The 144,179-nt window shown below is 42.8% G+C and overlaps 1 protein-coding gene across 3 annotated transcripts; it reads right to left on the bottom strand.

The window, feature by feature from the left end:
• Positions 1 to 47,940: 47,940 nt before the first annotated feature.
• LOC142655318 (zinc finger protein 219-like) lies at positions 47,941 to 140,138 on the bottom strand. 3 transcript variants are annotated; one of them, XM_075829306.1, is made up of 7 exons: positions 139,743 to 140,138; positions 131,419 to 131,492; positions 96,234 to 96,377; positions 95,441 to 95,494; positions 67,596 to 69,364; positions 49,890 to 50,021; positions 47,941 to 48,793 (listed from the first exon to the last, which is right to left on the bottom strand). In XM_075829306.1, exons 5-7 carry the CDS (start codon positions 69,316 to 69,318, stop codon positions 48,216 to 48,218), a joined length of 2,433 nt encoding a protein of 810 aa, XP_075685421.1. In that variant the 5' UTR covers positions 69,319 to 69,364; positions 95,441 to 95,494; positions 96,234 to 96,377; positions 131,419 to 131,492; positions 139,743 to 140,138; the 3' UTR covers positions 47,941 to 48,215. The 3 variants fall into 3 exon arrangements, with proteins under 3 accessions (XP_075685421.1, XP_075685430.1, XP_075685440.1); XM_075829315.1 differs by having other exon boundaries at positions 96,278 to 96,377; XM_075829325.1 differs by lacking the exons at positions 95,441 to 95,494; positions 96,234 to 96,377; positions 131,419 to 131,492; positions 139,743 to 140,138 and adding an exon at positions 94,289 to 94,855.
• Positions 140,139 to 144,179: the final 4,041 nt, after the last annotated feature.

The following is a 144,179-nucleotide window of genomic DNA, read 5'->3' as shown; positions in this document are numbered from 1 at the left end:
CTCATTGCCAGAAACTATTGGTGGCCTGGGTTGCCCAAAGACGTTAAGGCCTACGTCGCCGCTTGTGAAGTTTGTGCTAGGTCCAAGACTCCCAGGTCCCGACCAGCGGGCTTACTACGTTCTTTGCCCATTCCCCAGAGACCTTGGACCCATATCTCCATGGATTTTATCACCGATTTGCCTCCATCTCAAGGCAAGTCGGTGGTGTGGGTTTTAGTAGACCGCTTCAGTAAGATGTGCCACTTTGTGCCCCTCAAGAAACTACCCAATGCTAAGACGTTAGCTACCTTGTTTGTCAAACACATCCTGCGTCTCCATGGGGTCCCTGTCAATATTGTTTCTGATAGAGGGGTACAATTTGTTTCATTGTTTTGGAGAGCCTTCTGTAAAAATTTGGAGATTGATCTGTCCTTCTCCTCTGCCTTCCATCCTGAAACTAATGGCCAAACTGAGAGGACTAATCAGTCTCTAGAACAATATTTAAGGTGTTTTATCTCTGACTGTCAATATGATTGGGTCTCATTCATTCCCCTCGCCGAATTTTCCCTTAATAACCGGGTCAGTAACTCGTCAGGGGTCTCCCCCTTTTTCTGTAGTTTTGGGTTTAATCCACGGTTCTCTTCCGTTTCACCTGGTAGTTCCAACAATCCCGAGGTAGAGGTCGTTCATCAAGACCTGTGCACAGTCTGGGCTCAGGTTCACAAGAACCTAGAGGCGTCCAAGAGCATACAAAAGACTCAGGCAGATAGAAAACGTTCTGCTAACCCCTTGTTTATGGTCGGGGATCTGGTGTGGCTATCGTCTAAAAATTTGCGCCTTAAGGTCCCGTCCAAGAAGTTTGCTCCCCGGTTTATAGGGCCGTACAAGGTCATTGAAGTCCTCAATCCTGTCTCCTTCCGACTGGAGTTGTCCCCATCTTTTCGAGTACACGACGTGTTCCATGCCTCCCTCCTTAAACGCTGCTCCCCGTCCTTGGCTCCCTCAAGGAAACCTCCGGTCCCTGTTCTCACCCCTGAGGGGGCAGAATTCGAGGTGGCCAAGATTGTGGACAGCAGGATGGTCCAAGGCTCCCTCCAGTACCTGGTCCATTGGAGAGGATACGGGCCTGAGGAGAGGACTTGGGTACCCGCTCGGGATGTTCACGCTGGGATATTGGTCAGGAGGTTTCACCTTCGTTTCCCCAGTAAACCAGGTCCACTTAGAAAGGGTCCGGTGGCCCCTCATAAAAGGGGGGTACTGTAAAGGATCTGCCAGGCACAGCTTCGGGGTTAACGCCCATAGATAATCAGTCTGCACCTGCTTCTATGTCTGTGAGACTGACTCCATCTTCCACCACTCAGGGTGGCAGGCTTAGGAGTGGGAGAACCTATCACAGCCTGGCCAGACGGAGCTAGCTCCCGCCCTCTGTCTAGTTATACCTGCCTTTCCTGTTCCTCCTTTGCTTGTGATTCTTTTCGTTTGGTTTCCTGGCCCTTCTGCAGCGTCTTGTACTATTGTCCCTGCTTCATATTGACCCCGGCTTGCTGACTACTCTCCTGCTCTGCGTTCTGTACCGCGTACACTCCTGGTTTGACTCGGCTTGTTTACTTCTCTTGTTGCTCACGGTGTTGCCGTGGGCAACTGCCCCTTTCTCCCCCTAGCTCTGTGTACCCTTGTCTGTTTGTCTGTCGTGCACTTATTGAGCGTAGGGACTGTCGCCCAGTTGTACCCCGTCACCTAGGGCGGGTCGTTGCAAGTAGGCAGGGACTGAGTGGCGGGTAGATTAGGGCTCACTTGCCTGTCTCCCCACCCCCGTCATTACAACGGTAGTGTATTTTTTGCAGAATTAATTGGAGATCGTGAAAATGAACATCTACATTTTTTTCCCATAAAACATAGTTTTAGCTTAGATTTTTTTCATTTTCACAAGGGCTAATGGAGAAAAAGCACCCCAACATTTGTAAAGCAATTTCTCCTGAGCATGGCAGTACCCCAAATGTGGACATAAATTGCTGTTCGTACCCACAGCAGGGCTTAGAAGGAAAGGTGCGTTATTTGGCTTTTGGAGCTCAAATTTTGCTGGAATGGTTTGCGGCACCATGTCACATTTGCAAAGCCCCTGCGGGACCAAATCAGTGGAAACCCCCCAAAAGTGACCCTATTTGGGAAACTACACTCCTGAAGGAATTTATTGAGGTGTATAGTGAGCATTTTGACCCCACTATTTTTTTCAGAATTTAGTGTAATAATGCCATGAAATTTAAAATTTGATTTCTTCTGATAAAACATGGAAATTTTTAATTTTTAAAGGAATAAAGGAGAAAATGCACCCCAACATTTTAAAGCAATTTCTCCCGATTACGGCAATACCCCATATGTTGTAATAAACTGCTGTTTGGAGACAAAGCAGGGCTCAGGAGGGAAGGAGCGCCATTTGGCTTTTGAAGCTCAAGTATTACTAGAATAGTTTTTGGGTGTCATGTCGCATTTGCAAAGCCCCTCAGGGACCAAAATAGTGGAAACTCCCCAAAAGTGACCCCATTTGGGAAACGAAATCCCTCAATGAATTTATCAAGGGGTATAGTGAGCATTTAGACCCCACAGGTTTTTTGCTGAATTTAGTGGAATTAGGTTGTGAAAATGAATATCAACATTTTTAAAACTAAAATGTTGAATTTTTTCATTTCCACAAGGGATAAAGGAGAAAAAGCACCCAAACAATTGTAAAACAATTTCTCCCGATTACGGCAATACCCCACATGTGGTCATAAACTGTTGTCCGGACACACGGCAGGGCTCAGGAAGGCAGGTGCGCTATTTGGCATGGAGATTTTGCTGATTTGATTTTTGGGGGCCATGTCGCATTTGCAAAACCCTGAGGTACCAGAGTACAGTGAAGGCCACCAAGAAGTGACCCCATTTTAGAAACTATGCCCTTTAAGGCATTTATCATTTGCCTGGACAAATGACAGGGCTCAGAATTGAAGAGCACCATGCGCATTTAAGGCCAATTTTGGTGATTTTCACAGCATTGGCCCATAATTGCAGGGCTCTGAGGTCAAATAGTAAAGCAAACCCCCAAGTATTGACTCGCATTTTGGAAACTACACCCCGTAGAGCATATTAAGGGATGTAGTGAGCATTTTGACCCCGTGTTTTTTTTCATTAGAAATGAATGCGTAGCGGTTGGTGCAAAGTAAAAATTGCAGTTTTCGACTGATATGCCATTTTAGTGCACAATATGTTGTGCCTAGTTTGTGCCACTGAAGACAAATACCTCATAAAATGTTGAGCCGGTTCTCCCGGGTATGGCGATGCCATATATGTGGACGTAAACTGCTGTTTGGGCACACTGTAGGGCTCAGAAAGGAGGGAGTGCCATTTAGCTTTTGGAGTGCAGATTTAGCTTGGTGGTTGTTCTGTTTGGGGTTTTACTTCAGTTTGTATTTCAGTTTATAATGTGGGGGCATATATAAGCTGTGCGGAGTACATCAGGGGCATAATGAGAGGGTATAATAATGGGGTAAATAAATAATAATCCGCAGGTGTGTGGCCAGTGTCGCACTGATAAATGGTGCCCGATCTTATCCGGTTTTGGAACGCTCTGCACATTTTGTGTCGTCATATTCTGAGAGCCAGAACTTTTTTATTTTTTCTCTAACGGAGCTGTGTGAGGGCTTATTTGTTGCGGGACAATCTGTAGTTTTCATTGATACCATTTTATGGTAAATGCGATTTTTTGATGACTTTTTATTAATTTTTTGGCAAGCAAGGTGACCAAAAACAAGCAATTCTGACAATGTTTTTTATTCTTTTTTTTTTTTTACAGTGTTCACCGTGGGCTATAAATGACAATTGACTTTATTTTGTGGGTCGATACGATTACGGCGATACCATATGTATATCGTTTTCTTATGTTTTGAACCGCTTGCATAATAAAATCACTTTTGAAAAAAAATGTAAATATTTTTTGTCTCATGATATTCTGAGAGCCATAACTTTTTTTTTTTTAATCAAAAAAGTTGTGTAAGGGCTTGTTTTTTGCGGGATGGGTTGTAGTTTTTATTGGTACTATTTTGGAGTACATGCGACTTTTTGATCACTTTTTATTTTATGTTTTGTGAGGGGTGGTGACCAAAAAATAGCGATTCTGGCATTTTTATTTTTGAAATTTTTTTTTGTGGTGTTCACCGTGCAGGAAAAATAACAGTCTAGTTTTACAGTATGGGTCGTTACGGATGCAGTGATACCAAATATGTGTACTTTGTTTTTAACTTTTTCATTTGTTTCCTATAATAAAAGTTTGTTTTTTTATTTTGAAACTTTTATTTTTACAATTTACGATTTCCTTTAACGCTAATTACCATCTTTTAACACAATGGGTATTTTTAGATCTAAAATTTTGTGCATATTAATTTCTTAAAGTTTTTTTTCCCAGAAACAGTACCATGCTTGTCTATTCACTTGAATGGGGCTGAGCTGTAATACCACTCACAGCTTATGGACAAAGTGGCACTGTTTCTGGAAAAAGCTATGTTTTATAATCAATTACAAATCCTTTAATATATCTTTATAGCAGTCAAGCTCCATTTTTCTGAAACAGACCTCCAAATCCCCTGTGTAGATTTAGAGTTAAACAATACAATCCTATCTGCCTGCAGCCACCACAAGAGGGAGCTTAGGAGCTAGCTACATAGTAAATTCTATTCAGAATTGTAACATTGAACTGTATATTTATGCAGGTGATTTGGAGCTCTGTATCTGATAAACGGAGCTCTTACCGCTATAAAGAAGTAGCAAAGAATTTCAAACCTATTTAGATTAAAAATGGTAAAAAGGGTGGAAATTCACTATATGCCCCATTGTAAAGATAGGTTTTACAACATTCACTAAACAATGCATTTCAATATCTGTAAATGGTAACCTATAGAAGTGCCATGTAGATAAATATATTTTCTCTGGGTTGAGAAATAGGCCATTAAATATCAGCATTTAGCCTAAAAGTTGTTTAATGATTATGTGGACGTACAACAGTAACTTACTTAGGTTTCAAAGAGTCTAAATGTCTCCTTGTCCTTGTCAACTTTGCACATTATTGTCTTTGGTCCACGGGCCATGACACTGTGACATTGTGTGTGCATATGTCCTGTTTCTCCATCTCTTTCATCACTAAATCAGTGCCAGTTCATTAGTGATTGGGGCAGTGCCAGCTCTTGACTTATGTGCTGTCTGCCTCTGTCTTCCCTCTCAGTTTTACATTAGGGTGTCCAGCCACTCCAGACCTATATTCAGGAAGGAAATGAATGTTATTCTGAGACAGCTGCAGGGATTCTCTGGCAGGAAAGGGAAAAGCTCAGCTGGGGGAATAGTGAACTCTTATCAGACACAGTGCAAAGAACAAGGCTCAGACACACAAGGCGCATGGCTTCTTTGTCACTCCGGGTACAGTGGATAGATCTCTGTTGGTACAGTGCCGCTTTAGACACACGGAGCTTTCTGTTATTGGCCAGCCTTGAGCTCCAAAAGCTGCCGCCACTACACAATGAGGTCGCACAAAATATCAACAATATTCAATGCATTTAAGTGTGCGCAAGGAAAAATAGCAGGGCATGTGACACTCAAGACAGACGCACACATTCATCTATGCAGAATTAGAGCCCGGCCTGTGCAGGGCACTGATCAACCCTCATTAGACTATGACTTCTGTAAGACCATTAAGCCCAGTCTGAAAGCATTCCATGTCACTATTGATGCGGCTATACACAGGTTGTTGTCACACTCGACTGTATGCTGCTATTATTTTGCGAACTCATTCATGCTAAATAACAGTGGATGTCTGGTAATTCACTAAATGGCAACTATTTAGCTAGAGCATAAACCACCATCAATAAAATGGTCTTTAATGGCTTCCCAATAAGCAGGTTCTGTCACTGGTCTTGAAACCACAGGTGAAATGAAGCAAGATACTATACAATTACATGCCTGCGGGCTACATGTTTATTCACGAAATGCCTTCGTCACTCAACAAAATAAAGCTTGTGTCAATGGATCAAATGGTCTGTTTTGCTGCTTTTTTTTTTACAATGTTTTACCCAGTCTGCTACTAGAGTTGGTTTCGCAGCTGAGCTGCCCGCATCACCACGCAGTTGCTATTAGCCACAGGGGCGGGCAAGGTGTAGTATCAGATATAGATTCTTAGGCAAAGCCGATGCCTGGCAGGCCATCAGCCCCAGCCAGAAACGCGTTTCCTGGACAATGTCAACACCAGGAGCTGACGAGTCGCATTCTGATGACGTCACTAGGGCTTTAAAGGGGCACTCTACCTGCAGATTATTGCTTGTTTATCTTGCCATTATTGTAGATTATCTGAGGTTTCCTAATCTCTGCTTGTTCTTCTGTGTTTGACCCTGGTTTGTTTTTTAGATTTTGCTATTTGCCTGCCATTCTCATTCGGATTTGCTTCCACCGTGTTATTGACCTTTGTATACAATTCCTAAATTAGGAGTTTGTCTGCTGATCTGGCAATGTTGCCGCATGCTTCTGATCTGGCTCGCCTGACCACGTTTCGTTCAACCACTGCCCACTATAGGCCGTTTCGGTGGCTGCAATCTGGCAATCTCCCCTGCAGCAGAGTCCATACCCCCTTCAGGGGTCTTGGCTGAAGACTAGGGGGGCTCCTTAGACTCCGCACCCTGAGTCAGCCAGCATCAATCTGGTATCGCCTATTGCTGCCCATCTGCATGCCTTTGACTTGTTTTCCAGCTCCTCTACAGTCACTCCTAGTATCCTGCTCCATGCTACCCTGTCAAGTGCATCTGAGAACATCTGCATCCAGGCCTGCTTTCCTCTACATAAGCAGCCCCTCTCATTTACTCCCTCTATGAACCCGCACTCTTTTAAATTCTGCAAAATGTATGAAACAGTATTTATATATGAGACAGCATATCTATAGCACCACGACACTATAGCTATGGATAGGATTAGATACATTGGCTGAGCAGACAGTATCACACATGATAGGATTAGATATAGGGCCCAGCTCGCTGACATAGCGGCTCCAGCGCTGGATCCAGGAAAGGTAAGTATAAATATTGCTTTGCTTTTGTATGTGTATGTAATTTTTTCGGTGTAGTTGTGTATTTTTACAGGTTCGGTTGTTGGACTACGTCAGATTCGAGGACTACTTTGATTATGGCTTTTTTATTCTCAATAAAATGGTTAACCCCTTCCCGCTCCTTGACGTACTATTACGTCATGGCAGCTGTATCGTTCGCGCTCCATGCCGTAATAGTACGTCACGGGAGTAACGGCCGTTTCGGCCGTCCTCCCGACACATACAGGAGCTGTGACGCTGCTGTCTTGTTCAGCAGCTGTCACAGCTCCTACAGCGGGGACCGATCGCTGTGTCCCCGCTGATTAACCCCTTAAAAGCCGCGTTCTATAGAGATCGCGGCTTTTTAGGGGTTAAGCTGCCATCGCCAGCCTGCTACGCGATAGCGGCCGGCGATGGTGACTATGGCAACCGGACACCAAACAATGGCGTCCGGCTATGCCATAGACGGAAGCCTAGTGGGTCCTGACAACGTCAGGACCCACTATGCTTGCTGTCAGTGAGTAGCTGACAGTTCTAATACACTGCACTACGCATGTAGTGCAGTGTATTAGAATAGCGATCAGGGCCTCCTGCCCTCATGTCCCCTAGTGGGACAAAGTAATAAAGTTAAAAAAAAGTTAAAAAAAGATGTGTAAAAATAAGAAAATAAAAGATTTAAAAGTATTAAAAGTAAAAATCCCCCTTTTTCCCTTATCAGTCCTTTATTATTAATAAAAATATATAAACAAACAAATAAACTATACATAATTGGTATCGCCGCGTCCGTAACGGCCTGAACTACAAAATTATTTCATTATTTATCCCGCACGATGAACGCCGTAAAATAAAATAATAATAAACCGTACCAGAATCACAATTCTTTGGTTACTTCACCTCCCAAAAAATGGAATAAAAAGAGATCAAAAAGTCGCATGTACCTAAAAATGGTACTGATCGAAACTACAGTTCGTTACGCAAAAAATAAGTCCTTGCACGGCGTTATTGATTGAAAAATAAAACAGTTATGGCTCTTAGAATAAGGTAACACAAAAAGTGAATGATTGTTTACAAAACGTATTTTATTGTGCAAACGCCATAAGACATAAAAAAAAACTATAAACATCTGGTATCGCCGTAATCGTATCGCCCCGCAGAATAAAGTGAATATGTCATTTATAGCGCACGGTGAACGCTGTAGAAAAAAAAGAATAAAAAAACAATAGTAGAATTGCTGTTTATTAGTCACCACGCCACCTAAAAATAGAATAAAAACTGATCAAAAAGTCGCATGCACCCCAAGAAAACTACAATGAATTCCTCAAGGGGTCTAGCTTCCAAATTGGGGTCACTTTTGGGGGGTTCCCAATGTTTTGGCACCACCAGACCTCTTCAAACCGGACATGGTGCCTAATAAAAAAGAGGGCTCAAAATCCACTAGGTGCTCCTTTGCTTCGGAGGCCGATGCTTCAGTCCATTACCGCCCGAGGGCCACATGTGGGATATTTCTCTAAACTGCAGAATCTGGGCAATACGTATTAAGTTGCGTTTCTCTGATAAATCCTTTTGTGTTATAAAAAAAATGGTATAAAGAGGATTTTCTGACAAAAAAAAATATGTAAACTTCACCTCTACTTTGCTCTAAATTTCTGTGAAACACCTAAAGGGTTCATAAACTTTCTAAATGCTGTTATGAATACTTTGAGGGGTCTAGTTTCTAAAATGGGGTGTTTGATAGGGGTTTCTAATATATGGGCCCCTCAAAGCAACTTCAGAACTGAACTGGAACCTAAAAAAAAATAAAAAATGAGGCAATACTTCGCTTCTTACATTATACTGATAATGAGCCGTGCCCACCCCGAGATGACCCCAGTTTTGACCGTTTGTATAAACGGAGACCCCTATTAGACCATTCCAGTGCCCGGTTTTCCCAAGCATACACCCCCGAGAAGTGTATTTCTATTGATGAGTCCCTGGTACATTTTAAAGGGAGGGTTCAATTCCGCGAGTACCTGCTGGGTAAGAGGGCAAGGTATGGCGTGAAGATGTCTAAGCTGTGAGAGTGCATCAGGGTATACCTACAGGTTTAGGATATATGAAGGAAAGGCCACCCCCAAACCAGACTGCATCCTGGACTACAATAGGTACATGGGAGGGATGGACTTGTAAGATCAAGCCCTGAAGCCCTACAGCGCCATGCGGTGTGGTATAAGAAGCTGGCTGGGCACATCATACAGATGGCTTTGTACAATGCATACGTGCTACGTCGATGTGCAGGCCAGACGGGAACTTTCCTGGAATTTCAAGAGGTGATTATCAAGAACCTAATCTTTAGGGACCAAGAAGGGGGGTCACCCAGTACTTCTGGAAGCGAGCCCACACGCATCGTACCAGGGCAACACTTTCCAGGAGAAGTTCCCCAAACTGGCAAGAAGGGAAAAATTCAAAAGAGGTGCAAAGTCTGCTATAAGAGGGCGATAATGGATGACACAATATATCAATGTGGCACGTGTCCCGAATAACCAGAGCTCTGTATGAAAGTGTTTTAAAATTTATCATACATCCCTTGGTTTATAATTTACCCCAATTTTACTTACCCTGATGCACTCCGCACAGCTTACCCCCCTCGTCTTTCCCCTCTGAGCCCTGCTGTGTGTCCAGGCAGCTGATAATAGCCATATGTAGGGTATTGCCATACCCGGGAGAACCCACATTACAGTTTATGGGGTGTAGGTCTCCGGTCAAAATGCTCACTACACCTCTAGATGAATGCCTTAAGGGTGTAGTTATTAAAACGGGGTCACTTCTTGCGGGTTTCAACTGTACTGGTACCTCAGGTGCTTCTGCATACATGACTTCGCACTAGAAAATCCCCAGTAGGCCAAATGGTGGTCCTTTCCTTCTGAGCCCTCCCATGGGCCCAAACGGCAGTTTATCACCACAAATGGGGTATTGCCGCACTCAGGACAAATTGGGCAACAAAATGGAGTATTTTATTTCTTGTGAAAATAAGAATTTTTGAGCTAAAATGACATATTATTGGAAAAAATATATATTTTTTTAATTCCCAGCCCAATTCAAATAAGTTTTGTGAAGAAACTATGTGGTCTAAATGGTCAGATTACCCATAAATGATTTCCTTGAGGGGTGTAGTTTCCAAAATGGGGTCACTTCTGGTGGGTTTCCATTGCTTTGATACCTCTGGGGCTCTGCAAATGCGACATGGCACCCGAAAACCAAACCAGCAAAATCTGTACTCCAAAGAACACACAGCGCTCCTTCCCTTCTGAGGCCTCCCATGGGCCCAAACGGCAGTTTATTGCCACAAATGGGGTATTGCTGCACTCAGGAGAAATTGGGCAACAAAATTGAGCATTTTGTTCCCTGTGAAAATAAGAAATTTTGATGAAACTTTTTCCAATAAGATGTAATTTTTTATTTTTTTAATGTCACAGCCCAATTGAAATAGGTGCTGTTAAAAAACTGTGTGCTCAAAATGCTAACAACAACCATAAATGAATTCCTTGAGGGGTGTAGTTTCCAAAATGGGGTCACTTCTGGTGGGTTTCCATTGCTTTGATACCTCTGAGGCTCTGCAAATGCGACATGGCACCCGAAAACCAATCCAGCAAAATCTGGACTCCAACAAACATATAGCGCTCCTTTCCTTCTGAGCCCTCCCATGGGCCCAAACGGCAGTTTATCACCACAAATGGGGTATTGCCACACTAAGGACAAATTGGGCAACCAAATGGGGTATTTTGTTCCCTGTGAAAATAAGAAATTTTGATCACAAATGACATTTTATTGGAAAAAATTACATTTTTTTCCTTTCACAGCCCAATTCAAATATGTGCTGTGAAAAAACTGTGCGGTCAAAATGGTAACAACAACCATAAATGAATTCCTCGAGGGGTGTAGTTTCCAAAATGGGGTCACTATTGGGGGATTCCTACTGTTTTGGCACCTCAACACCTCTCCAAACCCGGCATGCTGCCTAAAATATATTCTAATAAAAAAGTGGACTCAAAATGCACTAGGTGCTTCTTTGCTTCTAGGGCTTGTGTTTTAGTCCACGAGCGCACTAGAGACACATGTGGGACATTTCTAAAAACTGCAGAATCTGGACAATACATATTTAGTAGTGTTTCTCTGGTAAAACCTTCTGTGTTACAGAAAAAAAAATGAATAAAATTTAAATTCAGCAAGAAAAATGAAATTTGCAAATTTCACCTCCACTTTGCTTTAATTCCTGTGAAATGCCTGAAGGGTTAAAAAACTTTCTAAATGCTGTTTTGAATACTTTGAGGGGTCTAGTTTTTAAAATGCGGTGTTTTATCAGGGTTTCTAATACATAGGCCCCACAAAGCCACTTCAGAACTCAAGAGGTACCTTAAAAAAAAGGCATTTGAAATTTTCTTAAAAATATGAGAAATTGCTGTTTATGTTCTAAGCCTTGTAACGTCCAAGAAAAATAAAAGAATGTTCAAAAAACGATGCCAATCCAAAGTAGACATATGGGAAATGTGAAGTAGTAACTATTTTGGGTGGTATAACCGTCTGTTTTACAAGCAGATGCATTTAAATTCAGAAAAATGCAATTTTTTCAAAATTTTCTCTAAATTTTGCAATTTTTCACCAATAAACACTGAATATATCGACCAAATTTTACCACGAACATGAAGCCCAATGTGTCACGAGAAAACAATCTCAGAATCGCTTGGGTAGGTTTAAGCATTCCGACGTTATTACCACATAAAGTGAAATATGTCAGATTTGAAAAATGGGCTCTGAGCCTTAAGGCCAAAACTAGGCTGCGTCCTTAAGGGGTTAATGAGGGTTGTGTGGGGGTTTTATATTTCCCCAAAATTTTTTGTCTATCTCCTTGTATTTTTTTAATCTTTATTACTACCGCCTTAGTAATGGCCACTGGCTGATTGACAGCGTCCATTACTAAGGCAGGGCTTAGTTTTAGCCGGTGAAAAGGTTAACACTAATACCCAATATTACCCTGGTACCCACCGCCAACAGGGGTGCCGGGAAGAGCTGGGTATGATCCGGTACCCGACCATCTGTAGTGATGGTCAGGTACCTGGGCGACTGCAGGCTGGTATTATTAGTCTGGGACAGGCCAAAAATAGTGGGTCATCTCACCCTGGTAATGCTAGCCTGCTGCTACTATGTTGTATTTGGCTAGTTATAAAAAATGAGGGGGGCTTGCGCGACATTTTTTCCCATAAAAAAAAAAACACGTGGGGTCCCCCCCACTTTTCATAACCGGCCAGATACAACATAGCAGCAGCAGGCCAGTATTACCAGGGTGGGAAGGCCCACTGTTTTTGGCCCTTCCCAGCCTAATAATACCAGCCTGCAGCCGCCCCAGCAGCCGGCCATCACTACAGATGGTCAGGTACTGGATCATACCCGGCTCTTCTCGGTACCCCTGGGGGAAGTGGGTACCAGGGTAATATTGGGGGGTTAGTGGAGGACTCTGCACCGGCTAACACTAAGCCCCGCCTTAGTAATGGACGCTGGCAATCAGCCAGCGGCCATTACTAAGGCGGTAGTAATGAAGTTTAAAAGAAAATACAAAGGCATATTTTATTGAACTAAAAAAAAAACACACAACCCTCGTTAACCATTTTACTGAAAATAAAAAAAGCCGTCATCGAAGTAGTCCTCGAATTTGGCGTAGTCCAACAACCGAACCTGTAAAAAAACACAAACACACAAAAAAAACCATTAGTAACACAGGTGGTAGGCTTAGATATAAGGCCCATGTGTGATCCTGTCTGATGGGCCCTCTATCTAAGTCTACCACATGTTAGGCTTAGATACAGGGCCCCAGCAGACAGTAATCTTATACAGTATAAGATTACGGTCTGCTGGGGCCCTGTATCTAAGCCTACAATGTGGTAGGCTTAGATACAGGGCCCATCAGACAGTATCATACATGGTCATGTATCCAAACCTACTATGTGGTAGGCTCCATCCAACGTCGTGACGTCATGCGCGACGCACAGTGTCGTGACGGCGAGAAGACGTCAGGACTTCCGCTGCGCTCGAGGAGGAGGGTAAGTACGGTGTTATTACTATAGTAACAGGGGCCCGTGTATTTTATGACATAGGCCCCAGTTACTATAGTAATTTTTTATAGACGCGGTGTGCGGGGCCGCGGTCCGGTCGCAACTGCGACCGCTGCAATCCCTGTAGTGGCGGTCGCTCTATCTATCTATCTATCTATCTATCTATCTATCTATCTATCTATTTATCGATCTATCTATCTCATATCTATCTATCTATCTATCTATCTATCTATCTATCTATCTATCTATCTATCTATCTATCTATCCTGTCACTAGATTTTAGGACACTAAACAACCAGCATGACGTTATACTGCTGGGGTTCAGTGTCCTAAACATGCCCCTCTCAAATATGTCTTAGCATTTTGTCTAACAAGAAGTTATAATACAGCGTGCGCTCTATGTAAATTACTAGAGAGTAATCTTTAGATGAGTCCCAATGGCATCCGGCACATGTTCAGTGCTCAGATAAAGCTGAGGCCAGACAAAATTCTAAAAACATACAGTTTTGAGAGGGGCATGTTTAGGAATCTAAGCCCAAGCAGTATAAAGACATGTGGGTAACGTAGTGCCCTAAAAATTTAGTGACAGGAACCCTTTAACAACTTGGTGCCATGCACAATACTATAACGATGCTGGAATCCTGTCATTGAGCAAGAGCTGTGCACAAAAGCTGTGCCCGCGACTTCTCCCGTTGGAGGAGAATCTCCTAAAATCCTGCGATCAATACTGACTGCAGCATCTAAGTGATGAAAACAAAGGGAGAGGGTTTGCCAATTCCTGTGACACAATTGTGGGGACTATTAAAAGAACAGGGGGCACAACTAATAAAAGGTGTGCTGCTACATAGGTGTCAGTATAATAAGATCATGAGAAAAAGGAAAGATGACATGCAACTGTGCACATCCAATAATGTATTACATTTTTTTTATTTATTAGACAAAATCAAGCTATGCAAAGAACTGCAGTACATGCACAAGGTAAGGCTAGGAAAACCAAGGGCTAAAATGAAGTTAATACCAAATAATTATCCCATATCAAACACAAACTATAAAGATAAAAAAATGAGATATCACCAAAAATGGAATAATGACAAACAGCAGACAAATAACACCTGATATGTCTCCTAAAGAAGAGAAGAAAGTACACAGTGCATTAAATAAATAAAGTGCATTCAAAGCGACATGGAAGAAAAGGATGTATATAAATGAGAAAAAAATGGAAAAATCCTTATTGATAGTACTGCAGGAGATTCCCACACGGATGGCTTCCCTGAGAAAGCTGCATTTGTGCTAGGAAATAATACAACTTGTCCCACACAAAAAAAGCCCTCATATAGGTATGTATATCGAAAAATGTAAAAGTTATGGCTGTCGGAATGCAGTGAGGCAAAGCGAAAAAAATTCCTGCATCCTCAAGGTTAAAATTAGATGCGTCCATAAGGGTATAAAAAGTATTGTGAAATCAGGGTGCGTTCATTTTTTCACGCGGATATTTTCCTGCGCCTGAAAATGGGGTATAAAATGTTAGTGGATTCTGGGAGGATTTAGGCACGGAATGCGTACCTTAATCCTGACAGAATCCGGAACATGCAAGAATAATCTTAAATTTAAACATCAATGTAATTTGGGAGATCCATACATTGTGAACTGTTCAGATGTTGATACAAATAGTAGGTATGGGGAAGGTAAGAAGTTATGTATATTGGACACCCGATAAAGGGAATGTAAGGGAGGGGGAGGGTTGGGACATTCTGACATAATTTATAGTAGCTGGGAAGCCCAGTCATTTATGCCTATGGGTATCTGAGCCAAGGTGTTAATATTTTTTAGGTTGGTCTCTGCAGGAGTATAATGGACAGTTCTTCATTAAGAAGGGTCAGTTTTGAAAGGAATTGTTATATATCTGGTTGCAATTGACTTACTTTTTATTATTATCTTACCACTTTATTGCCAGTTACTTTTCTGACTGGCCTCCGGCAAACATAAACAGGGAATTTAATTAAACAAATTTGGAGCCTGTGAATTACATAAACTTTCCACCAACTATCCACCAAGTTCTGTGTAAATATTGTTTTTTGTCTAAAGAAAAAAAACATGCACCAAAAATATATGGTATAAAAATAAAGGTTCCCACATGAACTGCAAGTTTGACTCTTCCCATGTACAGAAGGATTTTAAATGAAAATTGCTAAATATATCACAGGGTGGGAATCTTTTGCATATTCATGTCTGCATGTTTTAAAATGTTGTAAATGGTGTATCAGAAAAAAAGAATATTAGAAAAACATGATAGTTTATGTGCATATTGTAATGATGGAGGTAATGCAGGTGAAGATCAGAGGAAAAATAAAACTGAAAAGCAATAACAATAAAAATATTAACTTTAAGTCCAGGTTCCCACGGGTCGAATACGCTTCGTAAAAATCACGCACAGTGTCCGACCTGGAACATGCAGTACATTACGTCCGAAAAATCGCACCACAGTGTGGTGTGGTTTTTCTGACTAAATTTCCGCTGCAGAAGAAAACGCTCATACTCCTTTGACCTCCGGCCTCCTACGATGACGTTGCAGGCCATGTGACGCTGCAGCCTGTGATTGGCTGCAGCGGTCACATGGGATGAAACGTCATCCCACGAGGCTGGACTGCAGGAAGAAGGAGACCGTTCTGGGTAATTATGATTTTTTTTTTCCGGGGGTTGCGATTTCTGCAGTGTAATTGCTGCGATTAAGCCGCAAAAGTTGCAACACTTGGCTTTCTGTTGCGGATCTTGCATCCCCATTGAATTCAATGGGGAAATCCCGCAACAGAAAATCAACAAAAACGCAGCATAAATTGACATGCTTCGGAATTAAATTCTGCAACGCAGGTCAATTTATTAACGTTTATGCTGCAAGTTTTTTTCCGCAGTGTGGGCATGAGATTTTCTAAATCTCACCCACTTTTCTGCTACGGTAACTGTTGCGAAATTTCCGCACGTAATTCTGTTGCGGAAATTCCGCAGCGTTTACGTAGGAATCCAGCCTAAAGGGGATTGTCTCATTGCCCTATTAGGGCATATAAACATCATAGACGGGAGTCCAACAATTGTCACCCCTTACCCCCTCTATTAGCCAGAGTTGAGGGATACTGCAAAGAGCAGAAATACATCTCAGAAAAGAGAAAGCCACTTGCTCTGGTGGATAATAATTACCTATTAAAAATAATAATTACCTATACCCAAAACTATAATTTTTTCGTATTATATTTGATTAGTTTACCACCTTTTCTTTATTATTATTTTAGAGGAATATCAAAAGGTTATACTCTTGTACCTATTTATACAATGTTCACACAGAAGAGTGCCACATCATACACAATGGACTTTGTCAGCCATACGAGTGAAGTCCATGTTACTGAACATGACCATCAGACAAAATGGGAAATTGTGTAATTTTTTTTAAATTAATATTAGATTATACAATTCATACAATATAAATAAAGGAAACTTTAGATGAAGATAGTTGGATAGACAGAACAGTGTTTGTATTTGCATTCAGTTCCAGTAGTTAAAAGTGTTGTCTATGACAACCCCTTTCCATATGAACATCAAAAATGGGGCATATGGATGTCATAATGGGGCATATAGGCAGGACCAGCCTTAGGTTGTATGGCGCCCTGTGCTGGACTCTCTTTTGCTGCCCCCTACAAAAAACAAAAATGGACCACATATATAGACACGCACATTGTAAAGGATCTGCCAGGCACAACTTCTGTGTATACGCCCATGGGTAATCAGTCTGCACCTGGTTCTATGTCTCCGAGACTGACTCCATCTTCCACCACTCAGGATGGCAGGCTTAGGAGTAGGAGAGCCTATCGCAGCCTGGCCAGACGGAGCTAGCTCCCGCCCTCTGTCTATTTATACCTGCCTTTCCTGTTCCTCCTTGGAAGACTGCGTTTAACACGCCCGAAGGTCATTTCGAATACCTCGTCATGCCCTTTGGGTTGTGTAATGCCCCCGCAGTCTTCCAGAATTTCATAAATGAGGTCTTAAGAGATTACCTGGGGGTATTTCTTGTAGTGTACCTATATGACATACTTGTGTTTTCCAAGGATTTGTCCTCCCACATTGAGCATGTCAGGAAGGTGCTCCAGGTCCTTCGGGAAAACTAAGACCGAAAAATGTGTGTTTGGGGTGCAAGAGATACCATTTTTGGGTCAAATCCTCACTCCTCATGAATTCCGCATGGACCCCGCCAAGGTCCAGGCTGTGGCGGAATGGGTCGAACCTGCCTCCCTGAAGGAGTTACAGTGTTTTTTGGGGTTCGCTAATTATTACAGGAGATTTATTGCTAACTTCTCGGTCATCGCTAAGCCTCTTACGGACCTCACTCGCAAAGGTGCTGATCTCCTCCACTGGCCTCCTGAGGCTGTCCAGGCTTTTGAGGTCCTTAAGAAGTGCTTTATCTCGTCCCCGGTGCTGGTCCAGGCCAATCAAATGGAGCCATTTATCGTGGAGGTTGACGCATCCGAGGTGGGAGTGGGGGCTGTCTTGTCCCAGGGTACCAGGTCCCTCACCCATCTCCGTCCCTGTGCCTACTTCTCCAGGAAGTTTTCGCCCACTGAGAGTAACTATGATATTGGCAACCGCGAACTCTTAGCCATTAAATGGGCATTTGAAGAGTGGCGCCACTTCCTGGAGGGGGCTAGGCACCAGGTAACGGTCCTTACCGACCACAAGTACCTGGTTTTCCTAGAATCTGCCCGGAGGCTAAACCCGAGACAAGCTCGATGGGCGCTATTTTTTACCAGATTCAACTTTTTGGTTACCTATAGGGCTGGGTCTAAAAATATTAAGGCCGATGCACTGTCGCGTAGCTTCATGGCCAGCCCTCCTTCGGAGGAAGATCCTGCTTGTATTTTGCCTCCTGGTATAGTCGTTTCTTCTATTGATTCTGATTTAGTCTCTGAAATTGCGGCTGATCAAGGTTCAGCTCCCGGGAACCTTCCTGAGAACAAGCTGTTTGTTCCCCTGCAATTCCGGCTTAGGGTACTTAGGGAAAATCATGACTCCGCACTATCTGGTCATCCAGGCATCCTGGGTACCAAACACCTCATTGCCAGAAACTATTGGTGGCCTGGGTTGCCTAAAGACGTTAAGGCCTACGTCGCCGCTTGTGAGGTTTTTGCTAGGTCCAAGACTCCCAGGTCCCGACCAGCGGGCTTACTACGGTCTTTGCCCATTCCCCAGAGACCTTGGACCCATATCTCCATGGATTTTATCACCGATTTGCCTCCATCTCAAGGCAAGTCGGTTGTGTGGGTGGTAGTAGACCGCTTCAGTAAGATGTGCCACTTTGTGCCCCTCAAGAAACTACCCAATGCTAAGACGTTAGCTACCTTGTTTGTCAAACACATCCTGCGTCTCCATGGGGTCCCTGTCAATATTGTTTCGGACAGAGGGGTACAATTTGTTTCATTGTTTTGGAGAGCCTTCTGTAAAAAGTTGGAGATTGATCTGTCCTTCTCCTCTGCCTTCCATCCTGAAACTAATGCCAAACCGAGAGGACTAATCAGTCTCTAGAACAATATTTAAGGTGTTTTATCTCTGACTGTCAATATGATTGGGTCTCATTCATTCCCCTCGGCTAATTTTCCCTTAATAACCGGGTCAGTAACTCGTCAGGGGTCTCCCCCTTTTTCTGTAATTTTGGGTTTAATCCACGGTTCTCCTCCATTTCACCTGGTAGTTCCAACAATCCCGAGGTAGAGGTCGTTCATCGGGAACTGTGCACAGTCTGGGCCCAGGTTCAGAAGAACCTAGAGGCGTCCCAGAGCATACAAAAAACTCAGGCTGATAGAAGACGTTCTGCTAACCCCTTGTTTATGGTCGGGGATCTGGTGTGGTTATCGTCTAAGAACTTGCGCCTTAAGGTCCCGTCCAAGAAGTTTGCTCCCCGGTTTATAGGGCCGTATAAGGTCATTGAAGTCCTCAATCCTGTCTCCTTCCGACTGGCGTTGCCCCCATCTTTTCGTATACACGACGTGTTTCATGCCTCCCTCCTTAAACGCTGCTCCCCATTCTTGGCTCCCTCGAGGAAACCTCCTGTTCCCATTCTCACCGCTGAGGGGGTGGAATTCGAGGTGGCCAAGATTGTGGACAGCAAGATGGTCCAAGGCTCCCTCCAGTACCTGGTCCATTGGAGAGGATACGGGCCTGAGGAGAGGACTTGGGTACCCGCCCGGGATGTTCACGCTGAGGTATTGGTCAGGAAGTTCCACCTTCGTTTCCCCAATAAACCGGGTCCACTTAGAAAGGGTCCGGTGGCCCCTCATAAAAGGGGGGGTACTGTAAAGGATCTGCCAGGCACAACTTCTGTGTATACGCCCATGGGTAATCAGTCTGCACCTGGTTCTATGTCTCCGAGACTGACTCCATCTTCCACCACTCAGGATGGCAGGCTTAGGGGTGGAAGAGCCTATCGCAGCCTGGCCAGACGGAGCTAGCTCCCGCCCTCTGTCTATTTATACCTGCCTTTCCTGTTCCTCCTTTGCTTGTGATTCTTCTCGCGTGGTTTCCTGGCCTTGCTGCAGCTTCTAGCTATTTGACCTTGCTTCATACCGACCCTGGCTTACTGACTACTCTCCTGCTCTGCGTTTGGTACCTCGTACACTCCTGGTTTGACTCGGCTCGTTCACCTCTCTTGTTGCTCACGGTGTTGCCCCATTTCCCTTGCTTGTGTCCCCTTGTCTGTTTGTCTGTCATGCACCTACTGAGCGTAGGGACCGTCGCCCAGTTGTACCCCGTCGCCTAGGGCGGGTCGTTGCAAGTAGGCAGGGACTGAGTGGTGGGTAGATTAGGGCTCACTGTCTGTTTCCCTACCCCCCTGTCATTACACACATACTGGAACATATATACTGTACATACATAAAGACAGATATTTAGACATACAGGCAAATATACATACACACATCTGGAATATATATACATACAGGTAAATATATAGACGTACACACACACACACACACACACACACACACACACACACACAGGCAGATAAATACACAGACATGAACATATACATTAAAGGCACATATATACAAGCACAAAAACACATTCACAAACAGACCCATATATACCCAGTACAGATATGTAGTAGATGTTAGCTGCAGTCCTATGTAACACTACAGATAACACAGTGATAACTCTCTGAGTTCAGATAATGTTGTAGCGTTACCTGCAGTCCTATGTAACAACACAGATAACACAGTGATAACTCATGGAGTACAGATAATGTAGCAGATGTTACGTGCAGTCCTATGTAACACCACAGATAACACAGTGATAACTCATTGAGTACAGATAATGTAGCAGTGTTACCTGCAGTCCTATGTAACACCACAGATAACACAGTGATAACTCTCGGAGTACACATAATGTAGCAGTGTTACCTGCAGTCCTATGTAACACCACAGATAACACACAGTGGTAAATCTCTGAGTACAGATAATGTAGTAGATGTTACCTGCAGTCCCATGTAAAACCACAGATAACACAGTGATAACTCTCTCAGTACAGATAATTTCGTAGATGATAACTATAACCACAGACACATAAACACACACACATAGGCATATATAGAAAGGCAGCAGGGTATATAAGGGGCAGCAAGGTATATAGGCATCAGCAGGGTATATAGGGGCAGCAGGGTATATAAGGGGCAGCAGAGTATATAAGGGGCAGTAGAGTATATAAGGGGCAGCAGGGTATATAGGAGCAGCAAGGTATATAAGGGGCAGCAAGGTATATAAGGGGCATCAGGGTATATAAGGGGCAGCAGGATATATAAGGGGCAGCAGGGTATATAGGGGCAGCAGGTTATATAAGGGGCAGCGGGATATATATTGGGCAGCAGGATATATAGGGGGCAGCGATAGCACAGGTCGCACACTCCAAAGATCAGCCCTGCCCAGGCGGCCTTTTATCTGAATGGGCAACATCTGCAAAATAAATGTATGGCTAGCCCACTTCCCCCCTGGTGATAACAGCTGATTGACAGAGATTTCCATAGCTGGACCCACAGCCAGCTTTATTAATTTGCATAAAGTATTCCCATAATATATTTTAGCCTTAAATACAAAAACTAGATTTCAGTATGTGGGCTGGATTCATATAAAGAGATTAAGGTAGGGGATAGCCATGTATATACTTCTCTTGGTTTACCAAACTCAGCAACCCTAAATGAAAGAATAATGTAACGTTAAAACCAAGCACACCATTGTTTTTCTTGTGAAATTCTCGATAAGTTTGATGTGTCACATGACCCTCTTCCCATTGAAAAAACGAAAGTTGGATACAAAATGGCCGACTTCAAAATGTCCGCCATGGTCAACACCCAGCTTGAAAAGTTTCCCCCCTCCCATATACTAATGTGCCACAAACAGGAAGTTAATATCACCAACCATTCCCATTTTATTTAGGTGTATCCATATAAATGGCCCACCCTGTATATAAATAAAGTCAAGGTATCAGCTGTGTCACAAAACATAACATCAAAAAGTAGGAGAGGATATCGATAGTAGTTATCAAGAATCAAACTTATCTTCCTATGTGGTCCGGCTGCTAAGGGAAAAAATTGCTAATGCTAGGCAGGGACAGGTTCCTGCACAGGGCGATTACTCCACTTGTCATGAGGATTCAGCAATTTAGGATTATCTAGGGTTGAGTTAGGACAATTACCCCCCACCTTTTTTCTTGTTTTCAATATGTGGTTGCTAATGGCAAAATAAATATATATTGGCCTAATATTGCCATTGAACGCTCAAACACCTTGTTGCCTTGTTTGGTTTGTGTCTTTGTTTCTATTTTGGTAAATGGACTCAATTTTGCTGTATTATTTTAGTCAATAATTATTATTAAAAGTTATATTTTAAGGTTTCACATATTCAGTGATACTACTTTATGTCTTTCTTATACGCTAATGATCAAAACTGTGCACAAATCCATGTGTGGTATGCCGAGTGACTTCTATAAAGGTGTAACGTCTATAGTCGCGGCCCGTCGTTCTGACTTACGCTCCGACGGCCGCGGCCATGGACACGTGAGTTCCCTGCAGCGTCTTCCTCCTGTGAGACGCCGGCACTCACTTCCTGGATCTGAGACTGTCTCCAGCAGGGCGCACGCGCGTGCACGGCCTTAAAGGGACAGTGTGCGCACAATTGCAGGAAATCAATCAAGTCCAGAGCGCTGCTGGACTATAAAAAGGGATCTGCCCTCTTGATCAGTGCCTGAACGTTGTTGCGTACCTAAAGTTTGTCTTGCAAATGGTTTGCTAGTGTTTTCCAGTTCCCAGTGTTACCCGTTCCTGCTGCCTGTACCCTGTATCCTGTGCTACCGTGCCTCTGTGCCATCTAGAGTCGAAGTCAAGTTGTGTCTTCCACTGCATCTACTGCGTCACACCCCGCCGGGTGTCCGTCTACTTCCGGAGCCTTATCTTCAGCCTGAATCATCGCTACTGTCTGCATTGCCTCAGGTACCCTTTCTGTACTATAGACTTTGTACTGTACCTGTTTGGCCAGCTGCTATCCCGCTACGTGGTATGGCCCAGTGGGTCCACACCCCGCGCCGTGACAAAAGGTAAGACTGTGTCATAAATCATGTGGAACTAGGTTAATTTTGACTCATCCCATTATCTTATATGCTTGCCAGCAGCTGCCTGTAGTATTAGGGCTTGTCCATAAGTAACGGAATTGCGTAAAATTTCTGTGCAGAAATTCACCTGCGGTGTGTATTTCTCGTACTACAGCAATTCCTTCTATGGAAAGTGGACTGAATTGCTGCTTTTTTTCATAGGAGATATCACCATCTCCGTACATTGAAAGAAACACAACAAAATCCTCTGTACAAAATGCAGGAAATGGTGCTATTTTCCGCAGCGGAGTGTCTGCTAGTTTCTGCAGAATTGCTGGAGAAATTTTCTGCAGCATTTCCGTTACGTGTAGACAAGCCCTTACACCCGTCGTGGGCCGTGTAAACCAGCGCCGATCAACGAGACAGCTCGTTGATCGGTGCTCGTTTGGTCTTTTCACAAGGATCTATGTATGGGGAGCTATGTATGACTCCGATCGCTCGTCCACATACATTTCCATCATGTCGGCAGCACAGCTCCCTGTTTACACAGGAAGATGTGCTGCCGACAACAATAAAAGTTTATGCATTTAAAACTATGCATTTAGCCGATGAACGAGCGTTTGCTCAGTCATTCGTTGTCCTGTTTACACTAGTTTGCCCGATAATTAGCCAGTGTAAATGGGCCTTAACTGCTAATGTTTAGTTTTTTTTTTATCCGTTTGTATCCTCAAATTATTTTTCCATTTAACATCCTATGATATAATTTGTTTTGTCATTCTCATCACCTCAACGTATATTTATCTACATAACGCTCACCTCAACCTCCTGATATCCCTGAATCCCCATGTTAGGCCTCATGCACACTTTCGTTGTCCATCGTACGGTCGTTAATGACGGATCCATGAAACTCGGACCGCACACGGATGACCTGTCCTATTTTTGACGGAACAAGCACACAGTTCCGTTAAAACAACGGAAGTGTGCATGGCCCTATTGAAATGAATGTGTCAGGGTGCTATCAGTTAAAAAAAACGGATAGAACCCTGAAGAAAAAACTGAAGTGGGCATGAGGCCTTATATACTCTCCTCTTCTGCTTTAGTTACTGTTATCAGAGATCTGAGTGGTGCACCTTCCAAAATGAGTGCCACTCTTGTCCATGGGCTCGGCCTAGTATTGCTTTTTTTTTAAGGTGGTCTTACACGGCTCGTTGATCGGCACCAGTTTGCTCCGTTCACAAGGAGCTAGTATGGGGATGAGCACACATTACTACAATTGTTCGTCCCCATACATTTCTATCATGTCGGCAACACGTCTCCCAGTTTACACAGGGAGATGTGCTGGCGACAATGATAATATTTTCGGCATTTAAAAGGATGCAATCAACCGATGAACGAACTCGCTGCTTATCGGCTTATCGTTGCCCTGGCTGATCGTTGCTGATCGTTTACACAGGGCAATGAACGGGAACACTCGTTTTCCACATAATTGTCCCTTCTAAAGGGGCCATAAATGGACTTTCAACCCACTCACTTTGACTTTATTATCTTTTTACTTACAAATTTACAATTTCAGATTATACAACTCTGACTAGAGGGTTTTTTTTTAGACTAATGATTATGTTTTCTCATTTCTTTAATTTTACTCTTTGAACCGTGATCACAGTTGAGGTCAGTAGGCTTCTTCCTTCTAAGACATTGTTTTCACAGCTTTGGCTTAATATTAACTTTGACCTGTTTCCAGCTCATTCATGTTTTCATCAACAACACGCCTATGTTCCTTTATTACATTTCCAGAAGAGAATTGCCAGTCCTGTGAACTTTCTTACCATATGTAGGACAGGATGCTGGACCATTCTTCTATTTGCACCTTTTTCCACACCTAAATGGCAAATGACAGAATACATGTGCAAAAAATTACGTACATGTTCCAGTATTTTTAGTGAGCCAGTCAATTATGATTCGCACCATGTGAGACCAATATTGCTATATATAGTCCACAGGAACCCCCAGTGATAAGGAGAACGGGGAACCGAAAGTCCCCAGAAGTGCTCCATAAGAAGCTTGGGACTTCCGCAGTCTGTGTCCGGCTTGTGTGTTCGGCAGCTCCAAAGAAATGAATGGAGCGCCCGACACGCATGCGCACAAGCGCGACTGGCGCTCCATTCATTTGTATGGAGCTGCCGGACACACAAGCCAGACACAGGCCCGGAAGTCTCATGCTTCTCATAGAGCACTTCTGGGGAATTTCGGTCCCCCTTTCTCCTTATCACTGGGGTAAACCGCTTTAAACACACAAATAACACTTTTATTTAACTAATAATAAGCAAATATGATGTTTTCCATTTAAGGAACATTCTGGCACAAAACATTTATTTGCACTTGTCAGAATACGCCACTTTAAAGGGGTTGTCTCTTGAAGATAAACCCTTTTTAGATTGAAGCTAGACCAGCGATCAGCTCTTCACCGACGATCAACTGCGATTACTGGGGATATCTGCAGCCAGCCATACATTTATCATGCAGCGGCTACTGCAGGGGAAGCGTGGTACTACAACTTTCTGGAGCATAAATTATTTCTTCTTCGAAGGATGTTGGCTGAGCTGCGAACTCCTTTTTCACAGAGCACCTTCTACCATTATATTATGAACATGCAGTCCACTGTCTTGCCCAATTCTAGTTTTTAATGCTTTTTTAATGCTGCTGAATAATAATAATAGTTCACAATAAATAAAAGAATAGGAATAGATACTTTTACAATTATATTAAACCATTTGGTTGTTTTGTTAAAAGAAAAACAAGGTTATAGTCCTTCATCAATCATGCCTAATGTCTACATTGGTCCTTGTTTGGCTACAATAAGATCTTCTTTAAATGTTAATTATGAATAATGCACCAAAGCGAAGCCACAGCAATAGGTGAATTGTCCAAAGAGAAAAAATTCTGTATGAAGCTTTATCTGATACTCTGTATATCTATATTTTTAAAGCAACAGGTTGTGCCATCTTGTGTTTATCAGAGAAGGGTACATTCAAGAATGCTGACATATGACTACTGTCAAAAGGTAAAAAAACGGGTGATATATAAGTGTGTGTGTATATATATATATATATATATATATATATATATATATATATAATTATTATCCTCAAAAAATTTACATTTGTAGCTTACTACTAGCACTTTTGTAAGTACAATATCGACTTGCAGTTACTCTTTAAAATAGTTTTACATAAAATATTTTTTAATTAGAAAGATTTTTTTTTTAAAATGCAAGCACAAGGGGCAGATTTATCAATTTAGTCCTAAATTTGGACAGGTAAAACTAAACCAGACAGGAAAATTCTGTACCAAATTTACCAAAGTGGCACATGCTGCATGATAAATATGGCACTTGCCATACATTAGACACTTTTCTCTTCCTTACGCCACCTTTTAGCTAGCATATTTTACACCAGTATTTTGCGCTAAAAAAATGGTGCGTGCCATTAATAATTACACATTTTGCGCCTCTTCTAAGCCATGCCCGTTTTTCTAGACACTTATCAAAACTGTTGAGGAAGGTGCAAATGTGTCTAAAACACATAATAGGTTTGGAGCACGGTATGTACGTCAGTTTTGGGCAATTTGTGCCTTTCTGGTGAATTTTTTCCTCATTAAATCTCCCATAAGGCCTGTTAGAGCTTATTCACACAAACAGGTGTCAAATCGCCCGTGAAAAACGCCAGTTTTTCATGGCCGATTTGCATCCGTGCGGGACCCCATTAAAAAAACGGCCGTGTGAATAGCCCCATAAAAGTACATTGATTTTAATGCAGCCGTGTGACGGCCCTTAAAAAAAGTGTCCGTGACACGGTCAATTATGCAGTTTGTGTGAATAACCCCTTACTGTTACAAGATAACTCTAGCAAAACAAAGTACAGTAGTGACATCCAGTGGACATGTATAGGTATTGCATATTTTTTCCATTGGATATTTCACTTGAATGGAGCTGCACTGCAGTTCCCTAAACAGCGGCAGGGCTGGATTTAGAAAAAGTGTGGCCCTGGGCAAAGTTAAAAGTGGGGCCGCAAATGCTGAATTAGGGCCTGTTCATATCTGCATTGGGGTTCCGTTAATGGCTTCCATCATACCTTTTCGTCAGGGGAACCCAAGAACGCAAACCAAACTGAAACCATAGCTTCCATTTGCATTACCACTGACTTGATTGGTAATATTTCCGTTGCAAATGGTTTCCATTTGTCTCCGTAAGGTCCCATGCACACGACCGTAAAAAATCTCCGTAATTGCGGACCGTAATACGATCCGCAATTATGGACCCATTCAGTTCTATTGGCTGCGGACGCCTTTCCATATCGCTACGGATAGGTGTCCGTGTCGTAGAACTATACCGCAAAAGATAAAACATACCCTATCTTTTGCGTTTTACGGGCCGTGCTCCCATACAAAGTATGCGGGCTGCGGCCCGCGGCCGACAGTGGCCAGCCGTGCCCTCAATCACGGGTCTTGATTACGGGCACGGCCGTGTGCATGAGGCCTTACATAAGGTTTCCGTTTTTTGGGCGGAAACAATGGCACAGTCGGCTGCGCTATTGATTCCGTAAAAAAACCGCAAACCTTATGGAACTGAGACAAACGAAAACCATTTGCAACAGAAGCATTACTATTCCAATGAATGGTAATGCAAATGGAAGCTATGCTTTCCGTTGATGGGTTCCCCTGACAGATAGGTCAGACAGAACCCATGAACAGAAACCAAACGCTGATGTGAACACCTCCTTACTGTATCAATAATGCAATAAATTCAGAAGGCTATGTGCAGAGAACTGCATCACTGACTTCTAGCGCATCCCGGAGTGTTACAAGCCCCAAAGCATATGTCCCCCTCTCACACAACACTATACCAGATCAAATATTACCCGCATACTGTTACTGAACACAACTCACTATTATAAGACCAATATTACCAATAATAACACAATATAAGGTCCAAATAATACCGCCACACCATAGCCACATAGTGACTGAATAATACCCCCATACTGTTACTGAATAATACCCCATACTGTTACTGAATAATACTGCCATACCATAACCACGTAGTGACTGCATAATACCCCATACTGATACTGAATAATACCACCACACCATAATCACAGTGATTGAACAATACCCCCATACTGTTACTCAATAATACCTCCACACCATAACAACATAGTGACTGAATAATACCCCCATACTGTTACTGAATAATACGACCGACCACACCATAACAACATAGTGACTGAATAATACCCTCGTACTGTTACTGAATAATACCGCCACACCATAACCACATAGTGACTGAATAATATCCCCTTACCGTTACTGAATAATACTACCACACCATAACCACATGGTGACTGAATAATACCTCCATACTACTACTGAATAATACCTCCACACCATAACCACATAGTGGCTGAATAATACCCCCATACTATTACTGAATAATACCTCCACACCATAACCACATAGTGGCTGAATAATACCCCAATACTATTACTGAATAATACCTCCACACCATAACCACATAGTGACTGAATAATACCCCCATACTGTTACTGAATAATACCGCCACACCATAACCACATAGTCACTGAATAATACCCCTATACTGTTACTGAATAACACCTCCACACCATAACCACAGTGACGGGAATAATACCCCCTTATTGTTACTGAATAATACCGCCACACCATAACCCCATAGTGACTGAATTATACCCCCATATTGAGACTGAATAATACCTCCACACCATAACCACATAGTGACTGAATAATACCCCCATACTGTTACTGAATAATACCACCACACCATAACCACAGTGACGGGAATAATACCCCCTTATTGTTACTGAATAATACCGCCACACCATAACCCCATAGTGACTGAATTATACCCCCATATTGAGACTGAATAATACCACCACACCATAACCACATAGTGACTGACTAATACCCCCATACTGTTACTGAATAATACCGCCACACCTTAACCACAGTGACTGAATAATACCACCATACTGTTACTGAATAATACCTCCACACCATAACCACATAGTGACTGAACAATACCCCCATACTGTTACTGAATAACACTGCCACACCATTACCACATACTGACTGAATATTATCCCCATATAGATACTGAGTAATACCGCCACACCATAACCACAGTGACTGAATAACACCACCATACTGTTACTGAATAATACCACGACACCATAATCACATAGCGATTGAACAATACCCCCATACTGTTACTCAATAATACCTCCACACCATAACAAAATAGTGACTGAAAAATATCCCCATACTGTTACTGAATAATATGACCGACCACACCATAACAACATAGTGACTGAATAATACCCCCGTACTGTTACTGAATAATACCGCCACACCATAACCACATAGTGACTGAATAATACCTCCATACTACTACTGAATAATACCTCCACACCATAACCACATAGTGACTGAATAATACCCCCATACTATTACTGAATAATACCTCCACACCATAACCACATAGTGACTGAATAATACCCCCATACTGATACTGAATAATACAGCCACACCATAACCACATAGTGACTGAATAATACTCCCATACTGTTACTGAATAATACCACCACACTATAACCACATAGTGACTGAATAATACCCCATACTGTTACTGAATAATACCACCACACCATAACCACAGTGACGGGAATAATACCCCCATATTGTTACTGAATAATACAGCCACACCATAACCCCATAGTGACTGAATAATACCCCCATACTGAGACTGAATAATACCACCACACCATAATCACATAGCGATTGAACAATACCCCCATACTGTTACTCAATAATACCTCCACACCATAACAAAATAGTGACTGAATAATACCCCAATACTTTTACTGAATAATATGACCGACCACACCATAACAACATAGTGACTGAATAATACCCCCGTACTGTTACTGAATAATACCGCCACACCATAACCACATAGTGACTGAATAATACCTCCATACTACTACTGAATAATACCTCCACACCATAACCACATAGTGACTGAATAATACCACCATACTATTACTGAATAATACCTCCACACCATAACCACATAGTGGCTGAATAATACCCCCATACAATTACTGAATAATACCTCCACACCATAACCACATAGTGACTGAATAATACCCCCATACTGATACTGAATAATACAGCCACACCATAACCACATAGTGACTGAATAATACCCCCATACTGTTACTGAATAATACCACCACACTATAACCACATAGTGACTGAATAATACCCCATACTGTTACTGAATAATACCACCACACCATAACCACAGTGACGGGAATAATACCCCCATATTGTTACTGAATAATACCGCCACACCATAACCCCATAGTGACTGAATAATACCCCCATACTGAGACTGAATAATACCACCACACCTTAACCACAGTGACTGAATAATACCACCACACTGTTACTGAATAATACCTCCACACCATAACCACATAGTGACTGAACAATACCCCCATACTGTTACTGAATAATACCGCCACACCATTACCACATAGTGACTGAATAATATCCCCATACTGATACTGAATAATACCGCCATACCATAACCACAGTGACTGAATAACACCACCATACTGTTACTGAATAATACCACCACGCCATAATCACATAGTGACTGAATAATACCCGCATACTGGTACTGAATAACACCTCCACACCATAACCACATAATGACTGAATAATACCCCCATACTGTTACTGAATAATACCGCCACACCATAACCAGTGACTGAACAATACCCCATACTGTTACTGAATAATACCTCCACACCATGACCACATAGTGACTGAATACCCCTGTACAGTTACTGAATAATACCGCCACACCATAACTACATAGTGACTGAATAATACCCCCATACTGATACTGAATAATACCGCCACACCATAACCACATAGTGACCAAATAATACCCCCATACTGTTACTGAATAATACCCCCACACCATAACCAGTGATTGAACAATATCCCCATACTGTTACTGAATAAAAACCACTATACAAAGACCAACATTACCACCATGTAGTGACCATATAGTGGTAGATGCCAGTTTTACATAGGAGCTCTGCAGACGATATAAGTGATTACAGCACATTTATATCTAGTGACTCACAGGTAATGTTTTCTCTCATTAGTGTCTTTCACTTTCCCTTTTTTTCTTCATCCGGCCCAGACCACTGTGACAACTTATTCCAGCCACGACTCGTCTCTGCAGAATTTGACACACAGACATGTTGGCTTTTGGTTTTTACAGCACCCTCCCCACCTCTAAACAAACTCGTTATCCACAGTGCCCCAGACACTAATAATGATCCCTCAGTGCTCGACACAATAAAAGTGCCCCATCAGTATCCGTGCCCCCTTTGTGCACCCACGCAGTCATAATGCCCCCTTTGTGCCCCCTTTATATAGCACCACACACAGCCCCCCTGTAGATAGAACCACACACAGACCTCCCTTGTAAATAGTGCCATACAGTCCCCTTGTAAATAGTGCCACACAGCCCCCCACTTAGTACAGTGCCACAGCGCCCCCACTTAGTATATAGTGCCACAAAGCCCCTCCTTGTATGTAGTGCCAGACAGCCCTCCCCTTGTATATAGTGCCACACATCCCTCCCCTTGTATATAGTGCTGCACAGCCCCTCCTTGTATGTAGTGCCCCACAGCCCTTATATATAAGGCTACACAGCCCCCCCCTGTTGTATATAGTGCCACGCAGTCCTCCCCTTGTATATAGTGCTGCACAGCCCCCCTTGTATATGTCGCACTGCCCTCCCCTTGTATATAGTGCCACACAGCTCTCCCATTGTATATAGTGCTACACAGCCCCCTCCCTTGTATATAGTGCCACACAGCGCGCCCCCCTTGTATATAGTGCCACACAGTGCCTCCTTGTAAATAGTGCAACACAGCCCCCTCTTGTATAAAGTGCTACACAACCCCTTATATATAGTGCTACACAGCCCCCTTTGTATAGTGCTACACAGCCCCCTCCCTTGTATATAGTGCCATACAGCGCCCCCTCCCTTGTATATAGTGCCATACAGCGCCCCCTCCCTTGTATATAGTGCCACACACCGCCCCCCTTGTATAGTGACATACAGCCCCTCTTGTAAATAATGCCACACAGCCCCCCTTGTATATAGTGCCACAGTCCTCACCTTGTATATAGTGCCACACAGCCCCCCTTGTATATAGTGCCACACAGTGCCTCCTTGTAAATAGTGCTACACGGCCCCCTCGTGTATATAGTGCCACACAGCACCCCTCCCTTGTATATAGTGCTACACAGCCCCCCTTGTATATAGTGCCACACAGCCCCTCCTTGTATATAGTCCCACAAAGCCCCCCTTGTATATAGTGCCACACAGCCCTCCTTGTATATAGTGCCACACAGCCCACTCTTGTATATTGTGTCTTCCCAGCTCCTTATAGGCTGCAGGCATAACGTGGCCTGCAGCCTATAGTATTCATTTGTATCTGCATCCTTAGGACACAGCTACAAGTCAATGTGGCTGTTGCTAGCACTGGGGCCCCCTCCGGTGCTAGCGACGCCACTGAGCATGAGGGGGCCCATGCCGCCCGGCCCATAAATGTTCTTCTAATGGCATCCTCGGGCCCCGTAGCAGCAGGGGGCCCTAGGAGGATGGGGGCACTGGGACATTTTGGGCTCAGTTTTCCCCCCTCCCCTAACGCCGGACCTGCACAGTGGATAGATGGGGGACTGAAATCAATGGGAGTTCTGGGACCCATATGAATGTGTGTCATTGATCTAGTGTCAGTACTGATAACAGGGACCTGGGTAGGAATCAATGTGATTGCTGAAGCTGGCCATACATTAGATATTTCAGACGACTGTTTTCTAAATTACTTGTTGTTCACGGTTGGGCTGTGAGAGCTGTCATTTTGGATAACCAGTCCGGAAGTTAAAAAGACAAATAGTTGATCAATCTCTGCCTTGATCTGCGGCCTGGCCTGAGCTTCTATTGATTGGATGCAGATCTGTTGTTTGGCATGGACGACTTTCATAGAACTGCACCCACAACAACCAAAAAAAACTCCAGCACAGTAGATCAACTTTTTCACAGGTATGTCTTTGGTCGGAGTCTGTGACATTCCTTTGTGTCACAATAGGCACCGATAGTTGGAAGAAGACGGTATTTTCAGCCGACCAACATTAGTGTATTGCCACATTAACCCCTTCAGGACCGAGCTCATTTTGGCCTTCAGGACCAGTCCCGTTTTTTCAAATCTGAGTTGAGCCACTTTAGGCTGGGTTCACACGACCTATTTTCAGACGTAAACGAGGCGTATTATGCCTCGTTTTACGTCTGAAAATAGGGCTACAATACGTCGGCAAACATCTGCCCATTCATTTGAATGGGTTTGCCGACGTACTGTGCAGACGACCTGTTATTTACGCGTCGTCGTTTGACAGCTGTCAAACGACGACGCGTAAAAATACAGCCTCGTCAAAAGAAGTGCAGGACACTTCTTTGGACGTTTTTGGAGCTGTTTTCTCATAGACTCCAATGAAAACAGCTCCAAAAACGGACGTAAAAAACGCAGCGAAAACGGTGCGAAAAACGCAGCGAAAAATGCGAGTTGGTCAAAAAACGTCTGAAAAGCAGGGTCTGTTTTCCCTTGAAAACAGCTCTGGATTTTCAGACGTTTTTGGTCACTACGTGTGCACATACCCTTATGTGGTAAGAACTTTGGAATGCTTTTACCTATCCAAGCAATTCAGAGTTTGTTTTCTCGTGACATATTGTACTTCAAAAATTAGGTCAATAGATTCATTGCTTATTTGTGAAAAACACCAAAATGTAAAGCAAATTTGAAGAAATTATGATTTTTCTCATTTAAATGTATCTGCTTGTAAAACAGTAATACGACACAAAATAGTTACTAATTAACATTTCCTATATGTCTACTTTATATTTGCATCGTTTTTCGAACGTCCATTTATTTTTCTAGGACGTTAGGCTAGGCTTAGAACTTTAGCAGCGATTTCCCACATTTTTAAGAAAATTTCTAAAGGCTATATATTCAGGGACGGATTCAGTTCTGAAGTGGTTTTGAGGGCCCTATATATTAAAAAAAACAACCATAAAACACCCCATTTTCAAAACTGCACCCCTCAAAGTATTCAAAACAGCATTCAGAAAGTGTTTTAACCCTTTAGGCTTTTCACAGGAATTGAAGCAAAGTAGAAGTGAAATTTACAAATGTCATTTTTTTTGCCAAAATTAATTTGTAATAAAAAAAATAATAATTCTGTAACACAGGTTTTACCAGAGAAATGCATCTCAATATTTATTGCCCAGATTCTGCAGTTTTTAGAAATATCCCACATGTGGCCCTAGTGTGGTAATGGACTGAATTACAGGCCTCAGAAGCAAAGGAGCACCTAGTGGATTTTGGGGCCTGTTTATTAGAATATATTTAAGGCACCATGTCAGGCTTGAAGAGGTCTTGTGGGGACAAAACAGTGGAAACCCCCCATTTTTGGAACTACCCCCCTCAGGGAATTTATCTAGGTGTATAGTTAACATTTCGACACCACAGGTTTTTTAGAATTTTTGCAAAGCATAAAGGAAAAAAAGCACCCCAACATTTGTAAAGCAATTTCTCCAGATTACGGAAATACTCCATATGTGGTAATAAACTGCTGTTTGGACCCACGGCAGTGCTCAGAAGGGAAGGAGTGCCATTTGGATTTTGGAGCGCAGATTTTACTGGAATGGTTTTCGGTGCCATGTCACGTTTGCAACGCACTGGAGGGACCTAAACAGTGGAAACCCCCCAAAAGTGACCCCATATTGGAAACTACTCCCCTCCAGGAATTTTTCTAGTGGTATAGTTAGCATTTTGACCCCACAGGTTTTTTTGCTGAATTTATTGGAATTAGTCTGTGAGGATGAAAATCTACTTTTTCTTCTGAAAAAACACATAGAATTTTCTAATTTTTATAAGGAATAAAGGAGAAAAAGCACATCAACATTTGTAAAACAATTTCTCCTGATTACGGCAATACCCCATATGTGGTAATAAACTGCTGTTTGGGCACACGGCTGGGCTCAGAAGGGAAGGAGTACCATTTGGATTTTGCAGCTCAGATTTTGCTGAATTGGTTTCTGGGGGCCATGTCGCATTTGCAGAGCCCCTGAAGTACCAGTACAGTAGAAATTCCCCAGGTGTGATCCCATTTTGGAGACTATACCCCTCAAATAATTAAATTAGAGGTGTAGTGAGCATTTTGATCCCTCGGGTGTTTTATAGATTTTATTAGAGTTGGGCCGTGAAAATGAAAACATATTTTTTTTTCCAATAACCTGTAGATTTAGATTAATAATTTTTAATTTCCACAAGGAATACAGGAGAAAAGACACCCCAAAATTTGTTACACAATTTCTTCTGAGTAGAGAAATACCCCATATGTGGTTGTAAACTGCTATTTGGACACACGGCAAGGGTCTAAAGGGAAAAAGCGCAATTTAGTATTTGGAGTGGAGATTTTACAAAATAGTTTTTGGGCACCATGTTGCATTGCGCTGAGGTACCAGTACAGTGAAAACCCTCGAGAAGTGACCCAATTTAGGAAACTACACCCTTCAAGGAATTCATCTAGAAGTGTAGTGAGCATTTTGACTCCAAAGGTTTTGCAGAAATTAGTACACAGTAGATGTTGCAGATTGAAAATTGCCATTTTCCAGATATGCTATTTCAGTGGCCAATGTGTTGTGCTCAGATTGTGCCACTTTAGGGTATGTTCACACGATTAACAAAAAACGTATGAAATTACGGAGCTGTTTTCAAGGGAAAACAGCTCCTGATTTTGAGACGTTTTTTACGGCCGTTTTTAAAGCTGTTTTCAATTGAGTCTATAAGAAAACGGCTCCAAAAACGTCCCAAGAAGTGTCCTGCACTTCTTTTGACGAGCCGTCATTTTATGCGCCGTATTTTGACAGCGACGCGTAAAATTACAGCTCGTCTGCACAGAACATCGTAAGACCCATTGAAAGCAATGGGCAATGTTTGCCGACGTATTGGAGCCGTCTTTTCCGGCGTAATTCGAGGCATAAAACGCTTCCATTACATCTGAAAAGAGGTCGTGTGCACATACCCTAAGACACACACCCCATATATTGTTAGGCGGCTTCTCCAGAGTACAGTAATACCCCATATGTGGTCATAAACTGCTGTTTGGACACACTGCCAGGCCCAGAAGGAGCGGCACTTAGATTTTAGGGCACAGATTTTGCTTGGTACTAGTTTTGTTTAGTGTTTTACTGGTGTTTCAGTTTATAATGTGGGGGCGTATGTAAGCTGGGCGGAGTACATCAGGGTATATGTAAACTGTGAGGAGTATATCAGGGTATATGTAATCTAGGCAGAGTGCATCAGGGTATATGTAAGCTGTGAGGAGCATATCAGGGTATATGTAAGTTGTGCGGAGTACATCAGGGGATATGTAAGTTGTGCGGAGTGCATCAGGGTATATGTTAGCTGGGCGGGTGTATCAGGGTATATGTAAGCTGCGCGGAGTACATCAGGGTATATGTTAGCTGGGAGGAGTGTATCAGGGTATATGTAAGCTGGGCGGAGTACATCAGGGTAGATGTAAGCTGGGCGGGTGTATCAGAGTATATGTAAGCTGCGCGGAGTACATCAGGGTATATGTTAGCTGGGAGGAGTGTATCAGGGTATATATAATCTGGGCGGAGTACATCAGGGTATATGTAAGCTGGGCGGAGTACATCAGGTCATAATAGGATGATGTAATAATGGGGTGACTGAATAATAAAATTGATTATCCATGGATCGTGACATACGCTTTGAACCAATCCTTTATGCACAGGCCAGATTTTTGGGTGCAGGAGTCGCACTTCTAAAGGGTGTCCATGGGGTTGTACAAAATAGCCGCACTCCAGCATTGCCTAATCTTTTACTTCTTCACTAGCTCCATATGTAGAACAGAGCCCAAAATTTCATAGTTTCCGATGTATTTACAGGGTCTACCAGTGGGGGCTAGCTAATGATAACAGTGATCGCCGCCGTTGCAGCGGGATGTCGGCTGTATATTACAGCCGACACCCGCGGAAGATGAAGCGAGCACAGCTCCTCTGCCCGCTTCATCCTCAGGGCGTTATTGTATTCCCATTTGCGGTAACGCACGGCTAAAAAGGACGTACAGTAACGCCCATTTGCGGGAAAGGGTTAGGATATGTTCACACGACAGCGTCCGTAACGGCTGAAATTACGGGGATGTTTTCAGGAAACATCCCGTAATTTCAGCCGTAACGGCATGTGCAGGCGCTTGAACGCCGCGTCCATTACGGACGTAATTGGCGCTGCTTTTCATTGGAGTCAATGAATAACGGCTCCAATTACGCCCAAAGAAGTGACAGGTTACTTCTTTGACGTGGGCGTCTATTTACGCGCCGTCTTTTGACAGCGGCGCGTAAATTACGCCTCGTGTGAACAGACAAACGTCTGCCCATTGCTTTCAATGGGCAGATGTTTGTCAACGCTATTGAGGCGCATTTTTCGGACGTATTTCGGGGCAAAAACGCCCAAATTACGTCCGTAATTAGTGTGTGTGAACATACCCTGAAGGTCAGCGACCAATGTGATTGTTGAATAAAAGGGATTTGTGCATTCTCTCTGTACAGCACTGTGGAATAGATTAGTGCTATATAATGAGTGAGTGATAATGAAATAAACAAGATACATCTTGAAAAATTTAATATACAAGAGAAGTTTGGGCACCTTCACACACAGCGTCTTTTGAAAAAACACCACGTTTTACGTGGTGTTTTTCTTTGCCGCATTTTTCTTAGCAAAAAATTATGTGGCCAGATGTTAGCCGGAAATCAATAGAGAAATATTAAGCGCACTATAGTGCGTTATTTTTTTGGTGCCGTTTTTTTTGAATCTTCTGAGTCTTTGGATCAGTGGCATTTGTTTTAAGAAAAAAAACCAACACCTCCTCCCTCTTTTCTTGGCGTAGCCTGGCCTCCTACCATTACGTTGTAGGCCATGTGACGCTGCAGCCTGTGATTGGCTGCAGCGGTCACACGTCATCCCAGGGGCCGGACTGCAGAAAGTTCTGGGTTAAGTATGATTTTTTTTTTTTCCTGAGTTGTGTTTTTTTGCAGTGGAATCGCTGCGATTACGCCGCAAAAGTTGCAACACTTGGCTTTCTGTTGCGGGTTTTGCATCACTATTGAATTTAATGGGGAAAACCCGCAACAGAAAATCAACCAATTCAAATGCTGCGGATTTAAAGGAACAGTGTCACGAAAAAATTTTTTTTTACATCAGTTTGATTTTAGTGTTTTATTAAAAACTTTTATATTTATTTGTGTGTTTGTGTTTTACTTTTTTTTATTTTTGAACTTTTTCTTCCCTATGGGGGCTGCCATTTTTTTTTCCATTTCTGTATGTGTCGATTAACGACACATACAGACATGGAATACGGCAGCTACAGTCCCATAGTGAATGCGAACGGGGCCCGTTCCATTCACTATGCTGTACGCCGTCTGTGTGGGAACGGCGCATGCGCCGCTCCCACACAGTCCAAGTTGAACTGTGCGCCGTCCGGCGCCATTTTCCTGTAGACCAGAAGTCGCGGCCGGACAGTAAGATTACTACTTCCGGTCGCGGCTTCCGGACTTGGAGCGGCGGTAGCAGACGGAGCGGACGGACCGGCGGCGACTGGAGTAGGTAAGTTATTTCTGTGTATGTAAGTGTTTTACTGTGTGTTTACTAGTGTATGTAAACCTACTACACTATGTGTTAGCTCAAAAAATGGCGACACACAGTGTAGGAGGTTTGACCGTTCAATCCCCTCGTTTCTCCCGGCACTAGCCAGGATAAAGGAGGGGGGGATTCTGAGAGCTCACTAGAGCGAGTGAGTTTTCCCAAATTTTGCAGCATAAAGCAATGTAGTTGCTTTACCACATGCAATGCTGCAATTTTGGGAATTGCTCCATCTAGTGACCAGCACTGGGAAGTGTTATAAATTAGAATCTAATTTATAATATTTCCTGACTAGTGAAAAAAAGTTAAAAATTAGAACAATGTTGAATCATTTTTACACTAACTGTTCAATTAAAAAAAAAAACTTGCAACACATTCCCTTTAAATTCTGCACCGCGGGTCAATTTATGAAAGTGTACGCTGCGTTTTTTTTTCCTCAGCATGGGCATGAGATTTTCTGAATCCCATCCACTTTGCTGCTACTGTAAATGCTGCAGAATTTCCGTACATAATTCCGTTGTTCCATGGGGTAATGGACGGAACGTATTTCGGCCGCAAGTCCCGGACTGAACACACTGCAGGGAGCCGGGCTCCTAGCATCATAGTTATGTACGACACTAGGAGTGCCTGCCTCTCCGTGGAACTACTGTCCCGTACTAAAAACATGATTTTTTTAACATGGGATACTATGGGTGATGAATGCCATCCCTCGCCCATAGACTCTTGTTAAAAAACGTATATGTTTAAGGCCTTATTTACACGAACGTGTGCGTTTTGCACGTGCAAAAAATACAGCGTTTTTTTGCGCGTTGCAGTTCCATGTGTTATAAGTGTTTGGTGAGTGGCTGCGTGATTTTCGATCCTTATGACACGCGGTTTTGATGTTTAGACACAAAAAGGAGGTCGTTTTATAATTCCCTTTTATTATTGACTTCAATGGGTGCGTGATGCACGAAAAACGCTAAATTATAGGACATGCAAACTCACAGCAGCGGACACACGCTGCGTGAAAAACACAATGTCTGAATGGCCCCATTGAATTGCATAGGTTCGTGTGACGCGCGTGATTTTCACGCGCGTATCACGGACGTGAACTACGCTCGTGTAAATAAGGCCTAACTTTTTTTTGACTAGAGGGCTGTGATGTTTGTTTAAAACATGGGAGTCTATGGGCGACGAAGGTATACTTTTTTTTTTTTTTTACATGTTTGTTTAACATCTCGCACATACTTTTCAGGTTATATCGGATTTAGAGAGAAATAAGGGATGACACATCTGTTTGCAGGTCCTGTTCCACCAGTTGGACAATGACCAGTAAATATTTTGGGATGATATCCCATTTTAAATAAAAATATTTATCCAAACATACTCATACAGTGAAGGAAATAAGTATTTGATCCCTTGCTGATTTTGTAAGTTTGCCCACTGTCAAAGACATGAACAGTCTAGAATTTTTAGGCTAGGTTAATTTTACCAGTGAGAGATAGATTATATAAAAAAAAAAAAAAGAAAATCACATTGTCAAAATTATATATATTTATTTGCATTGTGCACAGAGAAATAAGTATTTGATCCCCTACCAACCATTAAGCGTTCAGCCTCCTCCAGACCAGTTACACGCTCCAAATCAACTTGGTGCCTGCATTAAAGACAGCTGTCTTACATGGTCACCTGTATAAAAGACTCCTGTCCACAGACTCAATTAATCAGTCTGACTCTAACCTCTACAACATGGGCAAGACCAAAGAGCTTTCTAAGGATGTCAGGGACAAGATCATAGACCTGCACAAGGCTGGAATGGGCTACTAAACCATAAGTAAGACGCTGGGTGAGAAGGAGACAGCTGTTGGTGCAATAGTAAGAAAATGGAAGACATACAAAATGACTGTCAATCGACATCGATCTGGGGCTCCATGCAAAATCTCACCTCGTGGGGTATCCTTGATCCTGAGGAAGGTGAGAGCTCAGCCGAAAACTACACGGGGGGAACTTGTTAATGATCTCAAGGCAGCTGGGACCAGTCACCAAGAAAACCATTGGTAACACATTACACCGTAATGGATTAAAATCCTGCAGTGCCCGCAAGGTCCCCCTGCTCAAGAAGGCACATGTACAGGCCCGTCTGAAGTTTGCAAATGAACATCTGGATGATTCTGAGAGTGATTGGGAGAAGGTGCTGTGGTCAGATGAGACTAAAATTGAGCTCTTTGGCATTAACTCAACTCGCCGTGTTTGGAGGAAGAGAAATGCTGCCTATGACCCAAAGAACACCGTCCCCACTGTCAAGCATGGAGGTGGAAACATTATGTTTTGGGGGTGTTTCTCTGCTAAGGGCACAGGACTACTTCACCGCATCAATGGGAGAATGGATGGAGCCATGTACCGTCAAATCCTGAGTGACAACCTCCTTCCCTCCACCAGGACATTAAAAATGGCTCGTGGCTGGGTCTTCCAGCACGACAATCACCCGAAACATACAGCCAAGGCAACAAAGGAGTGGCTCAAAAAGAAGCACATTAAGGTCATGGAGTGGCCTAGCCAGTCTCCAGACCTTAATCCCATCGAAAACTTATGGAGGGAGCTGAAGATCCGAGTTGCCAAGCAACAGCCTCGAAATCTTAATGATTTACAGATGATCTGCAAAGAGGAGTGGGCCAAAATTCCATCTAACATGTGTGCAAACCTCATCTTCAACTACAAAAAACGTCTGACTGCTGTGCTTGCCAACAAGGGTTTTGCCACCAAGTATTAAGTATTGTTTGCCAAAGGGATCAAATACTTATTTCTCTGTGCACAATGCAAATAAATATATATAATTTTGACAATGTGATTTTCTGTTTTTTTTTTTTTTTTATATAATCTATCTCTCACTGGTAAAATTAACCTAGCCTAAAAATTCTAGACTGTTCATGTCTTTGACAGTGGGCAAACTTACAAAATCAGCAAGGGATCAAATACTTATTTCCTTCACTGTAGATGTGTCCACCCTTACCTTTGCTTGAATTTGGACTCCAATTTCTCGTGAAATAAATTCAAAACAATATCGCGACATGCTAGTAAAACCTGACAGGCTGCAACCCACATTACAACCACTGGATGGCCACATATAGACACATACAGCATAGAGATCTCGTGACAGAGTATGGCAGGATCATTTTTTATTTCAAAACTGGTCACCTTGCCCCACACATATCAGGATATGTTGAGATGAGAGGTAAGGAAGGACGCATCTGTATCGAGTGATAAAATAAAGCAATAAGCATCACTTCAAGAAGCTGCCTTTCTTCTATTTTTTCCTTGAACTGAAGTGTTTCACTTGGTTCCACCCCGCAGTTATCCAGTGATAAACAGCAAGTTGCAGTTGACACCAGTGCGACCTTCTCAGAGGTCAATACAAGATTGGTAATATGTTTATTACTTCAATGTAGATAAGTGGCAAGTTCTAATGCGAGCCATACATTTATCTTACTTTAAAATTGATGCGATATATTACCCAGGATACTTGTCACCTAAAATGCACTACATTTAAAATGGGCCCCTTCTCACGATAACAGTAAGATGGCTTGCTGCATTTTACTTTTATAATAGAAAATACCAACTGCACTGATAGTTACGCTATGGCTAGTTCACGTCACATGTCCATATGGCTAATACAGTTGGACCCATAATTGTAAATAATGGCATAGATGTAGGTAGTGCATAGTTTGCAGATACACCAGGTGCCTGAACATTCTACAAGACCCCTCTGACGAGAGGACAGTAGCACTATATATATATATATATATATAGTGACGGCTACAGTTCTGAACGTGACCTTTGGGGACCCCGGTACCGTTTTTGCCTCAGGACCTAGGCAAATCCAGGGTTACCAACAGTCTGTACATTTACAGACAGTCTGCAAAATAGAAGTCTTAACGTACAAGCAACAGTGGGAGATGCAGAGTGGCCTGGTCGAGATGTGCAATAGCGTTTTTCGGCAATGGATGGTTGCCTCAGCAGCCAGGCCATCCTGTCTAATGCTGCATCTACCGATGACGCTTGCAAATTTTGTCAGGCAATGTGACTCGTTCTTGAATTCATGGGCTCTGCGCCTGTTTTATACCAGAATTATATTTTCCACATCACGCCATGTTCCATATCTGTTTTAGCAGATTATTGTAGTATTGCTATAAGTCATATTGATTATGACTTCTGCTGGACAAAACGCTGTGGTGGACAGGTCCTTTATTCACTGCCTTTGGCTGGATGATAAGTCACACTACACAGTACCCTTTCACTGCCAAGGACGTAGGTAATACACCATGAGTTTAAACACTTGCCATAACGATAATATAAGGACTACAGCTTAGATCTGAGGTATCATATTAAGCCCAGAATCTTAGCTTTCAAATAATACCAGGCTCTAGGTGCAGTATTCGGGCCGCAAGGGGGAAGCTGCATGCGACATTAGGAAGGAAGACAGCCTGTTAGGTTCCTTTTACACGTCCCCAATATGGGGCATGAAAACTAGCGCCCATCAACCAAACAGCTGATAGGATATGTACTCGGTTCTTGTGATTTTGTGAAGATATATGCAGACATAGACATGAGTGGCGTGTATGAACTCTGCTCATCTAGCATTTTTTTTCCCGGAGGTGTTGTGCATCTCAAGCTCTACTCCAATATGACTTTTAGCCACGAACATGACTTTTTAGGTTTTCTACTTCTACCTTAAGGGTATGTTCACACGACAGCGTCCGTAACGGCTGAAATTACGGGGATGTTTTCAGGAGGAAACATCCTCGTAATTTCAGCCGTAACGGCATGTGCAGGCGCTTGAACGCCGCGTCCATTACGGACGTAATTGGCGCTGCTTTTCATTGGAGTCAATGAATAACGGCTCCAATTACGCCCCAAGGAGTGACAGGTCACTTCTTTGACGCGGGTGTCTATTTTCACACCGTCTTTTGACAGCGGCGCATAAATATACGCCTCATGTGAACAGACAAACGTCAGGCCATTGCTTTCATTGAAACGTCAGGCCATTGCTTTCATTGGGAAGATGTTTGTCAACGCTATCGAGGCGCATTTTTCGGACGTAATTCGGGGCAAAAACGCCCGAATTATGTCCGTAATTAGTGTGTGTGAACATACCCTAAGGCTTAAATTTTTACATGCGCCATAATGAATAAAATAACTTAAAAGAGGCTGTCACCAGATTATAAGTGCCCTATCTCCTACATAATCTGATCGTCGTTGTAATGTAGATTACAGCAGTGGTTTTTATTTTGAAAAACAAATCAATTTTGAGCAAGTTATGCACAATTTTCGATTTATGCTAATGACTTTCTTAATAGACAACTGGGCGTGTTTTTACTTTTTTAACCAACTGGGCGTTGTACAGAGAAGTGTATGACACTGACCAATCAGAATCATACACTTCTCTCCATTCATTTTTAGCTGTACTCGCAAGCCAGCGTGATCTCGCGAGATCACGCTGTGCAGTCACGTACTCCGACATTAACTTTACCGAAGTGTCTTGAGAGTGAACAGACATCACCTTCAGCCAGGACGCGATGCCTATTCACACACCTGACACTTCAGTAAAGTTTCTTGGGGACTTACTCACACAGCACAGCGTGATCTCGCGAGATCACGTGTGCTGTCCTTCACAGAAACTTTACTGAAGTGTCGGGAGTGTGAATAGGCATCGCGTCCTGGCTGGAGGCAATGTCTATTCACTCTCAAGACACTTCAGTAAAGTTAATGTGGGAGTATGGGACTGCACAGCGTGATCTTGTAAGATCACGCTGTGTTGCGAGTACTGCTAAAAATGAATGGAAAGAAGTGTATGATGCTGATTGGTCAGCATCATACACTTCTCTTTACAACGCCCAGCTGGTAAAAAAGTAAAAACAGGCCCAGTTGTCCATTAAGAAACGAATTAGCATTAATCTAAAACTGTGCATAACTTGCGCAAAATGTATCGTTTTTCTAAATAAAAACCACTGTTACCTACATTACAGCGCCGATCACATTATGTAGGAGATAGGGCACTTATAATCTGGTGACAGAGCCTCTTTAACTCTACTGTTTACTTATAATGGACATGCTGACAGGGGTGACCTCCACTAATCAGGCATTTATGGCATATCCTATAATCAGAATGCTCTTTAAGGCCCTGTTCCCACTGAGGAATAGCCTGCAATTACTTGCCGCAGTTTTTGCAGGGTTTTTTGTCCGCAGCCATTGAGCGCAGTGGGCAAAAAAACACCATTTCAATGGGATGTCAGAGGCGGTAAAAGCCGCCGTGGGGAAAAAACACCTCCCATCAAAATCAGCGCTGAAAAACTCGGGTGTGAACTGGCTCTAAGGGTAGGCACAAAAAGAAGTGGCTGAAAATTACAAAGCTGTTTTCAAGGAAAAACAGCCTCTGGATTCCAAGGCGTTTTTTGAAGCTGAACATTTTTGATGCCTTTTTCCATTTGAAGCGTTTTTTCATAGTGTCAATGGAAAATCAGCTTCAAAAACGCATAAAAGTGACATGCTACTTCTTTTTACGAGGTGTTTTTTTTAAAATTCAGCAGTGTAAAAATACACCTCATGTGAACAGCACAGTGCATTTCTCATTGAATTCAATGGGAAGCTGATTGTAGGCGTTTTGCTGTTTTTCCAGGTGTGTACATTCAGAAATAAAGTAACTTGAGATAGAATACTTTGCTTTAAACTATGGGGAGGGGGGAATTTAAGAAGGGCTTCACAACAGTTTTCTGGCTTTAAAAAGTCGATATTTATGGCACATCTAACTACTGCGTGCTTCATACATATGAAACGTCAGTCTTAGTAAATCTGCCCCTATGTCTGGACATTTTACAGTATTACACAAATTAAATCTACACATAATTCTGACTTTTCTCTCCCAATGAGCTTCAAAGCTCTATTCAGAATTCTGCTGGTTTCCTGTTACCAGAGAGTAGCATTGTGGTACCGGAGATGACAGGTACTGAGTTAGCGTTTAGTTGTAAGGGGACGTTCAGACGTGGGGAAAATTTTCAGCTGCGGATTTTGCCACAAATTTGCGGCAATTACACAACAAATCTTCTGCAGAATTTGCATATCTGAGGGTTCTCCCAGGCATTCTCCGGACCAGACTATGCATGCTGCGGATGGAAAATTCCGCACCATAAGCTAGTTTCCGCGCTGTTATTTTTTGCAACATCTACTCTAAGGCTGGGTTCACACGTGGCGGAATTTCACTTAAATTCCGCTGCGGACACTCCGCAGCGTTAATCCGCAGCGGTGCCGTTTGTCCATTGACTTACACTTTAATTTAGCAGTGTTCGTTTAGACGAGGCGTAAAATTCCGCTGCGGAGCATAGGCTGCGGAGCGGAATTTGGTGTCCGCAGCATGCTCTGTCTGTTGCGGAGTAGTGGCGGACTCATGGCGGAATTTCTCCATTGACTTCAATGGAGAGTCAAAATTCCGCAATGAAGTCCGCAGATCTTATGTGTGCTGCGGAGCGTATTGGTTTTACTACCATGACATTTCTTCATTCTGGCTGGACCTATGTATTTCTAGGTCTACAGCCAGACTGAGGAAGTCAATGGGGCTCCCGTAATGACGGGAGCGTTGCTAGGAGACGTCTGTAAATAGTCACTGTCCAGGGTGCTGAAAGAGTTAAGCGATCGGCAGTAACTGTTTCTGCACTCGGGACAGTGACTACCGATCTCAATATACATGTATCTGTTAAAAAATATATAAGTTCATACTTACCGAGAACTCCCCAGTCCGGCCTCCCAGGATGACGTTTCAGTCTAAGTGACGGCTGCAGCCAATCACAGGCCAAGCACAGGCTGCAGCGGTCACATGGACTGGCGCGTCATCCAGGGAGGTCGGGCTGGATGCCGAAAGAGGGACGCGTCACCAAGACAACGGCCGGTAAGTATGAAAATCGTTTACTTTCACTAGGGAAAGTGCTGTCCCTTCTCTCTATCCTGCACTGATAGGGAGAAGGGAAGCACTTTTCCCGCAGTCCGCAGCAGCTAGTCCGCATCAATGTACTGCACATTTTGTGCAGATCCGCAGCAGAATCTGCAACGCAGATTCTGTGCGGCATTGATGCGGACAGTTGCGGAGGAAATCCGCCACGTGTGGTCATGCCCTTAAGTGAAGTAAAATGTTCTAGAAAACAAAAAAAGGTCTGCTGCAGATTTCCACTGCTGAATGTTTGCAGCAAATCCGCCACATCTAAATGTGCCCTAAGGCTTGTCAGGGGATCATTGTCTGTTTCCAAGGGCAACCAACTGTATTTTAAAAGAGGCTATGTCAATAAATGAATGAAAAAAACATCACAAATGCTAAATCAGCACAAGATATAGCTAAGTTGTTCAGAGTTGTATCTAAATTTAACTGTTGAATGCTGTTAAAAGTGGAATTAGGTTTCAAACTTCAGTTGTCTAACAAACTGCTCCAGTCCTGCAGTGAAGAAAATACCTTCTGACCATCTTCCAACATGTTCTATGCAGACATTTCTGTTAATGATTTGCTGTGTAACAACTGAATTGTCTTTCATTTTGTGCCATCAATAATATTTGCTATGGTCAGACGTGGGCTTCGTCAGTACTAATTTCTTATTGTTATTTTGAAACAGACTTACATTTTTTCCAAATTTATTTTTTTTCTACAAGAAAAGAATAAAAAAAAATATAGAAATCTCTAAACATGGAAATGTATTCTTTCAGCAGAATTCTAAATCATTCGGGAATGTGGAAGAAAAGGCATATGTTTTGGGGTGTCTACCGGCGGCTGGGTCTGAAGAACGATCCAAATTATAATATCAAAAATAAAGTCTCAGCAACAACGAGAAATGAATTTTTCTGGGGCAAGTTAATAATTATTACTAGTATTTCTATTTTCTCCTTTATTAACCCTATGACTAGTGTTTCTCGTTCTATCACTAACTTTCTGTGATCCTATTTCTATGGCTGGTTCTCTTGTCTCATACCTCAGATATGTTGCAAGCATTTTACCACAGTAGTGAAAAGTATCCTCCCTTACTCTTTTACTATTGCGGTTACAATGCTTTGTCTGTATCCACTCTCCAAAAACGTCTTTCAATCTCACATTTATTGCTTACTCTTGTTACCTTTGAAAACCAGTCATTTTGATAATCAGTTATCTCTTGACTGCTAACCTTATTGTCCTTACTGTAACTGACTGTCTCTCCCAGGAAAGGGTATCACTGACTGTCTCTCAACTGCAATATATCTTTCTTCCCACAGTACCTTCCCTAACTCTCTCACATTCGACCTCCATTTCTTTTCCTGTCTCTGCCACATTCTACCCATCCCTAGCTGTTACAACCACACACCCATTTTCTATGTTCCTCAATCACTCCTTCCAGTTTCTAGCTGTCTCCCCTCTCTATGCATCTTAAGCCCTCTTATCTACCTAACCATCACGCTTCATCATGCCTAAACGTTTCAACTCTTTTTTTCATGTGGATAATGGATTTTGGGCAGTCACAGGGCACTTCTCATACCATCTGCCCTTTAATTCTTAGTTCACTCAGTGCTTTCACATGGCTCTGGGCTGTCTCTCAGGCTAGGGCCTTGTGACTGTGGAGAAAGAACAGGACGGGGTCTTCCTCTTATATAGCCTCCCTTTCTACGTGATCTCCTCCCATGATGCACTTGGAGATGTAGGCTCATTAGCTCCCCTACAGAGGTTACAAATGGACAGTACATGCAGCGATGAAAAGGGTTTCCTTGAGACAAATCCAAAGGCTCATGCTCTGGTCTTCCATTAGTTGGCTGATGTGAAGGACTCCTCCTCCTTTGTCCTCCTCTACCAGGCATACGAGGAAATGAGCTGGGACCCTGGCTCTCGGTCACGTGAAGACGGAGGGGCAGAGTGGTTCCATCTTCACAAGTTGTGGGCAAATCAGTGCAAGAATTGGCCCAACCTGTAGACACAGGAAGTAGCCGATCTTGCTGGGTTGCACCTTGCTGAATGTTCTTGCCCCTCAAAGGGACACCTGCAGCAAGTTTGGAGTCCCGGTGATGTCTCTGCAGGTGGTATTTCAAAGACCCAGACTGAGTGCCAGCATATGAACAATGAGGACACTTATAAGGCCGCTCCCCTGTGTAGCAAGTAGAACAGATAAGCATTAAACTGGAAAAGGAATACATAAACAACAATGAAAAAATAGTGAATATGGGTAAAGAGATAAAAAGGCACAGCTAATTAAAGGGGTTATCCAGTCGCTAAAAATTGATGGCATATCCTCAGGACAGGTCATCAATAGCTGCTTCCCCTTTATTTCTTCTTGCTCACTGAATCGTCGACATGGATGTAGCTGTGATTCACAGTATTACAGCCGTCTCTCCCATTCACTTCAATGGGAAAAAAGGCAGCAATACCTGTGAATCACAGCTACATCCACTTTGTTTTTTTGCGGGACGAGTTGTACATTATGTACGTACCATTTTTTTAGTACAAATACATTCTAGTTTAATTTCTATAAATTTTTATTTTGGCGAAAATGCAGAAAAAAAGCAGTTCCGCTGCAGTTTTAATATTTTTTTTTTTTTTTTTTTCTACACCATACACCGATCATCATAAATAATGTTATACATTTGTTGTACAGATTGTACACAGGCAGTTGTTAGGGCATGCCTCAGTATGCCCTAACAACAGGAAATATGTTCAGACAGCCCTGGGGTCCTTCAATGGACCCTGGGCTGTCTGGCCATACAAGTTATGGGCTTTGATCGCGTCTGTTATCTTCTGTGGCGCGATCAAAGTGCAGCCCCCTCTCCTTGAACGCCGCGATCAGCTTTCATCGCGGCATTCAAAGGGTTAACGGCAGAGAGAAGATGTTTCTCTCCTCTCCGCTGTCAGACCGGGGCCGTGGTTGTGTATTACAGCCGTTGCCCTGCTCTCAATCACGCGCACAGACGGCTGTCACACAGGACGAGAATGCTCGTCCTAATGCGCCAAGTACTCGCCGCTCAGGACTAGCATTCTTGTCCTGTGTCGGCAACCAGTTAATGGACAACTTGTACACATAGAAATATGAGACAATAATCTACGTAAGTAAATAAGAAAAAAGGGCCTTAATAGGAATTCTTCAGTGATTGATGTATTTTTAATCCTATATACTTTGAATATTGAAGTTGCACTTTCTTTAAAAGAAATCTTAATACAGTCTCAGAAATTCACACATTAGGCCATACCTGTGTGTACACGGAGATGCACCTTAAGGTGATGGGAAGAACGGAATGATTTGGAGCAAAACGGACAGTCTCTCCCAGTCGATCCACGTGGTCTCTCTACTTGGGAGGAGTTGACGCTCCATCCATTCTTATCTGGAGAAGAAATGAGGTGAGTGCTGAAAAATCACACAAATAACTTACTTTTCTGTGTGCCCGTAGAAAGAGCAAATCCTGGTATGGATGTAAATATTAGAATTGATACTATGTATAGATGAAGTAGAGCTTTTTTAATGTAAGCTCTACTACAATCTCTGCTATTTGTCAATGCAGCAGAGCTCATTATTTGTCACGATATGGAATCGGGGATTCCCATAGGTCTGAACAAAAACCAATCGAGTTAGTGATTCCTCATAAAGCTCAAAAGAAACTAGAGAAATTCTGTATATGTTACCACTGACTATTGATAATTTCAGTCTCATTGCCATGTGTGGCATGATTTTGTGTGGGATTCGTAGTGTCAAGTAAACCAAGTTGCAATAAGACCTATTTCTATCATTTTTAGTATTGTTTTCTTTGATTTATTTATTCATACACATATTTAAAATGACAAAAAGGGGTTTCCCACCAAGCAATTTTGTTGTCAGAATGCTACATGTTTGTTCCCCTTGATCACATCAAAACTGCATGTTTTCACATACGGTATATATAGGTCATATGGGACATTTTAGAAACCTGGTGTGCAAAATGGGTAATATTTCATGTATCTATTTTTTTAATCTGATTAGTAGCTATGGAAACATTGCCTTTTTTGTGCCTTAAAATATATAATGTAATCTCCTCAAATATGTTAAATTTCTGCCAAACGGCGAAATTCATCATATCTATACTTATAATAATGACATGTATGTCTGTCACACGGAGATAAAAGGAATGAAAAAAAATGATTGACAGTTTATTTCACAACATTAAAGTGCTACTGATCTCATGTGTGGGTTGAAAATAAAACTAAAGTAAGAAAAGATTAAAGCAGTTACTTTACTTAACAATCTGTGCCTATGTATTCCTGCATGCAACACTTATATTTTAAGGAAGCTTCAATATGGCCATCTCTACCCAGATATTCTAGTCTCAATTTCCCACTTCAATTTACTTTTGCTAAACTGACTGTTGTATAGAAGACATAATTCTTGTCAGTTTCTGTAACACACATATTAAAATGAACACACGAGCGTTAGCATTTTGGCCCATAATATGGTTAGGAAAATGGAGCCATATTGCATAAGCTTCATAGTTAGGCTGTGTTTTATTTCCGTTGAAATCAAGGCTTCTAGGGGAGAACTTGGCCCGATATACCACTGTACTTTGATACGGTGCTGTCAGATGAAACCAATTTAGAATGCAAACCTTACTCACCAGCATTTGTATAAAAAAAAAATAGCTTCACGTTTTTAACTGCACTGTGTGAATGGGACTTCATGATTTCCTATTTACTACAATGTAGCCTTTGACCTCTGTGGAAACTCACAGTAAGGCCTTATTCACACGAACGTGTCCGTTTTGCATGTGAAACGCAGCGTTTTTCTTGCGTTGCAGTTCCGTGTGACATCCGTGTACGGTGAGTCTCTGCGTTTTTTCCGTGCGTATGTTATCCGTTTTTTACGGCGCAAAATAAACTGAAGGTGTTTTTTTTTTCCCCCTCATCATTTCCTTAGCAACCGTTGCGTGAATCACGCACCGCACGCGTATGACGTCCGTGGGCTGTCCGTTTTTTTTCACGCACCCATGAACTTCAATGGGTGCGTGATGCGCAAAAAACGCACAAGAATAGAACATGCAGTGAGTTTCACCGAGCGGACACGCTGCATGAATAGCACAAATGTCTGAATGGCCCCATTAGCGGAACACGGACGTGAAATACGCTCGTGTGAATAAGGCCTAAGGGCTCATTCAGATGAGCGTGTTCCTTGTCCGTATGATGTACGTTGAAATAACTCACTGCACACGGACCCATTCATTTCAATGGGGCTATTCAGACATGTGTGAGTTTTCACGCAGCAAGCATCTATTGCATGAATCTCACTGCATGTCCTATATTGGTGCGTTTTTGCGCACCTAGTCGCCAATTGAAGTCTAAGTGCTTGCACGGACGTGAAAACGCATGCCACACACTGATGCAAATAGGCAACACACACAGATGGCACACGGGCATGAAATGTAGGAAAAACGCTGTTTTTTTACACGCCCAAATTAGACATGCTTGTCTGAATGCACCCCCTGAGGAAGCAGGTCTTCGCGAAACGCGCGTTGGGTACACAGTGGTTACGCAGAACAACTTTACTGCCGAGATGGGTAAGACTTGGCCTTTAACCAAACTCAAAAATATTTATATGCACTAGCAATCTCCCCTAGTTTATGTACATAGATTTGTCAAGGATGGGAGTACTTTAGAGATTTGATTAAGGGTTGTTTTTGAAACATGTGCAATACCATCCATGTATTAAATGTTATTTTTCTATGGACAGATGCTATTCTATCATGTAGTTAGTTAATTTTTTTGACCAGCACTCAGTCTATCCTGCTATACCATGTATTAACCTAGACTCTTTATTGGCTTGAGATATTACGTTTTTTTAAACTTTGTTTTATATGTGCAATAATAGTTGTTTTATTTACATACAGTCGTGGACAAAAATGTTGGTACCCTTCCGTTAAAGAAAGAAAAACCCACAATGGTCCCTGAAATAACTTGAAACTGACAAAAGAAAGAATACATTTTAATTTACTGAAAATCAACTAATGTAAATCAGACATTGCTTTTGAATTGTGGTTCAACAGAACATTTTTAAAAAACAAACTAATGAAACTGCCCTGGACAAAAACGATGGTTACCTAGAAAAGAATGAAAATCATTTGACCATAGAGACATGTTCAACTAAGTTGTACCCTGTAATTAGCACCACAGGTGTCTTCAAACTTGTAAATCAGTCAGTTTGCCGATTTAGGGTACAAACCCACACGGCGTAAACACTGCGGATTTTCCCCAATGGATTAAATCCGCAGCGTTTTACAGTAGCAGCAGTGTGGGTAAGATTTCAACAAATCTCATCTCCACACTGCGGAAAAACGCCACCGGAAAAAACGCACATAAATTGACTTGCGGTGCAATTTCTTCAACTGCAGCATGTCAATTAATGCTGCGGATTCGCAGCTCTTCTGTTGCAGGTTTTCCAATTGAATTCAATGGGGTGCTTAAACCCGCAACAAAGTAGTGTGTTGCGATATTTCCGGCTGAATCGCAAGAAAGAAAAAAAAAAAGCTATACTTACCGAGAGTTCCCTGCTTCTTCTCTAGTCCGGCCTCCCTGGATGACGTAGCAGGCAATGTGACCGCTGCAGCCAATCACAGGCTGCAGCGGTCACATGGCCTGCAACGTCATCCAGGGAAGCCGGAGCGTACATCAGAGGAGGGAGGGGGTAATTATGTGCGATAATTTACGCCCGAAAAAAGCGGGTTTTTGGACGGCATCGCCTGCGGTGTTCAGGGCGGAGTATATCCGCCCTGAATACGCAGTGTGTGTTCCTACCCTTAAAAGGTTGAAAAGTAGTCACTGTGCTGTTTGGTATCATGGTGTGTACCACACTGGACATGGACCACCACAGAAAGCTAAGAAGTTGTCTCAGGACATTAGAAAGAAAATTATAGACAAACATGTTAAAGGTAAAGGCTAGAAGACCATCTCAAAGAGCTTAATGTTCCTGTTACTACAGTTGCACATATTATTGAGAAGTTTAAGGTCTATGGGACTGTAGCCAACCTCCCTGGACGTGGCTGCAAGAGGAAATTTGATGACAAATTGAAGAGACGGATAATATGAATGGCAACCAAAGAGCCCAGAACAACTTCCAAAGAGATTAGAGCTGAAACTCGAAGGTCAAGGTACATCAGTGTCAGATCGCACCATCCAAAGTGGACTTAATGATAGACGACAGAGTAGGAAACCACTGTTGAAAGCAAATCATAAAAAAAAGAGAGACCAAAATGCATATTGACAAGCCACAAAGCTTGTTGGAGAATGTCCTTTGGACAGATGAGACAAAACTGGAGCGTTTTGGCAAGTCAGATCAGCTCTATGTTCACGGATGCAAAGAAAAGAACATTGTACATACTGTGAATCACGGAGGAGGCTCGGTTAGGTTTTGGGGCTGCTTTGCTGCATCTGGCACAGGGTGTCTTGAATCTGTGCAGGGTAAAATGAAATCTCAAGACTATCAAGGCATTCTGTCGAGAAATGTGCTGCCCAGAGTCAGAAAGCTTGGTCTCAATCGCAGGTCATATGTCCTCCAACAGGATAATGACCCAAAACACACGGCTAAAAACATCCAAGAATGGCGAAGACCAAAGCATTGGACTATTCTGAAGTGGCCTCCTATGAGCCCTGATCTAAATCCTATTGAACGTCTGTGGAAGGAGCTGAAACCTGTAGTCTGGAGAAGGCACCCTTCAAACCTGAGACAGCGTCCTCAGGAGGAGTGGGCCAGAATACCTGTGGACAGGTGCAGAAGTCTCATTGAAAGTTACAGAAATCGTTTGTTTGCAGTGATTGCCTCAAAAAGGTTGTGCAACAAAATATTAAGTTAAGGGTGCCATCATTTTTGTCTAGGCCAGTTTCATTAGTTTGTTTTTTGTTTTTCTGTTGAATCACAATGCAAAAGCAATGACTGATTTAAATTAGTTGATTTTCAGCAAATTAAAATTCATTATTACTTTTGTCAGTTTCAAGTTATTTCAGTGACCATCATGGATTTTTCTTTCTTTAACGGAAGGGTACTAACAATCTTGTCCACGATACACATCTCACATTATATATATATATATATATATATATATATATATATATACACACAGACACACACAATAGAACAAGTAATAGGAGCAGCACTGTGTAGAAAACCAAGAAACGGTTGGTGCTAGATTCAAAAATCAAGGAGTGACGTGCTCCTCATGCATGTAGCAAAGAAAAGAGTCTAGAAGCAGCATGTCGCAAAAAATAGTGAATTTATTCACCCAACACAGCAACATTTCACTTCCTGAAACGTTGCTGTGTTGGGTGAATAAATTCACTATTTTTTGCTGAGTGCTGCTTCTAGACTGTTTCTTTGATATATATATATATTATACATATATACACAAACACACTCCTTTTTTTCTGGTATGGGTTACGCTCGTCTGAATGTAGCCTAAATTACTGCAGAGGCAAAGATGAAAAAAAAAACAACAGCTTGATGTTTGACAAAACCTCCTCTAAACTACTAAAACCAAATCATAGATTTGCAAAAAAAATTTTAAGACTTTGAATGGAGCGGAGGCTGAACATGCACGGAGTTGCTCCATTCAAAGCCTATGAAGCTGACAGAAAAAGCCAAGCGCTGTGCTCGTGTCCCGTACTGCTTAACCCCTTAAGGACGCAGCCTAGTTTGGGCCTTAAGGCTCAGAGCCCATTTTTCAAATCTGACATATTTCACTTTATGTGGTAATAACGTCGGAATGCTTAAACCTATCCAAGCGATTCTGAGATTGTTTTCTCGTGACACTTTGGGCTTCATGTTCGTGGTAAAATTTGGTCGATATATTCAGTGTTTATTGGTGAAAAATTGCAAAATTTAGAGAAAATTTTGAAAAAATTGCATTTTTCAGAATTTAAATGCATCTGCTTGTAAAACAGACGGTTATACCACCCAAAATAGTTACTAGTTCACATTTCCCATATGTCTACTTTAGATTGGCATCGTTTTTTTAACATTCTTTTATTTTTCTTGGACGTTACAAGGCTTAGAACATAAACAGCAATTTCTCATATTTTTAAGAAAATTTCAAAAGCCTTTTTTTTAAGGTACCTCTTGAGTTCTGAAGTGGCTTTGAGGGGCCTATGTATTAGAAACCCCCATAAAACACCCCATTTTAAAAACTAGACCCCTCAAAGTATTCAAAACAGCATTTAGAAAGTTTTTTAACCCTTCAGGCATTTCACAGGAATTAAAGCAATGTGGAGGTGAAATTTGCAAATTTCATTTTTCTTGCTGAATTTCAATATTATTCCATTTTTTTCTGTAACACAGAAGATTTTACCAGAGAAATACTACTAAATATGTATTGTCCAGATTCTGCAGTTTTTAGAAATGTCCCACATGTGGCTCTAGTGCGCCCGTGGAATAAAACACAAGCCTCAGAAACAAAGGAGCACCTAGTGCATTTTGAGGCCTCTTTTTTATTAGAATATATTTTAGGCAGCATGCCAGGTTTGAAGAGGTGTTGAGGTATGAAAGCAATGGAAACCCACCAGAAGTGACCCCATTTTGGAAACTAGACCCCTCAAGGAATTCATTTATGGTTGTTGTTATCATTTTGACCACACCGTTTTTTCACAGCACCTATTTGAATTGGGCTGTGAATTAAAAAAATGATATTTTTTTCCATTAAGATGTAATTTTTGTTCAAAATTTCTTATTTTCACAAGGAATAAAACACCCCATTTTGTTGCCCAATTTGTCCTGAGTGCGGCAATACCCCATTTGTGGTGATAAACTGATGTTTGGGCCCATGGCAGGACTCAGAAGGAAAGGACCACCATTTGGCCTACTGGAGCTTTTCTTGTGCTAAGTCATGTATGCAGAAGCCCCTGAGGTACCAGTACAGTTAAAACCCCCGAGAAGTGACCCCATTTTAAAAACTACACCCCTTAAGACATTCATCTAGTGGTGTAGTGAGCATTTTGACCCCACAGTTATTGTGTAAAAGGTAATGCGCAGCAGATGGTGCAAAGTGAGATTTGCAATTTCCTATGCATATATGCCATTTCAGTGTCTGATATATTGTGCCCAGCATGTGCCACTGGAGACATACACCCCATAAATTGTAATGTGGGTTCTCCCGGGTACGGCAATACCCTACATGTGGCTGTTATTAGCTGCCTGGGCACACGACAGGGCTCAGAAGGGAAGGACCACCATTTAGCCTACTGGAGCTTTTCTGGTGCTAAGTCATGTAGGCAGAACCCCTGAGGTACCAGTACAGTTGAAACCCCCGAGAAGTGACCCCATTTTAAAAACTACACCCCTTAAGACATTCATCTAGTGGTGTAGTGAGCATTTTGACCCCACAGTTATTGTGTAAAAGGTAATGCGCAGCAGATGGTGCAAAGTGAGATTTGCAATTTCCTATGCATATATGCCATTTCAGTGTCTGATATATTGTGCCCAGCATGTGCCACTGGAGACATACACCCCATAAATTGTAATGTGGGTTCTCCCGGGTACGGCAATACCCTACATGTGGCTGTTATTAGCTGCCTGGGCACACGACAGGGCTCAGAAGGGAAGGACCACCATTTAGCCTACTGGAGCTTTTCTGGTGCTAAGTCATGTAGGCAGAACCCCTGAGGTACCAGTACAGTTGAAACCCCCGAGAAGTGACCCCATTTTAAAAACTACACCCCTTAAGACATTCATCTAGTGGTGTAGTGAGCATTTTGACCCCACAGTTATTGTGTAAAAGGTAATGCGCAGCAGATGGTGCAAAGTGAGATTTGCAATTTCCTATGCATATATGCCATTTCAGTGTCTGATATATTGTGCCCAGCATGTGCCACTGGAGACATACACCCCATAAATTGTAATGTGGGTTCTCCCGGGTACGGCAATACCCTACATGTGGCTGTTATTAGCTGCCTGGGCACACGACAGGGCTCAGAAGGGAAGGACCACCATTTAGCCTACTGGAGCTTTTCTGGTGCTAAGTCATGTAGGCAGAACCCCTGAGGTACCAGTACAGTTGAAACCCCCGAGAAGTGACCCCATTTTAAAAACTACACCCCTTAAGACATTCATCTAGAGTGTAGTGAGCATTTTGACCCAACAGTTATTGTGTAAAAGGTAATGCGCAGTAGATGGTGCAAAGTGAGATTTGCAATTTCCTATACATATATGCCATTTCAGTGTCCGATATATTGTGCCCAGCATGTGCCACCGGAGACATACACCCCATAAATTGTAATGTGGGTTCTCCCGGGTACGGCAATACCCTACATGTGGCTGTTATTTGCTGCTTGGGCACATGGCAGGGCTCAAAAGGGAAAGATGAGGGGGATAAGCTGTGCGGAGTGCATCAGGGTAAATTAAAAATCAATGGATGTATGGTAAATTTTAAAACAATCTTTCATACAGAGCCCTGGTTTTTCGGGACACGTGTCGCATTGGTATGTTGTGTCCTTCCTTATCCCCCTCTTATAGCACACTTTGCACCTCTTTTGACTTTTTCCCTTCTTGCCAGTTTGGGGAACTTCTCCTGGAAAGTGTTGCCCTGGTACGATGCGTGTGGCCTCGCTTCCAGAAGTACTGGGTGCCCCTCCTTCCTGGTCGCCAAAAATTAGGTTCTTTATAACCACCTCTTGAAATTCCAGGAAAGTTCCCCTCTGGCCTGCACATCGACGTAGCACGTACGCATTGTACAATGCCATCTGTATGATGTGCACGGCCAGCTTCTTATACCACACCCTCGATTTCCGCGTAGCGCTGTAGGGCTTCAGGACTTGATCTGACAAGTCCACCCCTCCCATGTACCTATTGTAGTCCAGGATGCAATCTGGTTTGGGGGTCTCTGTACTGGTACCTCGTACAGGTACATGGGTACTGGTGTGGCCATGTATTGTTGTCAATACAAGGACATCTCTCTTGTCCTTGTACTTGACACACAATATGTTGCTACTAGAATGTGCCCTGCTCTCACCCCTTCTGAGTGTTTGCCCAAGCAGTGTTTTAGGGAGGCCTCTAAGATTTTTTCTAGCAGTGCCGCATGCCGCAGTCCTTCTGGAAGCGAGGCACTTGAAGAGCGGGACGCTGGTATAAAAATTATCCAGGTAGAGGTGGTAACCCTGGTCCAGCAGTGGGTGCACCAAATCCCACACAATTTTTGCGTTAATTCCCAGTAAGGGGGGGCATTCTGGGGGCTGAATACTGCTGTCCTTCCCTTCATATATCCTGAATTTATATGTATACCCTGATGCACTCTCGCACAGCTTATACAACTTCACGCCATACCTTGCCCTCTTACTTGGCAGGTATTGGCGGAATTGAAGCCTCCCTTTAAAATGTACCAGGGACTCATCAATGGAAATACACTTCTCGGGGGTGTATGCTTGGGCAAACCGGGCACTGAAATGGTCTAATAGGGGTCTCAGTTTATATAAACGGTCAAAACTGGGGTCATCTCGGGGTGGGCACTGCTCATTATCGGCATAATGTAGGAAGCGAAGTATTGCCTCATAACGCATCCTGGACATGGCCATACGGTACATCGGGGTGTGGTATAGGATGTCCGTGCTCCAGTAGGTCCTAATGGATGGCTTTTTTAGAAGCCCCATGTTCAAGAGCAGTCCCCAGAACTTGCCCAACTCTGCTGCGTTTACAGGAGTCCACCTCTGGGATTGGGCATAAAATGAGTTGGGGTTCTTGGTGATATACTGTTGGGCATATAAATTAGTCTGGGTGACCATTAGCTCTATAAAGTTATCAGTGAAGAAGAACTTGAAAAAGTCCATCTCACTGAACCCTGCCGTGTTAAATTTGATGCCTGGGCTGCCCGTGTACTCAGGGATTTGGGGTTCATAATGGTCTGGTGTGGGTGTCCAAATGGGGTCACTTCGCTCAGGGGTATCACTTGTTGTGGGGTCACTTCTCTCAGGGATTTCTACTATGGTGGTGGTCCTGGGGCGTCTCCTAGGGGGTCCCTCCTCTTCATCGCTGGATGAGGAGGTAGACAAATAAAATACTGTATCGCCATCCGACGAGTCTGTGTCGGAGGCCAGAAATGCATACGCCTCTTCAGCAGTAAATGTCCGTTGGGACATGCTTGTTGTGCGAAGACAAAATTTATATACTGCAAAAAAATAAATCCCTAACTGGGAGCAATAGGATAGCACAACTAGCACAAATGTGTGTTTTGTTTTTAGAGAGCAAGTGGACTTCCCTGACACTAAAGCTAACTAGGGCGAGGGTTCCTAACACTAAACCTAACTAAATTTTATGTGGACTTCCCTAACGCTAAACCTAACTACGGCGACGATTCCCTGACACTAAACCTATCTAGATTATTTCAAGCTTCCCTGACACTAAACCTAACTACGGTGACGGGTGCCTGACACTAAACCTATCTAATTATTCCGAGCTTCCCTGACGCTAAACCTAACTACGGTGATGGATCCCTAACGCTAAGCCTATCTACGGTGACCGATTCCTGACGCTAAATTCCCTGACACTATACCTAACTACGCTTTTTGACGGTTCCCTGACACTAACTAACCCTAATACTAAACTAACCAGTTAAATTTTCAAAATTGGCTAAACTAACTATTTTTTTTTGTTTCTTTTTTTTCTTTTTATATTTTTTTTTTTGTTTTATGTTTTATATAGAAAAAAATGAAAAAAAAATCCCCAGGGACCAAGAAATGTGGTCCTGAAGACTGAAAAGTGGTCAGTGATAGGAGATCACTGACCAAAAAACGTGGGTAGAACTCAAAGAGGAAGGGAACAGGAGTGGGTAGTGGATGGGGTGGTGGGAAGCAAAAAAAACGTTGTTTTAGAAACTTTTTTTCACTTTTTTTCACTTCTTTTCTCTCTGACTCTCTGCTCACAACCGATCTCAACGCCTCGCTAACTCCAACAGGGCGTTCAGGGCGGTTGCAGCAGGATGTGAGGTCAGAGAGAGGAAGTGACGAGAATGATCGCTGCTATTGGCTAGTTACTCACTGACTAGCCAATAGCGGCGATCGGCGAGGCGGGACCATAGTAAATGGTCCCGGCCCATTATGCTGTGATAGCATGCTGTCAGAAACAGCAGCTATCACAGCTCAGGAACGCCGGGCTCGAGCACTGCTGTGCTGAATGAGACCGATCGCTGCTATTGGCTAGTTACTCACTGACTAGCCAATAGCGGCGATCGGCGAGGCGGGACCATAGTAAATGGTCCCGGCCCATTATGCTGTGATAGCATGCTGTCAGAAACAGCAGCTATCACAGCTCAGGAACGCCGGGCTCGAGCACTGCTGTGCTGAATGAGACCGATCGCTGCTATTGGCTAGTTACTCACTGACTAGCCAATAGCGGCGATCGGCGAGGCGGGACCATAGTAAATGGTCCCGTCCCATTATGCCGTGATAGCCTGCTGTCAGAAACAGCAGCTATCACAGCGCATGAACGCGCCGGGCGCGCGCACCGCTGTTCTAACTGCAAGACGTACTATTACGGCATGGAGCGCGAACGATAGAGCTGCCATGACGTAATAGTACGTCAAGGAGCGGGAAGGGGCTAATACTAAACTAACCAGTTAAATTTTCAAAATTGGCTAAACTAACTATTTTTTTTTGTTTCTTTTTTTTCTTTTTATATTTTTTTTTTTGTTTTATGTTTTATATAGAAAAAAATGAAAAAAAAATCCCCAGGGACCAAGAAATGTGGTCCTGAAGACTGAAAAGTGGTCAGTGATAGGAGATCACTGACCAAAAAACGTGGGTAGAACTCAAAGAGGAAGGGAACAGGAGTGGGTAGTGGATGGGGTGGTGGGAAGCAAAAAAAACGTTGTTTTAGAAACTTTTTTTCACTTTTTTTCACTTCTTTTCTCTCTGACTCTCTGCTCACAACCGATCTCAACGCCTCGCTAACTCCAACAGGGCGTTCAGGGCGGTTGCAGCAGGATGTGAGGTCAGAGAGAGGAAGTGACGAGAATGATCGCTGCTATTGGCTAGTTACTCACTGACTAGCCAATAGCGGCGATCGGCGAGGCGGGACCATAGTAAATGGTCCCGGCCCATTATGCTGTGATAGCATGCTGTCAGAAACAGCAGCTATCACAGCTCAGGAACGCCGGGCTCGAGCACTGCTGTGCTGAATGAGACCGATCGCTGCTATTGGCTAGTTACTCACTGACTAGCCAATAGCGGCGATCGGCGAGGCGGGACCATAGTAAATGGTCCCGGCCCATTATGCTGTGATAGCATGCTGTCAGAAACAGCAGCTATCACAGCTCAGGAACGCCGGGCTCGAGCACTGCTGTGCTGAATGAGACCGATCGCTGCTATTGGCTAGTTACTCACTGACTAGCCAATAGCGGCGATCGGCGAGGCGGGACCATAGTAAATGGTCCCGTCCCATTATGCCGTGATAGCCTGCTGTCAGAAACAGCAGCTATCACAGCGCATGAACGCGCCGGGCGCGCGCACCGCTGTTCTAACTGCAAGACGTACTATTACGGCATGGAGCGCGAACGATAGAGCTGCCATGACGTAATAGTACGTCAAGGAGCGGGAAGGGGCTAATACTAAACTAACCAGTTAAATTTTCAAAATTGGCTAAACTAACTATTTTTTTTTGTTTCTTTTTTTTCTTTTTATATTTTTTTTTTTGTTTTATGTTTTATATAGAAAAAAATGAAAAAAAAATCCCCAGGGACCAAGAAATGTGGTCCTGAAGACTGAAAAGTGGTCAGTGATAGGAGATCACTGACCAAAAAACGTGGGTAGAACTCAAAGAGGAAGGGAACAGGAGTGGGTAGTGGATGGGGTGGTGGGAAGCAAAAAAAACGTTGTTTTAGAAACTTTTTTTCACTTTTTTTCACTTCTTTTCTCTCTGACTCTCTGCTCACAACCGATCTCAACGCCTCGCTAACTCCAACAGGGCGTTCAGGGCGGTTGCAGCAGGATGTGAGGTCAGAGAGAGGAAGTGACGAGAATGATCGCTGCTATTGGCTAGTTACTCACTGACTAGCCAATAGCGGCGATCGGCGAGGCGGGACCATAGTAAATGGTCCCGGCCCATTATGCTGTGATAGCATGCTGTCAGAAACAGCAGCTATCACAGCTCAGGAACGCCGGGCTCGAGCACTGCTGTGCTGAATGAGACCGATCGCTGCTATTGGCTAGTTACTCACTGACTAGCCAATAGCGGCGATCGGCGAGGCGGGACCATAGTAAATGGTCCCGTCCCATTATGCCGTGATAGCCTGCTGTCAGAAACAGCAGCTATCACAGCGCATGAACGCGCCGGGCGCGCGCACCGCTGTTCTAACTGCAAGACGTACTATTACGGCATGGAGCGCGAACGATAGAGCTGCCATGACGTAATAGTACGTCAAGGAGCGGGAAGGGGTTAAGGCTGGAATATCCCTTTAAAAAAAAAAAAAAAAAACATCAGAGGGCCTAGGTTAAAATGCAGCCATATCACAGCATTGTGAAGCCCTTTATAAACTACCTAGGAAGGACATACTTCAATAGCAAAAAAAGAAAAGCATCTATCAATACACACACACACACACACACACACACACACACACACACTCTGAAGGAAATAAGTATTTGATCCCTTGCTGATTTTGTAAGTTTGCCCACTGTCAAAGACATGAACAGTCTAGAATTTTTAGGCTAGGTTAATTTTACCAGTGAGAGATAGATTATATAAAAAAAAAATAAGAAAATCGCATTGTCAAAATTATATATATTTATTTGCATTGTGCACACAGAAATAAGTATTTGATCCCCAACCAACCATTAAGAGTTCAGCCTCCTCCAGACCAGTTACACGCTCCAAATCAACTTGGTGCCTGCATTAAAGACAGCTGTCTTACATGGTCACCTGTATAAAAGACTCCTGTCCACAGACTCAATTAATCAGTCTGACTCTAACCTCTACAACATGGGCAAGACCAAAGAGCTTTCTAAGGATGTCAGGGACAAGATCATAGACCTGCACAAGGCTGGAATGGGCTACAAAACCATAAGTAAGACGCTGGGTGAGAAGGAGACAACTGTTGGTGCAATAGTAAGAAAATGGAAGACATACAAAATGACTGTCAATCGAAATCGATCTGGGGCTCCATGCAAAATCTCACCTCGTGGGGTATCCTTGATCCTGAGGAAGGTGAGAGCTCAGCCGAAAACTACACGGGGGGAACTTGTTAATGATCTCAAGGCAGCTGGGACCACAGTCACCAAGAAAACCATTGGTAACACATTACGCCGTAATGGATTAAAATCCTGCAGTGCCCGCAAGGTCCCCCTGCTCAAGAAGGCACATGTACAGGCCCATCTGAAGTTTGCAAATGAACATCTGGATGATTCTGAGAGTCATTGGGAGAAGGTGCTGTGGTCAGATGAGACTAAAATTGAGATCTTTGGCGTTAACTCAACTCGCCGTGTTTGGAGGAAGAGAAATGCTGCCTCTGACCCAAAGAACACCGTCCCCACTGTCAAGCATGGAGGTGGAAACATTATGTTTTGGGGGTGTTTCTCTGCTAAGGGCACAGGACTACTTCACCGCATCAATGAGAGAATGGATGGAGCCATGTACCGTCAAATCCTGAATGACAACCTCCTTCCCTCCACCAGGACATTAAAAATGGCTCGTAGCTGGGTCTTCCAGCACGACAATGACCCGAAACATACAGCCAAGGCAACAAAGGAGTGGCTCAAAAAGAAGCACATTAAGGTCATGGAGTGGCCTAGACAGTCTCCAGACCTTAATCCCATCGAAAACTTATGGAGGGAGCTGCAGATCCGAGTTGCCAAGCAACAGCCTCAAAATCTTAATGATTTACAGATGATCTGCAAAGAGGAGTGGGCCAAAATTCCATCTAACATGTGTGCAAACCTCATCATCAACTACAAAAAACGTGTGACTGCTGTGGTTGCCAAGAAGGGTTTTGCCACCAAGTATTAAGTCTTGTTTGCCAAAGGGATCAAATACTTATTTCTCTGTGCACAATGCAAATAAATATATATAATTTTGACAATGTGATTTTCTGTTTTTTTTATATAATCTATCTGTCACTGGTAAAATTAACCTAGCCTAAAAATTCTAGACTGTTCATGTCAGACAGTGGGCAAAGTTACAAAATCAGCAAGGGATCAAATACTTATTTCCTTCAAGAGACACAGACACACACACACTTCCAGCATTCTTTTCTTTTAATGTTTATTATTATTATGGCTAACAGTTAATGAAAACCCAAAATTTAGTGTCTCATAAAATTAGAATATTTTATAAGCCCAATTGCAAAAATGATTTTTAATACCAAAATGTAGGCCTACTGAAAAGCATGTGCAGTATATGCTCTCAATACTTGGTCGGGGCTCCTTTTGCATGAATTACTGCATCAATGCGGCGTGGCATGGAGGCGATCAGCCTGTGGCACTGCTGAGGTGTTATGGAAGCCCAGGTTGCTTTGATAGCGGCCTTCAGCTCGTCTGCATTGTTGGGTCTGGTGTCTCATCTTCCTCTTGACAATACCCTATAGATTCTTTTGGAAATCAAGGTCCCAGAGTCTGGAGGGAGAGTGGTGAGGCATCAATCCAAGTTACTTGCGGTCCAGTGTGAAGTTTCCACAGTCAGGGATGGTTTGGGGAGCCATGTCATCTGCTGGTGTTTGTCCACTGTGTTATATCAAGTCCAGAGTCAACGCAGCCGTCTAGCAGGAAATTTTCGAGGACTTCATGCTTCCCTCTGCTGACAAGCTTTATGGAGATTCTGATTTCATTTTCCAGCAGGACTTGGCACCTGCCCACACTGCCAAAAGTACCAATACCAGGTTTAATAACCACAGTATCACTGCGCTTGATTTGCCAGCAAACTCGCCTGACCTGAACCCCCTAGAGAATCTAAGGGGTATTGTCAAGAGGAAGATGAGTGACACCAGACCAAACAATGCAGGCGAGCTGAAGACCGCTATCATACAACCTGGGCTTCCATAACACCTCAGCAGTGCCACAGGCTGATCGCCTCCATGCCACGCCGCATTGATGCCGCAATTCATGCAAAAGGAGCCCTGACCAAGTATTGAGGGCATATACTGGACATACTATTCAGTAGGCCTAAATTTTGGTATTAAAAATCATTTTTGAAACTGGGCTTATTTAATATTCTCGTTTTCTGAGATACTAAATTTTGGGTTTTCATTAACTGTTTGCCATAAACATCAACATTAAAAGAACAAAATGCTGGAAATAGATCACGGTGTGTAATGAATCTATATAATATAGGAGTTTCACTTTTTGAATTGAATTACTCAAAAATAAAATTAACTTTTTGATGATATTCTAATTCATTGACAAGGACTAGTATATCTCTCTCTCTATCTATATAGATCCAAAAATCAGGATTTGTTAACCCATCAGTCAGGTGCAACGTTTCAGCTCTACAATAGAGCCTTTCTCACGCTGCGTGAGAAAGGCTCTATTGTAGAGCTGAAACGTTGCACCTGACTGGTGGGTTAATAAAGCACCTTCACGTTTTTGCTACATCTCTGGAGTGCTGCCTGATTATTGGACCTATACATTTGGGTGACTTTGGTCGTGTCCCTGGCGGGCTTGCACACTACTACCTTTTGACTGCGGCTGACATTCTTTGTATATATATATAGCAACTAACATGTGTCAATATGTTTTAAATGCTTGTATTGACACATGTTAGTTGCTTCAGAAAGGCTCCAGGGGAAGGAGCTGAAACGTTGCCTATGGACAATAAAAGTACCCTCTCTTCACCTTCACAAACTGAGTGCTGCCTGATATTTGCTATATATATATATATATATATATATATATATATATATATATATATATATATATACACACACACACACACACACACACACACACTACAGTATACTGTTATTGTAATAAAAGTCCAATGCAGAGGTGTACAAGTGTAAGATGTACGGTTGACTATGCCTTTTTGCATAGAGTTAAGTTAGGTTAAAAAAAAGTATACTTGAACTGTATGACCCAAAACGTGGTGACTTGGATGCTGGCAATGGAGCTTGATAAAATGCTTGTGCATATTCCTACTGCACTGAAGCAGGCTACAGAAATGAGACTTCTGCCACCAGATCCTGCTGATTTCAGTGGGATCCACTGTCAATCTTATGTATATATCATATCTAATGTCGTGGAAAACAAGGATCAGACAGTTTGAAGTTCAACCAATCAAATTCCCCAAGATAAGTGGGGCCAGAAGTGTATGCTGACTAGTTGTCCCTGCTGCCACCTTACTGGTATGTTTATGGTAGAGTCGCCAAGGAAACTTGCCAACAGTTCTCATGTCTTAAGTCAGCTTATGAGAAGCTTGTAGCATCCACGCAGATGCAATCCCGTACCTGAAGTTAAGTTGAGAGGGGAAGTTTCATTGGCAAGGAGAACATTTTGAAAACACACTCGAGTTAAAAGTCCTGGTTCCAGAGCAACAGCAAAGTATTCTGCCAATATGACCCCCCCCCCCCCCCTCCCGCCCAGGCTCTATTTTAAATAATGTGGAGTACAGAAAAGTATTAGATGCAGTTATGCTTTAATAACATATGCTATTACAGAAAAAAAACTGTTGTTCCTTTTTGTTAGATAATTGGTCTATTACTATGTAACATGATTGAGGGGTTAGTATATTAAGCAACTTTGATAAGGCAGGTCAGTTTTTCGTTTTTTTAGAGATCAGCAGCAGATTTTTTTTATAGTGAACGGTTTTGTCAACAACAAATGTGTTCTTTTTTTAAATATAAATTTTTGACGTAGATCAAAAAACACTGTTTGATATAACAGAATAGGCTCTCTTTCAACTCTTACCTTTAGTATAATATGAATCACATAAAACCATGAAAAAAAAAACGAAAAAAATAAAAAACAAAAACAAAGATCCTTACCTGGAAAACCCACAGATTTCAGTACAATTCCAGACGACCCCTGGGGTAGCATAACTTTGGAAGAGGTAGCTTCCCCAATTGCTGCACTCATTGCCTGTCCCCTTGCAGATGCACCTGCTCCATCCTGATCTCCATCCCCACTCTGTACTGCTCTTGCTGTGGCTTGGAGCATTTGGGAACAGGTAGCATCCCCAGGTGGAGGCAACCTCAATAAGAGGCCAGAGTAGAAATTTTGATATCCAAGGAGCCTGGAAGAGGATGATGATGGGGAATTTGTAGTGGTGACATGAGACGATTGTGAAGATTGATGCACAGGTGGTTCCTGACCTCCTACCCCCTTTATCTTGCCAAGATGGACCTTCATGTGGTTCTTCAAAAACCATGACTCCTTAAAGCATCGTCCGCAGACTGAACAACGATGATCAAAGGAATCTTTATGTTTGCGCATATGACCCTTTAAGAACCAAGATTGAGTGAAGCTCTGAGAACAGACCTCACATTTGAACTCAGCAGGAGGCAGAGCTGGAGTGGGAGTTGGGGCAGGTAAAGGTGGAACAATCTTGGGTAGCTGCGGTGCTGAATGTCTCCTTTCAACATGTCCCATCAGCTCACCCTCCTGAGATGCTGCAAAGTCACAGAGGTGACACTTATAAGGCCTATGAAGTATTCGGAGGTGACGCTCCAGTTCAGCTGCTTTACGAAATTTACCTTTGCAGAAAGGACAAGGGTGGCGAAGTGTTGGAAGTGCAGCAGGGCTAGACAAAAAAGGGACTGGCTTCGGTATGTTTTCTGGTGCTGAGTTTTGTGTATCAGGAGAATTAGGTTCTTTATCATGCTGCTGCTCTCGCAACAGAGGCCTTTGGGAGTTTGTCTCAAAGTTCTTGAGCCCCCCACGACCTTGGTTAAGAGCTCCACGCACCTTGTGCGTGCTTGCATGGAGTGCCAGAATGCTGATAAAACGAAACTGCTTTCCACATATTGTACATGGGAACTGACGAGACTTAGAACTTGAACCATCAGAAAAACCATTGGAATGACGTTGAAGATCCAGTTCTTCATCAGCAAAGGAAAGGCTAAGGAGGGAAGAAGGGGCAGGAGGAGAGGGTGAGGCCTGAGATGGAGATATGGAAGATGGAGGAGGAGAGGGAGAGGTTGGTGGTAATGAGAATACTGGTGAAGCGTCATGATTCTGTGGTGAGGTTGGAATAACTGTAACACAAGGGGAGGTTGGAGGTGATGAAGGAGCAGAAGAGTATGCAGGAGGGCAGGGAGAAATTGGTGAAGGTGAAACAGATGGTGGAGTGGGAGACAGGGCAATGGAAGATGGACTGGGAGCTACAGGAAGGGGACAGAAAGTTACCCCTTGGGGAGAAAGACTCTCAGGTGGAAGGCACAGAGAGACAGGTGAAGGGGAAACTGGAGGTGAAGTGAGGAAAAGGGAGGTTGCAGGAGGGCTGATACATGCTAAAGGTGAACATTGAGAGGGGAGAGGAGGACTAGTGACATGATCAATTAAAGCAGTAGGAGGTGATGAAGGAGACTCAGGAGGGGGTGAGATGTGAACAGGAGATGATGGAGTTGAAGAGGAAGCAGACGGAGATGATGCATGAGAAATATTGATTTGAGAAACAGATGGAGAAGGGGGAGATGGGTTCATATGAGAAGGAGGAGGGGATGGCGAAGAGGGCAATGCTTGAGCAAGAAGGGGCGGAGCAGAGTCCATTGCTAAGATTTCTCAAATGGTCTCTCCAGGGATGTTGATTATTGTCCTAAAGAAACACAAAACATAAAGCTTGAATAAAAAATAAATAAATAAAAAAAGTCAGATGGACGTTTTAGTCTCAATACTTTTTTTTTACATACATAATTATTTGGCTCTTATTTATACTGCAGCTTAGAATGTATATTATCCTACATTCTATTTCACTCTACTACTATATACTGAATACGGTTTCACCTTCAGCTTTTTTTTTGTATTTTGGGAATAGTGAAATGCAGTCATTTGAAAACTGTTACATCAATAAGTGGTTTTAAGTGGCAAGAGTATCTCACATATGTAAAGTCTTCCATGTCTTGGAAGGTATGAGATTGAAATGTAGGTACCAGAGTCACCGAGGGTATACATCAAATTTACACAAAGTGGAATAAAGATTTAAAGGAGGAATAATTCTGATTGTGTGAGTCTGAAACAGTCACAGGTACAATAAATGTAGCGAAATGCATCTCCAGTTCTCAGACGGACACCTTTTACTGGATGAGGGTATGTTCACACCCACTGTTTACAGACGTAATTCGGGCGTTTTATGCCTGAAAAAACGGCTCCTCTACATCTACAAACATCTGCCCATTGCTTTCAATGGGTATTACGATGTTCTGTTCCCACGAGGTGTAACTTTATGCGTCACTGTCAAAAGACGACGCGTAAAAAGACGCCCGCGTCAAAGAAGTGCATGTCACTTCTTAGGACGTTTTTGGAGCAGTTTTTCATTGACTCCATTGAAAAAAACAGCTCCAATAACGTCTGTAAAATACGCCGCGAAAAACGCAAGTAGTTACAAAAATTTCTGAAAATCAGCTCCGTAATTTCAGACGTATTTTGCTACTGCGTGTGAACATACCCTGATAAGTCCCCTAGGGACCTTTTACCACTTCAGACTTCTTACTTCAGACACTTAAGGCATATCCACAAGATATGCTATAAATATCTGATATATGGTGGTCCCAGCTCTGAAACCCCCACCTATTAGAATTGCAGTCCCGACTCCTATACGGCATACTTAAGGGTATGTTCACACGCAGTGGTTTCAGACGTAATTCGGGTGTTTTGCCTACAAACATCTGACCATTGCTTTCAATGGGAATTACAATGTTCTGTTCCCACGAGCCTTTATTTTACGGGTCGCTGTCAAAATATGGCGCGTAAAATTACAGCTCGTCAAAAGAAGTGCAGGACACTTCTTGGCCCGTTTTTGGAGGCGTTTATCATTGACTCCATTGAAAAACGCCTCCAAAAACGCAGCGAAAAACACAAGTTGTTAAAAAGACGTCTGAAAATCAGAAGCTCCATATTTTCAGACGTTTTTGCTCACTGCGTGTGAACATACCCCAAGTATCACGCTGCAGACGTATGTAGGAGCAAACCAAATGGAGAGGTTGCTGAGCATCTACACGGCTCTCTCCATCGAAGTTTATGGGAGTTATGCAAACATACATCAGGGGACAGAATCATTTGGTCACTTCTTATATGCGGCTGCTGCAGGCCGCCATGGCTTGCCAAACGCACCGTTCCCTGAAGGGGATCTAGGAGGTGAAGGTTTTAAGTTTATTAGGGCTTGACTTTATAGAAAAAAGTTTGACTGGTGTCATGAATACAATGATTTAACCCCTTAAGGACGCAGCCTAGTTTGGGCCTTAAGGCTCAGAGCCCATTTTTCAAATCTGACATATTTCACTTTATGTGGTAATAACGTCGGAATGCTTAAACCTATCCAAGCGATTCTGAGATTGTTTTCTCGTGACACTTTGGGCTTCATGTTCGTGGTAAAATTTGGTCGATATATTCAGTCTTTATTTGTGAAAAATTGCAAAATTTAGAGAAAATTTACAAAAAATAGCATTTTTCAGAATTTAAATGCATCTGCTTGAAAAACAGACGGTTATACCACCCAAAATAGTTACTAGTTCACATTTCCCATATGTCTACTTTTGATTGGCATCGTTTTTTGAACATTCTTTTATTTTTCTTGGACGTTACAAGGCTTAGAACATAAACAGCAATTTCTCATATTCTTAAGAAAATTTCAAAAGCCTTTTTTTGAAGGTGCCAGTTCAGTTCTGAAGTGGATTTGAGGGGACTATGTGTTAGAAACCCCCATAAAACACCCCATTTTAAAAACTAGACCCCTCAAAGTATTCAAAACAGCATATAGAAAGTTTTTTAACCCTTCAGGCATTTCACAGGAATTAAAGCAAAGTGGAAATTAAATTTGCAAATTTCATTTTTTCTGCTGAATTTCAATTTTATTCAATTTTTTTTTAGTAACAGAGAAGGTTTTACCAGAGAAACACTACTAAATATGTATTGTCCAGATTCTGCAGTTTTTAGAAATGTCCCACATGTGGCCCTACTGCGCTCGTGGACTAAAACACAAGCCCTAGAAGCAAAGAAGCACCTAGTGCATTTTGAGGCCTCTTTTTTATTAGAATATATTTTAGGCAGCATGCCAGGTTTGAAGAGGCGTTGAGGTATCAAAACAATGGAAACCCACCAGAAGTGACCCCATTTTGGAAATTACACCCCTCAAGGAATTCATTTATGGTTTTTGTTATCATTTTGACCGCACAGTTTTTTCACAGCACCTATTTGAATTGGGCTGTGAAATGAAAAAAATGATATTTTTTCCAATAAAATGTCATTTTTGATCAAATTTTCTTATTTTCACAGGGAACAACATACCCCATTTTGTTGCCCAATTTGTCCTTAGTGCGGCAATACCCCATTTGTGGTGATAAACTGCCGTTTGGGCCCATGGGAGGGCTCAGAAGGAAAGGAGCGCTATGTGTTTGTTGGAGTCCAGATTTTGCTGGATTGGTTTTCGGGTGCCATGTCGCATTTGCAGAGCCCCAGAGGTATCAAAGCAATGGAAACCCACCAGAAGTGACCCCATTTTGGAAACTACACCCCTCAAGGAATTAATTTATGGTTTTTGTTATCATTTTGACCGCACAGGTTTTTCACAGCACCTATTTGAATTGGGCTGTGAAATGAAAAAAATTATATTTTTTCCAATAAGATGTCATTTTTGATCAAAATGTCTTATTTTCACAGGGAACAACATACCCCATTTTGTTGCCCAATTTGTCCTTAGTGCGGCAATACCCCATTTGTGGTGATAAACTGCCGTTTGGGCCCATGGGAGGGCTCAGACGGAAAGGAGCGCTATGTGTTTGTTGGAGTCCAGATTTTGCTGGATTGGTTTTCGGGTGCCATGTTGCATTTGCAGAGCCCCAGAGGTATCAAAGCAATGGAAACCCACCAGAAGTGACCCCATTTTGGAAACTACACCCCTCAAGGAATTCATTTATGGTTTTTGTTATCATTTTGACCGCACAGTTTTTTCACAGCACCTATTTGAATTGGGCTGTGAAATGAAAAAAATGATATTTTTTCCAATAAAATGTCATTTTTGATCAAATTTTCTTATTTTCACAGGGAACAACATACCCCATTTTGTTGCCCAATTTGTCCTTAGTGCGGCAATACCCCATTTGTGGTGATAAACTGCCGTTTGGGCCCATGGGAGGGCTCAGAAGGAAAGGAGCGCTATGTGTTTGTTGGAGTCCAGATTTTGCTGGATTGGTTTTCGGGTGCCATGTCGCATTTGCAGAGCCCCAGAGGTATCAAAGCAATGGAAACCCACCAGAAGTGACCCCATTTTGGAAACTACACCCCTCAAGGAATTCATTTATGGTTTTTGTTATCATTTTGACCGCACAGGTTTTTCACAGCACCTATTTGAATTGGGCTGTGAAATGAAAAAAATTATATTTTTTCCAATAAGATGTCATTTTTGATCAAAATTTCTTATTTTCACAGGGAACAACATACCCCATTTTGTTGCCCAATTTGTCCTTAGTGCGGCAATACCCCATTTGTGGTGATAAACTGCCGTTTGGGCCCATGGGAGGGCTCAGACGGAAAGGAGCGCTATGTGTTTGTTGGAGTCCAGATTTTGCTGGATTGGTTTTCGGGTGCCATGTTGCATTTGCAGAGCCCCAGAGGTATCAAAGCAATGGAAACCCACCAGAAGTGACCCCATTTTGGAAACTACACCCCTCAAGGAATTCATTTATGGTTTTTGTTATCATTTTGACCGCACAGTTTTTTCACAGCACCTATTTGAATTGGGCTGTGAAATGAAAAAAATTATATTTTTTCCAATAAGATGTCATTTTTGATCAAAATTTCTTATTTTCACAAGGAACAACATACCCCATTTTGTTGCCCAATTTGTCCTTAGTGCGGCAATACCCCATTTGTGGTGAAACTGCCCTTTGGGCCCATGGGAGGGCTCAGAAGGAAAGGACCACCATTTGGCCTACTGGAGCTTTTCTGGTGCTAAGTCATGTGTGCAGAAGCCCCTGAGGTACCAGTACAGTTGAAACCCCCGAGAAGTGACCCCATTTTAAAAACTACACCCCTTAAGACATTCATCTAGAGGTGTAGTGAGCATTTTGACCCCACAGGTACTGTGTAAAAGATAATGCGCAGCAGATGGTGCAGTGTGAGATTTGCAATTTTATATATGTATATGCCATTTCAGTGTCCAATATAGTGTGCCCAGCATGCGCCACCGGAGATATACACCCCTTAAATTGTAATGTGGGTTCTCCTGGGTACGACAATACCCTACATGTGGCTGTTATCAGCTGCCTGGGCATACGGCAGGGCTCAGAAGGGAAAGATGAGGGGGGTAAGCTGTGCGGAGTGCATCAGGGTAAATTGAAAATCAAGGGATGTATGATACATTTTAAAACAATCTTTTATACAGAGCCCTGGTTTTTCGGGACACGTGTCACATTGGTATATTGTGTTCTTCCTTATCCCCCTCTTATAGCAGACTCTGCACCTCTTTTGACTCTTTCCCTTTCCACCGGTTTGGGGACCTTCTCCTGGAAAGTGTTGCCCTGGTACGATGCGCCCCCCCCCTTCCTGGTCCCTAAAGATTAGATCTTGAAATTCCAGGAAAGTTCCCCTCTGGCCTGCACATCGACGTAGCACATACGCATTGTACAAAGCCATCTGTATGATGTGCCCGGCCAGCTTCTTATACCTCACCGCATGGCGCTGTAGGGCTTCAGGACTTGATTTGACAAGTCCATCCCTCCCATGTACCTATTGTAGTCCAGGATGCAGTCTGGTTTGGGGGTGGCCTTTCCTTCATATATCCTAAACCTGTAGGTATACCCTGATGCACTCTCGCAGCTTATACATCTTCACGCCATACCTTGCCCTCTTACCTGGCAGGTACTGGCGGAATTGAACCCTCCCTTTAAAATGTACCAGGGACTCATCAATAGAAAAACACTTCTCGGGGGTGTATGCTTGGGAAAACCGGGCACTGGAACGGTCTAATAGGGGTCTCCGTTTATACAAACGGTCAAAACTGGGGTCATCTCGGAGTGGGCACGGCTCATTATCAGTATAATGTAAGAAGCGAAGTATTGCCTCATTTATTTATTTTTTTAGGTTCCAGTTCATTTCTGAAGTTGCTTTGAGGGGCCCATATATTAGAAACCCCTATCAAACACCCCATTTTAGAAACTAGACCCCTCAAAGTATTCACAACAGCATTTAGAAAGTTTATGAACCCTTTAGGTGTTTCACAGAAATTTAGAGCAAAGTAGAGGTGACATTTACTCTTTTTATACCATTTTTTTTATAACACAAAAGGATTTATCAGAGAAACGCAACTCAATACTTATTGCCCAGATTCTGCAGTTTAGAGAAATATCCCACATGTGGCCCTCGGGCGGTAATGGACTGAAGCACCGGCCTCCGAAGCAAAGGAGCACCTAGCGGATTTTGAGCCCTCTTTTTTATTAGGCACCATGTCCGGTTTGAAGAGGTCTTGTGGTGCCAAAACATTGGAAACCCCCCAAAAGTGACCCCAATTTGGAAACTAGACCCCTTGAGGAATCCATTGTAGTTTTCATGGGGTGCATGCGGCTTTTTGATCAGTTTTTATTCCATTTTTAGGTGGCGTGGTGACTAATAAACAGCAATTCTACTATTGTTTTTGTATACTTTTTTTTTTACAGCGTTCACCGTGCGCTATAAATGATATATTAACTTTATTCTGCGGGGCGATACGATCACGGCGATACCAGATGTTTATAGTTTTTTTTTATGTCTTATGGCGTTTGCACAATAAAATACGTTTTGTAAACAATCATTCACTTTTTGTGTTACCTTATTCTAAGAGCCATAACGTTTTTATTTTTCAATCAATAAAGCCGTGCGAGGACTTATTTTTTGCGTAACGAACTGTATTTTCCATCAGTACCATTTTTAGGTACATGCGACTTTTTGATCTCTTTTTATTCCATTTTTTGGGAGGTGAAGTGACCAAAGAATTGTGATTGTGGTACGGTTTATTAATATTTTTTTTTACGGCGTTCACCGTGCGGGATAAATAACAAAATAATTTTTTAGTTCAGGCCGTTACGGACGCGGCGATACCAATTATGTATAGTTTATTTGTTTGTTTATATATTTTTATTAATAATAAAGGCCTGATAAGGGAAAAAGTGGGACTTTTACTTTTATTACTTTTAAAACTTTTATTTTCTTATTTTTACACATCTTTTTTTAACTTTTTTTTTACTTTATTACTTTGTCCCACTAGGGGACATGAGGGCAGGAGGCCCTGATCGCTATTCTAATACACTGCACTACATGCGTAGTGCAGTGTATTAGAACTGTCAGCTACTCACTGACAGCAAGCATAGTGGGTCCTGACGTTGTCAGGACCCACTAGGCTTCCGTCTATGGCATAGCCGGACGCCATTGTTTGGTGTCCGGTTGCCATAGTCACCATCGCCGGCCGCTATCGCGTAGCAGGCCGGCGATGGCAGCTTAACCCCTAAAAAGCCGCGATCTCTATAGAACGCGGCTTTTAAGGGGTTAATCAGCGGGGACACAGCGATCGGTCCCCGCTGTAGGAGCTGTGACAGCTGCTGAACAAGACAGCAGCGTCACAGCTCCTGTATGTGTCGGGAGGACGGCCGAAACGGCCGTTACTCCCGAGACGTACTATTACGGCATGGAGCGCGAACGATACAGCTGCCATGACGTAATAGTACGTCAAGGAGCGGGAAGGGGTTAAAGGGGTGCAATATCCCCACATCCACTGTAAAAGGTCATGAAAATTTAATGAACACAAAAATCAAGCAGCAAATTTCATAACACATTCTACTATCAAGTATGCAGCAAAGGCACTGGTGTCTGACAATATGAGCCACTGGCAAGAGTGGTAAAAAGTCACAAAGCACCAAAATTTGCGACTAATTTTTACCATATATTCCCCCCAAATGTGTTATGCCTAGCGCAGGGCCTGAGACATGCAGTTTTGTTTTTTTAGCGGAAGCAAGTTTTTTTATGACGCTTTCCTATAGGCTTCTCTATAGGACTTTAATTCCTTAAGGACAGGTCAAATTTTGGCCTTGAGGACCAGAACAATTTCTTCATTTTTCTACTCTTTGCATCACGGCGCTCATAACGGTTTACATTTTTGTCCAACGTAGCTGTATGGTCCAATTTTTTTTTGCGGGACTAGTTGTACTTTATGTAGGTGCTATTTTTTGTCACATTTACATGATTGTTTAATTCATATACATTTTTATTTTGGCAAAACTGCAGGAAAGATGCAGTTCCGCTGCAGTTTCTATTTATTTTTTACAGCATACACCGATCATCATAAATGATACTATAAATTTATTGTGCAGGTTGTTACGATTGTGAGGATACCAATATCTGTATATTATTTGATGTATTGGGACTTCTATTTAGTAAAGTTTATTTATTGTAAAAAATTTACATTTGTTTATATTTCTTTTAGTGATTTTTTTATTTAACATCCATTTTTTATAACTTTAATGTACTAGCATATATCTATATGCCAGTAAATTATCCGGTTTACAGATAGTACACAGGCAGTTGTTGATGCATACCTAAGGCTATGTTCACACGGAGTATTTTGGGGGAGGAATATCTGCCTCAAAATTCCGTTTGGAACTTTGAGGCAGATATTCCTCTCCCTGCACGCCGATTTTCGCGGCAATTATCGCGCCGTTTTTCGCCCGCGGCCATTGAGCGCCGCGGGCATAAAACAGCGAGATATACGCTTTCTCCTGCCTCCCATTGAAGTCAATGGGAGGTCCGAGGCAGAAGCGCCCGAAGATAGGGCATGTCGCTTCTTTTTCCCGCGAGGCAGTTTTACTGCTCGCGGGAAAAAGACGCCGACGCCTCCCATTGAAATCAATGGGAGGCGTTCTCGGGCCGTTTCTGCCGAGTTTTGCGACGCGGTTTCCGCGTCAAAAAACTCTGCAAAATACCCCGTGTGAACATAGCCTAAGTATGCCTCTAACAACAGAAAACATGGTCCTTCAAAGGACCCTGGGCTGTCAGTCTATGGTATGTCCCTCGATCACATCACAGGAATTCCCTGTGATATGATCAAAGGGGGTCCCCCCATTCTCATTTTTGAATGTCACGTTAAGCTTTGATAGCGGAATTCAAGGGGTTAACGTCAGAGATCAGAGGTTCCGCTGATCTCCGTTGTTAGAGCGGGGCTTCGGCTGTGTACCACAACTGTTGCCCTGTTCCTGATCGCACAGACACACTTGCTGTTTATGCTTGCCATGATGTGGCAATGAACTGTCTCTCATGAAAAGCAAACATCATGCGTTGTTAACCAGTTAAAAAAAACGCCAGAGCAAACACATGTTTAAAATATTACAAAAGAAAGAATGCCACCAAAAACGCATTTGTAAAAAATGCCATGAAAAAAGCTGAACAAATAGTGTGTGTAAAGGAGGTCCAAAAGGAAAGAGTTAGGCTGGGTTCACACGACCTATTTTCAGACGTATTGGAGGCGTTTTACACCTCGAAATACGTTTAAAAACAAGCCTCTAATACATTGGCAAAGATCTGCCCATTCATTTCAATGGGTTTGCCAATGTTCTGTGCCGACGACCTATAATTTTACGCGTCGCTGTCAAAAGACGGCGCGTAAAATAACAGCGTCGTCAAAGAAGTGCAGGACACTTCTTGGGACGTAATTTGAGCCGTTTTTCATTGACTTCAATGAAGAACAGCTCCAAATTATATCCGTAAAAGACGCCCTGCAAAACGCGAGTACGAGCAATTACATCTGAAATTCAGGAGCTGTTTTCTCCTGAAAACAGCTCCGTAATTTCAGCCGTAACTGACGTTATCGTGTGCACATACCCTAATACGTCTCTTCTCTTTGGTATCTACTCCTTGGTTTGGCTCCACATCCTGCATCAAAAAGGTGTTGAACATTGCATGTGTGATTCCAGCCTAACCTCCTAACACACACTTTTTTTCCAGCTTTTTAAAATGCGTGTAAATATTTACATGGCCTTTTTACATGCGTTTTTGTGGCATTTTGAACAGGCATTTTTCCTGGTGTTTTTAAAGCCATATACAGAAGGAAAAAAAAACACCCAAAAACTCCCACCATATGCTGCGATTAGAAAAAACAAAACAAAACGTTACTAACCCCAAAAATGCTACAAGTGTATGTAGGCTTCCTTATATTTTACTATAGACCTTAAAGTAACAATTGGCCAGTTTTTTTGGGGGTGGGGGGTAAAAAAAAATGCTGCGAAAAAACACCTCCGATAAGCTGTGCAGCAATCCAGCCTAAGGCCCCATGCACACGACCGTATTTTTCATGCGTAATTACAGACCCATTCATTTACATGGGCTACGGACACCTTTCCGTATGTCGCATAGAAACGCTCCCATAATTAAGGACGGCTACGAATGCACATCCGTAGCCGTCCATAATTACGGAAGCGCCCATAGACTTCCTAAAAAGGACATGTTCTATCATTTCTATGTCACAGACTCTCCATAGAAGTCTATAGGCACTTCCGTAATACGGATGGCTAAGGATGTGTAATTACGGAAGCGTTGCTACGCGATGCCAGGGTATTATCCCAGATTCCTCCCTGTTTTGTTTTTTTAATAAATTATTTTATTTATCAATTTTACAAACAGACATGTCACGATAGATGTCAAAAATACACAACCATATGGTACTTCGGCACGCAGGCCGGTATATGTGGTCATCCTCTAAGGTAAATGTACAGGCAGGGTATCGCCAGGCAATAATCGGGGCTAATCCCCTGCATCCTGAGCCTGCAGACATGCATCAAGGCCCACAGCGAAACATAACTTAAAAGAAAGTTTGAAAAAGGAGATGAGAAAAAAGGAACGACAGAAGGGGGAAAGGAAGGGACGAGTTCCTTTGTTAAGTGTCATGGCTGAAGAGCACTCCTCCCTGTTTTTTAATAGATCCGTAAATACAGATGCATTACGGACCGTATTTACGGACACCCTTTCGTATATGCAGATGGTTTACGGATGACTATAAAAGGACTACGGATCTATATTTACAGATGGATGAAAAATACGGTCGTGTGCATGGGGCTTAAGAGCATATGGAGTCATGTGATTTTTGATGCAGATTTTTATCCAGTTGTTTTTTTTAGTCAAATCCGGGATTGGATATAAAAGAGAGCAGGAGTCTTTTCCTCTTTTCCTCCCTTTATGATCAACTGGCTGTGGCAAAAAAATATTAAATCCTGAATCAAAGAACTTCACTAAAATCTGCATTAGAAAACGTTTTCTTGTACACAATAGAGCTTTTTATATAGTGTTTGATCTACAAAAGGATAAAGAATGGACTAGCCGACTACATATGCAGAGTGATTGCTCTTCCCACTAAATACAACTTCACAATTACCAGAAACATAAGACTGATGCTTTTTATGGGTATTTCTGCTTATAATTATGGCATATCGCTTGGATATGCTATACATTTCTATGATAGATGCGGGTCCCAGCTCCCCGTCCTGGTTAGGCGGCTGCCGCATACAGGCGGAGTGTGACTGGAGAGGTGGTCTATCCAATAATTACTATGGGAGTTAAATATCCAAGCAAGCACAGCTACCTCTCCATTCATTATACGCCTGTTTGCGGCGGCCGCCTCACCAGGCAGGACGGGTAGCAGGGGCTTGCATCTCCAGGCAGAGTGGGGGTCGGGTGACCCCCGTACTGGAGATGGGTGTAGGTCCTAGAGCTGGGACCCGCATCTGTCAGACATTTATGGCATATCCCGTGGATATGCCATAAATGTCTACGGTGGGAATAACCCTTTAGGGCTTGTCTACACATAACAGAATTGCTGCATATTTTCGGACCAAAATTGCGAACGCCAAACTTGCAGCGTAATACAGTAGCAGCAAAGCGATTTAACAAATGTCATCCACACGCTACGGAAAAATTCTGTCCAGAAATTCACCTGCGGTGCGCAATTTTATTTCCGCAGCATATCAATTATTTTGCTGCAGAATGTGGACTGATTTCCTGCATTTTTTTCCCCTTAGAAATCAATGCGGAACAATTCCGCAGCAAACTACAATGTACTGCGTAATTTACAGCGTAAACGCTGCAGAATTTCTTACAGGAGGTGGAAATGACATCACAGGAAGAAGAAATATCACCATCACACAGCCCTTAAAAAAATACACAAAAAAACATGCAGAAAAAAAAATCTGCACTATTTGCCGCAGTAAAAATTAAAATCCGCATCTGATTCTGCAGTAAAAAAAACCCGCATGAAATGGTGCAGATTTTCTGCATTGGATTGTCTGCTAGTTGATGCGCAAGTAAATGCTGCACAAATTTTCCGCAGCACATCCCTTACGTGTGGACAAGCCCTTAAAAGGGTTTTCCCACGAGGGACGTTTATGACATATCCACAGGATATGTCATAAATTTAAGATAGATGCGGGTCCCATCTATGGGACCCGCACCCATCTCTAGAACGGGGCCCCCTAATATAGCCACTTCCTGACTTTATGGTCGGGAGTTACGATAACAGCGTGGCCCGCTGAGCTACCCTGTTTCTGTAACTCCTATAGTAGTGAATAGCAGTTACGGAAGAAGCTTAGCATGCAAGCTACTCCGTTTCCGTAACTACCATTCAATTATATGGTGCTTACAAAAACAGCGTAGCTCAGTGTGCTACACCGTTTTCACCTTCATGGTTGGAAATCAGCCGACACACAAAGAGTTAGAAAGGGGTTTAGGGGCCCCGTTCTGGAGATGGGTTCCAGAGGTGGGACCCGCATCTATCTGACATTTTTTACATATCCTGTGGATAGATCATAGATGTCCCTCGTGGGAAAACCTTTTTAATGCTTTATGGTCCTGAAGAATCTGAGGACTTCCAAATTGAGGTGCAGTTTTTTGGCCAGAATGTCCGCTGCAAAAAACAAAAAAACAAGTGTCATACTTACGTTTTCAAATCTCTTCCACTCTGCTGCTACTGTATTATGCTGCGTATTTTCCGCAACAAAATTAGTTGCGGAAAATCTGCAGTATTTACACTACGTCTAAACTTACCCTTATTGATATTTTTCTGTTTCTACGACAGAACACAAAAATGAAAGTACAAACGCAGATGTGAACATACCCTTATTGAGACCGAGCAGGAAACCAACAATAACATCCATGCTGGTCCAAACAGAAGAAACAGATATTCTCCACACAAAATTAAAATATTTCTTTATCAAGCATACACATCCTAAAATACTAGCAACACGGTGGAAGAAGCTCCAGCTCATCCTACTCAATTTGCAACAAAAAATGCTAATCTGTTTTCTGAAACATCATTGGGTGTGTATGCCATGTGGAAGCATGTCCCTTACATGACATAGCACTGACCTTTGGGGTGTGTTTAGTTAAATAAAACGTCAATAAACTGTGAATTACATTTCACTACTTGTTATATGACTCATCTGCATTGTCACTATGCAAGACTAGGTTCACATTGCCTAAACAGCTGCATACAGTATGTCTGCCATTGACTTTCAATGAAGAAATACATATACCACGCAGTGTTGTTGTTTATTTTACATACAGTTGTATTGGAAAGCATAGGTCGACTACGCTACACCTTGGATTTTTAACAATAATATAAGATCACTTAGGCTGGATTCACACGACCATGTTACGTCCGTAATTGACGGACGTATTTCGGCCGCAAGTCCCAAACCGAACACACTGCAGGGAGCCGCTAAGACGCTAGGAGTCCCTGCCTCGCTGCAGGACAACTGTCCCGTACTGTAATCATGTTTTCAGTACGGGACAGTAGTTCCACGGAGAGGCAGGGACTCCTAGCGTCGTACATAACTATGATGCTAGGAGCCCGGCTCCCTGCACTGTGTCCGGTCCCGGACTTGCGGCCGAAATACGTTCCGTCCTTTACGGACCGAACATGCTCATGTGAATCCAGCCTTAAACTAACAGCTGATATCTGAGTGGTTGCTATGGGTGACAAAATATTTGATCGAACAAGCAGCCCCTAACCCTTAAACGCAACTGATGTTACAAAAAAGAACAGATGAACAACATCTGGAGGTACATGGACGTAAGGTGCTTTTTACACACACAGTTTTGATGCAGTTTTTTGAGCCAAAGCCAGAAGTGGATCCAAAGAGAAGAAAAGGTATAAATAAAAGACTGATGCATCTCCTTTCTTTTGTGTATGACTAAAAAAAACTGAGCCAGAAACTGCATCAAAACGGTGTGTGATCCTGGCCTAAACAAGCAGTGATACATAATGTCCACCAGCACTCGTTTGCTCCATTTAAAGTGCAGTTAAATGTTTGACAAACTTCTGACTTGTCATAGAGACATGTCAGAAGTTGGTATTGGTGGGGGTCCGAGCACTGAGACCCCCACCAATTGCTAGAACGAAGCAGCTGAAGCGCTCGTGTGAGTGCTCAGCCGCTTAATGTATCGGAGTACGGGCTCATAGACTTTCTATTGAGTCCGTACACGGATACATTTATTTCCGGAAAAAGCCGAACAGAAACGAAGCGGCTGAGCGTTCACACGAGCGCTTCACCTGCTTCGTTCTAGCGATTGGTGGGGGTCTCCGTGCTCAGACCACCACCAATCCAAACTTCTAGCTACACTTTAAACATTGCAATGATCAGAATATATGGTGATAAAGATCGTTAATATGATCGCTCTTCCTCATACAGTTTGCAACTTGTCGGCAGCACATCCCCTCTATTGATTTACATGGGGTGATGTGCTGCCGACAAGCGACCATATTTTGGGCTGCATTCAACATCTGATGAGCCAACCAAGAAGCGTTTGCTTGTTTGTCGTTTGATCGCTCCCCTATTTACACCGGGCAATGATTGGCAACGCACATTTCGGGCCTTTATAATGCTGTATTCCCAAAGATGTCATCATGGAGCGGTCAAAACCGTGGCAAAACCGCTCCTTTTTGCAAAATTGGCAGAAAAACGCGTTTTGACGGCACTGTGTGAACCCAGCCTAACAGAGCACCCTCACTATTTAATAAAGATAGTACACAAGAGATAACATATAAAGCGAGAGGTTGTTGTCTGATAGGTAGTGGGCTACATCTTTTTATGCTGCTTCTATATAGGATAAACAAAAGTTTAGTGAACAACCATTATATAGGTATAAGGCCTAAATCACACAAATATATTTTTTTATATTCGTGTTGTATACTAGTCTAAACCGACCGCACTACTGTTTGAACACTTACCCTATAATAATAATAAATGGTTCTATTCACGTGAATGTTTTTATGCATGTACACACGCATACTCAAATGCTGAAAAAATAAAAATGCAGCCAATTGGCAGCCGATAAATCCCCATAGAAGTCAATGAAGACCCAAAATTATCACAGCCGTTATATGGAAGCGAACAAACATCTGTATTATGGTTATGACAATAGGATTGTATTTTTGAGGATTTCTTAAAATATGTATGGATGGAAAAAACGGATCCCAAATTGAACTGCACGGATCTAATACGGTCAAACAGTAGTAATACGAACATGGTTATGGAACTCCAGGATGAAAAAGCTTTGTTTTCTGGACGTAATGAAGCCATTATTTTTTACGGTCACGTGAATAAATAAGTTATTGATATACAAAGCAGCATTAAATCATGAAACACTGTGTCCTGTAGTAGCACATTTTATCTATGTCAAGAGCGTATCCAGTGCCACTAATATTTCAAAGCAGATTTTGGAAGTTATGCATATACTCCCCTGCATTAAACATCTAAATGACAAGCATCAGTTCATCTTCTGCCAAAATGCATTTTAAAATGACTACGGTTACAAATAAATGACTTTTATATCCTTATTGAATCATATATTTTAAACAAGTTTTCTGGTGTACTAGCACTGAAATGAATGAGGTTAAAAGAGCATGGCTCTCAAGTGCGCCTGGCTTAGGCCAGAATCACACACGTATTTTTGATGCAGCTTTTGGCTTTGTTTTTTTTTTAGCCAAACACAGGAGTGGATAGAAAAGAAAGGAGAGGGTTCAGTCTTTTCTTTAGAACATTCCTTCCTTTTGGATCTACTTCAGGCTTTGGCTCAAAAAACTGTTGTGTGAGCCTGAACTTACACAAGTTTATAGTTACAACCTATCTTCATTGGAAATTTTTTATATCCAAATCACTACTGCATCAAAGTCCACACATAGCCAACATTATCCAAGCAAGTTGGGCCTTTTTCAGACGAACTTTGTATACGTCCGTGTACTGTCCATTAAAAAAAAAACGGACAGCACACGGACCTATGCAATTCAATAAAGCTATTCAGACGTCCGTGATTTTTCACGCAGCGTGTTTCTGTTGCGTGAAACTCACTGCATGTCCTATTCTGGTCCGTTTTTGCGGACCACCTTGCCCACTGAAGTCTTTGGGTACGGACAGCACACGGACTTCATCAAAAACAAAAAAAATGTATACCAACACTGACATTAAAAACAAACACTGATGGCACATGGAACTGAAATGCGTTAAATACGGTCCGTTTTTTTGCAGATGCAAAACAGACACGCTTGTCTGAATAAGGCCTTAGGATGTTGATATTTACGTGTATGGCAATTGGAATTCATACAAGGGCTCTATGACAAGGCCAGTAAACAGAACAGTGAGGGTATGTTCACACGCACTGTTTTCAGACGTAATTCGGACGTTTTACGCCTCAATTTACGCTTGAAAAAACGGCTCCATTACGCCTACATACATCTGCCCATTGGTTTCAATGGGTTTTACGATGTTCTGTTCCCACGAGGTGTTATTTTACGCGTCGCTGTCAAAATACGGCGCGTAAAAAGACGCCCGCGAAAAAGAAGTGCATGTCACATCTTGGGACGTTTTAAGAGCCGTTTTTCATTGACTCCATTGAAAAACAGCTCCAAAAACGTCCGTAAAATACGCCGCGAAAAAAACGCGAGTTGCTACAAAAACGTCTGAAAATCAGGAGTGGTTTTCGCCTGAAACCAGGTCCGTATTTTGCTACTGCGTGTGAACATACCCTGAGTATTATTAGGAGGGCATGAGAAAACATGGGCCTATAACATCCAGCACAAAGGTAAGCGATTAAAAACGGTTTAACATTTTAATGTACAATAAGGGATGTTTTAAATGTTTGTTACAACTGGTAGTTCTCCTTTAACTAAATTATGAGTCATATAAAGATTACAAAATACAAATCCAACTATATAATAATAATAATAACAAGCCAATAAAATAATATACAATGAAGAAAACCAAATAATGGATTAGCACGAATACCCAAGGTGAAAGGTAACAGCGTTGTCACACCAAACACATGAGTAGGACTCACTACATCAGCATAAAGCATGAGCCTCAGGGTATGTTCACACGGCCTATTTTCAGCCGTGTTTCCGGCTGTAAACGCCCCTAAAAACAGCTAAAAATACGGGGGCTGAACGCCTCCAAACATCTGCCCATCGATTTTAATGAGAAAAACAGAGTTTCGTTTCCACGGGGCTTTCTTTTACGCGCCATTTGTAAAAACAACGCGTAAAAATATGCAACCGTAAAAAAGATGTGCATGTCACTTCTTGAGATGTTTTTGGAGCCGTTTTTCATTGTCTCAATAGAAAAACAGCTCCAAAATCAGCCGTAAAAAAACGCATCAAAAAATGCTTGATGCTTAAAAAACGGCTGAAAATCAGAGGCTGGTTTCCCCGTATTTCACAGCCGTTTTTAGTCTAGCGTGTGAACATACCCTTAGATGAACAAAGATCTGTGTCCTTGAATATTCTGATAGAAATGGCGTATCATGTTCTTAATGTTACCCAGGGTCTTATGCTGGCCAAAGGAGTGAGATTTCTGTTGTCAGATCCTGGCATTCATACAGGCCTTTACTCTTGGAGATAAGCGGTGCCAGAGGTGTTTGGCAGCAGCATATCCCCCTGTCCAGACTGAAATAAACATGCATGTTTGTGCAATCTGTTTATGGAAGAGTTGTGTAGGATAGTCCAGCTGACGGTCATCTCAACTCTTTGGCTACTTTTACCATCTTCAAACCCTTTTTAAAGAAGAGATGGTCAGAGCTAGGAATAAACAACCTCTTGATTTTATCCCAGAACATCTATCATTTATAAGCCCTTACTGATGTCTATTATCAAAAAATGACAAGCGTACAGTTTGGGTTTCCCATTTGCTTTACAGGTGCTAAGAATGGCTTAATATCTTGTGTTCACACCGGAACTTCCTTTATTCTGCTCTAAGTTGGGCTTACCCAATATTGAGATGACTAATTGGAGGACACAACGCTGATTTTGACCACACCTGCATATTTGCATCACAGCAGCATTTGCAATGTGTCTCAGGAATATAGACATACTTCCTACTTTTGTGTCAGCTCTTGCTTAATTCTACCTTCTGCTCTTCACCAGTAATATGGGACAGGGAGCTGCAGAAAAGACATTGTCTTTCTTTCCAGCATTCTCATATATACAAACCATTGACAATAGTGATCTAATAGCCGAGAGCCATTCGATTACTACTAAGCGTGATCTATACACAGAGCAATGCAAGAACAACATTCCTTGTAACCGAGGTCTAAGGCCCTGTGCCAGAAAACGGACAAAATCACCCCCCCCATTGATTTCGATGGGAGGTAGAGGTGTTTTTTTCATAGGCGGCTTTTACCCGTTCGCGGAAAAAAAAAGCGGATGTCCTTTCTTGCGGTGGGTTCGCCTGACCTCCACCTTGAAATCAATGGGAGGCAGAAAAAAAAAAACAATGGCGCTCGTTTCCAAGCGTTTTTCGTGGCCTTTTTTGCCCGCGGACCTTGAATTAGCGTCAATGGCCTCGGTAGAAAAATGCAGCGAAAACCGCAGCAAAAAAGCGCAGGCAGGTCAAAATCAGCCTCAAAATTCTGAAGCAAATTTTTTCTGCCTTCAAAAAAACTCTGTGTGAACAGGGACTAAGGCCTCATGCCCACTTCAGTTTTTTCTTCAGGGTGCTATCCGTTTTTTTCACTGATAGCACCCTGACCCATTCATTTCAATGGGCCCATGCACACTTCCATTATTTTCACGGATCCGTTGTTCCGTTCCATCAAAAGTAGAGCATGTCCTACGTTTGTAAGTGATTCCATGACCCTGGGGCCCATAGAAGTCAATTGGTCCGTGAAAAAAACGGACGGCACGCGTTTTTGACGGATCCGTTGCCCTATTATTGGCAGGGCGTGCCAAAGTTCACAGACTGGGACATGTGACAAGTTCAAATGAAGTTCAATACCTTCCATTTTTTTAACGGAAACATGGAAGCCAAACGGATGCACAACGTCCGTTTGAAAGGGAAACACGGAACGGACATGGAGTACACACGGAAACCATAACGGACACACAGATCCTTGAGAAACGGCCGTGAAAACGGTGATGGAAGTGTGCATGAGGTCTAAGGGATAAAAAAATAATAATATTAAACCAAAAACGGTGGAATATGTACTATGATTTTACTGATGAAAAAGTCAGAGTTCAAACCACCGATCGTTCGTCAGTCGTTTGAAAAATTGATGTGTAAATGCAGAACTAACAAAAATGTTTTACTTGAAAAGTATATGATTACTAAAGGACTTTGTAGTATCAAAATATCCTGGTCACGAAGGGATTAAAAGGTAGCTCCATCCAAAACAGGAAATTCAGTTTTAGGTAACATTCCCCCTCTGTTCTCATTCTTCTAACATTCCAAGCTATATTTACACGAGGTCGGGGGTTTGGAGTGATGGAGTGGTAACTGAATTTTCACTTTTGGGTGATGTTACTTTTCATCAGTGAGAAAAGATACTCCATCATAAAACATGCCTGCCATGTTCATACCTTCATGCCCTTGCTGTATCTTTTTGTTTCTGATCTTCAGAAGGGCCTTTATATCATTCGAGCTGGTTCTTTTCTTCTGGATATGACACATGCAGAGTCAAAAGCAATTACGTCTGAAACCACTGCGTGTGAACATACCCTAAAAGTACACAGCATATCCGCCCTAGACCCCGCAGGGAATTCCGGCCAAATTGTGGTGCAGTTTTTCTGGCAAAATGTCCACTGCAGAAAACAAAACAAAAAAAGCTTATACTTACCCGTAGTCATGGTGACGCGTCCCACTGATTTCCTGCAACCCAGCCTGCTAGGATGACGCTTCATCCCACGTGACCGCTGCAGCCTTTGATTGGCTTCAGCAGTCACATGGGATGAAACTTCATCCCAGGACGGACGGAGAAGCATAAAGAACGGGTAAGTATAAGCTTTTTATTTTTATGAATTGTGATTTTTGCACCGAAATGACAGATTTTCCACTGCAAAAATTGCAAAATTGATTGCAGGATTTTACCTCTCCATTGAATTCAATAGGGATTACCCGCAACAGAAAACAAGCGATTCTGCAGAAGAATTCTGCAGATTAAAAAAAAATAAAAATCCGGCTGATTTTTTAGGCAGCGTGTGGATGAGATTTCTTAAAATCTCATTCACTTTGTTGCTACTGATTTTCCGCAATGAAATACGCTGCGGAAAATCCAGTCTTTATTTGTGAATATACCCGAACAGTGCCACAGGGACTTTGTGTGCCCCCGTGCAGAGTCCGAAGAATGATTGTAACTGTCCATGCATCCATGTATGCAGATCCAGGTTAATAAGGGTGCTGTGAACGCCTCCACATTCATACGTTTTTACTAAACACTGTTACATTTTCTAACAAGCATAAAACACCCACCTAAAATAGTCACTGTTATAACAGGACTGCAACAAATACTGCAGTAAGTTAGATGCTTACATATGCCATGTTCACAACAGACTGCCCCAAATTCTACTAGTATGTAATAAATATTTGTGACACAAATCACCCTTTCCTGTAACCCTGAGCATGTGTCACACGGTCTCCTCATTCTGAGCATTACCTCATTCCCCTCATTCTACTTTAACAGTGGAAATAATAAAGCATTGTGTCTGATTTATTCAACAGCACTATGGACCTATACTCCAGGCCTTCCGGGCCAACAAGACAGTGACCCTATGAATTATTACTGGAAACCTTGTAGTGATGAGGAACATTTGTCTGAACCCTCACAATTATATGTTCATTAATTGACAATTTATTTAGTATTTCAGTACACATCTATATTACATATATCTACGCCTTTGTATGTGTACTCTTCTGTATCTGTCACATCATCGTTTTTTTATGTTTGTGAATATGTTCGGCTCCCCACGTACAAATGACTGTATGCAGGGTTTTGTCAGACAGCTAAGGGAATTCTCTCTTGGAGGGAATCTATATCCGCCATGTTGTTTTTTGCCTTGCTGATTCTAAGCGGTACTTAAAGAGGCTCTGTCACCAGATTTTGCAACCCCTATCTCCTATTGCAGCAGATCGGCGCTGCAATGTAGATAACAGTAACGTTTTTATTTTTAAAAACGAGCATTTTTGGCCAAGTTATGACCATTTTCGTATTTATGCAAATGAGGCTTGCAAAAGTACAACTGGGCGTGTTGAAAAGTAAAAGTACAACTGGGCGTGTATTATGTGTGTACATCGGGGCGTGTTTACTACTTTTACTAGCTGGGCTTTTTGACGAGAAGTATCATCCACTTCTCTTCACAACGCCCAGCTTCTGCCAGATCACGCTGTGACGTCACTCACAGGTCCTGCATCGTGTCAGACGAGCGAGGACACATCGGCACCAGAGGCTACAGTTGATTCTGCAGCAGCATCAGCGTTTGCAGGTAAGTAGCTACATCGACTTACCTGCAAACGGCGATGCTGCTGCAGAATCATCTGTAGCCTCTGGTGCCGATGTGTCCTCGCTCGTCTGACACGATGCAGGACCTGTGAGTGACGTCACAGCGTGATCTCTGGAGAACACGGCTGTGTCTGCACTGCCAGAAGCTGGGCGTTCTGAAGAGAAGTGGATGATACTTCTCATCAGAGCGCCCAGCTAGTAAAAGTAGTAAACACACCCCGATGTACGCACATAATACACGCCCAGTTGTACTTTTACTTTTCAACACGCCCAGTTGTACTTTTGCAAGCCTCATTTGCATAAATACGAAAATGGTCATAACTTGGCCAAAAATGCTCGTTTTTAAAAAATAAAAACGTTACTGTAATCTGCATTGCAGCGCCTATCTGCTGCAATAGCAGATAGGGGTTGCAAAATCTGGTGACAGAGCCTCTTTAAGGTGTCTCTCAGCCGACCCTGTCCCCCACAGCATCCAAAAGGAGCTAAACAAACCTGTTGTGGACTGGAGGAATTTATTTAAATTATGTAATGTGAATGACCAGTCTCAGATTGGTGCACTCAAGTTCCGAGTTTTCTGCTGTCCCCTTTGACATGGCCTATAGAGAAGAGATTCCTGCCAATGAATCATAAGAAAAGTAGTTAGGCCTTAAAGCTTAAAAGTTCAGAATTGAGCCACTAAGGCTCTGTTCATCTGCGTCATATCACGACGGACACCAGCCGGCGCCCAAGGAACCCCATTAACTTATAATGTGGTCCTTCGGGTTCTGTTTTGGTGTCCATCAGTTTGCAAGAAATAATAGCGCTGCATGCTATTTTTTCATTCAAATGTGAAGGAATCTGCGACAGGCTCAAATGCAGATGTGAACAGAACCTTAAGGCTTTATTACACTGGCCGATTTTGGCAGATGCAGCGAGCGCCGATCAACGAGACAGCTTACGAGGAGCTATGGGGACGAGCAGTCGGTACTCCGATTGCTGGCCCCCATACATTATCATGTCGGCAGTGTGTCTCCGTTTACACGGGGAAATGTGCTGCCGACAACGATTATATTTTACTTTTTTTAAAACGATACGATCAGCTGATGAACGAGTGTTTGGTAGTTTAACTGCTGATCGCAACACAGTTAGAACGATCGTTTACCCGATAATTGCCCAGTGCAAAACCCCCTTTAGACCTTAATTCTGTTGTTGTTTGATAACTTGATAACAAGGGTCTTTAGCATATGCACACATTGCAGACTCCTATCTATTATGTTTTTACATAAAGAAAAAGATCTAGACATTTATCTGCATCACACAAAGTGACTCAAAAAGGGGATCCTGTGCTAATACTCCTCACAGCAGCATTTCTAGCACTATTGGTCTCATTTCTACGATTGGTAGTGATGGGATGCTTGTGTGTGGTCTGAGCAGTTACATATTCTCCAGAGGTTTAAACGTGTCGGTGTGTTTACAGTCTGCAGATAATTACCAAATTCATTTGTTAAACTAAGAGGTTGCAGGAGGAGTGGCTATATAGTATATACTGCTATATAGTATATACACTAATAGAATACTCCTAAAAACAGACTATATAACAAAATATCTGTACATTTAGAAACATTACTGTAATAAGGTGTTTATACTACCTTGCTGTATATTTGCACTATCAATACCAATGCAAGTGATATCAGCTGTGTGGTCACCATGTGTTCCCTAAGGGGATGCACCATGTGGTTAGCACAGTTTCACCTGCCATTCCCTAGATGCACCAGATGGGTGACTGGTTCTTCCACGATTCAGAGCTCCCAGATACATTGGAGAAATGATGTGAGGTATATAGCATTTTACACAGGAGGCTGTTATACCTTCTTTATTGTATCCGGTCATAGGCTGCAAACAACTACGAGCAGGGCTCTCATCTCTACGTCTAAGAATAAACTCAGAATTTTCAAACTACTAGTGTACACCAGGGTCTTTTCCTGTGTTTTCATTCATGTGTATCATGGCCTCTGTGTAAGCAAACTTGTATTTCTAATGCTCTGTTGCTTCTGTTTGTATTCTGCATACCCCTGTGCCTTTGTAACTGTGCATGCAGTCGCCATTAGATATTCTAGGGCACAGATAAAGTAGGAGGATCATGTCTCCTCACCACAGTGAATAATGTCATTCCAGAAACACAGTATGCAACATTTTACAATGCAGCATTATTCTCTTCTCTCTATGGTTTCAAATGTAAGGCACAAACCTCCATGTAACAATTTCATAGCGTACCAATTTACACTAACACACTTCTTTCTCTGTATCAAGATAAGATTGCCTGTATTTGGTGTGACTTCCTAATATATGAAACATTGCAGGTTCTTTATATGTTATTCTATGTTTCTAGGTCTTAACTTTTATTACGGAGAGTTTATGTAGCAGTTGTCGGTATGGATATGTAACTTTGTCTTCATGCTTATTTTTCTTTGTAGTGTGTGTACCTCCCTGAGGAAGTATGAGAGAATGAATGTATACTATTCCCTCTACATCTCTCCAGTTGTATATGTACCTGTGTTCTTAACGGATATCTCATATGTATACTGCAGAATGACAGGTTATGTCAGTACACAGTTCTGTATATATACATACATACATTTATCTCGATAAAAGGGTGCATATTCCTGTGTGTATGTGTGCGCCCGTGTAATTTCATCACACATTCATTACTCAGACTCACTCAGCCATGTAATAGAGACAGAGAGAGCGAGAGACAGAAAATCACAAGGCCTCATTCTACCCCCTCCCTGCCCAGGCCCCAGACAGACAGGCGGGCATGTATATGTGGGGCGGGGGTGAGAACCCACCCTTCGCTGCACCCCACTTAACCCGTTCTCAGACAAAAGTGAATCAAGCAAGGTACTACAGGCCTGTATCAGAAAGAGGGGTTAAAAGACTTATGAAATGTTTTACTCCTCACTCAAGTAATCATAGGGTTAAAACAGCATTCCTCCCCCTCCCTTTTGCACCCTGTCCCTTCTTTCTTTCACCAAAAAGCCTTTCACCTTATTCTGTGGCTCCCCCTCCCTTACTCTCCTAACCCCCCCACTGCTTCACAGTACAAAGACCCTCTCATTCCCCTAACCCTCCCTCCTTTATTCTCACATTCCCCCTCTTCCTACCCCCCTTCCCATGCACAGCAAAGAAGGAGTGAGAGAGAAAAACACACACTTAAAGGGAAAAAAGTTGCCCCGTTGTTCCGTTAATGTTTCTTTCCTGGATCTTAGCACACTTTTGGATCAGTCTATGTGAGATTCTGCATGTTGGCACTTGTCTCCCAGCTCTTTTTCTGATTCTGCCCGCTGTCTTTCTGCATCCTTATGTATTCTCCCTGTCGCTCTCTATTTCACATTCCTCTTTCTGTTTCTCTCCTTCTTTCTCCGCCCCCTCTCTCTCCGTTTACCTCTCTCTCTTTTTCTTCCCTTCCTCTCTTTCTCTCTCCCGTTTCGGTCTCCCTATACCCTCCCTCTCCTTCTCTCTCCCCCTCCTCTCTAGTACCCTCTGCACCTGCTAAGTTTTTTTAACCAATAATTCATTTTTTCCTCTCCCTTCTTTTACTATTTATGAAAAAAAAAAACAAGCCAAAATTACCCCCCACTTCAAATAAATATACACTCCCATCCCTTACTCCGTCCACACTCCCCAGACCCTTACGCAGGATCAGAGTAGAAAATCCCGGACAATAAATGGATAAAATAGTGTTCCCCGAGCAGGAAAGTCTGTGTGTTATACTCACACTCCCGGGCAGAGAAGAGATTATCTGCTCCCGACGTCAGCGCTACGTGGTTGGTGAAGAATTAAACCCATGGCAGGGACAGCGAGATGCCTCTTTGTGCTTTTCATGCGTGCTGCAATTTGCATTTTCTAAGGGCCTTTCATCAAGCATGCGATCTCTCAGGGAGAGTTACACAAAAGCAGCTCAAATCCCCGCCACAAAAATGGATGCCCCCCTTCCTCCCCCTTCTCCTCCTCTATCTCTCTCCTCTCGCTGACTGACTCTCTCTCTCACTTTCTCTCCTTTTCCCTCTCTTTTTATAAACAGTCTCTCTTTCAGTGCCTCTCTCTCTCCTGTCTCTCTTCCTGTCTGCCTATTGATTAATTTCTGTCTGTCAACACTGCTCTGTCTCTCTCTGGGCTGATTTTTTTCTCTTTCATTTTATAATCTCTCTCTCTCTCTCACTTCATCGTCTGCTTTCTCCTGCTTTCCCTTTTCTTCAGTCTGCTCACTTCTGTCTTTTGATCTACCTATACTTTTCTTCTGATTCTCCCTACCCGTGGCTTTCTTACACTCATAGTTTTCCTGTCTGTATGCTAACATTGTCCCTCCCCTTTTACACCTAAATATCTGTTTTGAGGTTCCTCTCACAGTAATGTCTCACACCTGCACTCCCTTTGCCCTTTCGTCTGGCACTCTAATTCTCAAGGCGGCATATATATATATATATATATATATATATATATATATATATATATATAGGCACTGTGAGATTATATTAATTTAATAATACATCTAAGCAATACTACTTTTCTTGCCCTTCTTTCCATCTCTGAAGATTACATGCACTATATTTCTCCTTGTATCTTCTATCTGTCATCCTGCACATGCCCCCCACATTTACTTTTTTTTAGCCCTGTTTCACATTTCTCTTTGTCCTCACTCATTTTGTGCCATCACATTATGGGAGTTATTTTTGATGGACAGATACAAAGCAGTTTTGGCACTATGTTCTTTTGTGTGTGCATCATTACATGTCTCTGAGAACAATTTAATGTGAACGTCTAAAGAATACAAATGATGCATGATGCTTTCTAACATGTGTGGATGCTTTTGTGTCCCCCTGTTGCAAGGTCATATCTGTGTGTCACCAAACACACAACAGTCTCCTACCTTAGTACTGCAGCTCCAAAATAAACAACTCAGGGAGGGAAGTTTAGATTCCTCCTGGAAGAGAAAAGTGATGTGTTAGCTTCACCATTCATATAGTGGAAATCTAATTTGCTGCTAACATGAGTATAGTGAGTATAAATCTGTTCATAAATCCAAATAGTTGCAAATGAAATTCTACCACCAACTAATAGAATATATCGAATGAGTACCTCAATTTTTCAGGTACAATTACTATAATATTAGGGAATTTCATTATCATGAATTTCCTAATATATTGTTATTAGCTGAATAAAACCATATAGCAGAGCAACTTAAATTCCCCACACTTACAGCAGTCTATACTCTGAATATCGGCTGCAAGATCTAGGACTGTTAAAAAGTCTATAGCCTGTTGATGGGCTGCATGTACTATATGTTCAAATCACTTGTGCCTGTAATAATTTACTGCAAATACTCTGTGTCTATAAAGCATTGTGTCACCTTGCTCAGTAACAGAACGTCTTTACACTTGACTCTTATACTGCCAATTCAGTTTTGTGGTAAAGCCAGTTTCAAATATGCAAAATCGATTGCAATACCTTAAAAAAATAAAAATCATCTGTGTTTTCTTCCACATAGTGTATAAAGAATCCTTATTACAGAGTCGTCTCATTTACTGTGTATGTCTATTACTGCCCCATTGTACATGTGGTCTATTATTCTGCATTCCTTTCCTATTTACCTCATATTCTCTCTGGCTTAAAGAGTCACATTTCTGTTTTCAACCCCTTATATAGTGTCATCTATATCTCACCTTCACTATGCTTCTTTCCTGGATGATTTCCATCTATGTATTACCTGTATCCTCCGCCTCCATTTCTCTGTGTTTCTGTTTATTTCGTGCCTCACATCTCAGTGAAGACTCAATTTATTGATCAGCAGATAATGAGGACACAGTCTGAATGACAACAGAGAGGAGTGAGACAGAGGCAAGAAAGGGCTGTTATTACCTTACACACAGACAGATATACACATCTATGTCAAGTATACAAACATGTTCAGCTCATCAACAAAACATATGCTTGGAAAGAAACTGTTAATGTAACCGCTGCCTAAATTATTATAGATATATCTCTGTATATGTATACAGATAAGTACTTGGTTGCTATTGCCTTTGTAATTTTTTTGTGTGCAATATGCATTGATTTTGTCTGTGATCTTCACAGTAGAACAATCACAGAAGCAATTTACAATCACTTGTGTTAATGTAATAAGCGGTATGTAGGGGATAGAGTAGGTATAAAATGATAACGTGTGGTCAGCAACATTTACTTTCTATATTATAGATCCATAGTGATTTTCAAATTATCGATTTATCTACACACACTATATGGAAAGACGTATGTGGACATCCCTTCTGATTATTGAGTTCAGTTGTTTTAGCCACACCCATTGCAAACAGGTGCATAAAATCAAGAACACAGCCATGCAATCTCCATAGAGAAACATTGGTAGTTGTATGGCTCAGACTAAAAAACTGAGTGACTTTCCCATCTCAAAGGGTATGTTCACACGGCCTATTTACGGACGTAATTCGGGCGTTTTTGCCCCGAATTACGTCTGAAAATAGCGCCTCAATAGCGCTGACAAACATCTGCCCATTGAAAGCAATGGGCAGACGTTTGTCTGTTCACACGAGGCGTATATTTACGCGCCGCTGTCAAATGACGGCGCGTAAATAGACGCCCGCGTAGAAGAAGTGACCTGTCACTTCTTTGGCCGTAATTGGAGCCGCTATTCATTGACTCCAATGAATAGCAGCGCTAATTACGGCCGTAATTGACGCGGCGTTCAAGCGCCTGCACATGCCGTTACGGCTGAAATTACGGGGATGTTTTCAGGCTGAAACATCCCCGTAATTTCAGCCGTTACGGACCCCCGCCGTGTGAACATACCCAAACTCTTATGGCGTATCTCTTCTCCAAACTAAGGCCTGATTCACATGAGCACTGCAGTTTTTCACGTCCGAGGTGCATCCGTGCTCAGCGCTGCGGGACACAATGTCACCCATCCCCCTATAGATGTGAGTCTATGGAGGGATGCGTGATAAGAACGCACTGACCCTTCACACAGTCCGTTGAAACAACGGCTGTGTGAACGGCCACATTGAATTACATAGGTCCGTGGGACGGCCGCTGTTTCAACGGCCGTCCCACGGATGTTTAACACGCTCGTGTAAATAAGCCCTAACTGTCGCTGGGGCCCTGCTTTCCAAGGTCCAGACGTTGGCGCCATGACGTTGTGCGGTGATGCAAACAAATGCCCTGACGCGTTGTATGCGTCTCCGCACTTCAGTACAGACGTCAGGAGTTTATAAAGCAGTGCCCCAGCGTCAGGATCGTGAGGCGCCAGAAGGGAAGAGGCGCCCAAAGAAAAGCGCCCGGCCAGAAGACCCTGGAGGGGTAAAAACATAAGGGGTCTGGTTTGAAGTCTGAATTTTTTTTATTTTTTTTGGCTCTGGTCTGGGGTGTACATTAATTTAGCGGTTTAGTTGCGGTCTGAATTAATATGGGGAGTATTGTCTGTGGTCTGAATCAATGTAGGGGCCTTGTCTGTGGTCTGTATACATTTAGAGTTCGGGTCTGGGGTCTGAATTAAGTGCATGTCACTTCTTGAGCCGTTTTTCATTGACTATAGAAAAACAGCTCCAAAAACAGCCGTAAAAAACGGAGCGAAAAAAGCGAGTTTGTATAAAAATCGGCTGAAAATCAGAAGCTGTTTTGCCTTGAAAACAGCTCCGTATTTTCAGATTTTTTTGCTAAGCGTGTGAACATACCCGTCAAAACAAAACGGCCATGTAAAAAAACGTCCCGTCGGAACAGAATGCCGTTTTTCCTATTGAAATCAATGGGCAGATGTTTGGAGGCGTTCTGCTTCCGATGTGAACATACCCTTACAGAGCAGCTGTCCATTCTCTATGACATCCAAATGCCCTAATAGACAACCCCTTTAACTGATGGTTGACAACTACAGTGTATCTATAGAGAGCTTTAAACACAGTATGCAATTTTAAAAGGGTTGTCCCACCACTCATTAACATCTCCATAGTCTCACAGCCATGTGTCTTATTTAAATCCTACCTACTCTTAGATCTCTGTTGTATTAGCAGCTTGAGGCTGGGTTCACACGAACATGTTACGTCCGTAATGGACGGAACGTATTTCGGCCGCAAGTCCCAGACCGAACACACTGCAGGGAGCCGGGCTCCTAGCATCATAGTTATGTGCGATGCTAGGAGTCCCTGCCTCGCTGCAGGACAACTGTCCCGTACTGTAATCATGTTTTCAGTATGGGACAGTAGTTCCACGGAGATGCAGGGAATCCGAGAATCGTACATAACTATGATGCTAGGAGCCCGGCTCCCTGCACTGTGTTCGGTCCGGGACTTGTGGCCGAAATACGTCCGTCCATTACGGACGTAACATGCTCGTTTGAACCCAGCCTTATTCTGTAGATGAGCTTTCAGCCTGTGTCTACATGGCCACCACAATCACTAGTCAATACATTTGGCTGTCAATATATGCTCAACATATTCACTGAGGTAACAAATGACACAGCCTCAGCAGCCAGATGATTATTAGTTCAAAGAAACAGCCTGCTTGGCCAACTGAGTGAACATCAGAGATGATCATAGCCACTGTTAACAAACGGTTTATACAAATAGATGAAGTGAAATTGAGTGAGTAGATGTCATGTCCGTGGCTGCAGGCCGTCAGGTTCACTCTCCCCCTGACGGCCGCAGCCAGAAGACGCCAGCGCTCGCTTCCACTCACCTCGGCCAGATCCCGTAGGGTGCTTTAATGAACTATCAGCCCATGAGTGCCCTAGAATATAAGAGTGGTTCAGCCCCTTGCTTCGATGCCTGAGCTTTGTTGTCGTACCCTAAGTTTGTCTATGCGATGGTCTCCTAGTGTTTTCCAGTGTTCCTGTTGCGGTTACCTGTATCCCGTGCTATCCTGGTCGAGTGTCGTGCTGAGCCAAAGTCGTGCTGTGCTGTATACCACGCCTGACGTCTACCTGCTGCCTAGTCCCAGCCAAGCCTGCCTTGCTACTGTCCGAGCTGCCACAGGTACCCTATACGAACTATAGACTTTAACCTGCGCCCTGTTGTCCAGCTGCCATACCGCCAAGGCGGTACGGCCCAGTGGGTCCACGAACCCTACGTGACAGTTGATATGTAGAAAACCCGTAAAAACTTTCAATAGCTTTAAACTAGCCCATTATGAATTTATTTTTTTTAATATCATTCTGATTTACTACTTCTGGCTTTGCCCCCTACATGTGACAGATTAGATCTTCCATTATGCTCTATGTAACCATCTATGTAGCAAAATTAATTATTATGAGTTAATATATTAAGCCCTTCTCGCCCTACTAATACATCCTGGAAAGCGTGTCATTCCTGCAAACTGACATTATACGTCATAATGATAGCGTGGGCACGGAAGCTGTGCCTGCGCCATCATTTGTGAGTGTCGGATGTATTACACGGCCAGCAACTTGCTCTAATGGCCGATCCCATAATTTGATCCCTTAGATGCTGCGGTCATTGGCGACCGCGGCATCCAAGTGGTTGAAGGAGGGAGGGGTTGCCATGGAAACCACCAACGGGTTTCTATGGAAACCGAAGTCCTAACAAAGGTCTGCTGGTTTGCCATGTACTGAAGCCAGATGCAGGGCCTAATAGGCTGCCTGAAATTGACAGTTACAATACACTGCACTACATAACGAGTGCAATGTATTACCGATCACATCTAAGTTCATAACATCGTACAGATGGCATTGTATAACGCTTACGTGCTATCCCAACTATTTAGTGGGCGCATTTCTCTGGTTGCACAAGCCAGGCACAACATATTTGGTACTGAAATGGCATATCTGTGAAAAAACTGTAATTTTCAATCTGCAACATCCACTGAGCATTAATTTCTGTAAAACACCTGTGATGTAAAAATGCTCACTAGACACTTAGCAGAATGCCTTAAGTGGTAAAATTAAAAAAATGGGATCACTTCTTTGGGGTTTATTTTATTATTTAACTTTAGAGCTTCTGCAATTGTGTACAAATGCTGTGTAAATCACCAAAAAAGGCCTTCAATGCGGATGGGGCTCCTTCATTCCATAAAGCGGCATGTCCATGAAAAACATTAGGACCACATGCAGGGTGTTTTTAAAATCAGAAAACACTCCATAATAATAAGGGAGAGCTGTCTTTTTACAGTGGCACAAATTGGGTACAACATATTGGATACTGAAATGGCATATCTATGGAAAAATTGGAAGTTTTACTCTCCAACATCCACTGCGCATTTATTTCTGCAAAACACCTGTGGGGTGAAAATGCTCACTACACCCTTAGATTAATTTCTTGATGAGTGTAGTTTCCAAAATGGGGTCACTTCTTGGGGGTTTCCACTGTACTGGTACCTCAGTGCAATGCAACATGGCATGCAAAAACCATTCCAGTAAAATCTGCGCTCCTTAAACCAAATCGCACTGCTTTCCTTTTGAGCTCTGCCATGCAAACTTGGGTTGTCCTGATACCAGAATTTGAACTTCGATACCGATATTTCGTGTAGTATTGCGATTCTCGATACCAAAACGATACTTAGACAGAATCATTTTTTTTAGTTTTTTCCTTTTTGCATCCCAGCGTTCATAACTTTTTGCTCGACGTTGCTGTATGAGACTTTGTTTTCTTGCGGGACGAGTTGTACTTTATGAAGGTGCAGTTTTTTGGTACTTTTACATTAGGCATCGGAGGTCCAAGAATGAAGGTAATTAATCTTTCGTCTCTTACACCGACTCAAACACAAATTGAAGTTTTGAATTTAGGACTCTCTTTTTCTCCCCTCTGGTAAATTTGATTGTTTGTCTTTAGTAAAAGACATCCATCTTTTCACCAGAAAACTGGCTATTAAGAAAATGTATGCAAAAAAGAAGGGTTGAATATGTCTCTAACGGAACTCGAAAGGGAAGCTCTATCGGCCCTCGAGGAAGTTATTGGAGAGCAACAAGAAGTCATTGGAAGTAAGTACCCATTACATCTACTACCCAAATCCACCAAATTTCCCCAATTATCTCTTTTCTCTGAAATCGCGCTATTTGTCATACTAGTGTGTCAGGAACTTGGGGTAGTCCCTGAAATAATATGAATGAACAACCTTACTAACCAACAACAGAATGCTCTAAAAGATCTTACCTCCATTAGGGATATAACCATCTGACAAGGGGGCAATGTAGTTATAAGGCCTATACCGCTATATGAATGTGAGATGTTTCGACAATTGAGGGTAAACGACTGCTGTCGCAGACTCACATTTAATCCTCTTTCCAAATTTAGTGGATGATCTTCAATAATGGTCACAAACAAAATATTCTAACATCGTGGATGGACTGACTGTATAATCCTACTATCGCCACTATATATTGTAGCGTTCATGGCCGTGGACCGTCGGGTCTACTCACCTCCTGACGCCCGCAGCCATGGATCTGTGAGCACCGGTCCCCATCTCCTTCCTAGGAGACGCCAGCGCTCACTTCCGCTCCGGTCCGCTGTGTTCCGTAGGGTACGTGTGCACACTCGTGCCCGCTCTTAAAGGGCCAGCGCGCGCACATGAAGAAAATCATCATCATCATCATCAACTCACATGATTTCCTGGACTATAAGAAGGCCCCAGCCCTTCTGATCCTTGCCTGAGCGTTGTTAGTATATCCCAAGTCTGTCTTGCAAATGGTCCCTTAGTGTTTCCCGTTCCAGTTGTTACCCGTGCCCTGTTACCTGTTCCTGTATCCCGTGCTGTGTTCTTGTGCCTACTAGTTGGAGTCGTGTCTACTGCACCTGCTGTTTGCCACGTCCTGTGTCATCCGCCACGTCCTGTGTCATCTGCCACGTCCAGAGGGATTCGCCACGTCCAGAGGGATTCGCCACGTCTGGTGCAACCTGCTGTCATCCGCCACTTCTGGCTGCACCCACCTCCATCCAGAGTTGCGGCCACTGTCTGGACTATCCAGGTACCCTTGTACGGGACTTTGTATTGCTAGGGTTCCTTGTTGTTTGGCCAGCTGCCTCCCTGCTACAGCGGTGCGGGCTAGTGGGTCCACATACCCACAAACCGCGACATATATGTTCTGCCGAAAATCCATAAAGATCCGGTGAACCCCCAGGAAGTCCTATTTTCTCGGGCTCCAACAGCTGCTGTGAACCCCTCTCTAAATACATTGATCATTACCTCAAGCCTTTGGTTGAGGAATTGCCTTAAGACACTAATGTTGTTTTGAGAAATTTAGATGGGCTACTCATTGATCAGGATATGATTATTGTCACTTGTGACATGAAATCCTTATACACGTCCATTCGGTAAACTGACGGTATCACAGCAGTCCAACTCTTTGTATCCATGAGCCTTGATAAGAATTCATGTGATTTCCTCATCATTGCCTTAACCTTTGTACTTAAACATAAAGAAGTAATGGCTAAGGAGACCTTCTACCTACAGCTCCAGGGCACCGCTATTTTGGTGACTTGTGCATCCTCAGATGCTGATTTGTTCCTGGGGCTGTAGGAGAGGCAGATCTTCTTCATTGACCCGGTAAATGCATTTTTTTGGTCGATATATCGACGACATACTACTAATCTGGCAAGGCACATGTAAAGAATTGAACAACTTTATGCAAATGTTAAACATTAACAACTGCGACATTAAACTCACGTGTTCCTCTAGCAGGGAGCAGATCGAGTTCTTGGATGTACTGATTTCTATTGACAATAGAGGGTGTATACAAACAGAGCCCTTTCGGAAAAAGACAGCAGCAAATTCGGTATTACATGCCAGGTCAGCACACCCCCAACATCTTATCCAAAATATTCCGGTGGGCCAGTATTTGCTCACATGATTCATTTTTTTTTAAAAAAAGGATTCCAAGAGCGTGGGTACAGCAACAACTCCATAAGACAGGCATACCGTAGAGCTGTGATCGTATGACCCTACTTCAACCAAAGAAGACCATGAAGAAGGAACAACAACATCAACATTTGATACTCATTGCAGACTACCACTCTGGAGAGAGAGGTAAAAGATACTCTATCTAAATTCTAGCCGATCTTAACACAGGACAACACACTGAAACAAATCATATCTCCCCAGCCATCTGTGACCCATCGTAGATAAAAAAAAAAATCGGAGAGATGTATTTGTACACAGCTATCACCGCGGGTAACATCCTGGTAACACATTTGGCTCACGTGGCCACAAGTGGGGATGCTTTAGATGCGATGTCTGTCATGCACGCCTATAAAACCTAATGGCATCTTTTGGAATTCCCCACAGTCGGGAATATACAATAACCCACCACAATGATTGTACAACAACAGGTGTCGTATAGTTTGCTGTCTGTCTGTGTGACAAAATCTATGTGGATTGACATCCCTGCAACTGAGACGAAGGGACAGAGAACAGATCCTAGATATTGATGCGGCAATCGATACGTCAGATCTGTCAACACTTAAGACCATCCCCCGTCACATCAAAATCTTCCATGATTGTGATAGCTCACAATTCCGGGCATGGGGAATAGACCGGCGCAAGAGGTGACTGGAAGAAGCTTCTCGCTCAACTTGAGTCTATGTGGATTCACAAACTAGACACCATTACCCCTAAGGGACTGTAAGAGCATAACAGCTTTGTACCCATTTGTGATTTGAATTCTTATTATATGAATTCTGCCTCCAATTTCGTCATTTGCGCTTCCTATACACAGTTAGGCCACTCCTTGGCAACTTTTTTAGTTGTCTTTTTAATTTTTTACCTCCCCTTTTTTCCATACTAATTTTAAACCCTTCACGACAACCATACGGCTATATACGTTCCAACTGCCGATGCCCCGTGCAGTTGTTACGTATATAAAAGTGGGCAGCCTGGAACGCAGCATTTTTCAAATCTGACAAGCGTCAATTTACGGGGCGATAACTTTGGACTGCTTTCACCTATTCAAGCGATTTTGATTTTTTTCGTGACACATTGGACTTTATGTTAGTGGTAAAATATTGTAAAAAACACCAAACTGTAGTGAAAAATTGCAAAAATTACCATTTTTATAAATTTAAATGCATCTTTTTGTAAGACAGTTATACCAAACAAAATAGTTGCTAGTTAACATTTCCCATATGTGTACTTTAGATTGGCATTATTTTTTGAACATCCTTTTATTTTTCTATAATGTTACAAGGCTTATAAATTCAGCAGAAATTTCTCACATGACGTTTCATCCCAGGAGACCGGCCTGCTAGCAGGCCGGCAAGTGCTGCAGTTTTCCACAGCGGACATTCCTGGGCGAAAAACTGTACCAGTTTGGTGCGGTTTTTCGCTCGGAATTCCCTGTGGCGCACAGGGTGGATACGCTGCGTGCTTTTACGCAGCAGCATATCCACCCTATGTGAACTCAGCCTTGGAGTGTAGATTTTGCAATATTGGTATGCGGACACCATGTCGCATTTGCAAAACCCCTGATGTATTAAAAAAAGTGACCCCCATCTTAAAAACTACACACCTAAAGGCATTTATCAAGGGGTGTAGTGAGTATTTAGACCCCACAGGTGTTTTTCAGAAATTAATATGCAGTGGATGATGCAAAGTGAAAATTTCATTTTTCCACTGATATGCCGTTTCACCGCACAATATGTCGTGCCCAGCTTGTGCGACTGGAGAATCAAACCCCATAAATTGATAAGCGGGATCTCCCGGGTATCAAAATTTCATACATGTGTCTACTTTATGTTGGCATCGTTTTTTGAAGATTCTTTTATTTTTCTAGAACGTTACAAGGCTAAGGGCATGGCCCCACGTGGTGGTTTTCTTCAGCAACTGTCCGCATTAATGCCGCACAGAATCTGCGTTGCAGATTCTGTGGCGGATGTGCCCAAAATGTGCAGTAAATTGATGCGGACTGGCCGTTGCGTATTGAGGTTAAAGTACTTCTTCTCTCTATCAGTGCAGGATAGAGAGAAGGGACAGCACTTTCCATAGTGAAAGTAAACTAATTTCATACTTACCGGCCGTTGTCTTGGTGACGCGTCCCTCTTTCGCCATCCAGCACGACCTCCCTGGATGACGCGGCAGTCCATGTGACCGCTGCAGCCTGTGATTGGCTGCAGCCGTCACTTAGACTGAAACGTCATCCTGGGAAGCCGGACTGGAGAAAGAAGCAGGGAGTTCTCGGTAAGTATGAACTTCTATTTTTTTTACAGGTTGATGTATATTGTGATCGGTAGTCACTGTCCAGGGTGCTGAAACAGTTACTGCCGATCGCTAAACTCTTCCAGCACCATGGACAGTGACTATTTACTGACGTCGCCTAGCAACGCTCCCATAATTATGGGTGCACACACGTAGTCACCCGTAATTATGGGTGCACACACGTAGTCACCCGTAATTACGAGAGCCCCATTGACTTCCTCAGTCTGGCTGTAGACCTAGAAATACATAGGTCCAGCCAGAATGAAGAAATGTCATGTTAAAAAACCAATACGCATCCGCAGCAGACATAACATGTACATGACATCTGCGGACTTCATTGCGGAATTTAGAATCTCCATTGAAGTCAATGGAGAACTTCCGCAATGAGTCCGCAACCAGTCCGCCAGAGGTCCGCAACATCCATTGTATGCTGCTGACACCAATTTCCGCACCGCAGCCTATGCTCCGCAGCGGAATTTTCCGCCTCGTCTAAACGAACCTTACTAAAAAGAAGTGGAACGCAATGGAGAAACGGGTCCGCTGCAGATTAACGCTGCGGAGTGTCCGCAGCGGAATTCCAGAGCAATTCCTCCACATGGGGCTTTGCCCTTAGGGTATGTTCACACGCAGTGTTTTCAGGCCAATTTCGGGGCGTCTACGCCTCGAAAAATGCCTGAAAAAACGGAAGCTGAACGCCTACAAACACCTACCCATTGAAATCAATGGGAAAAACAGCATTTAGTTCATACGGGGCGTCTTTTTACGCCGCTGTTTTAAAAAACGGAGTGTAAAAAGACGTTCCTTAAAAAGAAGTAGCATGTGACTTCTTGAGGCGTTTTTTGGAGCAGATTTTCCATTGAACATTATGAAGAACGCCTCAAAAACCGCCTCAAAAGAAGCTCCAAATTAAAATAAGCTCAAAAACCGCCCGAAAATGCCTCCCATTGATTTCAATGGGAGTTGGACGAGTTTTTTTACCGCGAGTAAAAAAAACGCGTCGCGGTAAAAAGAAGCGTCATGACCCATCTTGAGGCGGTTTCCGCCTCCAAAACCCCATTTCGATCAGTCAGAAAGAGGAAAAAAAAAACCTCGACGAGTGTTTTGACGAGTTTTTGTCAAACCACTGTGCAAAAACCTACTGGAGCAGTTTTTGCAGGCGGAATTTTCCTCCTGCAAAAAACTCCGTGTGAACACAGCCTTAGGCGTTTCACAGGAATTAAAGCAAAATAGAGGTGAAATTTACAAATTTTCCTTTTTTTTTTTGCCAAAATTCATTTGTAATACATTTTTTTCTGTACCACAGAAGGTTTTACCCGAGTAATGCAATATTTATTGCCCAGATTCTGTAGTTTTTAGAAATATCCCACATGTGGCCCTAGTGCACTTATTGACTGAAGCACCGGCCTCAGAAGCAAAGGATATTTTAGAATATATTTTAGGCACCACGTTAGGTTTGAATAGGTCTTGTGGTGCCAAAACAGTAAAGACCCCCCAAAAGTGACCCCATTTTGAAAACTACACCCCTCAAGGAATTTATCTAGGGGTATAGTTAGCATTTTGAGCACACTGTTTTTTTGCTAAAGTTATTTGAATTAGTATGTGAAGATGAAAATCGAAAAAAGTAGAAAAAACACCCCAACATATGTAAAGCAATTTCTTCCGATTATAGCAATACCCCATATGTGGTAATAAACTACTGTTTGGACCCAAAGCAGTGCTCAGAAGTGAAGGAGCACCATTTGGATTTCTGATTTTGCTGGAATAGGTTTCAGTGCCATGTCGCGTTTGCAATGCACTGGAGTAGGGATGTCACGATACCAGAATTTGGACTTCGATACCGATACTTCGTTTAGTATTGCGATTTCGATACCAACTCGATACTTTGCCAACAGTAATAATAATAAAAAAGTTCTTCCATTTTCTGATGTGAGGCGCGTGGTGTGATGATGAATTTAACCTCCACGTGCCTCACATTAAGGGGGGATTCACACGAACGTGATTTGGCAGCGTGTAGGCCGCGTGGTTTTCGCGCGGCATGCAATGCCCTATAGAAGTCTATGGGGCAGTACACACAGTCCGTGTATTTTGCGCAGCGTTTGTTCGCTGCGCAAAATACGCGACAGGTTCAATAACTCTGCGTATTTCACGCATCACGCACCCATTGAAGTCAATGGGTGCGTGAAAACCAGGCAGGTCGCACGGAAGCACTTCCGTGCGAACAGACTGAAACAGCGCACGAGCTGTCAAAAGGATGAATGGAAACAGAAAAGCACCACGTGCTTTTCTGTTTCCAAGCATCCAAACGGAGTGTCTTTGCGAGGAGCGAACCCCGACAACCGAAGCTAACTTCACCGGGTTCGGCCAAACTCGGCAAAAAAAATTCCGGTCCGCGACGTCGGGAGACATTCACTGTGCATGGTGCTGAAAGAGTTAAACTGTTTCAGCACCATGGACAGTGACTTGCGATCCCAAAATACATGAACCTGTAAAAAAAAACGAAGTTCTAACTTACCGATTACTCCTGTCTCCTTCCTGCAGTCCGACCTCCCGGGATGACACTTCAGTTCAAGTGACAGCTCCAGCCAATCACAGGCCAAGCACAGGGTGCAGCCAATCACAGGCTGCAGCGGTCACTTGGACTGCCGCGTCATCCAGGGAGGTGGGGCCCGATGTCAAGAGAGACGCGTCACCAAGGACGCGTCACCAAGGCAACGGCCGGGAAGTTCTCGGTAAGTAGGAACTTTATCTTTTTTTTTTTTACAGGTTTTTCGCTGTTGTGTTCGGCATTCACTGTCGAGGGCGCTGAAAGATTTAGCTCTTTCAGCACCTTGGACAGTGACGGGCGTTGACAAGCCTCATCTCTATGATGCCGGCTGCGCGAAAATCACGCAGCCGCGCATCAGACACGCATGACACACGCAGCTGTCAAATGGTTTTTGCGCTCGCAAAACGCCGCGTTGTTTGCGCGCGCAAAAACGCAACGTTCGTGTGAACCTGCCCTAATAGTAATTAACCCCATCATGTTTCTCAGTCATAATGGGTTAATGTGTAAGGTACATGATGGGGTTAATTACTATTAATGTGAGGCACGTGGAGGTTAAATTCATCACACCTCGTGCCCCACAATAAGTGATAGAAAGCAGTTTTTATTTTATTTTTTTACAGCGTACACATCATAAATGATGCAAAAACATTGTTGTGCAGGTTATTATGGCCGCGCCAATACTGAATGTGTGTGTATTTTATGTATTGAGACTTATTTTAATGTTTATTGTAAATAAAAAAAGGTGTATGTGTGTTTTTTTTAAATTTAACATTACTTTATGTTTTTACTTTATTTTTAAAACTTTAATGTACTGGCATATATCTATATTACAGTGCATTAGCCTGTGTACTGATATTACACAGGCAGTTGTTAGGACATACCTCAGTACGCCCTAACAACAGGAAATATGGTAGGACAGCCCTGGGGTCCTTCAATGGACCCTGAGCTGTCTGCCCATATATGGTATGTCCCTCAATCGCGTCACAGGAATTCCCTGTGACGTGATCAAAGGGGCATCCCCCTTCTCATTTTCTCCTGAATGCCGCAGTCCGCTATGATCGGAGCATTCACGGGAATACCGGCGGAGATGAGAGGTTTCTTTGATCTCAGCCGTTATAGAGCGGGGCTGCGGTTGTGTAATAGTCATTTCCCCGCTCCTGACAGGAAGTACGTGCGCGGTCAGCATGAGGAAATGCGGCCGGCGCTGCACTAATGAGCGGCGGTTCAGGCACTGAGGACAGAACATGTGGGTGTTTTGTAGTGCGCCCGCCATGTTCTGTTTTCAGTGCCGCCGCTCATTATTGCAGCGCCGGCCGCATGGCATCATCCTGACCCCGCGCACTTGTTATCAGGACCCGGAGCGGGGCAATGACTGTATCACACAGCCGCAGCCTCGCTCTCATACATTCATGTTTTACAATACTGAGCTGTGCGGCCGCACAGCTAAGTATCGAAATACATGAAATAACGGTATCAAACCATTTGGGGATGCACAGTATCGAAACATTATCGAAGTTTCGATGCATCGTGCATCCCTACACTGGAGGGACGAAAACAGTGGAAACCCCCCAAAAGTGACCCCATTTTGGAAACTACACCCCTCAAGGAATTTCACCCCACAGTTGTTTTGCTGAATTCATTGGAATTAGTCTGTAAAGGTAAAAATCTACTTTTTTTCTGAAAAAACTTAGGACATTTTTAATTTTTACAAGGAATAAAGGAGAAAAAGCACCCCAACATTTGTAAAACTATTTCTCCCGATTACGTAAATACGTCATATGTGGTAATAAACTGCTGTTTGCCCCACAGCGGGGCTTAGCAGGGAAGGAGCGCTATTTGGCTTTTGGAGCTCAAATTTAGCTGAAATGATTTTCGGGTGTCATGTCGAATTTGCAAATCCCCCGAGGGACCAAAACAGTGGAAGCCCCCCAAAAATAACCCCATTTGGGAAACTACACCACTTAAGGAATCTATCTAGGGGTATAGTGAGCTTTTGCAGAATTTATTAGAATAAGGCTGTAAAAATTAATATCAACATTATTTCCACTAAAATGTTGAATTTTTTCAATTTCACAAAGGATAAAGGAGGAAAAAGCACCCCAACATTTGTAACGCAATTTCTCCCGAGTACGGCAATACCCCACATGTGGTCATGTTTTTTCATTAGAAAGTAATTAACCCTTTCCGGACTGATCCATGTTTTGTGTTTTCTTTTTTCCCTCCTCGCTTTCCGAGAGCCATAACTTTTTTATTTTTCCGCCAATAGAGTGCTCTGACGGCTTATTTTTTTGCAGAACGAGCTGTAGTTTTTATTGGTACCATTTTTTGGTACATACAACTTTTTGAGCACTTTTTATAAATTTTTTGGGTAGAGCCAAGGTGACCAAAAAACTGTGATTTTGCAGTTTTAAAGTCTTTATTTTTCACGACGTTCACCGTGCGAGTGAAATAATGGTATATTGTAATAGTTTGGACTTTTACAGACACAGCGATACCAATTTTGTGTATTTTTTTACATACTTTAGAGAAATAATGTGAAAAGGTTTTGTGTTTTTTTTTACTTTAAATATTTATTAACTTTTTTTCCCACTAAGGCCTCATTCACACGACAGGGTTTCCCGGCCGGGTGCCGGCCGTTCATAAATCGGCCGGCACCCGGCTGCATTAGGAATAATAGACCCCTAATGGGGCTATTCACACGACCGATTTTTTGACGGCCGGGAAAACCGGCCGTCAAAAAATGGGACATGCTCTATTTTCGGCCGGGTACCCGGCCGCCCGGCACCCATAGAAGTCTATGGGGCCGGGTAATACACGGCCATCACCGGAATGTGTCCCGAGTGATGGCCGGGTTTTCCGACGCTTGCGCTCTATCTCCTCCTCCTCACAGCGCAGAGTGCATGTGAGGAGGAGTTTATGCCATTCGGACGAATGGCTGTACGCTGTACACTGTGTGGCAGGGCCGGGGTGTACAGCAGGTGGAAGGGAGCACTGGGCTGGCTCCCTTCCCCTGCTTGTTTTAAAAGCGCCCTGGCCCGGCGACACCTTCCATGGCGCCGCTAGCAGCTGCTGCTGCTGCTACTACTGTAGCGACGCCACTATAGCAGAGCAGGGAGGTATCTCCCTGCTCTGCTATGTGCTAGCCCCACTTTAGCTCCTTGAAGGAGCGGAATCCCCGTGTTTTCGGGGATTCCGCTCCTGGACAGAGCGCTTGATGTCTCTGTCCATATCTGGGCAGTGACATCAGGGGAAACTCCTGAAGCGGAATCCCCGAACACATGGGGATTCCCCTACAGGAGTTGCCGCTGATGTCACTGTCCAGATGGGACCCGGTCGTGTGAACCCAGCCTTATAATAACTATTTACTTTTGTTTTTACACATTTTATTAGTCCCCCTAGGGAACTTGAACCAGCAATCAGTGGATAGCTGGTACAATACACTGCAATACAAATGTATTGCAGTATATTGTCATTTTTACAGGCTCCTGTAACAGCGCAATCGCAGTTCCTGTCCGTTAGTAATGGGTGTCAACTGTAATACACAGCTGACACCAGCAGCGTATGGAGCGGGCTTGGTGCGTAATCCCGCTCCATACATCACCCCCCACACCACAACATGCTAATAAGTCGTGGTGCGCATAGGATTCATTGCGCAGCGGATGGTGCAGAATGAAAATTACTATTTTCCACTGATATGCCATTTTAGTGCACTATATGTCATACCCAGTTTGTGCCACAAATACCTCATAAAGCCATTGTCTGGTGTCCGGTTACCATGGGTACCATCGCCAGCCCCCGTGATTTCACGTGGGGGCTGCCGATCTCTGTTAAACACCTTAAATGCGGTGATCGCAATCGAACGCCGCATTTAAGGGGTTAACTGCCGAAATCAGCAGCAATGGGCCGCTGATCGGCAACAGGGAATGCAGGGCAGACACCCTGCACAGTTAACCGCCGCTGTGGTGTAGCGCCGTGCGGCGGTTAACTGTCAAAGCACAGACGTAACTGCACGTCAAGGTGCGCGAAGTTACTGCACACCTTGACGTGCATTAACGGCAAGGTGCAGGAAGGGGTTAAGTGAACCGGTTATTTTGAAACGATGAACAGTTCTTTTAACAGTTAACAATGAAATTGGATCACAGATAGGATAAGTGGCATTGAATAAAGCCGCTACTTCTCGATAGGGTCTTATTTTTTTCTTCGCCATACACTCTCATCATCAATAAAGTGATCCTTTCCGTTTCGGTCAAATGCATTTTGTGATATGACAATAGAAATGTACAAAAATGAAAATTACTCTCCGAATTAGCGTTCTCTGAAATTCACAAGCGACTACCAAAATGTGTACACATGAAATCATGTTACAATCGTAGACAAGGTCCATTTTATATCGCCGAGGCCGATTGTAATAATACGTCAATTAAAGTCACCTTGATGTGACATTCCCAAGCTCACACACATGCACATGTGCCCACACACATTTAGGATTTTACCCGCGCAGTACAATTTGGGTAATGCTAAGACCGGTGGTACCCGATAATGAAGATGATAACTTTAAAGTTAAATATCTCAGCGAAAAAAAAATCTCAAAATCAATTGCGGCATTGTTTTCGTATTGAAAAGAGCTTTCAAATGAGCCCCCACTCGACCCATCGTGCCATTTAAGATTTTGCTGACCCCGCAGGGGTGGGGGTGTTTTGTTTTGGGCGTTAACTGGTAGTTTTTATGACCCCATTAAATCCCACCAAATTAAAACCCTCCACCTCGAGCCATTCAAAAGTTATGAGGGTGTTCTGGAACTTTTGGTGGGAACTGATTATATATATATATATATATACACAGTATCTACAGAGGGCACTGTGGCATTATCTACAGAGGGCACTGTGGCATTATCTACAGAGGGCACTGTGGCATTATCTAGAGGGCACTGTGGCATTATCTACAGAGGGCACTGTGGCATTATCTACAGAGGGCACTGTGGCATTATCCACAGAGGGCACTGTGGCATTATCCACAGAGGGCACTGTGGCATTATCTACAGAGGGCACTGTTGCATTATCTACAGAGGGCATTCACGTGGTGCGGTTTTGCTGCATGGCTGAAAACCATATTAAAAAAACGCATGTTTTTTTTTACTGTGATTGGCCGCGATTTTGCAAATTGCTATAAAAATGAATGCGGGTAAAGCGTTCCTTTACCTGCACAATTTTGTAGTAAAAGGATGGTTTTACCCGCAATAACGCGCGGCCATTAACAGACTATTTTCCAGCCACCCCGAAACATGATACCGGCGCGGTCGTTGGCTGCGGCCCGCTCCATTTAGACTTACCCTTATACCACACAAAATATTTAAAGAGGCTCTGTCACCAGATTTTGCAACCCCTATCTGCTATTGCAGCAGATCGGCGCTGCAATGTAGATTACAGTAACGTTTTTATTTTAAAAAAACGAGCAATTTTGGCCAAGTTATGACCATTTTTGTAGTTATGCAAATGAGGCTTGCAAAAGTCCAAGTGGGTGTGTTTAAAAGTAAAAGTCCAAGTGGGCGTGTATTAGGTGCGTACATCGGGGCGTTTTTAATACTTTAACTAGCTGGGCGTTCTGATGAGAAGTATCATCCACTTCTCTTCACAACGCCCAGCTTCTGGCAGTGCAGGTAAGTAGCTACATCGACTTACCTGCTAACGCCGATGCTGCTGCAGAATCAACTGAAGCCTCTGGTGCCGGTGTCCTCGCTCGTCTGACACTATGCAGGACCTGTGAGTGACGTCACAGCGTGATCTCTCGAGAACACGGCTGTGTCTGCACTGCCAGAAGCTGGGCGTTCTGAAGAGAAGTGGAAGATACTTCTCTTCACAGCGCCCAGCTAGTAAAAGTATTAAAAACGCCCCGATGTACGCACCTAATACACGCCCACTTGGACTTTTACTTTTAAACACACCCACTTGGACTTTTGCAAGCCTCATTTGCATAACTACAAAAATGGTCATAACTTGGCCAAAAATGCTCGTTTTTTAAAAATAAAAACGTTACTGTAATCTACATTGCAGCGCCTATCTGCTGCAATAGCAGATAGGGGCTGCAAAATCTGGTGACAGAGCCTCTTTAACATATCCCATGTCTACTTTACGATGACAACAATTTTTGAACATCCTTTTATTTTTTTTATGCTGTTAGGAGACTTTTTTAAGAACATTTCCAAAACCTATTTTTTTAGGGAACAATTTATTTCTGAAGTGGCTTTAAGAGGTTAGAAACCCCCTCCAAATCACCCAATTTTAAAAACTGTACCCCTCAATGTATTCAAAACAGCATTTTGGAAGTTTCTTAATCCTTTAGGTGTTTCACAAGAATTAAAGCAATATGAAGGTGAAATTTGAACATTTCCTTTTGCAGATATTCAAGTCTGATACTTGACTGAAACACAAGCCTCAGAACGGAGTACCTACTGTATTTTGGGCCCTCCATTTTATTAGGACGTTTTCCAGGCACCACTGTAAGTTTGCAGAGACTTTGAGGTGCCAAAATAAAAGAAACTCCCCAAGGAGACCTCATTTTGGATACAACACCCCACAAGGAATTCATTTTGACCCCACAGGTGTTTTATAGATTTTACTAGACTTGGACAGTGAAAATGAAAAATTTAATATTTTTTCAATAAAATGTATTTTAACTTCAAATTTTCCAATTCTACAAGAGATAAAGAAGAAAAGCCCCCCCATTTGTGGAGCAATTTCTCCTGAGTATGGTAATACCACATGTGGTCATAAACGGCGTTTGGGCACACGACAGGACTCAGAAGGGAAAGAGCGCCATTTGGAGCGCAGATTTTGCTGGATTGGTTTCTGGGCGCCATGTCGCACTTGCAAAGCCCCTGAGGGGCCAAAACAGTGGAAACCACTAAAAAGTGCCCCCATTTTGGAAACTACACCCATAAAGATATGGACCTAGGGGTGTAGTGAGCATGTACACGCCACAGGTGTTTTCTAAAAATTAGTGCGTATTGGAAGTTGCGGAGTGAAAATTTTCCACAGATATGCCTTTTCTGTGCCCAATATGTTGTGCCCAGCTGGTGCCATTGTAGACACATATCCTATACATTTTTTAAGAGGGTTCTCTCTGGTATGGCAATGCCATATACGTAGATGTAAACTGCTGTTTGGGCCCATTGTAGGGCTCAGAAGGGAAGGCGCGCCATTTGGATTTTGGGGCGTGGATTTTGCTTGGCAGTAGTTTTGTTTGGGGTTTTACTGGTATTTGAGTTTATAATGTGGGGGAATATATAAACTGTGCGGAGTATATCAAGACATAATGAAATTATATAATAATGGGGTAAATAAATAATAAAATTATCCATGGATGTTTGCTATGCTTTGAAGCAGTCCTTTATGCACAGGCCAATGTCAAACTGATGAATAGTGTACTTTCTTATACCCTTTTGGTACACACTCTGCACCTTTGCAGATAGGGGAATTTTACAGGGATAGTGTTGCCCTGGTGCTATATGGGCACCCTCGCTTCCTACAGATGTGATTGACCTCTCCCCTTCCTGGTTCACAATTATTAGGGACTTGATAATCGCCTCTTGAAACACAACAAATGTTTCCCTCGGGCCTGCACATCAGGACCTTTTTTCATCCTCGACTTACGGGAGCTCTAACTTTTTTTTTTTTTTCATAGACGTAGTGATATGATGGCTGTTTTTTGCAGTACAAGCTTTAGTTTTTACTGGTACAATTTTGGGGTACATGTGACTTTGTTTTCCCGTCGACGGAGCTGTGTGAGGGCTTGTTTTCTGCGGAACAATTTAGAATTTTTATTGCTACCATCTTGGGCCGTCTTTCTGATCATTTTTAGTTCATTTTTGTAAGGGCGGATTCACACGAACGTGATTTTCGTCCGTGCAGCCCGCGTGGTTTTCACACCGGTCGCACGGACCTATACAAGTGTATGGGGCAGTGCAGACAGTCCGTGAGTTTTGCGCAGCGTGAGTCCGCTGCGTAAAACTCACGACATGTTCTATATTTAGGCGTTTTTCACGCATCACGCACCCATTGAAGTCAATGGGTGCGTCAAAATCACGTTATTCGCGCAACAGCTGTCAAACTCTGAATGTAAACAGAAAAGCACCACGTGCTTTTCTGTTTACAAACATCCAAACTGAGTGTCATAATGATGGCGGCTGCGCGAAAATCACACTGATGACACACGGAGCTGTTAAGTGAGTTTTGCGCACGCAAAACGCCGTGCTTTTTTGCGTGCGCAAAACGCACACGCTCGTGTGAATCCGCCCTAAGAGGCAAGGTGACCAAAAAACAGCAATTCTGGCATAGTTTTTTTTACAGCCTTCACCATGCATTATAGATTACATGTTAACTTTATTCTGTGGGTCAGTATGATTCCGGCGATACCAAATTTATATGTTCGTTATGTTTTACAACTTTTTCCACCATTTTGAAAGAGCCATGAGTTTTTTAATTTTCCAGTGAGGGCTTGTTTTTGCGGGAACAGCTTTCGTTTTTATTGGTACCATTGCAACTTTTTTTTCTCCATTTTTTGAAAGGTAAGGTGACCAAATAACAGCAATTCTGGCATTGTTATTTTGAATTTTCTTTTTACGCTATTCCCCGGGCGGGACAAATAACATTATTTTTTTATAGATCAAGTCATTACAGAAGTGGCAATACCAATTAACCCTTTCAGGACCAAGGGTCCTCAATGCCTCAATGACCAGCCCCGTTTTTTCAAATCTGACGTGTCATTTTATGTGGTAATGACTCTGGAATGCTTTTGCCTATCCAAGCGATTCAGAGATTGTTTTTTCGTGACATATTGTACTTTATGTTAGTGGAAAAATGTGGTCAATAAATTCATAGCTTATTTGTGAAAAACAAAATGTAAAGAAAAATGTGCAAAAATTATAATTTTTCTAATTTTAAATATAATCTACATTGTAAAACAGATAGTAATACCACACAAAATTTTGGCAAATTGACATCCTCCATATGTCTACTTTATATTTGCATTGTTTTTTGAACATTATTTTATTTTTCTAGTACGTTACAAGGCTTAGAACTTTAGCAGCAATTTCTTACATTTTCAAGAAAATTTCAAAAGGTTATTTTGTCATGGACCAGTTCAGTTCTGAAGTGGCTTTGAGGGCCTTTTGTACTAGATAGACCCCATAAATCACCCCATTTTGAAAACTGCACCCCTCAAAGTATTCAAAACAGCATTCAGAAAGTTTATTAACCCTTTAGGCGTTTCACAGGAATTAAAGCAAAGTAGAGGTGAAATTTACAAATTTCATTTTTTTTGGGCGAAATTCATTTGTAATACATTTTCTGTAACACAGAAGGTTTTACCAGAGACATGCAACTTAATATTTATTGCCCAGATGCTGCAGTTTTTAGAAATATCCCACATGCGGCTCTAGTATGATAATGGACTGAAGCACCGGCCTCAGAAGCAAAGGAGCACCCAGTGGAGTTTGGGGCCTCCTTTTTTTAGAATATATTTTATGCACCATGTCAGGTTTGAAGAGGTCTTGTGGTGCCAAAACAGTGGAATCTCCCCAAAAGTGGTTTGGGAAACTACACACCTCAAGGAATTTATCTAGGGGTATAGTTAGCATCTTAACCCGACAGGTCTTTTGCTATATTTATTGGAATAGGTCTGTGAAAATGAAAATCTACTTTTTTTTCGGAAAAAATATAATGTAATTTTTACAAGGAATAAAGAATAAAAAGCACCCCAAAACTTGTAAAGCTATTTCTCATGATTTCGGCAATACCCCATATGTGGTAATAAACTGCTGTTTGGAGCCACGGCAGAGCTCAGAAGGGAAGGAGCGCCATTTGGCTTTTGGAGCGCAGATTTTGCTTGGTAATAGTTCTGTTTGGGGTTTTGCTGGTATTTCAGTTTATAATGTGGGGGTATATGTAAGCTGGGCAGAGTACATCAGGGCATAATAAGGGGGTAAATAAATAATTCATAGATTTGTGGCCGGTGTCGCACTGATAAATGGTGCCCAATCTTATCCGCTTTTGGACACTGCACAATTTCTGTCGCTATATTCTGAGCGCCAGAACGTTTTTTCATTTTTTCTCCACCGGAGCCGTGCGAGGGCTTATTTGTTACGTTACAATCTGTAGTTTTCATTGGTACATGTGATTTTTTTGATCACTTTTTATTTGATTTTTTTGGCAAGCAAAGTGACAAAAAAAACATACATTTTGACAATGTTTTTGTCCTTTTTTTTACAGTAATCACTGTGCGCTATAAATGACATTTTACTTTATTCTGCAGGTCTGTACGATTACGGCGATACCATATGTATATAGTTTTTTTAGGTTTTATGCGCAATAAAATTACTTTTCTATAAAGTTATTTATTTTTTGTGTCACCATATTCTGAGAGCCGTAATTTTTTTTATTTTTCAGTAAAAAAAAGCTGTGTAAGGGCTTGTTTTTTGCGGGACGGGTTTTAGTTTTTATTGGTATTATTTTGGGGTACATGCAAATTTTTGATCACTTTTTATTCTATATTTTGGGAGGGGTGATTGACAAAAAAAAAAAGTGATGCTAGTGTTGTTTTTTGATTATTTTTTGCGGTGTTCACCGTGCGGGAAAAATAATATTATAGTTTTATAGTTGGGGGCGTTACGAACGCGGTGATACCAAATATGTGTACTTTAACGGTTTCCTTTTTTTTCCTATAATAAGAGACTTATTATAGGAAAAAAAGCATTTTTTGTTTTTGTAGCTTATAATTTGTTTTTACACTTGTATAAAACATTTTCATTACTTTTTTTTTTTACTTGAAGACCTACAGGACTGATAGCTGCTATAATACATTACACTACCTAGGTAGTGTAACGTAATATATAAACTGTCAGTGTGACGCTGATAGTCACACTGACAGGAAGCCTATGACGATCAGCTGGTCCTCATAGGCTTCCGTGAATGGCAGACCGGAGGCTGTTGTATCTTCGGGACCAGAGGCAGGGGATAAAAGCGCGATCCGGGTGTCAGCACTACTCTGAGACACCCGGATCGCGCTTTTAACACCCACTGTGAATTCACATCGGCGCTGCACCGAGCCCAGCAAGCGCCGACGTGAATTTACAGTGGGCGGTCAGGAAGCGGTTAATACCAGTGATCATATTCTCTGCAGCTGAACCAATCGGTTCGGCTGTCAGAGAACAGGTTGCTGGGGAGCCGCAGACACTGACACAGCCAGCGTCCAAGCGCTTTTCAGAGCGCTATGCCGGCTGGAACAGTGATCTGTATATTCACGCCCTGGCTGCACGGGGTATGTGCGAAAAGGACGTGAATATACAGATTGTCGGCATGAAAGGGTTAAGTATAGCTTTATTAAATTTTTTCCCAATAATAAAAGACTGGCTGGAGGCGATGTCTGGTCATTCTCGGGTAAGGTTGATGTAAGTGACAGCACAGCGTGATCTCGCGAGATCACGCTGTGTGTGCAGTGAAACCAGCTGGACATGAATGAAGAGAAGTGTATGACGCTGATTGGTCAGCGTCATACACTTCTCTTTACAATGCCCACTTGGTCAAAAGTAAAAAAAATGCCCAGTTGGGCATTTAGAACAAATTAGCAGAAAACTAAAAATCATTATAACTCAGTGAAAAATAAAAGTTTTATTTAAAAAAAAACAAAAAACTGTTATCTACATTACATCGCCTATCAGATTAGGTAGGAGATAGGGCACTTATAAACGGGTGACAGAGCCTCTTTAAGGGAAAAAGGTGATTTTCGATTTTACCAATTATTTTTGTTTACTTTTTAACTTTTTTTTTTTTTAGTCCCATTAGGGGACTTGAATGTCTGAACCCATGATCGCTATTCTAATACATTACACTACTTATGTAGTGCGATGTATTACAACTGACAGTTTTATACTGACAGGCATCCTATTAGGCCCTTTCCCTGGCAGGGCCTAAAAGTTTTTCGAACATGGCAGATCTGGAGGCCATACTAACTATCCGCACCCCCGCTACAAACACCTTAGATGCATCTAAAGGGTTAATCGGCTGGGATGGAAGCTAGCTCTGGTCCCGACCGTTACAGCACAGTGTCAGCTAAATCTGCACCATCCACTTGCCATAACTGTACGACAAATTGCGGCAACCCTTCCCCGACCAAAAAGTACAGTATCAACAAATGTCGGCAAGGGGTTAATGGTATTATCTGGTACACATGACCATTGCTGTCTGAATGACATTAGCATGCATTCGCACATTTCTTTATACTGTGTGAAGCCTGATGAATCTGTTCCATTAAATTAATCTGCCCAGAAAACTCTGCCATACACTATATGGACAAAAAGTATTGGGACACACCTCTTTATCATTGAATTCAGGTGTTTCATTCAGTTTTAAATTTACTTTAATTACATTTTACATTTTTAAGATACAGCTTCTTTGTTTCCTTTTTACATAAAAGCTGTATCATTCCATCAAAGCCGATTCCGTTAGGTCAGCTAAACTGACTCCTCGGCTGAAAGCTGGACCTGCGTCTCTGACATAAGAATAAACATTCTTGAGAAAGGTCCTGTTGGACTGAAACGTCGCACAGGTGATTAAAAGCTGATATACATTGGAAGTGCTGTCTCCTGCCTGTCTGGTATCGGGGACCAGGTCCTATTGAGGTGTGGACCCATCTGTGGTCCGGTGCTGTGGTTTTTCTCTTTTTTTGGATAAGAATAAGAATGACTTTATTGATCCCAAAAGGTAAATTAATAATAGTCAGACTGTTTGCTTTTCCATGCAGGATCCAGCTAATAATGATCACATCTAAGTTCATGAACTTAGATGTAATCATTATTAGCTGGTTCCTGCAAGAGACACGTAGGTTTCCGTACGCTGCCATTCACTTTTATGCTGTTTCCGTAACTGCCATTCACTTCTATGGGAGTTACGTAAACAGCGTAGCTTAGCGAGCAACGCTGTTTTCTACTTACATTGTCGGGAATTACATGTCGCAGGAGGAACAGAGAAAGATAGAACAGGGTTTAAGGGGCCCCGTACTAGAGATACGTACAGGTTCCAGAGGTGAGACTCACATCTATATCTGACATTTATTCCCCTATTTTGCATACCACGCCATTGAATTTTGGTTATTTCTTTATTAATTGACCAGCCCTACCTCATAGTTCACTGACAAAAAGGTCAGGTGATGGGTGTGCAGATGTTCAACTATTAAAGGGCAACTAAACGTTTAACAAACTTCTGATATGTCATAGTGACATGTCAGACGTTTTGATTGATAAGTGTCCGAGCACGAAGACCCCCACCAATCGCTAAAACGAAGCAGCTGAAGCGCTCATGTGAGCGCTCAGCCGCTTCGGCTTTTTCCGGAAATGAACGTATCGGAGTACGGACTCAATAGAAAGTCTATGATCCCGTACACCGATACATTTTTTCCGGAAAAAGCCGAACAGACACGAAGCGGCTGAGAGCTCACACGAGGACTTCAGCTGCTTCGTTCTAGCAATTGGTGGGGGTCTCAGTGCTCGGACACCCACCAATCCAAACTTCTGACATGTCTCTATGAGATGTCAGAAGTTTGTTAAACGTTTAGCTACACTATAAGGCCGGATTCACACGAGCGTGTTCAGTCCATGATATACGGTCCGCAGGTCGGCCGCATTTCCCGGACTGAGCACACTGCAGGGAGCTGGGCTCTTATCGTCATCTATGACGCTAGGAGTCACTGCCTCGCTGTGGGAAAACGGTCACGTACTGAAAACATGTTTTCAGTACGGGACAGTAGTTCCGCGGAGAGGCAGGGACTCCTAGCGTCATAGATAACGATAAGAGCCCAGCTCCCTGCAGTGTGCTCAGTCCGGGAAATGCGGCCGACCTGCGGAACACGCTCGTGTGAATCCGGCCTAAAGATGTGACATTTTTTCTAATGAGTGCATATCTTTGCGATTTTAAAATATTTGAAGGAAACACCACAGATGAACTATTTATAGTTATGTAGAACAATTGAAATCAAAGCATAAATTGCTTGATGACGTCATATATCGTTAGATGTCTCATACATTGCCTTATAAAAAAAAAAAGGTCACATTTCTTATATTCAACGGTCAAAACCACAATACTTGCTGAGCTTCATATATATACACTACCGTTCAAAAGTTTGGGGTCGCCCAGACAATTTTGTGTTTTCCATGAAAACTCACACTTCTATTTATCAAATGAGTTGCAAAATGACTAGAAAATATACTCAAGACATTGACAAGGTTAGAAATGATTTTTATTTGAAATAATAATTTTCTCCTTCAAACTTTGCTTTCGTCAAAGAATGCTCCATTTGCAGCAATTACAGCATTGCAGACCTTTGGCATTCTAGCTGTTAATTTGCTGAGGTAATCGGGAGAAATTTCACCCCATGCTTCCAGAAGCCCCTCCCACAAGTTGGATTGGCTTGATGGGCACTTCTTGCGTCCCATACGGTCAAGCTGCTCCCACAACAGCTCTATGGGGTTGAGATCTGGTGACTGTGCTGGCCACTCCATTACAGATAGAATACCAGCTGCCTGCTTCTTCCCTAAATAGTTCTTGCATAATTTGGAGGTGTGCTTTGGGTCATTGTCCTGTTGTAGGATGAAATTGGCTCCAATCAAGCGCTGTCCACAGGGTATGGCATGGCGTTGCAAAATGGAGTGATAGCCTTCCTTATTCAAAATCCCTTTTACCTTGTACAAATCTCCCACTTTACCAGCACCAAAGCAACCCCAGACCATCACATTACCTCCACCATGCTTGGCAGATGGCGTCAGGCACTCTTCCAGCATCTTTTCAGTTGTTCTGCGTCTCACAAATGTTCTTCTGTGTGATCCAAACACCTCAAACTTCGATTCGTCTGTCCATAGCACTTTTTTCCAATCTTCCTCTGTCCAATGTCTGTGTGCTTTTGCCCATATTAATCTTTTCCTTTTATTAGCCAGTCTCAGATATGGCTTTTTCTTTGCCACTCTGCCCTGAAGGCCAGCATCCCGGAGTCGCCTCTTCACTGTAGACGTTGACACTGGCGTTTTGTGGGTACTATTTAATGAAGCTCCCAGTTGAGGACCTGTGAGGCGTCTATTTCTCAAACTAGAGACTCTAATGTACTTGTCTTGTTGCTCAGTTGTGCAGCGGGGCCTCCCACTTCTCTTTCTACTCTGGTTACAGCCTGTGTGTGCTGTCCTCTGAAGGGAGTAGTATACTACTAGTATACAGAAGTTTTAGAGTCAGGGGGTATACATACAGTATATATATATATATATATATATATATATATATATATATATATATATATATACACACACAGGCTCAGGGGGTATATATTATATACAGAAGTATACCATTCCGCTAACACTTGGCTGAGGCATCTCGGTGCACAATGTTAGCTCCCCGTCGCCACTCATCCCCTCTCCCCCCAGACAGTCCCCATGCTCTCTGGTGCCGTTGCTGCTCATCCCCCCCCCCCCGGACGGCCCCCATGCTTTCTGTTGCCATGGCCCCTCACCCCTCCCCCAGGTGGTCCTCATGCTTTCTGCCTTGTTTAACAAAGCTGAAAGCATGGGGACCGTTCGGGATGGATGTGCGGCGACGGCAGCAGAAAACATGGGGACCGTCTGGGGGGATGAGTGGCGACGGCTTACCAAAACAAAGTATTAGTGGACTAACTGTAAATAGTGCAGCGACGGCACTGCCGTGCAATGCTCGTCTGGGGGGTGTGGGGGACTACTCTTGGCTCAGGCAGGGCCCCCCGGGTAATTTGGTGGGTCTGCTTGTGCCTGTATGTGTTTGTGCCTGTATATCTGCCTCAGCAGCCAGCCTGCAGCTGCTGTAACTGACTGAGCTCATATGATAATCCCTGTACTCCAGGCAGCTATACCTTCTGCGTTCTGGGGGAGTAGCGTTGATGCCGTCACATTGAGCCTGCTCTGCCATTGGCTATCCCACACGTCAGTAACTGTATGCCAGTGTAAAGGATCTGCCAGACACAGCTTCTGTGTCGACGCCCGTGGGTAATCAGTCTGCACCTGCTCCTAAGTCTGAGAGAGTGACTCCATCTTCTACCAGTCAGGCTGGGAGGCTTAGGAGTGGGAGAGCCTATAACAGCCTGGCCAGACGGAGCTAGCTCCTGCCCTCTGTCTATTTATACCTTCACTTCCTGCTCCTCCTTTGCCTGTGATTCTGCCTGTTTCCTGGCTCTGCTGCTGCTGCTTGAAATATTTGTCCTCTGCTTCATTTTGACCCTGGCTTACTGACTACTCTCCTGCTCTGCGTTTGGTACCTCGTACACTCCTGGTTTGACTCGGCTCGTTCACTACTCTCGTTGCTCACGGTGCTGCCGTGGGCAACTGCCCCATTTCCCTAGCTTCTGTGTACCCTTGTCTGTTTGTCTGTCGTGCACTTATTGAGCGTAGGGATAGTCGCCCAGGGCTGCTCGTCTGCGTCGCATAGCAACACGTCCTTAATTACGGACGGCTACAGACACGCCTTCATAGCCTTGCCGCTATTCGGGCCAAAAAAAGGACATGTTTTAAATTAGGGGTTCATTTGTACGACACAGACATCTATCCGTAAATATACGGGAAGGTGTGCATTGGCCATAGAAATTAATGGGTCCGCAATTATGGACCGTAATTGCGGATGAATTCTACGGTTGTGTGCATGAGGCCTCACTTAGACATCCACGGGATATGTCATAAATGTCTGATAGATGCGGCTCTGGGACCCCGTATCTATCCCATTAACGTGGCTGGTGGTTTCTGTAATCTCATAGAACAGAATGGAGAGAGCCGCGCAGCTGGTGGCCGCCTCACCAGTTGGGACGGGAGTTGGAAGATCCTAGTTCCAAAGACAAAGGTGGGTCCCTGTTGAAAAAGGTGTGGTTGTTAGGCAGTGTACCCCCTAGAAACCAGACTAAGGCCTTATTCATACGAGCGTAGTTCACGTCCGTGCTAAAGAAACGCAGAGAAAAAAAAAATGTGCACCAACACGGACATAAAAAACGGATGCCACACGGAACACACACTGATGAAACACGGAAATGCAACACAGGTAAAACGCTGCACTTTTTGCGGACGCAAATCGGACACGTTCGTGTGAATCATTCAGACAAGCATAAAACTTGTCAGTGTGCTGTGTGTGAAAATCACTCACAGCACATGAACCCATTGATTTCAATGGGGCTGTTCACATATGCAAAGGCTGAAATCTGCGGCAAGTCCGCTGTGATATCCGCAACGTCTGAATTACATGTCAAATATGAAATTGTTGCTGCAGATTAGTTGCGAATTTGCAGCGGAAAAAATTCTGCCACGTCTGAACATGCCCTAAGGCAGTACATGCAGATTTTGCTGCAGAAAAAACAAAATATTTCAACAACATAATAAATATACCGTGAATTAGAAAATCAGGAGTATGGTTTATATTCTGTGTGGATTTTTTCTATTATGTGTAGATGACGTAATATGAATTTCATCCAATTGTATTGTACTGTAAATTGTTGCAGTTTTGAATCTGCAGCAAAAATGTATGAAAATTCTGCCACCTCTGAACTCACTCTAAGGGGGGATTCACACGAGCGTGTATTCGGTCCGTGCGGGCCGCGTGGTTTTCACGCGGCACGCATGGACCAATACAAGTCTATGGGGCAGTACAGACAGTCCGTGCTTTTTGCGCAGCGTTTGTCTGCTGCGCAAAAAGCGCGACAGGTTCAATAACTCTGCGTATTTCGCACATCACGCACCTATTGAATTCAATGGGTGCGTGAAAATCACGCGCACCACACGGAAGCACTTCCGTGGGACGAGCGTGATTCGCGCAACAGCAGTGAAAAGGATGAATGAAAACAGAAAAGCACCACGTGCTTTTCTGTTTCCGAACATCCAAACGGAGTGTCTTTGCGATGAGCGAAGCCGGACAAGCGAACCGAACTTCACCGGGTTCGGCCGAACTCGTTTTGGCCGAACCCGGCAAAAAAATTATCGGTACGCGACGTCAGGAGATAGTCACTGTCCATGGTGCTGAAAGAGTTAAACTGTTTCAGCACCATGAACCGTGACTTCCGATCCCAATATACATGAACCTGTAGAAAAAAAAACGAAGTTCTGACTTACCGATAACTCCCGGCGTCTTCCTCCAGTCTGACCTCCCGGGATGACAATTAAGTCCAAGTGACAGCTCCAGCCAATCACAGGCCAAGCACAGGCCGCAGCGGTCACATGGACTGGCGCGTCATCCAGGGAGGTGGGGCCCGATGTCAAGAGAGGCGCGTCACCAAGGACGCGTCACCAAGGCAACGGCCGGGAAGTTCTCGGTAAGTACGAACTTTTTCTTCTACAGGTTTTGCGATATTGTGTTCGGCATTCACTGTCGAGGGTGCTGAAAGAGTTAGCTCTTTCAGCACCTTGGACAGTGACGGCCGTCGACTAGCCTCATCTCTATGATGGCGGCTGCGCGAAAATCACGCAGCCGCGCATCAGACACGGATGACACACGCAGCTGTCAAATGGTTTTTGCGTGCGCAAAACGCAGCGTTGTTTGCGCGCGCAAAAACGCAACGTTCGTGTGTATCTGCCCTAAGGCCTGATTTACACGAGCGTGTGCGTTTTGCGCACGCAAAAAACGCGGCGTTTTGCATGCGCAAAAGGCACTTAACAGCTGCGTGTGTCATCAGTGTATGATGCATGTCTGTGAGATTTTCTCGCAGCCGCCATCATTATGACACTCCGTTTGGATGTTTGTAAACAGAAAAGCACGTGGTGCTTTTCTGTTTACATTCAGAGTTTGACAGCTGTTGCACGAATCACGCAGTTCGCACGGAAGTGCTTCCGTGCGGCATGCGTGGTTTTCACGCACCCATTGACTCCAATGGGTGCGTGATGTGCGAACAGCGCACAAAGATAGGACATGTCGTGAGTTTTACGCAACACACTCGCGCTGCGCAAAATTCACGCACTGTCTGCACTGCCCCATAGAATATAGGTGCGTACGACACGCGTGAAAAGCACGCGCGTATATTACGCTCGTGTAAATGATGCCTTAGGCCTTATTAACACGAACGTGTTATACGTCCGTGATACGCACATGATTTTCATGCGCGTCGCACGGACCTATGTTAATGAATGGGGCCGTTCAGACTGTCAGTGATTGCGTAAAACTCACGACATGTCCTATATTTGCCCGTGTTTCGCGCAGCACGCACCCATTGAAGTCAATGGGTGCGTGCAAATCGCGCTCGGCCCACGGAAGCACTTCCGGGTGCCACATGTGATTCGCGCAACAGCAGTAAAATGAATGAATGAAAACAGAAAAGCACCACGTGTAAACATAAAACCAGAGTGTCATAATGATGCCGGCTGCGCGAAAATCACGCAGCCACGCACCATATGCTGATGCCACACGGACCACGCGCAAAACAGACACGTCCGTGTAAATAAGGCTGGGTTCACACACACTATTTACGGACGTAATTCGGGCGTTTTAGCCTCGAATTAAGTCCGAAAATACGGCTTTAAAGCATCGGCAAACATCTGCCCATTCATTTGAATGGGTTTTACAATGTTCTGTGCCGACGGTCATTTTTTTTAGGCACCGCTGTCAATAGACGACGCGTAAAAAAGACGCCCGCGTCAAAGAAGTGGCTGTCACTTCTTGAGATGTAATTGGAGCCGTTTTCCATTGACTCCATGGAAAAACAGCTCAAATTACGGCCGTAATGGACGCAGCAAAAAGCGCCTGCACATGCCATTACGTCTGAAATTCCGGAGCTGTTTTCTTCTGCGTTGCAGTTCCGTGTGGCATCAGTGTGTGTTCCGTGTGGCATCCGTTTTTTATGTCAGTGTTGGTGCACATTTTTTTATTTCTTTTTTTTCCCCTGCGTTTCTTTAGCAACTGGTGCATGAATCACGGACAGCACACGGAAGATGTCCGTGTGCTGTCTATAATTTTCACGCACCCATTGACTTCAATGGGTGCGTGATTCGCAAAAACGCACCAAAATAGGACATGCAGTGAGTTTCACGCAACGAAAACACGCTGCATGAAAAATCACGCATGTCTGAATAGCCCCATTGAGTTGCATAGGTTCGTGTGCTGTCCGTTGTTTTCACGCACAGCACACGGACGTATACAACGTTCATGTGAATCAGGCCTTAGGCTATGTTCACACGGTTACTAAAAAACATCTGAAAATACGGAGCTATTTTCAAGGGAAAACAGCTCCTGATTTTCAGCTTTTTTTTTAAATCAAACTCGTGTTTTCGCAGCGTTTTTACGGCTCCAAATATGGCTGAAGAAGTGACATGCACTTCTTTTTCGCGGGCGTTTTTTTTCTCAAAACGGCCGCGTAAAAAACGGCACGTCGGAACAGAACGCCATTTTTCCCATTGAAATCAATGGCCAGATGTTTGGAGGCGTTCTGCTTCCGATTTTCCGTCCTCAGGGAGGACTATAGGAAAATTCTCCTTTTTTTTTTTTTTTTTTTTTTTTTTTTTTAAAATCCATTCCGGGTTGTGGCTTCAAAAGCTGCATCAAAACAGCACTGTGTCTTAGGATAAATGCCACTACAAACATGGCGTTGTTTTATTTTGTATTGTGTTTTTTCAAATTGCAGCTGTTTTTGGCGTTTTTTTCAAGCATTTAGTGGCGTTTCTTTAAAAAAGCAATGCAAATGTCAATGGGTGTTGCGTGTTTTCATGGAATTTTTACAGAATAAATTGTGTTGCAAAGAAGAATCTTTGCATGACATGATTTTTGAATCACGTGATTTGCAATGTGAAAAACGCCACCTAAACAAAAACGAAGGTAAAACACACTATTTGCAAAAGCAAAAAAAAAACACAAACAATTTTATAAAACGCATGAACCATTTTACTACTTTTTTCAAAATGTGTTTTTTAGTTCCAAAAAAATCCCATGCAAAAAGTGTGTGATGAATGTCTAACAGAGACACTAAACTGTTTTTGAAAAGCAACTGAAGTGCAAAAAGGGTACAGGCACATGACCCAGTACCGTAGCCCCCCTATTCTGGGCAAGGGTGAAGGTCCTGGCTTACAGATCCTCACCATTGTCATCTTCTGATGTGTCTGGGGCACAGTATATGTCAGAGTGAAGAGGTTACACAGATGTACAATCCATCATAATCTATGATTGATATGGCATCAATATAAAATGTGCAGCCATTTAAATATATGCATTAAAGCCATTTACAGGGCATCCTTCTTTAGACCTCATGACACTCTTTGATCCTTGTAACAATGTACATGCATAGTAGCTTTTATTTTGGTGTCAGTCCCACTGGATATACATCTTTTCCAGTAAAGTGAATTGCATTTGCTGATAAATGTTTGCATTTGCAAGTTTCCCAGTCTGTTCCATCAGTGTACAGAGTAGGGATGGCTTTATTAGGAACAGAGAAATAACCCATTTTTAGCTTTCTTCCTGTAAACCCCCCCCCCCCCCCCCCCCCGCTTTCTATACATTGTGACAATGGTCCTGCTCTGTCATACACACCGCCCAAGTGCAATGGGTAATGTGATGCTTCATTTGCTGCCTCAATCAGCAGAATGGTTACTTCCACCACTGACACATAAACATATATCAATTTTATAGACTGCAGTGCAGACTTGCAAATAATATACAGATGAGCATGTTGTATGACCTAAATGTATGCTGCGTGCCCTGAAAAATGAAGTGTCCTTGATAGGATTTGACATCATTTATATGAAATTTAGGACTGAATGAGGCAGCTGACCTGCAAGTTGTTCTTTTTGGAGGGTCTTGAATAACCACTTTTAAAGTGATATAAGTGAAGATACAATGTATAGGCAGGTACATGTACATATGTGATGTGTGCACACATCACATATATCAGAAAGGCTGCAGAGTTTTATGACTCAGGCCTGGTGTATCTCTCTGTGTGCCGAGTGCAGGAATAGCACAGGGTGCATCTGTGTCTGATTGAGGTGCTGTGACAGAGCTGTGTGTGTTTGTTTGGGGCAGGGTGGGGGGGTGGAGGGTAGATGGTTTCCATAGAAACAAGTCGTCTAAAACAGGACGATGAATATTTATCATCTCTAATGAATATTAATAAGATTGATTGAATAATCAGGGCTTCTCCTCTCTTAACACAGCTCTGCAGATGGAATATTAACACTACAGTCGCCCTGTTTATTTCTTTATCAAAGTCACCCGAGTGACGCAAAAAGCATTCACCCTCTTCAAATACATCAAACAATGTGCTCCATATACCATTTGCATTGCCAATCACTTGTATTTATTTTAACCCTTTCCATTTCATGACAGATAATTTCCAGTCTTTCAGCCACATGAAAAAAAGCAACGATGCGCACAGTATTGGGGTGTTACTGCCTTCTTGTTGTATGTCAGGACAACTGTATATATATATATATATATATATATATATATATATATATATATATCATACACAGACATAACTGTTCAACATCCGGTGTTGCAGACAGGTTCCGAAGTAAAATCTCCTATTAGTACTAAGCATCTTTTCATACACAATCAAATCTAAAACGCATCCATTGTAAGGTGACGTGTCACAGAATATTCTTGTCATGCATAAGGTAGAAGTATATAGAAAATAGAGCTTCCAAGTGTGACATCACAGCCGTTACCAAACGCTGTGACTGAAATAATTTTGAGAGATGACTACTGATATTTATTGTATTGTAAGTATACTACAAGTCACATTAGAATTCTGTGAGCATATAAAAGGAGGCCTCAAGAAGAGTATACAATGGTCCTTAAAATATACTCAGCTGCTGCAGAACCTCTTTTTCAAAAAGGAAGAAATAATTAATGACTAATTTAAAAACATAAATCGTTGTCTTTCTCTTCAAAACATGGTTTAACAATAGAATTAGATAGTATTAATGTGTCCCCATATATATAGTGGCATTCACACAATGACTGCTATACAGTCCCAGTCACAAAAACAGTGTCAACATGTGCCGATAAACAGTTCCAGCCATAGTGTCCACAAAAACTGCCAGATAAAGTGTCCCAATACAGTGTCAGTCTGTGCCACCAATAGGTGTAAGCCACAGTGGCCACCCTTAAACAGTGCCAACTACAATGTAGCAGCTGTATTCTTACCTTCTCCCCTTCCTTTGGCTCGTCCTGCGCCAGAGATCTGACTGTGTGGTACATCTTTATATATTTGGCACATTCTGTATATTATTATAAATATATATGTTATTATACATGGTATTATACATAAATTATTTACATACACATCAAAACATCAATTAACCCCTTAGTGACCACCAGTACACCTTTTCACAGCGATCACTAAGGGGCCTTAGGCTAGGCCGTCGCTTTTTCACGGCGGCCCAGTCCAAGTCCTACACGAGTGTCCCATGCCAGCTGGAGTGGATGCTCAGCTGTCTGATGACAGCTACTGCTTCAACGGTAGCGATCAAAGTCTACTTCGATCACAGCCGTTCAACAAGTCAAATGCTGAGGGCAATAGCAACCGCGGCATTTAAATAATTTGCAGAGGGAGTGAGCTCCCTCTCTCACCCATCGGGGGCCGCAAATGCAATCGCGGGCCTCCGATGGGGTGCCATGGCAGCCGGGGGCCTGAAAAAGGCCCCCAGGTCTGCCCTGGGTATATGCCTATTAGGCACGTCCTAATAGATTGCCTGTCAGTTTTACACGGACAGGCAATAATGCTTTGGTGTATGTACTAAGTATACCAAAACATTATATAAGTGATCAATAGATCGCAGTGAAGTCCCCTAGTGGGACTAAAAATATAAATAACTGTGAAATAAAAATGATTAATAAAAATCAGTGTGAAAAAAAAAAAAAATGTTAAAATAAATTTCGTTCAAACGAGTTTATATTGAGCAAAAGTAGTAAAACATAAAAAACCTATACACGTATCGTCGTATTCGTACCAACCCATAGAATAAAGGTAATGTGTTATTTAAACCGCACAGTGAACAGCGTGAATTTAAAATGCATAGAACAATGGTGGAATTTCAGGGTTTTTTTATATTCCCCCCCAAAAAAGTTAATAAAAGTTGATCAAAAAGTGATATGTACCCCCAAAATGGTGCAATTAAAAAGTACAACTAAAACTCCGTGTGAACATACCCTTACAGATATTGTTGTTAATGTATTTGTCTTTCTTTCTGCAGAATTTATATAACACTACCACCGCTCATATTATTCATATACTGATGGCCTAGTTAAGTCAAGTCCAAACTACACAAAGTACACACAAGACATACCGTATTTTTAGGACTATAAGACACAGTTTTTAGCAAGAAATAAATCTTGCTAAAAAGTCTCTGTGTCTTATAGTCCGCAGCCCCATGACCGCTTCATTACTTAACCCCTTCCCGACCTATGACGTGCCGACACATCATGGAGCTGGAGAGGGATGTTGTATGGAGCGGACTCACGCGCTGAGCACGCTACATACACTGCAAGTGTCAGCTTCTGACACGCTGCTCTAATGGCCAGGAACAGCAATTTCGCTGTTCCTGGTAGTTTAAAGGGCTTGTACCATAAAACACATGTATCCCCTATTCCCCAAGCACAATGTAAAAAATAAAATAATTTCGTCCCGCAACAAAATAAGCCCTCACACGCTCAATCAATAAAAAAAATATAAAAAATGTTTTGGCTCTCAGAATGTGGTGAAACAAAATAAATTATTTTTTAACAAATAAGTTTTTTTCTTGTTGTCTAAAACCTGGGTGCGTCATATCGTCAGGTGCGTCTCAGTCCAAAAAATACGGTACTAGAAATGTATCTATCTAATATCTCTCTGTATCCCAAATTTATCTATCTATTCCCTATCAATCTATTTTTAGGTAGCAATAATCGTTACAATTCAATTAATTTCCGACCGTCGTTTATCTGACATTTACAAAACATATACCGCTATTGTGATTGTTCTGATGGAAATGTCCATTAGATACTTGTAGGAATTGCTAATTGTAAAAAGGCCTTGAAATAATTATTCACATTTTATAAAGTGATCCCAGAGGTCATATAGTACTTTATAAGATGGGAATAGCCATTTAACAGTGGTGGAATCTAAATTTGTGGCTGTGGTCGCAGTATAACATAAGCCACATATCACAATCTGCCATTCGGTCCATGTAAATTATAATCTCCTGTGTTGGATAGAGTGCTCCAGCTCTTCACTTCAGTCTTGCTCTTTCTCTAGTTCTGTTTCATGGGAAGAGTATTCTACTGCCACCAGTCAGGCCGGATTCACACGAGCGTGTTCGGTCCACGATATACGGAGCGTATATCGGCAGTATTTCCCGGACCGAACACACTTCAGGGAGCCGGGCACCTAGCGTCATAGTTATCTGTCCCGTACTGTAATCATGTTTTCAGTACGGGACAGTTTTCCAGCAGCGAGGCAGGTTACTCCTAGCGTCATAGATAACTATGACGCTAGGAGCCCGGCTCCCTGAAGTGTGTTCGGTCCGGGAAATACTGCAGACATACGGTTCGTATATCATGGACCGAACACGCTCGCGTGAATCCGACTTAAGGCCTAAGGCCCATGACCGTACCAGGGCAACACTTTCCAGGAGAAGTTCCCCAAACTGGCAAGAAGGGAAAAAGTCAAAAGAGGTGCAAAGTCTGCTATAAGAGGGCGATAAGGGAGGACACAATATATCAATGTGACACGTGTCCCGAAAAACCAGGGCTCTGTGTGAAAGTGTTTTAAAATTTATCATACATCCCTTGATTTTTAATCTACCCCAGTTTTATTTACCCTGATGCACTCCGCACAGCTTATCCCCCTCATCTTTCCCTTCTAAGCCCTGCCGTGTGCCCAGGCAGCAGATAACAGCCACATTGAGGGTATTGCCATACCCGTGAGAACCCACATTACAGTTTATGGGGTGTATATCTCTGGTCAAAATGCTCACTACACCTCTAGATGAATGCCTTAAGGCCTCATGCCCACTTCAGTGTTTTTCTTCAGGGTGCTAGCCGTTTTTCTGACGGCTAGCACACTGACCCATTAATTTCAATGGGGCCATGCACACTTCAGTTTTTTTGACGGCCCCGTTGCTCCGTTCCGATCCAAAGTAGAGCATGTCCTACTTTGGTCCGAGAATCCGTGACCGTGAGGCCCATACAAGTCAATGCGGCTGTCAAAAAAAACCTGAAGGCACACGGAAGGCATCCGTGTGCCGTCCGTGTGTGACGGAGCCGTTGCCTAGCAACCGCCGGGCGGGCAGAAAAACATTAGAAAAATATTACACTAATCGGCAACCACTTGTCTCTATCAATCACTGATAGAGAAAAGAGGCTGCTGATTAAAAATAAAATAAAAAGCATTTCATACGTACCCGGTCGTTGTCTTGGTGACAAGTCCCTCTTCTTCCTCCAGTCTGACCTTCTTTTGTGACGCGACAGCCTGTGATTGGCTTCAGAGGCCGCTGCAGCCTGTGATTGGCTGCAGAGGCGGTCACGTGGGATGAAGCGTCATCCCTGGAGGCCGGCCTTCTGACGTCATCCTGACTCTTGTGACCGCCACTACAGCCTGTGATTGGCTGCAGCGGCGACATGGATTGAACGTCATCGCTGGAGGCCGGACAGGAGGAAAGTATGAACTTATTTATTATTTTTTTCTATTACATTAAAATTGTATTTTACGCGCGCCGAGCATGGTACTGTCCAGGGTGCTGAAAGAGTTACCGCCGATCAGTGCAGCCCATTAACTCTTTCAGCATCCTAGACAGTACCATACCACGGAAACGGAAACACGGAGTGCACACGGAAACCACACTCGTCAAAAGCGGCCGTGAAAACGGTGATGTAAGTGTGCACGAGGCCTTAAGAGGTGTAGATTTTAAAACGGGGTCACTTCTCTGGGTTTTCAACTGTACTGGTACCTCAGGGGCTTCTGCATACATGACTTAGCACCAGAAAATCCCCAGTAGGCAAAATGGTGGTCCTTTCCTTCGGAGCCCTCCTACGGGCCCAAACGGCAGTTTATCACCACAACTGGGATATTGCCGCACTCAGGACAAATTCGGCAACAAAATGGGGTATTTTATTTCTTGTGAAAATTTGAAATTCTGAGCCAAAACGACATCTCATTGGAAAAAATTACATTTTTGTTAATTCACAGCACAATTCAAATAAATTCTGTGAAAAAACTGTGGGGTCTAAATGGTCACAACACTCATAAATGAATTCCCTGAGGGATGTAGTTTCCAAACTCGGGTCGCTTCTTGGGGGTTTCCATTGCTTTGATACCTCTGGGGCTCTGCAATTGCGACATGGCACCCGAAAACCAATCCAGCAAAAGCTGGACTCCAAAGAACACATAGCACTCCTTTCCTTCTGAGCCCTCCCATGGGCCCAAACGGCAGTTTATCGCCACAAATGGGGTATTGCTGCTCTCAGGAGAAATTGGGCAACAAAATGGGGTATTTTGTTCCCTGTGAAAATAAGAAATGTTGATGAAAAATTACATTGTATTAGAAAAAATGTCATTTTTTTCATTTCACAGCCCAATTCAAATACGTGCTGTGTAAAAACTGTGGCGTCAAAATGGTAACAACAACCATAAATGAATTCCTTGAGGGGTGCAGTTTCCAAAATGGGGTCACTTTTGGCACCTCAACACCTCTTCAAACCTGGCATGCTGCCTAAAATACATTCTAAGAAAAAAAAAAGAAAAAAAAGAGGCCCCAAAATGCAGTAGCTGCTTCTTTGCTTCTGGGGCTTGTGTTTTAGTCCACGAGCACACTAGGGCCACATGTGGGACATTTCTAAAAACTGCAGAATATGGACAACACATATTTAGTAGTGTTTCTCTGGTAAAACCTTCTGTGTTACAGAAAAAAAATGGAGTAAAATTGAAATTCAGCAAGAAAAATTTAATTAGCAAATTTCACCTCCACCTTTGCATTAATTCCTGTGAAATGCATAAAGGGTTTTAAAAAAACTTCTAAATGCTGTTTTGAATACTTTGAGGGGTCCAGTTTTTAAAATAGGGTGTATTATGGGGGTTTCTAATACATAAACCCCTCATAGCCACTTCAGAACTGAACAGGTACCTTAAAAAAAAAAGCTTTTGAAATTTTCTTAAAAATATGAGAAATTGCTGTTTATGTTTTAAGCCTTGTAACGTCCAAGAAAAATAAAAGAATGTTCAAAAAACGATGCCAATCTAAAGTAGACATATGGGAAATGTGAACTAGTGACTATTGTGGGTGGTATAACCGTCTTTTTTACAAGCAGATGCATTTAAATTCAGAAAAATTCTATTTTTTCTAAATTTTCTCTAAATTTTGCAATTTTTCACAAATAAACACTCAATATATCGACCAAATTTTACCACTAACATAAAGCCCAATGTCTCACGAGAAAACAATCTCAGAATCGCTTGGATAGGTTTAAAGAGTCTCTGTCACCAGATTATCAAATCCCTATCTCCTATTGCATGTGATCGGCGCTGCAATGTAGATAACAGTAACGTTTTGTTTTTTTTGAAAAACGATCATTTTTGGCAAAGTTATGAGCAATTTTATATTTATGCAAATGAGCCTTTCTAATGGACAACTGGGCGTGTTTTCTCTTATTTCCAACTGGGCGTGTATTGTCTTTGTAACATCTGGGCGTGTTTACTTGTTTTACTAGCTGGGCGTTGTGAATAGAAGTGTTTGTCAGCATCATATGTTAGTATCATACACTTCTATTCACAATGCCCAGCTAGTAAAACAAGTAAACACGCCCAGATGTTACAAAGACAATACACGCCCAGTTGGAAATAAGAGAAAACACGCCCAGTTGTCCATTAGAAAGGCTCATCTGCATAAATATGTCACTTCTTGAGACGTAATTGGAGCCGTTTTCCATTGACTCCATGGAAAAACAGCTCCAATTACGTCCGTAATGGACGCTGCGAAAAACGCCTGCACATGCCATTACGTCTGAAATTCCGGAGCTATTTTCTCCTGAAAACAGCTCCGTAATTTCAGCCGTAACGGAGGCTGCCGTGTGAACATACCCTAATACCACACAAAATTGTTGCTAATTAACATCACCCATATGTCTACTTTAGATTGGCATCGTTTTTTGAACATCCTTTTATTTTTCTATGACATCACAAGGCTTAGAACTTTAGCAGCAATTTCTCACATTTTCAAGAAAATTTCAAAAGGCTATTTTTACAGGGACCAGTTCAGTTGTGAAGCGGATTTTAGGGCCTTATATATTAGAAACCCCCTATAAGTCACCCCATTTTAAAAACTTCACCCCTCAAAGTATTATAAACAGCATTTGGAAAGTTTCTTAACTCTTTAGACGTTTCACAGGAATTAAGGCAAAATAGATGTGAAATTTTCAAATTTCTTTTTTTTTGCAGAAATTCATTTTTCATCTATTTTTTCTGTAACACAGAAAGTTTTACCAGAGAAACGCAACTCAATACTTATTGCCCAGATTCTGCAGTTTTTAGAAATATCCCACATGTGGTCCTAGTGCAGTTATTGACTGAAGCACCGGCCTCAGAAGCAAAGGAGCACCTAGAGGATTTTGGGGCCTCCTTTTTATTAGAAAATATTTTAGGCACCATGTCGGGTCTGAAAGGCTCTTGTGGTGCCAAAACAGTGGAAATCCCCCAAAACTGACCCCATTTTGCAAACTATACCCCTTGAGGAAATTATCTAGGGGTATAGTGAGCATTTTGACCCCGCAGGTTTTTTGCAGAAAAAAGTTGTCAATGGACAACTGGGCGTGTTTTTACTTTAGACGAAGTGGGCGTTGTACAGAGGAGTGTATGAGGCTGACCAATCAGTGACCAATCAGCGTCATACACTTCTCCCCATTCATTTACACTGCAGATCGCGATATAGTTATATCGCTATGGGCAGCCACATAAACATACTATAACGCTACTCATGTGTCATGATAATGAATATACATTTCCTCCAGCCAGGACGTGATGTGTATTCATTCTCCTGACCACTTCTGTAGCGTCTCTGTGATTTACAGAACAGCACAGCGAGATCTCGCTGTGAATGACAGTTTACAGCGTAATCTCGCGAGACTACGCCTGCTATGCTGTAACTCACAGAGACGCTACAGAAGTCTGACGCTACAGTAGTTATCTATGACGCTAGGTGTCACTGCCTCGCTGCGGGAAAACTGTCCCGTACTAAAAACATGTTTTCAGTACGGGATCGTTTACCGCAGCGAGGCAGTGATAACTATAATGCTAGGAGCCAGGCTCCCTGCAGTGTGTTCGGTCGGGGAAATGCGGCCGACATACGATTCGTATTTTACGGACCGAACATGCGCGTGTGAACCTGGCCTTACAGCGTTCACTGTGCTGAAAAATAACATGTTAACTTTATTTTGCGGGATTACAGCGATACCAAATTTATATAGTTTTTGTTCAGTTTTGCTACTTTTGTACATTAAAAACGCTTTTTTTTTCATACCGTCAACAGAGCTGTGTGAGGGCTGTATTTTGTGGCATGAGTTGCAAATTTAAATGGCACTATTTTGCGGTACATATAACTTATCGATTCATTTTGTTAACTTTTTATGAGGGGATTAAAAAAAACAAAAAAACAACAATTTCCCCATACCTTTGTACAATAATAACACATTTCACGGGAAAAAAATTGTTTTTATGTCGCCGCATTCCAAGAGCCATAACTTTTTTATGCCATAAATGTCTGATAGAGGCGGGCCCTAGTTCTGGGACCCACACCTATATCAAGAATTGGGGTCATCCGATCCCTGATTTGCCTGGTGCGGCAGCTACAAGCTGTTGATTCCAGGCGGGGACTACTGGAGAGGAAGCTGCGCGTGGCTCTCTCCATTCTGTTGTATGGGAATTAAGGAAACAGCTAAGCAGCGCTTGCTTGGCTGTTTCCGTAACTCCCATTGAACAGCCACACCAGGTGAAACGGGGGCCGGATGACCCGCTTTCTCAATACGGTGCGGGTCCTAGCACTGGGATCCACATCTATCAGACATTTATGGCATATCCTGCGGATATGCCATAAATGTCTAAGTTGGGAATAACCCTTGAAGGCATTGGGGTAAAAGTGCGCCAGTATCTCTCCGCCATGTAGTGCGTATCCTACAACACAATTGATAAATCTTCCGCTTTCCATCTTTTCTCAGTCAGTAGTGGTAAATTCCTTTATTCTATCCCTTGTTCTCATATGAGAAAAAAAGATTTAACATTACCTCAAACAATTTCTATTGTAAGAAATATCATTCCAAGTATGTCCCATTCCCACAGGCTGAGATCTTGAAAACAATGAATGATGCACAAAGTATATTAGAAAATGGTCTTAACTGTACTATACAATAAATACGCGTTATTTGGAATACCCCTAGAAACAGGACAGAGGAGCAATACAGTAGTCATCCCCATCACCTTGCACATGGCGACCGCTAGTTCTTACCTTCACTAGTAGAAATACACAAGGCTTCTGGGTTGGACCTGCTCGACAAGTCTGAGGAGCCGCCGAAATGCGCGCTTTCCCGCCTTGGGACTATTGGCCGGAATAATAGGAGGGGCGGAGCCTGTTTAAAGAGTTGGGGCGGGGCCGTGGCATCTTCGTGTGGGCCCGCTTAATACATGGACTTGACAACTGTGAGGGGAGTAAAGACTAGTGGGTGAAGTGAGGTGACGAAGTCGGCAGGTGGAGCTACGCATACTTCTGCGCTTCTCATGTAGATGCTGAGAGACGCTGAGGTGTAGAGCTGAGCTCCTTTCTCCTGGGCTGGGTCTGTTAAATGAGATTACCTGACCAATATTGAGGGCTGGATCCAGTTGCTGTTTCTCCTGGGCGGGTTCCGTATGAAGAGGCTAAATGATCGGCTCATACAGTCTCAGAGGTGGGGCCGACGTGCTCATTACTGACCTCTAGTGGATAGAAGTGGTAGAGCAGCCACAATGCCAATCATTTATTTGTGAGCCTGCCTTTCTTGCGTAGTACTTGCCAGTAAGGGTATGTTCACACGGCCTATTTACGGACGTAAATCGGGCGTTTTTGCCCCGAATTACGTCTGAAAATAGCGCTGACAAACATCTGCCCATTGAAAGCAATGGGCAGACGTTTGTCTGTTCACACGAGGCGTATATTTACGCGCCGCTGTCAAATGACGGCGCGTAAATAGACGCCCGCGTAGAAGAAGTGACCTGTCACTTCTTTGGCCGTAATTGGAGCCGCTATTCATTGACTCCAATGAATAGCAGCGCTAATTACGGCCGTAATTGACGCGGCGTTCAAGCGCCTGCACATGCCGGTACGGCTGAAATTACGGGGATGTTTTCAGGCTGAAACATCCCCGTAATTTCAGCCGTTACGGACCCCCGCCGTGTGAACATACCCTTAGGGTATGTGCACACACATTAATTACGTCCGTAATTGACGGACGTATTTCGGCCGCAAGTACCGGACCGAACACAGTGCAGGGAGCCGGGCTCCTAACATCATAGTTATGTACGATGCTAGGAGTCCCTGCCTCGCTGCAGGAAAACTGTCACGTACTGTAATCATGATTACAGTACGGGAGAGTTGTCCTGCAGCGAGGCAGGGACTCCTAGCATCGTACATAAGTATGATGCTAGGAGCCCGGCTCCCTGCACTGTGTTCGGTCCGGGACTTGCGGCCGAAATACGTCCGCCAATTACGGACGTATTTAGTGTGTGTGCACATACCCTTATAGTTTTTTTTGTTTTGTTTTTTCTTACAGCATATTTTTGGCCATTACAATCTGTTTCAGTTATTACACATGCATGTTTCCTTGACAGGTAATGTTTGAGGACTCATTAACCTGGTCGTATTAGGGATCTGTGTTGTGTGGATCCATTGTATGACACCCATATGGGCCCATACTGTAACTCCATGTAGTTCCAATGTTATACAGAGGCCCACAGAGGTGACTTGCTCTGAAACATGCAATAATGTGACAATCTAAAATATTGCAGCGTACACTGACACACAGGGTGAGAAAAGGGGCCTCACTGGCCCTCATCACATTGCGTTTTTGCCTTCCATCAGAGGTATACATCTGACGGAATCTACAACGTATCCCACTGTACAAGCATACAGCATACAATCGTACAGCATAACAGCATACAAGCATCAAGCATACAACATACAGCATACAATCATACAGCATACAATCATACAGCATACAATCATACAGCCTACAAACATACAGTATGCAGCATACAAGCATACAGCATACAACATACAATAGTACAGCATACAACATACAAGCATAACAGCATACAACATACAGCATACAGCATACAAGCATACAATCGTACAGCATAACAGCCTACAAGCATACAATCGTACAGCATACAGCCTACAAGCATACAGCCTACAAGCATACAAGAATACAGCATACAACATACAAGCATACAATCGTACAGCATACAAGCATGCAATCGTATAGCATACAGCATACAGCATACAAGCATACAACATACAAGCATACAGCATACAAGCATACAGCATACAATCATACAGCATACAAGCATACAATCATACAGCATACAACATACAAGCATACAACATACAAGCATACAGCATACAATCATACAGCATACAAGCATACAGCATACAATCATACAGCATACAACATACAAGCATACAGCATACAAGCATACAACATAACTTCATACAGCCTACAAGCATCAAGCATACAGCATACAAGCATACAGCATACAAGCATATAGCATAACAGCATACAAGCATACAATCGTACAGCATACAGCATACAAACATACAAGCATACAGCATACAACATACAAGCATACAACATACAGCATACAACATACAATCGTACAGCATAACAGCATACAAGCATACAACATACAGCATACAATATACAGCATACAAGCATACAAGCATACAGCATACAATCATACAGCCTACAAACATACAGTATGCAGCATACAAGCATACAGCATACAACATACAATAGTACAGCATACAACATACAAGCATAACAGCATACAACATACAGCATACAAGCATACAATCGTACAGCATAACAGCCTACAAGCATACAATCGTACAGCATACAGCCTACAAGCATACAGCATACAAGCATACAATCGTACAGCATACAAGCATACAATCGTACAGCATACAAGCATACAGCATACAAGCATACAGCATACAAGCATACAGCATACAATCATACAGCATACAACATACAAGCATACAGCATACAAGCATACAATCATACAGCATACAACATACAAGCATACAGCATACAAGCATACAGCATACAATCATACAGCATACAACATACAAGCATACAGCATACAAGCATACAACATAACTTCATACAGCATACAAGCATCAAGCATACAAGCATACAGCATACAAGCATATAGCATAACAGCATACAAGCATACAATCGTACAGCATACAGCATACAAACATACAAGCATACAGCATACAACATACAAGCATACAACATACAACATACAAGCATACAATCATACAATCATACAGCATACAACATACAAGCATACAACATACAGCATACAAGCATACAGCATACAATCATACAACATACAAGCATACAGCATACAATCATACAGCATACAAGCATACAGCATACAACATACAATCATACAGCATACGACATACAATCATACAGCATACAACATACAAGCATACAGCATACAAGCATACAGCATAACTTGATACAGCATACAAGCATCAAGCATACAGCATACAAGCATATAGCATAACAGCATACAAGCATACAATATACAAACATACAGCATACAATCATCCAGCATACAAGCATACAACATACAGTATACAGCATACAGTATACAGCATACAAGAATACAGCATACAACATACAAGCATACAGCGTACAAGCATACAGCATACAATATACAGCATACAACATACAAGCATACAGCATAGAAGCATACAGCATAGAAGCATACAAGCATACAGCATGCAAGCATACAATCGTACAGCATACAAGCATACAATCGTACAGCATACAAGCATACAGCATACAACATACAGCATACAAGCATATAGCATAACAGCATACAAGCATACAATCGTACAGCATACAAGCATACAATCGTACAGCATACAACATACAGCATACAAGCATACAGCATACAACATACAAGCATACAACATACAGTATACAGCATACAACATACAGTCTACAGCATACAAGAATCCAGCATACAGCATACAAGCATACAGCATTCAAGCATACAGCATACAATATACAGCAGACAAGCATACAGCATACAAGCATACAACATACAGCATACAGCATACAACATACAAGCATACAGGATACAAGCATACAACATACAAGCATATAGCATACAACATACAGCATACAAGCATACATCATACAAGCATACAACATACAGCATATAGAATACAGTATACAGCATACAAGTATACAACATACAAGCATACAGCATAACAGCATACAAGCATACAGTATACAGCATACAGCATACAAGTATTCAGAATACAGCATACAACATACAGCATACAAGCATACAGCCTACAAGCATACAGCATACAAGCATACAACATACAGCCTACAAGCATACAGCCTACAAGCATACAGCCTACAAGCATACAGCCTACAAGCATACAGTCTACAAGCTACAGCATACAAGCATACAAGCATACAACATGCAAGCATACAACATACAGCATACAGGATACAAGCATACAGCATACAACATACAGCATACAGGATACAAGCATACAACATACAAGCATACAACATACAGCATACAACATACAGCATACAGGATACAAGCATACAGCATACAACATACAGCATACAGGATACAGGATACAAGCATACAGCAT

Source organism: Rhinoderma darwinii, chromosome 1 (assembly GCF_050947455.1).
Source record: "Rhinoderma darwinii isolate aRhiDar2 chromosome 1, aRhiDar2.hap1, whole genome shotgun sequence".
In the NCBI taxonomy this organism is placed as follows: Eukaryota; Metazoa; Chordata; class Amphibia; order Anura; family Rhinodermatidae; genus Rhinoderma; species Rhinoderma darwinii.
Note: the sequence above shows the minus strand (reverse complement) of the source record. Positions and strands in the feature narration are given on the sequence as shown.

Bases quoted from the DNA above. Each gene is read 5' to 3' on its own strand.
- LOC142655318 (XM_075829306.1), bottom strand. From the start codon at position 69,318: ATGGACTCTGCTCCGCCCCTTCTTGCTCAAGCATTGCCCTCTTCGCCA. The intron at 50,022-67,595 runs GTAAGGATCTTT...TTTCTTCTCCAG, and splicing joins GAAATCTGTGGGTTTTCCAG to ATAAGAATGGATGGAGCGTC. The intron at 48,794-49,889 runs GTATGGCCTAAT...CTTGCTACACAG, and splicing joins GCATCTCCGTGTACACACAG to GGGAGCGGCCTTATAAGTGT.